Source organism: Kogia breviceps, chromosome X (genome assembly GCF_026419965.1).
Source record: "Kogia breviceps isolate mKogBre1 chromosome X, mKogBre1 haplotype 1, whole genome shotgun sequence".
NCBI classification, from domain to species: Eukaryota; Metazoa; Chordata; class Mammalia; order Artiodactyla; family Physeteridae; genus Kogia; species Kogia breviceps.
In genome coordinates, this window is record NC_081330.1 from 15,071,645 (window position 1) to 15,214,123 (window position 142,479).

Consider the following 142,479-nt stretch of genomic DNA (forward strand, 5'->3'; position numbering starts at 1 on the left):
GTCTTTTGCTCTTAAGGTCTTCAACTGATGAGGCTCACCCATTTTATGGAGGGTAACCCACTTTACTCAAAGTGTACTAACTTAAAAGTTAATCTCATCTGAAAAATACCTTCCCAGCAACATCTAAACTAGTGTTTCACCAAATATCACAGTGGTGTGGCCCATCCAAGTTGACACATCAAATTAACCATCACATTTTTCCATGTCTCACTTTTAACCCTCAGTAAAAGATGCTTCTTACTCTTCAGGGAAAATGGATGTTTTAAAGCAGGAAGCCCCTCTGCTTTCTACCTTCAAGCCACTAAAACCCCACTCATTTCAGCAGCCATCCTTGCCGCCTCTCTTTTTGTCACAGAGGAAGAGGGGGTCACTCCTTCTCAGCCCAGTCTCTCCACCTGTGCTTTGCGTTTGGATTACTACTGCATTTTCAGGACCTGTATAGTGTGAGGGAAATGGTGGCCCCTCAGACATTTGAATGAATCCTCTCCTGACCCCTTTCCTCCATTCCTCCCTTGTGCTCTCTATTTTCAACCCCTTCTCTACTCTTTAATGTTTCTCATCAACATTTAAACAAATTCAAGTCTTTCCCATTAAAATAACACCAACATAATCAGCACCCTCGACTCTGTCCATCTTTAGCTATTGCCCTTTCTTCTTCCTTCAAGGTCATGCTTCTCCAAAGAATTGTCTATATTTTCTGCCTTCACATCTTACTCTCCTATGTACTCATCAACTACTGCAATCTGGCTTCTACTCCCATCATTCAGTGGATATGGTCTTGACAAAATGGTCTTTTTCTTTCTGGTCATCTCCCTAGTATTGGATATTGTTGATTGCTGTCCTCCTCTCCCTCGCCCTCAAAATTATCCTTCACACATGACTTCTTATTTAGCCTGAACTGCAAGATCCAACCCTTCAGTTACTTTCTTGCTAATATCACTTTCTGTTCCCCTTTACCCTTCAGTCCTACATACTTGGAAGAATTCCATCACACTTCTTTTACTGAAAGACCTCATTGTTTCTCCATGGCGTTCATTCTTCCTCACTGCAAAGTGAGTAATAAACCCAACTTGTTTGACTGCAGGTGTGCTCCTGGTGAAGGGTACTGACACTTTCAAGTTACCCAAATATTGGGGCATAAGAGGCACTGACAGGCATCAGAAAGACTAAAAGTGAAGTATGGAAAATATTCACTCCTGCATCCCCATCTCACAAACCAGCATTGCTTGACACCCATTCAGCTGAATTTATCACAAGAACACAGCAGTTCGGTTTTGCTGTCACAGCCAACTAAAGTGTTCCTATGCAGAAATTGGCCCCTAGAAGTAGGGCCTGGAAAAGAAACAAGCCAAATAATGTGGAATTGTCGGAGGCAAGGTTGGGTGAATGGCAGTGAAAAGCCCTCTATCTTGAGTTGGGAAATGGGCAAACCAGTTTTATGGCCTCAAAGTGGTCATTGTTTGTAAACTGTGTGCCTAGTAGGGCTAGGGCCTTATGGGATTTTGTAGAGGATCGAGATACTGGTGTTGATTTAGTTGCTCCTTGTGGTATTCAGAAAGGTTCTACGAGCAAGAGACAAATTTTGGGTGGTGAAACGGATCCATCTGAAAGCAGAGAGGGAAGAAAACACAGCTCTCCTAAGAGAAGCCCTGTAGCCTACACTCCAAGATGGCTGAGTGAGGACTATTGTACAAAGTGGACAAAGCCCAGTTATCTGCCCCACGGTGAAGTAGGACCAGTGAAGGCAGAGACCTCAGGGGAGCCAGAGCCTGATCGTCTCAGTCTTTCCCAAACACCTTAGGCCTGGGAAAGATACCAATTATCCTCACGGGGCCTCTCCAACCCCGGGTATTGTTGTGAATTGTCCTAAAGCAGAAACCAAGGAGGACATTAAACTCAGAGACAGGGGAATGGGCTTAGCCAACACAGATTGATGCTGAGAGACAAAAACCACCCAGTCTGGAATCTAGTGTTTGGTAACTGTCTGCTTTTGCATCAGTCTATAGAATTGACCAGAAGCAAAGAGATGCCTAACCTCCTCAGTTGATAAAGGGGTCACCTTGCTGGAGAAACTTCTAGCTTCACCATCAAGGACGTGTGAGTGCTCACCCCACCGTGCACATAGCTCACCACCAGGAAGCGGGTGCTACATCCCAGAAGGGGACCGCTTCCCCACGCCTTCCGCAGATGTGGCCACGACAAAATGGACAAGGTTGATCTTCCCAGAGAGCAGAAACCAGGAGCTGCAGACAGGTCGCCTAAGAAACTCACGCCTTTGTCACAGTGGGGAGGCCCTGCTTCTCTTCTCCAGCAGAACGTGAGAGATGTGAGAATTTGGGGACCACCGAGGGTGATTTCTCCCCTCCCCCTTTCTAAATGGATATTGTATTGCAGGTATTCTGTTATCTGATTCTCATTTTGTATTGTGACTGTTAGGGATGGTTAATGTTATCCTTTAACTGTAGGTCTTTTGTTTTGTTTTGTTTTGGGGTTTTTTTGCGGTACGCGGGCCTCTCACCGCTGCGGCCTCTCCCGTTGCGGAGCACAGGCTCCGGACGCGCAGGCGCAGCGGCCACGGCTCACGGGCCCGGCCGCTCCACTGCACGTGGGATCTTCCCGGACCGGGGCACGAACCACTGCGCCACCAGGTAAGCTCTAAGGCCCAGCCTCTTTATTTTCTGTTATAATGTCAAATGATTGACAGATTTTATTCCAGCTCCCTTTTTTTTTGTGGTACGCGGGCCTCTCACCGTTGTGACCTCTCCCGTTGTGGAGCACAGGCTCCGGACGCGCAGGCGCAGCGGCCACGGCTCACGGGCCCGGCCGCTCCACTGCACGTGGGATCTTCCCGGACCGGGGCACGAACCCGCGTCCCCTGCATCGGCAGGCGGACTCCCAACCACTGCGCCACCAGGGAAGCCCTAACTGTAGGTCTCTGAATTATGAGGTGCCACATCCAGAAAGAAACAAGAAGGAGGCTCCTCACGCAGAGGTCCTGCGCTTGAAGCTCGATGTAAAACAGGATGAGACCTTGGGTTGTCTCCTTTGAGAGGGGGATGAGTGCCTTTGGCATAACGCATGTGACAGAGTGACATTATGATAAGGAGCATTTTTGCAAGTGAATGAATGGAAAGAAGAGTGTGCAGGTGGGTGCTAGGCAGCTGCTGGGCGCTGGGGAAGGGGGGAGGTTAGACAACAGTGAACATCAGTTGTTTTACATACTTTATGCATCATTTTTCCATATTTTAGTAGGATCAGTGTCACCTTGCTGACAATCTGTGCACGACTAATTTCCAATCATTTGGATCACTTCCTTAGGATAGTGTCCAAAATTGGAATTTCAGAAGGGATAAATAGTTTCATGGCTCTTACCAAATATTTGAAGACTGCTTCCAAAAAGAGAGCAATTGACATTCCTACCAGTAATATAGAAGAGTGTTCCTATATATTTCATCAACTACTTCTGAAGTTTAATGCTCCACAAGCATAGCCTTCAGCTTTGAGGGAATAGGCAAGTCTCTATGGTTATCCTCTACATAGATTGACTAAGAATCATGCCTCCAGGTTTATTTGTGATGCATGTGATAAAGCTGCACCCCCAAAGAGAATCTTCTCCTAGTTTCCCTCTGATCAATTCTGCTGCCACCAGAGGGATTAATGCACGCAGTTCTCTTCGGACAGCGATTTTCTGGCTGCAGCTCAGAGCATCATTTCACTTCCTGCCTTTTCCTCCTGGCATCTCATTCAAATCCGAACACTCTAAGATAGCAATTGAGACATCCAAATCGACTCTGGTGTGGTGTGAGGCATCTCAGGGTCCCAGGTAGGTACTCTATATAGGTGATCACCTTAGTCACATCTCATTTGGTTCAAATTAGCTTCTAAGTCAGGCTTTTCCAAGTTTGGGAAACATAAACAAAATTGAAAACCCGAAACTCAAAATGATACATGCTTGTGAGTGTCATTGGTCCAACATTCACAGTCTGCAGAGAAGAAAATATGATCTCCAGAGTTTAAGGGTCTTGCCCAAGTACACACAGTTAGCCAAGGACTGAGATTTCTGGACTTGTGATGCCACTAGAAACTGGGACTACGGTGGTTCTTAACATGGCAGTCATTCCTCATTGCCTGGTCCTCACATCCGGAAACATCCAGCTTCCCTCTCCTCTAGGCTCCACAGCTTGGCTAAGACTGGGGCTGCTCTCAAAGATGGGACAGATCTTTCTCCCTGAAGACGCTTTCAGTTCGGGAGCTTGCAAATACCATTCTGTCACTGTCATGTTTTCACGCCTCCAGCCCTCCCCTCAGAGCTTCCATCCTCTGCCCGGATATAGTGTCAAGGAAACTGCAGGTACAGGGATAACCCCAGACTCAGAGCTGTCTTTGAAGAATCGGGGGGGGGAGTGGGGGGGAGTGGGGGTGAAGAAATGCCTTTCATCAGTCTGTTACTTCTAGTCTCAATCCAGGAAACCCTTAGATCAGTGGATCTTATATTTCTTTTGGCCACAGGCCACCTTAGGGAACTGATGAAAGTAACAGACACTCTCTCAAATTCACATTAGCACAAGATTATACCTACAATTTCAGGGCCATCAAAGACCATCTGAATCCCTTCCAAGGTCAACGGGTAATGGAAAGAGATTCTATCACAGTGGTTACATCCTAGTCTTCAGCAGAGATACTTTCTAATAATCATGGGGAGAATTTGAACCCTGCCGGTTACTTCCTTGTCTCAAACAAAACATGGATAATTGTTGTGTCTGGAGTGGTGGGGGATTTTTTTCGTGGCAGGTTTTTTTCCTAGGCTCATTCACACGGATGGCCTCCTAGAGAACTGTAGGGCTGTTATCACAGTAGGTGGCGATCCGAAGTCTTCCTGCTAATTAATGTACCTCTTGGGCAGGGGATACATTATCCTGCACTGACCGTCAAAAATAGTTTCAGTCTCCAGGAGGGGCTTTAACATTGGGAACAAAAAGCTGCTTATAGTTGCTTTGGGTTAGCTTTTAAGATTGTAGCCGAGTTAGTGCATAGTTATTTTTGCAGAGTAGTAAAGTAAGCTTGCCAGATAAAGTCCTTTACCATAGTCTCTCCCCACTTGCTATGGTTATGTCCCTGAAAACCATCATGGTAAGAGAATTTACAGTTGACGAACTTAGAACCTTACAGGGAAAGTAGAATCAGGAACCGAAAGTCAAATCTGTGTCTATAAAAGCTCTTAGAAACATTTTTTGGCTTTCACTAAAATGAAATGTTAAAGACGGCACATCAAATAAAAAGAACGTCAATGTTTTATATAGGTTTTAATTTAGAAAGAGCCATGAAGAGTTCTGTACAATTTCCATCTACCATTCCTTAATCATTACAGCATTTTTAGGAACCCTCTCTTCCTCTTTTTTTTAACATCTTTATTGGAGTATAATTGCTTTACAATGGTGTGTTAGTTTCTGCTTTATAACAAAGTGAATCAGTTATACATATACACATGTTCCCATATCTCCTCCCTCTTGCGTCTCCCTCCCTCCCACCCTCCCTATCCCACCCCTCTAGGTGGTCACACAGCACCGAGCTGATATCCCCGTGCTATGCGGCTGCTTCCCACTAGCTATCTATTCTACGTTTGGTAATGTATATACAACCCAATCCAAAAATGGGCAGAAGACCTAAACAGACATTTCTCCAAAGAAGATATACAGATTGCCAACAGACACATGAAAGTATGCTCAACATCATTAATCATTAGAGAAATGCAAATCAAAACTACGATGAGATATCATCTCACACCGGTCAGAATGGCCACCATCAAAAAATCTTCCTCTTGGGCTTCCCTGGTGGCGCAGTGGGCTTCCCTGGTGGCGCAGTGGTTGAGAATCCGCCTGCCGATGCAGGAGACACGGGTTTGTGCCCTGGTCCGGGAAGATCCCACATGCCGCGGAGCAACTAAGCCCGTGAGCCATGGCCGCTAGGCCTGCGCGTCCGGAGCCTGTGCTCCGCAACGGGAGAGGCCACAACAGTGAGAGGCCCGCATATCGCAAAAAAAAAAAAAAAAAAAAAAAAAAAATCTTCCTCTGTTTTACCTTTATTACAGTTGTTTATTTTTAAAGTAGCACTCTTGTAACAATTTAGTTGTATAAAAGTGCTATAAAGTAAAAAAGCAAAAGTCTCTCAAATCTCACTCTCCAGTCATAGATAATCACTATTAATGGAAGGACATTTGGACTGTTTCCATTTGGGCTTTTTTTTGGTTCATTTTTCAGGTTGATGGTTGAGGCTGCTGTATTTTAAGGGTCCCATGAAGCTGGGGAGAAGGGGATGGGAATAGTCCAAGTTAATAAAGCCATAAAGCCTGCTGTTCTCACTGTTCTTATGAGATTCAGCAGTTTTGCTTGAATAAAAGTATCTCAGAGTATTGCAAGCCTTTGGTTAATTTCCAGAGTTCTGAACAAGCGGACACTGACAATTTCTGCCAGCGTTTCTTTGCTTTTATGGAGGAGCAGGTTTATGGATGTCCTCACCCTGCCATTCCAGACTTCCCATCACTATCCAAGCCTTTTTAATTTCTCTCTTTTTAAAAAAATATGGAGGCCACTTGGCGAGGAACTGTGGGCAGCCTCTAGAACCTGAGAGCGACCCCTAGCGGACAGCCAGCAAGAAAGTCATAAAACCACAAGGAAAGGAATTCTATTAACAACCAGGGATCTTGGAAGAGGACCCTGAGCCTCAGAGGAAAATTGCAGCCTTGTTTTAACCCAGAGCAGAGGACCCAGCTAACCTGTTCCCAGACTCCTGACTCTTGCCCTACTTCTCCTTGGCCTGTCCCTTTCCCTGCCAAGGCCCCAGTTCAGAGTGGACACCCTTCCTCTAAGACAATTAAGGGGCTTGCACTAATGGAGTTAGTTTTCACAAATATCTTCTAGGATCCACAGAAACCAGAAGTCCTTCATTCCTGGTAGTTGTTGGAAAGTGGCCAGGTGTTGAGGAAAGAATTTATTTTTAATATTTTATTTTTTAAAATTTATTTATTTTATTTTTATTTATTGTTTTTGGCTGCATTGGGTCTTCGCTGCTGTGCGTGGGCTTCTCATTGCGGTGGCTTCTCTTGTTGTGCAGCACGGGCTCTAGGCACGCGGGCTTCAGTAGTTGTGGCTCGTGGGCTCAGTAGTTGTGGCTCACGGGCTCTAGAGCGAAGGCTCAGTAGTTGTGGCGCACGGACTTAGTTGCTCCACAGGATGTGGGATCTTCCCAGACCAGGGTTCGAATCCGTGTACCGTGCATTGGCGGGTGGATTCTTAACCGCTGCACCACCAGGAAAGCCCAAGTCATGCATTTTACGTTCATGGGTACCATACATGAGACAGCATCAGGCTGGCCAGGAAAGGTATAGAAAAAGAACCCACGAACATTCCAGTTTTCTAGCCTTATTTTAACTCTCACAACTGGACATGTGCATGGACTTGAGCTTTGGAAATGTTCCCAGCAGTTCTTTAACATATCAGTAAATCTTTCATCTTCAGCAAGTCATGTCCAGAAAAGCTCTAAGTCATTTCAAAGTGTAAGGTGCTTCTCCCCTGATCCATACCCACATCCTATTCATGCTGAGAAAAATATACCTTAGTACTAGGCAGAAGTCTCCCCTGCCCACCCAGCCTTTCCTTCTACTCGGTGGGCAAAGCCATCATTACTCAGATGTTTCGTTTTCATTGAATAAAGCCCAGGAGGAAGGAAGAAGTCCTGGGATTTGTTTTCTTCCCTCCTCATCGCCATCTGCTGGTAGATTGTTGCATTTCAGATGTGTATGCAGAGTCCAATTAAATAAATAGTGCCAGCCTACTTACTGCTGGCCGCAAGGTGCCAAGGCTCTGCAGAGGAATCCATTCCTGCAGTCCTGGACCAGGACACACCACAAGCACCATGAAACCCTACTCCTTGTTTTACCCAGGCCAGGGTGGCCGAGGACAAGGGCTACATCAAGCATTCCCAGCCTCAGTGAGAGTGGTTTTGGGATCAGGAATCAAGAAACTAAGGCTTGGGGGCTTCCCTGGTGGCGCAGTGGTTGAGAGTCCGCCTGCCGATGCAGGGGACACGGGTTCGTGCCCCGGTCCGGGAAGATCCCACATGCCGCGGAGAGGCTGGGCCCGTGAGCCACGGCCGCTGAGCCTGCGCGTCCGGAGCCTGTGCTCCGCCACGGGAGAGGCCACAGCGGTGAGAGGCTCGCGTACCACAAAAAAAAAAAAAAGAAGCTAAGGCGGCTTGGGATTTCCCTGGCGGTCCAGTGGTTAGGACTCCGTGTTTTCACTACCGTGGCCCTGGGTTCAATCCCTGGTCAGGGAACTAAGATCACGCAAGCCGTGAAAAAAAAAAAAAAGAAACTAAGGCTTTCTATTTAAGAATGTTCTGGTGTATCCAGATATAGAGAACAAACTAGTGGTTACCAGTGGGGAGGGGCGGGGAATTACCAGTGGGGAGGGGCAGGGAAGAGGCAAGACAGGGATAGGGGATTAAGAGGTACAAACTACTATGTATAAAATAAATAAGCAACAAGGATATATTATACAGCACAAGGAATATAGCCAATATTTTATAATAATGCTAGATGGAGTATAATCTATAAAAATATTGAATTACTATGTTGTATATCTGAAACTAATAGTGTAAATCAACAATACTTAAATTTTAAAAATTAAAATTATTTTATTAGGTGTAATTTTTATAAATTTATTTATTTTATTTTTTATTTTTGGCTGTGTTGGGTCTTCGTTGCTGCGCGCGGGCTTTCTCTAGTTGTGGCGAGCGGGGGCTACTCTTCGTTGTGGTGTGCGGGCTTCTCATTGCGGTGGCTTCCCTTGTTGCAGAGCACGGGCTTCAGTAGTTGCGGCTCGCAGGCTCTAGAGCTCAGGCTCAGTAGTTGTGGCTCACGGGCTTAGTCGCTCCGCGGCATGTGGGATCTTCGTGGACCAGGGCTCGAACCCGTGTCCCCTGCATTGGCAGGTGGATTCTTAACCACTGAGCCACCAGGGAAGCCCTAGGTGTAATTTTTTAAAAGAGTATTTCAGTGTATCCATTGTATTTTGAAATGGTCTTTAGCAGGAACAAGGCTGAAACGTTTATTGTATGTGGCAGCTGGCCTGCGTGACAGCAGAAGCAGACGCAATTGGTGATCACATGTCCAAAGAAGTGGACAGCGCTCCGCATATTGTTCACCCTAGTCCTTGCCAGCAACTGGAATCCTAGCCTTGACTTCCCACCAGCTTGGGGACATCACACTGCCAAATGCCTACCCTCCTAGACCTTTTCCTATCAGGCTTTCAGACTCCAAAGACAGTTTCTAGCAAGGACCAGGGTGAGAAATGTGTCAGAAGAGAGGAATAGTGAGCACCAGGTTTTGGTTTTTTTTTGTTTTTTTTTTTTGTTTTTTGCGGTACGCGGGCCTCTCACTGCTGTGGCCTCTCCCGTTGCGGAGCACAGGCTCTGGACGCGCAGGCTCAGCGGCTACGGCTCACGGGCCCAGCCGCTCCGCGGCACGTGGCATCTTCCCGGACCGGGGCACGAACCCGCGTCCCCTGCATCGGCAGGCGGACTCTCAACCACTGCGCCACCAGGGAAGCCCACTATATCTTACTTTTAAAAAAATGCTTTTATTAGAGTATAGTTAATTTACAATGTTGTGTTAGTTTCAGGTGTACAGCAAAGTGGTTCAGTTATACATATATGTATATATGTATAAATATACATATATTTATTCTTTTTCATATTCTTTTCCATTACACTTTATTACAAGATATTGAATATAGTTCCCTGTGCTATACAGTAGGATCTTGTGGTTTATCTATTTTATATATAGTAGCTTTTCTTACTCTTTTTTTAAATTGAAGTACAGTTGATATACAATATTATATGTTACAGGTGTACGATATAGTGATTTACAAGTTTTAAAGGTTATACTCCATTTACTGTTATAAAATATTTGCTATATTCCCTGTACTGTTACACGTATCCTTGTAGCTTATTTTATGTGTCTTACTCTTTTTATTTCCCAGACACTTAACCCCACCCTCATAGAACCTGTTGAATGCAACTTCGTTTCACAGCTCCCTCCCACCTCACTTTTTTTGGATATATTTATTCCAGACCTTTCTGCCACTTAGCATTTGTATAATCAGACTGGAAATGAGGATGAGGTTATAAATTGTATTGAAAAAGAGATTGTGAATAAAAATTGACATGTGAACCTCCAGGAAAATATATCCATATCTCTGGTTTTGCTAGATTTTTATAGTTTTGTATAATTAAAAGAATACTTTGGAATAAAGATTATTCTGACTGAGATGGAATATAATGGCAAGTTAAACAAATGAGTGAGTGGTGGTTTGGGGCTAGTTGTTTTTTCAGTTTGCAATGTCATATAATTCAGGTTTCATGGTAAACTTGATTCTTCTCATATGTGGGACAGTGTCCTTTAAAACTCTTAAGTACACTTTAACTTTATTATGCAGTAAAAACTAGTTATGTGTTTGTTGTTTTATGCTTCTGATAAGTTAAGATGTTTAAACTACTGAATGACACATGTAGAATGTATCTGGGAGAAATTAAACATTTTATTGATCTAAGATTCTAAGGTGAGGCAAAATTCCATAGAATAGTTATGACTGAGCATTTACTGTGTCTGAGGCATTTTGCACACATACGATTTTCACTGAATCTTCCCAACATGAGAGTTGGAATTCCAACCTAGGGCACCTCGCCCCAGAGCTTACAGTGCTGGAACCACTAGGTTGTCTCTATGAAAACCCGCAAATGCCTAAAAGAATCAAGACATTTCCATTACATTATAACATAATGCTGTAGTCACTATCGAAATTTAAAATAATTGGGGTAATTGATTATGTGAATAGAATTTCAGAAAATTCTATCCCAGGTTTAATAAAACTACAGAAGACAAAGATGATAAGCAATACTATTGTCTGTTTGAAGGCAGTTCATGTAGTGTAGACTCTAGGGAAGGGGAAGGACTGAAAAACACGGAAACAAGGCTGCTATGAGCTCGTTTTAAATTCTCAAGGCCCAGCAATTGGACAAACAGGAGAGAACAACTTTAAAAAGGAAAATATCCATTGAAAGAAGTTTTTCAACACTGTTCAACACCTATTTCCTCTCCTAAAAGCATGTTGGAATTTTGTCTCCTTAAAATCAATGCATTTACATATTGTTTAATATTTGTGCTTTATAGCTGGGTGCAGTAAGCAGATCTCTGTTGACTTGCTATCACTTAAAAGAATCTTTTTTCTTGGCTTCCTTTCCCCACAGACATAGAAAACAAACTTATGGCTACCAAAGGGGAAAGGAGTGGGGGCCGGAGTGAATTAGGACTTTGGGATTAACAAACTACTATACATAAAATAGATAAGCCACAAGGATTTACTGTATAACACAGGGAACAATATTCAATACCTTGTAATAACCTATAATGGAAAAGAATCTGAAAAAAAAAAAAAAAACCCTGAATCACTATGTTGTACACTTGAAACTAACACAATATTGGAAATCAACTCTACTTCAATAAAAAAAAAAAATGAGGGGGCAGTTCAACTATGGTGGCCTAGTACAGTGCTTTGCAGTTCATAAGAGCTTTCACATTTATTATCTAATCCTCACAGCCCACGGGGTAAGTGGAGTGTAAGTCAAGTTGAAGTTTCGAAACGTCAAGGCACTTATCTAAGGTATCTCAAGTACAAGAGTTCACATCCGGCTCCCTTTCCCGCTTACAAGCGTAAAGTCACCGTGAAGTGTCACAAAACCAGGTGGAAAATCACTGTATGTTTAGGGAAAGGGGAAAAGGTGGTGGAATTATTTTGATCATCATTAAACCACTGTTTCTCAGGCACCGTTTAAGTGTTGGGGACAGCTGGGGGGCAGGACAGACAAGGACGCTGCCCTCCTGGGAGAGCCAGATGATCAATAACTCATCTCAAATAAGTCCTGTGCGACAAAGAACTGAGCAAACGAAGCAGAGGGTAGTCAGGAAGGGCCTCTTTGAGATGTCACGCTAAGCTGAGAACACAAGGGTGGTGCTTGCTGCATAGTTTAAGTGTGGAATCCTAGGGCTTTAGGCAGGGAAGAAACGTGATTCATGGTTTTTTTTTTGCGGTACGCGGGCCTCTCACTGTTGTGGCCTCTCCTGTTGCGGGGCACAGGCTCTGGACGCGCAGGCTCAGCGGCCACGGCTCATGGGCCCAGCCGCTCCGCGCCATGCGGGATCTTTCCCGGACCGGGGCACGAACCCGTGACCCCTGCATCGGCAGGCGGACTGTCAACCACTGCGCCACCAGGGAAGCCCCCGTGATTCATGTTTTAAAAAACATGAATCTACTCAACCTTGCTGCTGTGTAGAGGGGCAAAAGGCTTCCAGGTAGGAGGAGGCTGTCGCCATCATCCAGGCAAGACATGAGGACAGCTTGGACCCGGAAACTGATTGAGGATGTGGCTATAAAATGCCTCTCCTTGTCTAACCCACTTCCTCCCCTCCAACTACCATCTTTCTGGCATAATTTTAATACATTTATTCTATTGCTCTGCTTGAAGCCAGATTTAAAAGATTGGGGGGGGGAAGCTTTCAAGATTAAAAAAAACCTTGGTTGTTCTTTGAATGCCTTATGCTTATCTGACACAAGCCGCTCTGTTTCATCTATATTGTCTATAAAGAGCGTTGGAGAATCCAGTACTATGAAGCGCCTAGGCCAGAACCTTGTTCCTCTTCAGGGTCCAATAAATATTATTATTATTTTTTAACGTCTTTATTGGAGTATAATTGCTTTACAACGGTGTGTCAGTTTCTGCTGTATAACAAAGTGAATCAGCTATACATATACATATGTCCCCATATCCCCTCCCTCTTGCATCACCCTCCCTCCCCCGCCTCCCTATCCCACCCCTCTAGTTGGTCGGAATACTATTAGCCATGACGATGAAACCAAACCAGACTTTTTGTTAAATCTGTTTGGTTGATTTGTTTGTTTGTTGCCTTCTGTTTTAAAGCAACAACAAAGGAACCTGAAGACTATCTTTGGTTTCTGAAATGCTGGGGTTCAAAATTCTTCGCACCACCAACAAGCTCCAGAGCCTCACTGGCTGGACTGAATGGACAAGTGGGAAATAAGTGGGCCCGGTTTGGAGCGACTTCGGGAGGCAGGGACAGGGAACTGCAGAAAGCATTACAAGGCCGGCTTCTCCCTGACAAGGTGAAGTCGCAGGAAGGATGGAGTGAGGGCAGGAATCTAGCGGAGCTCTCAGCCTTCCGCTGTCCTCCCAGAGGCACTGGCGAAGAGGTTAAAGGTTCCGGCGAACTAGGCCTCTGGACGTTTCCAGCAGAGCTGGGAGCCAACAGAGGCAGGCTGTGAGCTTCAGGCAGGCTCACCGCGGATTTCAGCGGTAGTGCCGCCATCAAAGTCACAGGGTGGCTTTGTCTTTTCCAAATCCGGGGAAATGTTGGTGGATAGAATCGCCCGTGTTTCCTGTTTTCTGTTTCTCCCTTTGGAGCTCGGCTACCCCCTCTGTGTAGCTGAGGGCGAGCAGAGGAGAACTGGGGGAACGAGGCGCCGACCGGGCGGAAGGAGGCCTTGGATTCCGGGCGGTGCGCCGCCCCTGCCCCTGTGGCCGGGTTCGCACGGCAGCCGCCACCCACCCAGCCCTGCCCACGAGCCAGGCCCTCCCCACGCTCGCGGCCGCCTAGGACCCCGCGGCAGCCCGCCAGCTGGGTGCTGCCCACGCCAACTGGACCGGTCACGGCGCTGCGGCTCAGAGAGGCCAGGGCCATCCCGCCGCCCCGATTAAGTGGTAGAGCTGCTGTGTCCAACGGCAGTTTGCGCCCTGGACCCTGACGCGGTGCTGCCTCTTGACGTCCCGAGACTGAGCAGCTCGTCCGACCAGCTCCGAATCAGGCTGATCACTAATAAAGGCGAGTCCTCGTGTACGAACCGCTCCCACGTGTCAGCCACCGTGCTCGGTGTTCACTGACTGATGGGCGTTAGTTCTCCGATTCCTCGGAGAACCTGGGAATTGCTCATCATCTCGCAGATGAAGGAAGCGAAGCGCAGAGAGCCTGAAGGACCTGGCCAAAGTGACTCCGCTCGTAACCCGAAGACGCCGGGTTCGCGCCCAGCTGGTTTCCCCCTCCCAAGCCTGCCCCAGCCGCCGTGCGCCCGGTTTAAGGATGGGCCCATCCATCTCCAGTACTGATGGTGTTCTGAAAAGTCCCTGGTGACTTGCTGGGATGCCCTGCCCGCCGGATGCATCTGCAAGTCTTGTTGTAGCGTGCACGGAAATCGGAAGCACGTAATCGGTTCATAGGTTCTTATTTGCCCAAGATCTTGCACCTCGTATAACTCGGAAACCTATATATCTCGTCCTCATGGTTTGTTCATTTACAGAAAGGGAATTCTGCCGAAGCTGGGTGAAAGCTCCACGCTCCAGCCCGAGGCTGGCCGGCGCTAGTGGAGCAGCGCCGTCTCCTGGTGGCTTCCGTGAACTACATCAGAAACCGCTGGAGGGTGTTGTGTTGCCAAGGCCTTCAGGCACGGGCACAGCACCCGTGCACAGCCAGTTTTGATAAGGGGAAGAGAAGAAAGAGAAGAGAGGTTTAGGGGCACAGGAAGGGAGTGGAGGGATTGGGTGTCAATGTGAGGTTGTAGAGCCTCTGCTTTAGCCATTCCGCTGTGATGCCCAGAGTGATAGAATCTAACTTTTTATTTAAATTGGCATCGGGGAAAGGGCACCCAGCAGTGCAATACTGAACGGCAGTAATTCGCAGGTGGCATGTATTATGGTTTTATCTCATATGTATGTCATGATATCGAGTTAATTTTTGTATATGCTGTGAGTTAAGAGTCAAGTTTTGCATGTGGCAGCGAAGATCCAAAGTGCTGCAACAATGCCATGTGCTGCAACTAAGACCCAGTGCAGCAAAATAAATACATAAATAAATTTTAAAAAATTTTAAGTCGGGCTTCCCTGGTGGCGCAGTGGTTGAGAATCCGCCTGCCAATGCAGGAGACACGGGTTCGTGCCCTGGTCCGGGAAGATCCCACGTGCTGCGGAGCGGCTGGGCCCGTGAGCCATGGCCGCTGGGCCTGTGCGTTCGGAGCCTGTGCTCCGCAGCGGGAGAGGCCACAACAGTGAGAGGCCCGCATACCGCAAAAAAAAAAAAAAAAAAAAAAAAAAAAAAAAAAATTTTAAGTCAAGTTTGGTTTTAAAGATGTGCTTTTCCAATGTTTCCAGAACTTTGTTCAAAATATTATCTTTTCTCCATTGTATTGCCTTGGCACCTCAGTCAAAAGTCAATTGTCCATATAGTTGTGAATATATTCTGAACTCTCTGTTCTGTTCCATTGGTCTCTAAATCTACCTTAATGCCAATACCAGACTGCCTGGATTATTGTTGTTCTATACTAAGTCCTGAAATGTAGTGTAAATCCTGCATCTTTGTTCTTTTTCAAAAAATTTTGGCTGTCCTTAGCCTTTTTCATTTCTATAGAAATGTTGGAATCACTTTGTCAATTTCTTTTTAAAGTCCTACTGTGATTTTATTGGGAATGCATTGAATCTATAGATCAGTTTGGTAGAGCTGACATCCAGCAACACTGAGTTTTCAAATCTGTGAGCATGGTATATCACTCCATTTATTTATGTATGTATTATTTAATTTCTTCTGCAGTTTTCAGTGTACCAGTCTTGCAGAACTTTTGTCAAATTTATCCCTAAGTACTTAATATTTCTGCAAAGAAGACATATAAATGGCCACCGAGCAAATGACCAGATGCTCCACATCATTAGCCCTAGGGAAATGCAAATGAGAATTACAATGAGATACTACTTCACACATACTAGGATAGCCATAAATTTTAAAAAGAAAAATAACAACTGTTAGAGAGCATGTGGAACCATCATACATTACTGAGTGAGACTGTAAATGGTGCAGCCTCTATGTAAAACAGTTTGGTGGTTTCTCAATGTTAAACATAGAACTACCAAGTGATCCAGCAATTCCACTCCTAGATGTGGACCCCCAAAATTGAAATCAGGTGTTTAAACAAACTTGTACTTGAATGTCCATAGTAGGAGTATTCACAATGGCCAAAAGGTGGAAGCGGGCTTCCCTGGTGGCGCAGTGGTTGAGAATCCGCCTGCTGATGCAGGGGACACGGGTTTGTGACCCGGTCCGGGAAGATCCCACATGCCGCGGAGCGGCTGGGCCCGTGAGCCATGGCCGCTGAGCCTGCGCGTCCGGAGCCTGTGCTCCGCAACGGGAGAGGCCACAAGAGTGAGAGCCCCGCCTAGCACACACACACAAAAAAGGTGGAAGCAACACAAATGTCCATCAACATATGAATGGATAAATAAAATGTCATATATCCATAAAATGGAATATTATTCAGCCATAAAACGGAAAAAGGTACTGATAATACAATAATGTGAATGAACTGCCAAAATATTATCCTAAGTTAAAGAAGCCAGATATAAAAGGTCACATATCGTATGATTCCATTTTTTTGAAATATCCATGAAAAGCATATACATAGAGACAGAAAGCATATTTGTGTTTGCAGAGGGCTGGGGTAGGGAGGGAATGGAGACTGACCACTTAATGGGCGTGGTGTTCTCATTTGGGGTGATGAAAATGTACTAGAACTAGATAATGGTGATGGTTATACAACATTGTGAATGTACTTCATGCCACTGAATTCTATACTTTAAAATGGCAACATTTGTTACATGTATTTTGCCACAATAAAAGACCCAATTGATCATAAATTTAAGGATTTATGTTCCAATCTGTTCCACTGATCTACACACTTATCTTTCCACCAGTACCACACTGTCTTAATTACTGTGGCTTTATAAGTTTTGAAATAGGTATGGTAAGTCCTTCAACTGTTTTCCTTTTTCAAAATGTTTTGGCTGTTTAAGGTCATATAAATGTATATTCCACATACATTTTAATATCTGCTTGTCAATTTCTACAGGAAAGTCAGCTGAGATTTTGATATTGTGTTCAATCTACAGATTAATCTAGGGAAGGTTGACATATTGACAATATTGAGTCTCCCGATCTATGAACTATCTCTATTTATTCAGAGCTTCTTTAAATTTTCTCAGCAATGTTTTGTAATTTGTAGTAACTTTTAGTATGCAGGTTTTGTACGTATTTTACCAGATTTATCCCTAAGTGTTTTATTCTTTTTTAAAGGCTATTGTGAATCAAATTGTTTTCCTAATTTTGTTTTTGGAGTTTTTGTTGCTAGTATATACAAATACAATTGATATTTTGATGTTGATATTATGTCCTATGGCCTTGCTAAATTTGTCTGTGGGTCTACTAGCTTTTTTGTGTGTGTGCATTTCTTGGAATTTTCTCCATATAGGATCACCTGTGAATAAATACAGTTTTATTTCTTCCTTTCCAATCAGGATGGCTTTATTTCAGTGAGGTAGGGGGCTTATTCCACTGGCTAGAACCTCCAGTACAATGTTGAATCGAAAGGGCAAAAGTGAACACCCTGCATTGTTCCCAATATTAGGGAAAATACTCATTCTTTCACCATTAAGTATTACGCACACTGAGGTTTTTGTAGACACTATTTGCCAGGATGAATGAGTTCCTATTATGCAAAATTTGTTAAAGGTTTTTTTTTTTAACATCTTTGAGTATAACTGTTTTACAATAGTGTGTTAGTTTCTGCTTTACAACAAAGTGAATCAGTTATAGATATACATATGTTCCCATATCTCTTCCCTCTTGCATCACCCTCCCTCCCACCCTCCCTATCCCACCCCTCTAGGTGGTCACAAAGCACCGAGCTTTTATCCCCTGTGGTACACGGCTGCTTCTCACCAGCTATGTATTTTACATTTGGTAGTGTGTATATGTCCCTGCCACTCTCTCACTTTGTCACAGCTTACCCTCCCCCCTCCCCATATCCTCAGGTCCATGCTCTAGTAGGTCTGTGTTTTATTCCCATCCTACCACTAATCTCTTCATGACATTTTTTTTTTCCTTAGATTCCATATATATGTGTTAGCATACGGTATTTGTAAAGGTTTTTAAAATCAGGGACTTCCCTGGTGGCACAGCGGTTAAGACTCCACGCTCTCAATGCAGGGGGCCTGCGTTTGTTCCCTGGCCAGGGAACTAGATCCCACATGCATGCCGCAACTAAGAGTTCGCATGCCACACCTAAGGAGCACGCCTGCCACAACTAAGGAGGCAGCGAGCCGCAACTAAGACCCGGCACAACCAAATAAATAAATAAGTAAAACATCTTCCCAGCAATCAATAAAAAACGTTAAAAATTTATTTTAAAAAGGTTTTAAAATCATGCATGTGGGGACTTCCCTGGTGGTCCAGTGGGTACGACTCTGCGCTCCCAATGCAGGGGGGCCTGGGTTCGAGCCCTGGTCGGGGAACTAGATCTTGCATGACTGCTGCAACAAAGAAGTCTGCATGCCACAACGAAGATCTCGCAGGCCGCAACTAAGACCCAGCCCAGCCTAAATAAGTAAATAATTTTAAAAAATAATGAATGGGTGTTGGATTTCATCAAATCCATTTTTAAAACCTATGTCAATGATCATGTGTTGCCCCTCTGTTCTATTAATATGGAGTATAACATTAATTAGTTTTCTGATGTTAAACCAACTTTGCGTTCCTGGGATAAATGCCACTTGGTTATGGTATATGTGTCTAGGGGGTTTAGACCAGGCCTTTCCTGGTCTCCCTACTTCCCATTCACAAAGGATGTGATCCATGAAGCAGAAAAAAGAGAATTATAATGAGGAGGGTGCAGATACCCCAGCTTCTTCTAGGGCTGTATCTCTGATCAAAAAGCCACACCTTCCATGCCAGTCTCCCATCCTCCCAAGGACCCCACAGAGGAGCCTCTCATCCCCCTGAAGCACACACAGGGCATAGACCCCAGTCCATTTCCCTATGGCCACTAAATTGGCTCCCTCACCAATGATGGGTGGAGCCAGGGTGTCCCCACCCACCTCCTCTTAGCGGCCACAGGAGCCCACCTGCTGCACCCTCATTGGCTGGACGGCCACGGAGGTGGGCCCTGCACATTGCGTACCCAGGGACTGGAGCATGGGGCCCGTGTCACCTCCTAGGGTGGCGGCAGGGTTCCCTGGGGGTGCCGAGGCTGAGAACCGACAGCAGGAGGCTCAGGCCCTGAGAGGTCACTTTGACCAGAGGGCATCTGGGAGGCAGCGGCTTTGAAAGAAGCAGACCTCGTGCATCATCTCGTGTGGCACGTGCCCAGGCTACGGTGACCACGCTCAGGCCTCTGACCAGGGCGGTGTCCGTCTTCCAGAGGAGGGGGACCCCGTGGAGGGGAAGTGCCCCAGGCAGCCAGGGCTCCCACCAGGTACCTCTCAGTCCCCTTGTCCCCCCACAGCACCCTCGCGGAGAAGACCCACGGGGGCGCTTCCCGGCCCTGCATTTCCCCAGCTGCTCCTGCAGCAGATGCCTTTCCAGATTTCCCCTACGGTGCATCACCCTGAGCTAAGGGTGAATTTGATTTTTTTTCACAAACGCCCGTGTATTTGAAGCCAAGTGGAAGAACCATGGATCTGTCCCCGGTTGGAGGGCAGGGGCCATGTTGAACTTGCTCACCTTTGTGCCCTAGAAACCCGCCCCAGAGTCTGGCACCGAGGGGATGACTCGGGGGACACTGAGAAAGCGTCATTTCGTTCGTGGGAATCCATTAAACTGAGAAAATTTGCTGGGGAAGGTGGCATCCATGCTGATTGCATTAATGCTATTGTTTGTTAGGTACTTGTCTGTGCCCTGGCAGGAGAGGGAACTGACTTCACCCTGAACCACAGGCAGGCTGGCCTCAGCACCAGGACAACTCCCATGTCCCTAGGTTCTAGGTTTTAAAAACAGAACTGCCATATGGTCCAGCAATTCCACTTCCGGGTATATATTTAAAGGAAATGAAAACAGGATCTCAAAAAGATATCTGCACTCCCATGTTTATTGCAGCATTATACACAATAGCCAAGATATGGAAACAATCTAAGTATCCATCAGTGGGGAGTTCGCTGGTGGCCTAGTGGTTAGCATTCTGGGCTCTCACTACCATGGCCTGGGTTCAATCCCTGGTTGGGGAAGTGAGATCCCACAAGCCACGTGGTGTGGCCATTAAAAAAAAGGTTAATTATCCATCAGTGGATAAATGGATAAGGAAGATGTGAGATACACACACACACACGAACACACACACACACACACACACACACACACACAAAGGAATATTATTCAGTAGTGGAAAAAGAAAGAAAGCCTTCCATTTGAGACAACACGGATGGACCTTGAGGGCATTATGCTAAGTGAGACAAGAACAACAGAGAAAGACGAATACTAAACGATATTACATTATGTAGAATCCAAAAAAGCCAAACAGAGAGTAGAACGATGGTTAGCAGGGGCTGGGAGGTGGGAAAATCAGGGATCAGTTATTTAAGGATACAAACTTGCAAACAGGAGATGATTTCCGGGGATCTAATGCACAGCACAGTGATTATAGTCAACAATACTGTATTATACACTTTAAAGTTGCTAAGAGACTAGATCTTAATTGTTCTCATCACACACACACAAAATGGTAATTATGTGATGTGATGGAGGTGTTAGCTAACACTACTGGTGGTAATCAAACTGCAAAATATAAATGTACCAAACCAACATGTGTACACCTTAAAGGTCGACAATTTATATGTCAATTATATCTCAATAAAAAAATTACTCCCTACAATTTAAAAGAAAACTACAAATGGCCAATGGACATATGAAGAATTTTAATCTTGATATGTATGGAAAGGCATGCAAAATAAAATATCAAAATAAACAATTTGGCTTATCCAACTGAGAGACTGAAAACCTGTCTTGAGACTTCGGTATGGGTAAAGGCGGGGAGCAGACAGAAAGGATCCACGACTTTATCCCAGGACAACTGGAGAGTGGATTTAATTCTAGCCGTGAATTGGGGATGATGGGAAAGGAAGAGTTTTAGGGAAAGGATGAGTTCAATGAAAGATTACACTGATCTTGAGGAGAGAGAAATGCACCCAGCTTGAGGCAGGAAAGGCAGTAACAGATTTTAAAACGTGTTGTGACCCACAACGGCCACCCCTGTCTCGAAACAGTCTCACTCCTGAGTGGCATGACCAGAGTAACTCGGCACCGCTGCTCTGGAGGGTGTCAAACCCCCAAGAAAGACATGCGTACCCTCCGGCCCACCTGCAGGAGTGTACGGTAAGGGATTGACCATGACTGCACCACGGCGTTTATCCACAAGGACATCTGTCACCGCGTCATCAGTAAAAACCAATAAAAACCACAAAAGCAAACCAAACCCAACAACAACCTCAAACTCAACCCCCCAAACAAACAACAGCAGAGGAAAACAAGCAAGAGGCAGTGCGAAATACAGGATGAAACCTTCATTCCAGAGATACTCTGTGGCTTTGGAAGCAGAAGCATACTTAATCACACAGGAAGATGAGCAGGAAGCATTTACGTCATAAAGTGAAAAAAGTCATATGTTCCTAATTTCACATATATAAAGGACATGCACACAAAGGGAAAATTCATCTGAAACTGGGCAGTTTCCCTCGGGGGAGGCTGGGCTGGGACTGTGTACGCCGTTTCTACCTCTCGTGTTCTGACTGTATTGTGTTCTGACTAGCCCTCCTGGAACTGCCCTCTCGGCTGCTCTTTCGCCCTCCCCTGACTCAGCTGCTTGGATCCCAGTCAGTCTCCAGAGGTGGGAGGTTCGCGAGAAGACAGGTGGGCCCACCTCAGCGTGGCCCCAGCTGCTCCAATGGGGAGCTCCACGTTGCTAAGGCTCCCAGCTCCGCCCCCAAGCCCTGGGTTTCTTATCTGTCCCCTGGCTCCTACCCAGAAAGACCAGGGTCGCCTTCAACCTGTGTCCTTGCACCACCCCTCCAGCCTAATTCCCTGCCCCTCCAAGAGGCACTGGGGCCTCAGGAAAGGAGCTTCTGCTTGGGCTTCTAGTTCAGACTGGGCTCCAGGTCTCAGTTTCTCCGAAAAATGGGGATAACCGTGGTGCTGGTTTGCAAACTGGTCCTGTACACAGAAGGCAAGGAGAGACCTAGAGAGAAGCAGACCACTCCAGATTGGGAAGGGGGCAAGGTTAATAAGCAAATGAACTTACAGATGAGGCTTGTCTTGATTGAGTGCACAAGACAGCAGATCTCCCCAGCCACCTGCCAGAATCTTAAAAGTTTGTACAGAGGTCTTAATGGAATTCAGTCACATATTCAGTCCAGACAGTCCCAGAGGCGCCTTACTCTCTCAAGGCCGCGTCCTCAAAAGGGCTCTGGCTGTGGGAACAGTGGGCACAACGTGCATCCCGAGGACAGGGGAAAGGTGAGGAGCCTCCAACTGCCTGAGGCCAGCTCGAGGTTCAACCTCAGTGACATCCTAGCGGTGACCTCCTCCAGAAGGTGGCCACGGGGATAATGAGGTTAAAGGCATGGTGCCTGGAGCTCGGCAGGCTCTCATCACCTGTCAGTTTGTTTCCTTTCCTCGTGGTGACAGGGCTGCTCTGGCTGAGACCTGAGGACATCTGTTGAAGAGACATCCTCACACGGAAGGCCCACAGCACCCTGAAGGCTCCATCCTGAAAATGCACGGGTGCCCGTGGCTGGCCTGGGTCTCCGCCGTGGTCAGTGGAAGAGCTGGGCTCAGCGCACAGGTCTCTGGTCTCCTAGGTGTCCCTCTTAACCAGAGCGTGGTGTGCCAGCCTGCCTTCCTCCCTCGCGGGGGAACACAGTCCTCCCTCATCACGGTCCTCCCACATCACGGTCCCTTGGCCCCTGGGTGCTGGATCCTCTCTCCCATCGGGCTGTGCCAGGCTACCTGGTCCCTGAAGTGGGTGCAGAACCCTCAGGGACTGAACAGGACCATCTGGACCAAGGGGCGGGAAGCTCGGGCTCTGGCCAGGACTGGGGTCTAACCCTCCCTCCTAGAGTGGCGGATGTTGGAAGGGGCCCTCTTGTCAAGGTGCTCTGACCCCTGCGGAGCTCTTGGCGACGGCTGTCTTACCCCAGGCTGCGCTCCTCGCGTGACCACACCCCGAGTCCTCAGGACACCCCTCTCCTGGCTCCTATGGACCTGCCTTCCTCCGAGGCGGGTGCTGCCCTCCCCTGCAGGCGTCCCCCGCCCAGCCCTCTGTCCTCGGCCCAGCCTCCCGCTGCAGCAGCCTCAGAGCCCCCCACCCCCACCCCCGGCTTCTCTGCACGGACAGCTTGCGTCTAAGGTGGGAGTAAGGGAGGCAGGTTTCCAGTCCCGGAAGTTGATCTTCTCCAGAACTCAGGCACCTCCTGGCCAGCTGGGAGGTGATGGAGACCCTGCCACCTGCGGCTGCGGAAGGGCCTTCGGGGACACAGAACGATCTGCAGACAGTCCATTCCACCTCACCTACCGCAGCCCACCCTCGGGGTTCAGCTGAATTACGCGCCTTCTAACACCAGCCTCTAAGATGAAGAAAAGGCCTAGCTGTTCGCTTATTCAAATAAAGTTTGTGAAGGGGACAAGGTGCCACCTCTTGGGCCAGGCCTGTGCTGCCGCCTTCCCCTCACGGGAGCAGTGGTCCAGGTCAGCTCGGGTCTCGCCGCATCTTCTGACCCGGCACCAGCCCCGCCCTCAGCCCCACCCCCTGAGAGCCCTCGGGGTGCTCCCCTCCCCCAGCTCCCGGCCACCAGAGTCGGGTGAGCTCGCCGCCGGCCCCTCTCTCCTCCGAGGCGGCAGAAACAGGAGGCCTCCAGGTTTTATTTCATTGAACTCAAAGGACTTTCTTCTTAACTGAGACAGACGACAAGATCTGACAACACCCGAAACGAGAACATTTCTCTGACCAGACGCTGCTGCCCGGTGCAGAGTACATCACACACAGGAAAGTGGGAGTTGTCTTATTCAAGTCGGTGTCTGATTTTGTAGAAGTTCCACTGCCTGAGAAACAGACGGCAAATAAATAAAGTGCTCTGAGAGCCCGTCAAGCAGCAAGGGCCCAGTGGGGGAGACGAGGAAGAGGTGGGAAAGCGGAAGCAGCTAAGTACTCAAGGCCAGAACCCTAAGAACAGCCGCGGCAGGAGCGCATGCTAAGGACGCGTCCCCAGCCCCTCCCACGCCCGGCCCCTCCCACGGCCGGCCCCTCCCACGGCCAGCACCTCGGAGCGCAGACAGCCCCTCCCATAGCCAGCCCCTCCCATAGCCAGCCCCTCCCACGGCCAGCCCCTCGGAGCGCAGACAGCCCCTCCCACGGCCAGCCCCTCCCACGGCCAGCCCCTCGGAGCGCAGACAGCCCCAGCCAGGGCCACCGCCGTGCCCCTCCCACGATGGGGGGGGTTCTCTGTGGGTGGGAGGGGGTCTCTGAGCCCGGGCCCCTGGGCCTCCAGCACGCTTTCTCCCCGTTGGGAAGCAGCCCCAGGCAGCTCCGGCTGAGCCCCAAGCCCAGGGAGGACAGGGCACCCTGCACAGCTCACTCCGCCCAACAGCTCCGCGCCCGCTGCAACGCACAGCCGCTCGTGGGCGTGCACAAGCACTCACACACACGCTCACACCCGCACACTCGCACACACTCATACATGCGCGCTCACACACGGGCACCCACGCGGTCAGCGAAGAGCCTCCCCTGTGCCATTCTCAGGCCCTCTCAGGCTGGCCCAGCAAGAGGCTGGACCTGGCGATCCAGCCACCGGGAGGGTGAGAGCTGGGCTTGAAAGGGGCACATCTGCGAATCAGCCCCAAGGAGGACCCTCGTCCTCTGCCCCCCTCCTCCCCTGCAGCCCCGCGTCACAGTCTCTCAGACGTGGTCCCCACAGCTCCGTGGGTGCAGTCCGCAGGCTGGCAGGCTCCCAGAAGTGGACCTGGGTGGACACAGCTGCGGTGGAGGAGGGCCACCAGGACCAGGGCTCCGGGTGACTTGGCACAAGGAAGGAAGCCATCAGGCCCCGTCGGTGGGCATCTGTGGGGGGCACGTGGTGGCCGCGGTGCAGCCTCCGGCCCCGGGGTGAGGCAGGCAGAGATCCTCACCTGGGACCCGGGCTCCAGCTGGGCAGCTGAGGAGGCCACATGGTGTGAGGCTCGTCCACTCTGTCCTGGGGGCAACCAGGCTGCTGGGGTCCTCAGCCCCAGGAACTCTGAGCGCATCGACCGTGAGCAACCACTGCCCGAGCAGACGTGGGACCGGTGCGGCGTGAGGGCCAGGGTCTCTGCCGCCTCCCCTCGGCACCGCTCCTGGTGCATCAGTCAGCAGCGCAGCCAAGGCCTCCGGGACCAATGCAGGCCCATCCAGATGAGTCTCTCCCGTGCGATGCTGGGCCCAGTGGCCAGCCTGGGGACAGAGACGTGGGGTCAGGCGAGGGTCTCCGCCCCATCCCACGCACCACTGTCCCTTCCCCTCCTGCTGACACGGTCCCCAGGGGCCACGCCCCCTCCCGACCCCGCCCCCCCAAACCGAGAGGCTTGTGCCACTCAACACTGAGGAGCCCTTGGTCCAGCCTGGGTTGGGATTTGCGGCAGGATGGGGAGGGCCGGCTCTGGCGGTGAGGACCTTGCTCCCCGGTGGCGCTGGGCCTCATTTCTCCGGTGCCCACCTCAGCTCAGACTGTCCCCCGGTCTCCCCTGTGACTTCCCATACACTCCACTTTCCCTACCATGGGCCCCTCTGTCTCTAGGTCCCCTGGGAGCCTCTGCTCCCTTGCCCCATCCCCCCCGTGCTAGGTCTTCCAGAAGGTGGGAGAGTGCAGGCCGAGAGGCAGATGCAGCTCCACCACTTCTTACCTGTGTGATAAGGCCCAATCTCTCCCCTCCCAGAGCCCCAGTAGGTGAGCAGGACTGAGCTCCCCGAGTGTCGCTAGGTCTGTCCTTCCTTCCCCACCCCAGAACCGGACCACGGGGCCACCCCACCCCTCGGGGTCTCTGCCTGGTCCCTTCCTCTCCTCGTGGGTCAGGCCCTTCTCTAGGCTGCTCCCCAGGCAGCTCTAGGGTCAGGGTCAGGGTCAGGGTTAGGGTTAGGGTTAGGGACTCTCTGGACAAGCCCAGAGAAGGGGCAGGTCACTTCCTATAACACCAGTTCCTGAGACAAAGAAAGAGATGGGGACTTGAGAGCTGCCTCCCCACCCAGAGCGGTCCCTGTCCCACCAGGTGTCACCTCCTCTACAAGCCCCTTCTCCATCTGTCCTCCCCACCCCAGCCGAGAGCTGCCCTCCGCTCAAGGAGATCCCCACTTTCCCAAATCCTTGGGGACACGGGGGCTGCTGGAGGCCGTCCAGGGCTGTGGCACCGGGAAGGCACTGGAAGGAGCTGGAGGGAGCGGGGCTGAGATGGGGGGAGGGCCGAGGAGGAATGCGTCTTTCCTGCTCTTCCGTGTCCCCAGATGCGGACCTTTGGAGGATGCCCCAGGAGAGCGGAGAGGGGACCATCACGGACAGCAGGAGCAGCCAGAGAGCCGTCCCCTGGCCCCAGAGACCAGGCGGGAGGCCGGTGTGCAAAGGGCTGAGGACGAGGCAGACCTGGGGTTTGGCCAAGAACACAACCACCCTTCCAGGCTGCCCCCCAGCGGGTAGAGGACAAGGGTAGCAGCATCTTTTCTCCTCTAGGCGCCCCCCCCTCGAGCCTCCCCGAGCCCATTTCCCTCCACTCCCCCGTGTTCAGGTGACACCACCGGGGCCGTGGGCGGGAGGTGATGGGCTGACCCTCCAAGATGCCGAGGCCGCCGCCTCTCACCCCCATCTTGGAAATATGACAAGGGAGCCCGGAGGGCCTGCGCCCGCCCTGCCTTGTCTGCTCGCGGCTAGGCAGCTTTCCGGGCTGGCTTCCTCGGGCCTCTTCCACGCCTCCCGCAAACCACCGAGCGGCCTGGACATCTAGATGTCATGGCAACCGCCTCCCTCCAGCCTGAAGTCCAACCTCTGGCCTCCTACCTCTTCGGTCAGGGCCAGTCATTCACGTTCCTGCTGCACAATTTCTTCCTTCTCCTCCCCACTTCGGCCAAGGTGAGGCAACAGGTCGGCCGCACTCAAGTAATTTTCTCGAGTGCGATGGAAAGGGCCCGCTTCGCGAGTTTCTGTGCAGTTTGTCACCGGCCGCGACGTGGGTGACCAGAGCCGGGGCTTGGGGCTCGGTGGCCGTGACCTCCGCCGAGCTCTAGGGTCCGGGGGCCCAAGCCGCCCCTCCTCCTTCCCCCGCCGCGTCCCGGCGGCCCTGGGCCCCGCGGAGCTTCATGCCGGCGCCCCTGCCGTCGTGGCCGGGCGGCGGTGGTCGCGGGCGCTCACTCGATCCGCACCTGCAGGCGCACGTTGAGCATCACCGAGGCCACGATGTAGAAGTAGGGGAAGTTCACGCGCAGCCGCCAGGCCAGGTCGAAGAAGGTGATCAGCGTGCGTGTGAGCCCTTTGCAGAAGGCGCCGTATGAGCCTCGGGCCGCGGCCGAGCGAGACAGCCGCACCGCCAGGCCCGACAGGGCCGCCGCCGCCGCCGCCGCAGACAGGGCCGCCGACGCCGCCATGGGCCCGGTCCGGCGCACACCCCGCCGACCGACCGCAGTGGGAGCGGGTGGGCAGGTGGCCGCGAGGCCTGGAGCCGACAGCCTGCCCCGCCCGCTCCGCCGTCTCCCGAGGCAGCCGCAGCCAGAGCCACAGACAGCTCCACCCACTCGCCTGCTCCCTGAGTGGCGGCCACCAGCGTAACCCCGCCCCTAGCGTGGCCGCGCCCCTTTCGGGGGCTACAGACTGGCCGCCGTGGACTCAGCCCCACCCACGGGACCCGCCCCGCCGGCAAGCCTCGCCTCCTCCCAGACTCCCAAGAGAGCCAGAGAGCCTGAGCGCGTTGTAAGGCGCTGCTGCCCTGGGATCCTTTTGCAGAATGCGCTAGAGCAGAGGAGTAGAGGCCTGGAGGGTCTGGACCGCTGGGCTGATTCTGCACAGAAGGCCCACCCTGAACCTTCTGCCCCGTTTACTCCATCTCCTTTCCCTCACTGTCTCCACAGAAAACCGGGCCAGCCAACCCACTGTACTTTTCTTTAATTCACATTTTTATGGTAACTCTGCACTATGGAGTTTCACCAAACCCACACGCGCATTTTTTTCCTTTCGGGTATATTGGCTGGTCCTGTGTATTTCTTCATTCGTTAATTGCTCCATTGCCTCGTTTTCCTTACCTTTCACTCCGTAGTGATTTCTAAGCACTCCTCTTGGTCTATCTTTGCCCTGGATACCGCACAAGGTCCTCTCCGGCATTCATCTGCTCTCATTCTTTGCCTTTTTCTTGTTGTTGGGCTTTAAAGCCTTTTCGTGGTTTCATCTAATCTTTTTCTAAACCACATCCAATCCGAACTCCGTCACGTTTTGAAGACTATTGAAATGCACATGCTTTATTATAGTCAGGACTTTTAAAAAGTTGTCTGCAAGAAGCTGATTCACGAAGACCTCATCCCAATTTTCACAAGGAGGGCTGGCCTAAGTTAATACCTTAATAGTCCCTCTCAAAATGCCTGTTCACCATCACACTGAATATCTCTGTATAAGTGTTTAAGGGACCCAGCAGATTCATATACACTGAGCAATTGTCCTACCTGCATGATCAAGGAAGAAAAGTAAGTTTGAGAGGCACTAGGTTATTGGATTGCATCATGATTTTATCAACAATATAACCATGCATGGATATGAATGCATAAAAAACACCAGGGCAGATATATATCAAATTATGGAACATTGTTTACTCTGGTTAAGGCAGTAGGAAGGAGGACATACTTTTTATTCTTCATGTATATGTATGTATATCCATATGTATATCTATAAGTATTACTTGTATAATGCAATAAAAATTACTTGAAAACGAAGGGGCACAGGAATATAGACTTAAGCTTTATAGAAACCCTTTGTTCCAGACTGGATCCAGCATCAGTCATTTGCAGAACCTGTTCCCTCCAATCATTTCTAAAACCTCTCCTTGGCCTCATCTCATTTATTTTTAACATTTTATTTTGAAATAATTATAGACTCACAGGACGTTGCACAAATAGAACAAAAAAGACATTGTGGCTTTCACCCAGCCTCCCCAATGGTGGCATTTTCTATAGACACAGTATAATATCAAAACAAGGAAACTGACACTGGTATATTACTCTTGACTAGACTACAGGCCTAATTCAGTTTTCACCATTTTTCTAACCTGCATTAATTTGTGTATGTGTACATGTATAGCTCTAGCAATTTTATCCCATGTCAGGATTCATGTAACCACTACTACAATCAAGATTCAAAAAAGTTCCAGCACCACAAAAGAACTGCTTTGGGCTACCTCTTTGTACTTACTCAGCAACCCTGTAGATATTTTGTTAGAGTTACATCTATCTCATTTCCTTTAGAGTGGTTGTAAGTGGTACCGTGTGTTTAATTTTGGTTTCCACATGTTCATTGTTAGTATATAGAACTGCAATTGATTTTTTAATTAAACCTTTTCTTTTGAGATAATTGTAGATTTACATACAGTTGCAAGAAAAAATAGAGAGATCCCATGTACATTTTGCCCCGTTTTCCACAGTGGTAACATCTTTCAAAACTGCAGTACTGTACAATATCAAAATCAGGATATTGACACAAATCTATCTATCTTGTTCAGATTTCCCCAATTTACTTTGTGTGTGTGTGTGTGTGTTTAGTTCTATGCAATTTTATCAAGTGTGGATTCATGCATCCACCATCATACTCAACATATAGAACAGTTTAATAACTGTCAGGATCCCTTGTGCTGCCCTTTCTTGGCCACACCCACTTCCTTCCTGCTCTTCCTCCTTAATGCCTGGCAATCACTAATCTGTTGTCTATTTCTATAATTTTGTCTTTTTGAGAATGTTATACAAATGGACCCATACAGTATGTAACATTTTGGGATTGGCTTTGTCACTCAACATCATTCTTTGGAGAGTCATCCAATTTGCTGGGAATGTCAAGTGTCAGTAGTTCACTGCTTTTATTGCTGAGTTAGTATTCCTTGGTGTGGTCGTACCATAGTTTGTATACCACTTACCCAGGAAGCACAGCAGGGTTTCCAGTTTTGGGCTATTAGGAATAAAGCTGCTGTGAATATTTGTTCACGGGTTACTGTGTGAACAAAACTTTCTATTTATCTGGGATAAATGCCCAAGAGTGCAATTGCTGGGTTGTATGGTCAGTGCGTGTTTAGTTTCATAAGACTCAGGCAAACTTTTCCATCGTGGCTGTAACATTTTACATTCCCATCAGCAATGTATGAATAGATCCAGTTTCTCTTCATACTCATCAACATTTGGTATTATCACTATTTTTTTATTCTTGACATTCTGATAGGTGTATAGTGATATCTCACTATGGCTTTAATTTATATTTCTCTAACGGCTAATAATGGTGAAAATAGTTTTATGTGCTTATTTTGTATCTGTATGTCTTCTATAGTGAAATGTCTTTTGTCATGTTCTGACTGAACCGTTTGTTTTTTGGGTTTTGTTTTAATATAAATTTATTTATTTATGGCTGCGTTGGGTCTTTGTTGCTGCGCGCGGGCTTTCTCTAGTTGCGGTGAGTGGGGGCTACTCTTTGCTGAGGTGCGCGTTGCGGTGCACGGGTTTCTCATGGCGGCGGCTTCTCTTGTTGCGGAGCATGGGCTCTAGGCGCGTGGGCTTCAGTAGTTGTGGTGCACGGGCTCCAGAGCGCAGGCTCAGTAGCTGTAGGCTCACGGGCTTAGTTGCTCCGCGGCATGTGGGATCTTCCCGGACCAGGGCTCGAACCCGTGTTCCCTGCATTGGCAGGCGGATTCTTAACCACTGCGCCACCAGGGAAGCCCTGAATAATTGCCTTCTATCAGCATTCAGCATCATGCTTGTGGTCAGACATATGCTGAAACTTAAACTTATTCCAGTAGTCATCTTCATGCGTCTTTTAAAAATTGAAGTATAGTTAATTTACAGTGTTTTGTGTTAATTTCTACTGTATAGCAAAGTGATTCAATTATACATATATACATTCTTTTTCAGATTCTTTTCCATTATGGTTTATCACAAGATATGTAATATAGTTCCCTGAGCTACACAGTAGGACCTTGTTGTTTTTATGCTTCTTATCTCACCTGAATGTTGCCCTTATTACAACAGGCATCCTCTTGGTAGTTGTGTCACACTGAACCTTAACTTGTTCCATCAGTAATATTCTAGATTGTTGACACTCTTTAAATCTTAATCTTATTCCAGTGGCTATGCTAGTGTTTGTTGGTGTCACATTGAACTTTAACTTTTCCACCACTCATCTCGTTTGCGTTGGCTTGGTGAACCTTAACTTTCTTCCAGCAGTCAACTGAATGCTTGATCACACATCATAGCAAGACATGAGTCTACCAGCCATCTTCAAGCATTTTGTCTCATACTGAATCTTAAGCTGGTTCCAGCAGTCATATCATGCTTGCCATCCCACACTCGACCTTAACCTCATTCAAGCAATCATGTTTCTGACAATGTTTGACACTTAACCTTAACCTTATATCAGTGGTCATCTTCAAGTTGGTTGACTCATACTGAACAGTAACGGAATAGCAGTGGTCAGCTTCACGCCTGATGTTTCTCAATAAACCTTATCTGTATTCCAGTGGTCTTCCTCATAATTACAGTCTCGCGCTGAACTGACCCTTATTCCAGAGGCCATCTTCTTGCTTGTTGCCTCACACTGCAGCCTGATTCTTTTTGTAATCCATCCACTTGCTTATTGTTGCACACCGAACCTTAACCTTATTCCAGCAGCCATCTTCATACACACTGTCACCCTTTCGATCTTAACCATATTTCCACAGTCATTTTCAGGTTGGTGGTCTCATCCTGAACCTTTATTGAAGCAGTCACCAACATGTTCGTCAGGTCACACCGAACCGTAGGTACCTTTATTCTAGCAGTCAGCAACAGGCCTGTTTTCTCCCATCGACTCTAAGTTTATTCTAGCTTTTTGTCCCACACTGAAGAATAACCTTCGTCCAGGGGTTATCTTTCTGATCGCATCTCACACTGGGCCTTAACCTTCTCCCAGAAGTCATCTTCACGCTCTTGTCTCACTCTGATCCTTAAAAATAATCCATCATCTTCGTGGTGGTTGTGTCACGCTGAACGTTATCCTATTGCTGCAGTGACCTTCCAGCTTGTCATCCTCTAAGTCTTTCCCTAATTCCAGTGTCATGTTCAGGAATGCTGTGGCACACTGAGCTTTATATTTATTTCCCTGTCGCACACCAGACTTACGTCATTCAGCAGCCAGCTGGACGCTTTTGGTCTCACACTGAAGAAGAAATTCTGCCATTCGTTGTTATGCTTCCTGCACTAAACTGAAACGCGATCTTATTTGAGCAGCCACCTAATTGCTTGCGTCGCCCAGTGAACCTTGACCTCATTCCAGCAGAATGAGGATTGAAGATTCCAATCCAGTCTTCAGGATTGTTTTTCACACTGAACCATAACCTTTTCCCAGTGAAAATTTCCTGTTTTTGTCTCACACTGAACAAAATAGTTGTCTTTGTGCTTGTGGTTTCAGCCTGAATCTTAAACTGTATTCCAGCGGTCCCCTTTATGTGTGTTTCATGCTGAACCATAGAAGATCTATATTCCTGTTATCAAATACTGAACCTTAGGGCTTCCCTGGTGCCACAGTGGTTGGGAGTCCGCCTGCCGATGCAGGGGACATGGGTTCGTGCCCCGGTCCGGGAGGATCCCACGTGCCGCGGAGCGGCTGGGCCCTTGAGCCATGGCCGCTGCGCCTGCGCGTCCGGAGCCTGTGCTCCGCAACGGGAGAGGCCACAGCAGTGAGAGGCCCGCGTACCGCAAAAAAAAAAAAAAAAGCATAAACATACAAATAGATGATAAACCTCATTAAAGTTTAAATACATGCTAATTAAACAGTAAGATACTGTCTTTTACCTATAAGGTTGATAAACTTAGAGATAGCAAATGAAGTATGAGGGTCAAGGAGGATCCAGGAATACCAAGAGGATTCTGGGGCTTCCCTGGTGGCTCAGTGGTTGAGAATCCGCCTGCCGATGCAGGGGTCACGGGTTCGTGCCCCGGTCCGGGAGGATCCCACGTGCCCCGCGGAGCGGCTGGGCCCGTGAGCCATGGCCGCTGAGCCTGTGCGTGCTGAGCCTGTGCGTCCAGAGCCTGTGCTCCGCAACGGGAGAGGCCACGACAGTGAGAGGCCCGCGTACAGAAAAAAAAAAAAAAAAAAGGCAGAGTAAGGGAGAATTCTCTTCTTCAGCTGGGATGTCCATCTTTTCCTGCCCTTGAACATTGGAGCTCCTGGTTCTCTAGCTTTTATTTACTTTTTAAATTTTTATTGGATTATAGTTGCTTTACAATGTTGTTAGTTTCTGCTGTACAGCAAAGTGAATCAGTTATACGTATACATATACCCCTTTTTTGGATTTCCTTCCCATTTAGGTCACCACAGAGCACTGAGTAGAGTTCCCTGTGCTGTACAGTAGGTTCTCATTAGTTATCTATCTCTGGCTTTTAGACTCAGGGACCTACACCTGCAGCTCTCCCCCCATCCCCCATTCTCAGGCTTTTGGCCTTGGACTGGGAGTTAAACCATTGGCTCCCCTGGTTCTTACATCTTCGGACCTGGACTGAATTACACCACCAGCTTTCCTGGTCCCCCAGCTTGCGGACGGCAGATTATGGGATGTGTCAATCTTCATAACTGTATGAGTGAAGTTCTATAATAAATTGAATTATATACATATATATATAAATACATACACATATGCATATGTGTATATATATAAATACATACACATATGTATAGGTATGTGTGTGTATATATATATATATCGATCTACCCATCCTACCTGTTTCTCTGGAGAATCCTGGCTAATAGAAGCATTATATATAAAAAGTATGGAATGTGGGCTTCCCTGGTGGCGCAGTGGTTGAGAGTCCGCCTGCCGATGCAGGGGACGTGGGTTCGTGCCCCGGTCCAGGAAGATCCCACGTGCCGCGGAGCGGCCGGGCCCGTGAGCCGTGGCCGCTGAGCCTGCGTGTCCCGAGCCTGTGGAGGCCCGCGTACCGCAAAAAAAAAAAAAAAAAAAAAGTATGGAATGTGACTGAAGACATATTTAGAGGAAAATCCATAGCCTTAAATGCTTTTATCATTAAACAACAAATACTTAAGATACGATATGCTAGATATTTATTGAAAGTGTACACTGTGTAAGGCCTGAAAAAAATATATTTCATTTAATCTTCATAGTACTTAAGAGGTGGGTACTGTGTTTTGCCATTTGTAATACTTTGGAGGTACGTACTGTATTTTGTCCTTATCTTTTTGAAATGCTCAGAAGTATAATTAGGCACATCCACATACTGTTTTAACTATGATATGTTTCCAAGGACTATTTCACATAATTCTTGATTCAATGCCACAAATATTTATTAGTGCTGATTATATACAAGACACTATGACAAAGAAATGAATAATAGATGTTCTCTACCCTGTAAAATCCAGTCATGTGTGTTTATGATATAGATGATACAGCTCATATCATGGTTGCAACTAACACTACTAGCTAAATGGATTGTATTAAATGCTAAAACTGATACATAAACCCAGCACCGTGGTTGCAGGGAGTAAAGTGATTCCAACTGAGGAGTCCATCGTGGAGCTTGTTGCCACTGCTCAGGGAGGCATCTCTAAGTTGTTCAAACAATTAGTTAATGTGATTGAAGCAGGAAGGGCACATACATTTCCACTTTATTAAAATATTGCATAGATACAGAGCAGTTGGGCACATCCATTCTAAGGCACTGTCCTGGTTTGAATGCAATTCCACAAGAGAGAAAAGAGAAGCCATTACATTCGGTATTATTCACCTCTACATTCAGACTCCTCCCATGTTCCATGTTTATTGCTACTGGGATCTCAATTTTAACCCCAAACTTATAGCAGCATCATACTGGGACCTAGATGACAAAAATGAAAGACACATCCTGGCTCTAGCACTTGATATGATTTGGCACTTAACTACAAACTCTCTTGCATTGCTCTCCATTTGTTTCCCAACTCTTGTTTAACTAAAGATATTATAAACTCTTTATGAATTAATTTCTTTACTAGTTTTCATTAAGCCTAGAACAGGACTAGTTAGGCACATAGTAGATACCTCCAAAATGCTTATATTAAATATCACTTCCAAGAACTTCAATGGAATAGAAAAAAAAAATACACTTTCCGTAATTCTAGTTTAAGGAAAGGATGACTGGTATCCTCATAAAGGGGAAATACTTGAATGTCCTATTTCTTGTATTTTACAAGGAACTAGGCTGAATGAATACTTTCATGTATTAACAGCTTTAACTGACAAAGAGAGTTCTTCCCTTGCTATAGGAACTTGAGTCATTACCACTATTATATGAGAACATTTATATAAGTAGCAATGTGTGTGTGTGAGATTATAAGTAAAATTCAAAGAGGCTGTGAATCACTGAGCAACGTATAAATATCTGAATTAGTGACCTTCACCTCCTTAAATAATGTGTGTGTGTGTGTTACATAAAAAAACATATAAGTGTAAAGAGCTTTTCATAACACCCTTGAGACGACTGGAGATAACTAGGCTTAGGAACAATCAGACTATACAGATAGCTATAGAAATATCTGTTAAAGGCAGTGTGTTCCAAAGAATATTTGCAGAATACTAGCTCTGTGGGTCATTACTGGGTATACATGAAAAAGGGTTCTGGGCTCAAACAGGATTGTAAAACACTGAGCCAAAAGAGGTGCTTTTTCCGCCTTTACCAGAGGACCTCTCAGAATTCTTATATGCTGATGTGCGCTGTGAATCTACAAAGCAGAAACAGCAGGAAGTGACTCCCAAGCTTATTTGCAGACTATCTTGTAGAACTAGGTGTTCTATGACACACACTTAGGGAGACACTGAATTAAAGGACGGGTAAAATTTAAAAGCACTGAGAGATACATAGCTGGATAGCAAAGGAGAGTGAAAAGCAATGGACACGGGTTCCTCAGTCAATCTAAATTAAATTAGATTCCACTTGTATAGCTTCAACTGTCAAATGGGTTCTTCCACAAAGAGCTGACTTATTCTGGGAACAAAATAAATCATCAAATCAATACTCAGCTCTAAGCGCCATCACCCCAGGCTGCGCAACTAAGCAGACTAGCCACCTTTGCAAAATTCAAAAGTAAAGATTAAAATTCTAATTTCCTCAAAAATAAAATATTCAATGGAAAGAACCCAGTTCATACCAGGCAAATGAAATCATCTTCATTCATGTGTTCCTAACACATTATTTTCATATTTCATGAAAATTTCATATTTTCATTATTTCATAAAATACACTGTCTCCTTTCTTGCCGCTTGGGACACATATAAAGCTTTAAACTAATATAATCACCTTTAATAATGACAGCAGAATAATTATGGTGCTGCTATAATAGATATGTCAGACAAACATGATTATCCATTATGTTGACCCTACCCTGAAAAGGATTGCCATTATTTTTATGCGTACAGCTATGATACGGTTGGCTTGGTTCACAAAATTTTTCAATGTAATAAAAAAATAAGACTTGTAGAGACAGAATAAGTCAAATCTAGGAAAACTGCAAGAGTAGATAGATACTCTAGAATTCATATGACTTGGAAGATGGGTTTTTAAAGTAGAAAAAAAAACACTGTTCTTATAAGCTCAAACAAAAAAATTCTTCCAAGACCAACAGGATGCTGTAGGTTTAAGATTTTGTTTTTTGAGTCACTGTCAATCCCTGTAGGACTTGTTTCCTTTAACAATCCTTAAAGAAGACCTCTAAAGTGAGTGACTTGGTGCATAATAAGGCCTGCTCTCTGTCTGAAGCTTTTAGAACAATGACTACACTTGTATGGCTTCTCCCCTGTATGAATTCTTAAATGAATAACAAGGCTTGGTCTCTGTCTGAAGCTTTTCCCACAGTAATTACATTTAAATGGTCTCTCTTCAGTGTGAGTTCTCTGGTGCAAAGTAAGAGCTGTCAGCCTACTAAAACTTTTCCCACAATTATGACATCTATGAGGTTTCTCACCTGAATGAGTTTTCAGATGTCTTTTAAGACTTGATCCATGACAAAAGCTTTTCCCACACTCAAGGCATTTATATGTTTCTTCTTCAGAATGGGTTCTCTGGTGCCCTATAAGGTGTGACCGCCGAGTGAATCGCTTTTTACACACCGTGCATTCATAGGGTCTCTCCCCCGTATGAAGTCGTTGGTGTCTGTAAAGGTCTGAACTACGAAGGAATCTTTTTCCACATTCAGGGCACTTATGAGGTTCCTCTCCTGAGTGAATTCTCTGGTGCCCTGTAAGCTGTGACTTCCGAGCAAAACATTTCCCACACTGAGGACATCGGTGAGGTTTGTCTCCTGGACTCTTTTTCTTATGGGGTCTAGGGTTGAGGGGTTCTTCCAAGTTGGAGCTCTCAGGTTTCTCTCCTGCTGAGGGGTTCTGATGCTCTACAAGTTTTGTTAAATCTCTCTGTAAATCCTCTGGGGGGGTTTCCCATTGATTTTCTAACTGCACATAGTCTTTTTGCAAAATGGGGCCATGAAGAGCATTGCCCTCTAAAGTAACAATAAATGGATACATATTCTCCATTTTTTTCTGTTTCTCGGAAGTAGCTTCTTCATTTTCTATCCCAATCTCAAAACCTGAGAGAAGAAACAGAATGCAGATGTCACTGTGTCCCACATTGAAAAGAACATGAGAGGAAATGAAGAGTTATATTAAACCACCTGTAGAAATAGAGACATGCTTAAGTACAATAGAATCCAAAACTCTTTACCTTGTTCGAAGTTGATTTTTTTTTTCTTTTCTTTCTTCTGTGTCATCAATGAATGATTACTTACCTAACTTGGAATCGAGTAATTGCTTAATTTCTTTGGAATCTTGTAGTTCCTTCACCCATGCCTCTTCTCTATGCTCCAATGGAAAGCTCACGTCGAGTTTTGGTATTGGATATCCTGGCCAGAAGAAAGATGAGAAGCATAATAGTTTAGGTCATCAGAGATTTTTCCAGAGTTCAGGCTGATATCTTGGACATATGGCCCTTAATATCTACTTCCTCCTCAACTACTATTATGTCATCTGGAATCTCTTGCGAGAGTCTTTTTTTTCTTTAAGACAAGAACAAAACAAGGCTATTCTCCTCTTCTAACCTATGGAAAGGGAGTAAATCAATTCTGTGCAGAAATCAATACAATACATTGCTACTGTATCTGTTTTGATAATAGATTTATTTAGGTTAGAGCCAAAATATGAAGTAAATCTTCATAAAGTTTTGGCACGTTAAAACTGAGAAATGCTGATATTGAATACTACGTAAAGAGAGAGAGGTAAAGCCAGAAGTTATACAACTGCTTACTGGAATAATTTCAGTTGAGATTTTCAAATTATAATGGAAACTGACTGGGATAGGAACCAGAAAAGCAGTCTTTATGCTTGTTTCAGCTGAAGACTAGAAGTGGATCCTCTTGAAATTAACCCAAGTAACCATCAAAGAGTGTTTCTCACTGTCAAGCTAAGGACAACCAGAGAAGTTTCTACACTCAGTGCTCTGCTGTGTGCTACCAGCCTCTCCTCACTGAGGAGAGCCACGCTGACTCCCATCCTCTCTCCACACCCCTTCCTCGCCTTCCTCTGCTCTGGCCAAGTTAACCGGTCTGCCATCAAGTTTGGGTTGGAAGTGGCTCACCTGAGATCAAAATGCAGCATGATGTTTAAATATTAGCATCATTAAAATAATATCAGCAAGTTAATTTGATGAAATTTTAAAATTTAAAACATATCAAAACATAGGAAGTGGACTAAAATACCTTATTTTATATTTTCATGGAAAAAAGGACCTTTTAAGATTAAGAAACAAAAATGCGTTGCAAATAAAATTCTGTTTAAATTCACTATATTGCTTTTGTTTGGGTTTCAAAGCTAAGAATAGGATGAGAGGGTAATGAGACCGAGGTCAAATAAAAATGGAGGTCATAGATCAAAGGAAAGCTGCAATTACATAAAAGTAGGAGCAAACTGAAACTTGAAATAAGCAGAGAGAGTAGTAAAGGCCTAGGTGTGAAACACTAATTTATAATCTAAATGCAGGGAGGGGGACAGACTTCCAACACGATACCATGAGGAGCTGTGCAGACCTATTTCCTAGTGAAACTGGTGAAAATTACTAAAAATAACAAAGAAACATTCAAAGTCTAGAAAATTAGGAAACATCTATGGGATTGGCCAAAAAGTTCGTTCGGGTTTTTCTATAAGATGTTACAGAAGAACCTGAACGAACTTCTTGGCCAGCCCAATATTTTAAAAAGTCTTCTACAATTTACAGAGAACAGCAAGAGTCTTACGTATTTAAACCAAAACTGTTCTCTTTAGTCCCTCTCCCAGCTCCACTCCAGACTGGCATAGCCAAGAGCCTGGGGCACTCTTTCTCCCAGCTCCCATTCACAGGGATATCTTCCTGGGAGGGGCAGGACCCCAGCATTTGTCACCCTACCCTTAGCTATCTACTGTTGAGTCTAAATTCCAGGCCACTGTGGCTGAGAGGTGAGGGCTCCTTTCATCTACCCAGTCTCCACTGGTGGGATAGAGGATCTATCTACCATGGGTGTAGTATTGCTGAGAATACTAGGGCCCTGATTGCCCTTGCAAGGCAGTTGTGGTTTTGTAAGGCAACTGTGATTGTAAGGCAGTGGTTTCTTGCCTGGAGAGGCAAGTCAAGAAGACCTGAGGCTCAGACTTAGTGCTCAGCTCCTAAAGTGGCAATGTGATTCAGAGATAAGCACATTATTGGCCCCACCTCCAGCTCCAGAGCAATGCATCAGAGATTTGGCCTGGGAGGACAAGCAGGCCTTAAAAGAAGTAGCTCCTAAAGTCTCAAAGGAACTGACTTCATTTCCAAGAGAGAGAGAAGATGTTCAAGCCTGAGGATACTCTCAAAAAGAGTGGAGGACGTAATGAAAGGCAATTGGAAAGAGTGATAGATTTATTGCATATACACACTAAACTGTAGGCTGACTAGTTTGCAGAAGAGAACTGGGGAAAGAGACAGCTGGGAGGAGCCCTCCTGGGATCAGAACAAATCTCAAAAACTGACCTCAGGAACTAGCCCATCTAAGGTGTCTGAATTTGACTGAATTAGTCTACAGAGCAATTTATGCTCCAGGGCATTGTTGAATGCAATAGAGCAATTAGCTGGCAATTAATAGCTGGGGCTGGTCAGGGCAAGAGACAGCCAAAGAAAGCCCTGCAAAAACTGTCATTCCAGGGTGACTATGTGCACACCCAAGGCTGTGCTCCACGAGGGCAATATCAAATGCTTAATATTGCAGGGTGAACTAGAGTTCACTAAAATAATCCAGCCACTCACCAAACAAATAAATAAACTCTGGAGAGTGGGAAGAAGGACACACAGATGCTACAGTATGTAAGCTAAAAGGTCCAGTTTCCAACAAAAAACAAGACATGTATGTGGACAGGAAAGCATGACCCCTACACTGGAAAAAAATTTAAAAAAGAGCAGGCAACAGAATCTGCCTATGAAAGTGACTAGATATGTAATTTAACAGATTTCAAAGTAGCCATTATGAATACGTTTCAAGGACTAAAGGAAACCATGATTAAAGAAGTACAGTAAATTATGATGACATTACATCACATCAAAGAGAGAATATTGATAAATAGGGACTTCCCTGGTGACGCAGTAGTTAAGAATCTGCCTGCCAATGCAGGGGACATGGGTTCAAGCCCTGGTCCAGGAAGATCCCACATGCTGTAGAGCAACTAAGCCCGTGCGCCACAACTACTGAGCCTGTGCTCTAGAGCCCGTGCACCAAAACTACTGAGCCCGTGTGCCACAACTACTGAAGCCTGCGTGCCTAGAGCCCATGCTCTGCAACAAGAGAAGCCAGTGCAATGAGAAGCCTGCACACCGCAACAAAGAGTAGGCCCTGCTCACTGCAACTAGAGAAAGCCTGTGTGCAGCAATGAAGACCCAACGGGGCCCCAAAATAAATAAATAATTAAATTTTAAAATATCGATAAATAGATAGAATTTTCAAAAATAATTGAAACAGAGTCCCCCTAAAACTGAGTTCCTCTGCTGAGTTTATGATTAACCTCTCTATCTAAAATTTTATTCCCTTTCTTGTCTGGCACCTGTTCCCCTCAGGATTGAGAAGTATCAATGCAAAGGGGGGATTGAAACCAAGCAGGACTCTCTGTGTCCTCCATTTCTTTTTTGTAGAAAATGGCTTTTAGTCTCTTAGGTCTTCCCTGACTTCCAAAGAGCAAATTCAAGCAGTTACTAATTAGGGAAGTGAGGGAATGCAGAAACAAAGGAAAAGCAGTCAAGAAACAATAGTTCAATAAACAGAGTCCTAGCTCGTCCTCAAGGGAGATATACGTGTGTGTGTGTGTGTGTGTGTGTGTGTATAAACTAATCTGATACATATCTTTGAGTTGTTCTGCAGGAGCTAAAGTTCCCCACCCAGGTGGAGGATGGTAACTACCTTCTGAGACCCCAGACTGGTGAGAAAGTTGATGACTGAGATTCCTGAAACATCACTCTGCTACCTCACTACCAACCAATCAGAAGAAAGTCATGCACCCTGCAGCCCTCACTCCAAATGCTGTCTTTAAAAACTCTTCCCTGAAACCCATCAGGGAGTTCAGGTCTTTTAGGTACAAGCCACCTGTTCTCCTTGCTTGGCCCTGCAATAAACCTTTCTTTGCTCCAAACTCCGACATTTCTGTTTGTTTGGCCTCACTGTGTGCCAGGCACAAAAACTTGGGTTTGACAACAGAATCAAGTGGTAATTCTGGAGTTGAAAAGTACAATGACTGAAATGAAAAATTCACTACAGTGGCTCAAGAGTACATCTGAACTGTCAGAAGAATTGCTGAACTCGAAGACAGATCAATAGAGGTTATGCTATGAAAAGAACAGAGGCAGAAAAGAATGAAGAAACATGAATGGAGTCTCAGAGAAAAGTGGGGCACCATTAAGTGCACCAACAGATATCAATGAGAGAACCAGAAGAAGAGGAGTGAAAGAAAGGAGCAGAAAAAATATTCAAAGAAATAATGGCCCCAAACTCCCCAAATGTATTTAAAAATATCAATATACACACCTAGGAAGCTCAACAAATTCCATGTACAATAACTACAAAGAGATCTACAAACAGACATATCAGAGTAAAAATCCTAAAAGCCAAATAAGATGAAAAAACCTTGAAAGACAGCAAATGAAAAATGACTTGCCACTTACAAGGGAACCCTAGCAAGATTAAAGCTGAGTTCTCATCAGAAACAACAGAGGCCAGAAGACAGTGGGATAATATATTCAAAGTGTTCAAAGAAAAATAAAAACTGTCAACCAAGAATCTTATATCTGGAAATGCTATCTCTCAAAAATGAATATGAAATAACATTTCTGATAAACAAAAACTGATGAGAATCCATTGGTAGCAGACTTGCCTAACACGAAACACTAAAGGAAGTTCCTTAGTCTGAAAGCAAGTGATCCCGAACAGTACCTGAATCCACGTGGAAAAACAAAGGGCACAAGTAAGGGTAATTATTTAATTATAAAAGATAGTACAAATACAAATTTCTGTTTCTTGTCTTAAAAGATTTTAAAAGCAATTATATAAAACAGTATGTATGTAGTATATTGTTGGGCAAACAACATATAGAAATGTATTATATTTGCCAATAACAGCACAAATGAAGTGGGTAGGAGAAAGCTGTACTGGGCTAAAGAAATGACTCCACTTAGTAACTTGAATCCACAGGAAAATGAAGAAAATCAGAAATGATAAATAATGTTAATATAACAAAAGCTATAACATATATTTGCTTTCCTTTCTTCTCCCAGCTCCTTTAAAAGTTTTAAAATTATATAAAGTAATAACTATAACAAGATACTGTTGAGTTTGTAACATTTTTGATATAATACGTATGATAGTAACACCCCAAAAGGGGAAAAAGGGAATAGAGTTACATAGAAGAAATATTTCTATAGCTTACTGACATTGTTAGTATAAATCTGAAGCTGATTATGATAAGTTAAGATGTACATAGTAAATCCTAGAGTAACCACTAAGGAAATAACTTTTAAAATAGTGAAAATTCATTAAAGTACATAAATGTTACATTCAAAATATTTACTTAGTGTCAAATAAAGCAGTGAGTGAGGGATAGAGGAGCAAAAAAGATATGAGACACATACAAGAACAAAAAGTAAAATAGCAGATATAAATCTAACCATGTCAAAAATAAGATTAAATGGTATGAATTAAACAACTCGATCAAAAGGCAGAGATTGTCAGGCTGGATTTTTTTTTAAATATAAACTATATTTATATATAAACTATATGCTGTCTAAGGAGACACACACTTCAGATTCAAAGATACAAATAGATTGAATGTAAAAGAATGGAAAAAGATACATCATGCAAGTAGTAACTATAAGACAGCTAGAATGACTATATTAATATCAGACAAAATAGACATTAAGGGCTTCCCTGGTGGCGCAGTGGTTGAGAGTCTGCCTGCCTAGGCAGGGGACACGGGTTCGTGCCCCTGTCCAGGAAGATCCCACATGCCGTGGAGCGGCTAGGCCCGTGAGCCATGGCCACTGAGCCTGTGCGTCCACAGCCTGTGCTCCGCAATAGGAGAGGCCACAACAGTGAGAGGCCTGTGTACCGCAAAAAAAAAAAAAAAAAAAAAAAAAAAAGACATTAAAACAAAAAAGTTATTAGAGATAAAGAGAATCATTTTATAATGATAAAAGAATCAATCCATCAGGAAGATGTAACAATTATAACCATACATGCACTTAATAACAGAATACCAAAATACATGAGGAAAAAATGGACAGAAATAGTAAAAGAAACAGGCAATTGAATAGTAATAGTTGGAGACTTCAATATCTCCTTGCACTATTGGATAGGAAATTTAGGCAGACGATCAAAAACAGAAGACTTAAAAATTACCATAAACCAACTAAACATCACAGACATTTATAGAACACTCCAACCAACAACAGCAGAATATACATGCTTCTCAAGTGCACAGAGAAAATTCTACAGGACAGTTGAGATACTATACCATAAAACAAATGTTCAAAAATGTTAAAGGGGACATCTTTGGTGGCACAGTGGTTAAGAATCTGCCTGCCAATGCAGGGGACACGGGTTCAAGCCCTGGTCCAAGAAGACCACACATGCCGCGGAGCAACTAAGCCCGTGTGCCGCAACTACTGAGCCTGTGCTCTAGAACCTGCGTGCCACAACTACTGAAGCCCACGTGCCACAATTACTGAAGCCCATGCACCTAGAGCCCATGCTCCCCAACAAGAGAAGCCACCGCAATAAGTCCACACACCGCAATGACGAGTTGCCCCCACAACTAGAGAAAGCCTGCACGCAGCAAAGAAGACCCAATGCAGCCCCAAAATAAAAATAAATAAATGAATAAAAATGTATTTAAAATGTTAAAGGATCACAATTACAAAGTATATTCTCCCACCAAAATGGAATGAAATTATAAATAAATAACAGAAAGAAAACTGGGAACTTCACAAATATTTCAAAATTGAACAACATACTCCTAAGTAACCAATCAGTCAAAGAAGAAATCAAAAGGGACATTAGAAGTATTTTGAGGTAAATGGAAACGAAATGAAAATGAAAACTTAGGACTGTAAAACCAGTGCTTAGAGGGAAATCTATAGCTATGAATGCCTATAGAAAGGAAGAAAAATCTCAATAACCTAACTTTGCACCTTACACCATCTCTGGATACAGAGAACATGTGCTCATGCTTGAGCTTCTTCTTGGATGAACTTCTTAATTATCTACCAACCTCGCCCCCCACTCACCTTGCCGTCCTACATCCTACATAACATGCAGATCCTTGTGCCTCTGGTGTACTCAGCCTCCACTTCCTGGACTCTCAGAGCCCTGCTCCTGACACTGTAGCCAGTTTGCATTTCCCAACCTATGCTCATGACCCATGTCAGCGGAGGCCACTGACCATTCCTTGACCCATCTTCCACCCTTCTGACATTAGTTCCTATCCTCTACTCTTACACACTCCATAGAATACCATCACAGATGCTGAATGAATTGGACGTTTACTGAAAAGGTTTTCACAGATATCAGCCCTCCTTCTATCTGCTAACATGGTGATAACAGTTATGACTTTTATACAGCAAAGATCAAACACTTTGATGATACAGAATAAGTGAAGGCAAGGAGAATTTGGCACTCTCATATGCTGTAGTGGGAGAATAAATTGGTACAACAATTTTGGAGGACAATTTGACAATATCTATTAAAGTTTTAAATACTCATTAACCAATCAACCCCACTTCTAGAAATTTATCCTATCGACACCTGCATCTACACAAGGATGCTGCTCACTGTGTATTTTATAGCTTGGCTCCAGGGCATTGAATCAATGTTGAATGGCAGTCAGAAAGCAGGCTCTAATTTCTACTTCTGTCAGGGGGCTCTTCTCTGCACCCTCAATGCAGACTAGTCTGTGTAGCTACTATTACCATTGGATGAGTGGTTTTACAGCAATAGAAGAAACATCAATTGCTAGTCAGTTGGTATAAAATAAGAGGGTTCTACAAATAGAAACCAAAGCCTATTACCTTAAATTCAACCATTGCTTCCATCTTTTAGACTATAGTCTAGAACCTTAGTTTCCAAGTGATGATAATGTGTTGTCCAGGATGTTAAACTCACCTCATGTTTATAGCCAAGAGACTCATCATGGGTATATTTTATTTAACCTAATTAACTGAAGAAATTTACTCAAGAAAAATTGACTGCAGAAAGAGAAAAAAAAGATACAAGGATATAATGTACAGCACAGAGAATATAGCCAATATTTTATAATAACTTTAAATGGAGTATAGTCTATAAAAATACTGAATCACTATGTTGTACACCTGAAACTAATACAATATTGTAAATCAACTATACGTCAATTTAAAAACTACTTTCTGACCTAAAAAAACTGAAGTATAAAGTAAAAGGCTAGTAGGGACAGGGAAGCATAGGTGCATAGTTGTTTTAAAATATAGCTCCAAATTCTTTGATATTTTTCCCTTCAAGTAGTGGAGTCTAATTTTCTTCCCCGTAAGTGCGGGTTGGATTTAGTGACTCTCTTCTAATGAATAGAATATGGTAGAAGTGATGGTGTGTGACTAGTTCATCAAAAACATTGTGGCATCCCCCTTGCTTTCTCTTGATTCGTTTGCTCTGGGGGAAATCTGCTGCCATGTTGTGAGGACACTCAGGCAGCCTATGGAGAAGACCGCTTAGCAGGGAACTGAGGTCTCCTGCCAGCCCCTGCTGACACCTTGACAGCAACTACATGAGCAGCTCTGAGCCAGAAACACCCTGTCAACCACTCCCAAATTCCTGACTCTCAGAAACTGTGAAGTGATAAGTGCTTTTTCTTTTAAGCTACTAAATTTTGGGGGGTAATTTGTTATTCAGCAAAAGCTATCTAATACAAAGAGGGAAAAAGCAACTTGAGGTTAACAAAGAAGGTGCTTGATTGATGAACGTTCCCCCCATCCCAGGCTCAGGGAATGACTTCATTAAGCCCCATTTTCAAACATTGTGTCATAAAGTCTCCACTGTACCAAGAAATATCATCACTATTGTTAGGGCTGGATATTAGCTAATGATACATCATTTAGTATAATAGAATAATCTGAAGAAATTTAAGTTACAAGACTCTTTTGTTGCTTTGCGGACAGCATTTTTTGCCCTACATTTTACTTTAAATTTTCATCTCTCATATCCTGCATCACCAAAAAGATGTGACCTTTGACATTCTGCATACAATTTCCTAGTGTAAGCTCATGCAGTTAAATTTTAAAAATCTGAGGCTTTGGCAAATGAAAATTGTTCCAAATTTGGTGTACTAATTTTGAACTCCAGACTTTCAAAGATAAGCATGGTATACTTTATATTTTTAGGACCAGCACATATTTTCCTTCTTATTGCAGACATTCTAATATTTTTGCCTATCTAACATCTGGTGTGTCTGGCTTGAATTCAAATCAGGGATTTTTTAAAGCTTATGTATTTCTTAGATGTCTTTATATTTTCTACTTAAGTTCTTTTCCCTCTTTCTCTCTTATTCTCTCTTCCCACCCCCCTCTGTATTCACATTAAATGAATATCATTAGGTGAATATATGTGTGTATATACATATATTTTTTTCCCATTTTATATATACCCAAAAACTTAATGTTTTGCTAACAGGGAATACATTCCAAACTTTAATATAAAATCAACTGACCTCTTCCATTACTTTGAAATTTCTTCTATTCTGCCAGCATCCTGTGCTTTTCACTCAGCCTACAATATGATGTGCTTCATGTAATATACCGAAGATGTTTTCATTTAAAAAAAACCAGTAAAAGTATAAGCAACCTTTAAATTATGGAACATAAGTCTTGCATCATTCTGCAAAGCATAATATATCACTTTAACAGTGATGAAAAAGGGGTAGTTTCCTCTCTTCCAAATTGGTACATTTTACTTGTTTAATTCATTCTATCTCTTCCTTGTTGAATGCACTGGACATTCCCGTGCTTTAAAGAGTAAAGTATTACAATCAAGAGCAACATTGCTGTTCGGCATCATCTGTGATCTTTGTACCTGGGACTGTTGCTAAGAGGAGCAAATTAATATGGGGAATGAGAGTGCATGTGCAAAAACATTTATCATTAAATATTTCTAGCTAAGTTTTACGACTTGTTACTGGCATACATACAAAATTACAGATTTTTTAGAACTTTAAAACAGACTATAAACTATAGGTAATGTAAAGATTGGAACGTAAATGACAGTATTATATAGTTCTGCTTTGACCATAATACACATACATATGGAGTTGTCGGTTTTTCTTTTTTGTCACCTTTATTTTAAAATATTCTAGAGACCCACAAACACCTCAAACTCCACATGGTCAACATGGTCAAATCTAAACTCACGTTGACCCACCAAATCTGATCCTCTTTTTCTGTTCTCTGTGTCAGTGAATAATATTATCAATCTTCCCAGTTCACTGGCCAGAATCCTGGATACCATCCTTAACCTCTTTTTCTTCCTCATCCAACACCCAGTCAATCACCAAGTCCCATAATTTCTACTTCCTACCTACCTTTCCAATTGGTCTTTTTCTCTCTACCACCACCGACACAATCTTAGTCCAGAAAATCATCCTCTCTAAGGTGGATGATTGCAGGATAGCTGTTTCTAGTCTTCCCTCTCTTATCGTAGCCAGAGTGACCTTCTAAATGCAAATCTGTGTATATCCCTGCCATACTTAAGAACATCCAGCGGTTCCCCACTGCCCTGGTAATAAAGCATATCTTCTCAACAAGGCTGACAAAGTTCTTCAAGATCCAGGACCCTGCTTCTCTCTCCAGCCTCTTCAGTGCAGCTCTGGCTCCTCTGCTTCTCCTCTGCGCCCTCACACTGTAGCAGGAAGTCTTCAAATATGCCATGCTCTCTACCCCTCTGAGCCTTTGCATAGGCTGCCCATTCTGTCCAAAGCCCTCTCCCCTCCCCACTTCCACCACTCAGCAGGCTTACTCCAATTCATCTTGCAGGGGTCTACCCAGATCCCCCTTCCTCAAGGGTGCCTTCCCTCTCCACCAAAAGCTGGTTAGGTGGCAATCCTATGAGCTCCCATAGCATCCTACTCCCTCCAATACATCATTTTACAGTCCTATTTTCATATCTGAATCATCCATAGGAGCTGAAGCTCCAGGGTGCCTGGGACTGATTTTCTGTCTTGTGTACTAGAGACCCCAGGGTGGCAATCCACTGAATGGGGAAAATATTTGCAAATCATATATCTGATAAAGGATGGATATCCAGCATATATAGAGAACTCTAAAATTCAACAACATCAAAGAAAAATCAAAAATGTGCAAAAGACCTGATTAGATATTCTCCAAGGAAGATTTACAAATGGTTAATAAGCACATGAAAAGATGTTCAACATCACTAATCATTTGGGAAATGCAAATCAAAACTACAACGAGATACCACCTCAAACCTATTAGGGATGCTACGATCAAAAAAATATAACAGGTGTTGGTGAAGATGTGGAGAAATTGGAAACCTTGTGCACAGTTGGCGGGAATGTAAAATGGTACAGTCTCTGTGGAATACAGAACGGAAGTGCCTCAACAAATTAAAACTAGAGGGCTTCCCTGGTGGGGCAGTGGTTGAGAGTCTGCCTGCCGATGCAGGGGACACGGGTTCGTGCCCTGGTCCGGGAAGATCCCACATGCCGCGGAGCGGCTGGGCCCGTGAGCCATGGCCGCTGAGCCTGCGCGTCCGGAGCCTGTGCTCCGCAATGGGAGAGGCCACAACAGTGAGAGGCCCGCGTACCGCAAAACAAAACAAAACAAAACAAAACAACAACAAAAAATTAAAACTAGAAATGCCATATGATCCAGCAATTTCACTTCTGGTTATATACCCAAAAGAAGTAAAAGCAGGGTCTCAAACAGATATTTTTACACCCATGTTTACAGAAGCATTATTCACAATAGCTAAGATGTAGAAGCAACCCAAGTATACATTTATGGAAAATGGATAAGCTAAATGTGATATATACATACAAAGGATTATTATTCAGCCATTAAAAGGATGGAAATTCTGAACCCTGAGGACATTATGCTAAGTGAAATAAGCCAGTCACAAAATGATAAATACTGTATGATTTCATTTATATGAGGTACACAGAGTAGTCAAATTCATTGAAACAGAAAGGTGAATGGTGGTTGCCGGGGGCGGGGGGTGGGGGGCGGTGGTGGAAGGTAAAAATGGGGAGTTATTGTTTAAATAGGTATAGAGTTTCAGTTTTACAAGATGAAAATAGTTATGGAGATGGATATTGGTAATGGCTCCATAAAATTGTAAATGTATTTAATACCACAATACCACTGAACTGTACACATATAAATGGTTAAGGTGGCAAATCTTAGGTTGTGGGTGTTTTACCACAATAAAAAAAAAATTGAAAAGAGAAAAATAGGCTTCCTGAGCAGGGTCATTAGCTTAAGGGATTTTCAGTCCCATTCGAGCGAAGGTGCTTTGTGCCCAGCTATTCCCAGAGAGATATTTCCTCCTTCTACTCTTTTTTATTTTTTGATTTTTTTTTTGATGTGGACCATTTTTAAAGTCTTTACTTCATTTGTTACAATGTTGCTTCTGTTTTATGTTTTGGTTTTTTTGTCCGCAGGCCGGTGGGATCTTAGCTCCCTGCCCAGGGATCAAACCCACACTCTGCATTTGGAAGGCAAAGTCTTAACCACTGGACCACCAGGGAAGTCCCTCCTCCTCCTACTCTTGATCAGAGTGGCCTGTTTCCATCAGGTAATCAGTATTCTAAGCAACCTCAACCCTGGAGAGCTCTTAAGCTCTCAAAATGGAAACCAAAGAAAGGAAATAAAACCCTTGCCTTACCAGGGTCCAGAAAGGGCTGGCCTTCCCCAGCAGCACCGAAGCTCAGCTCCTGCGGCCCTGCCTGTGGGATCCACGCCTCTGCCACAGGGACCTCCGGGGCAGGTCCCATTACTTGGAGTGGGGGTGACTCCAGGTGGATGTTTGGCGGTATGTGTGCCATTCCCACTGGTGCCAGTTCTTCCAAGAGCATTTCCTGCCTATCGAGCTGGGGGAAATGCCAGAACCGTCACTGAAGTCCAGACCAGCCCTGCCCAATAGCAATATAATGCAAGCCACCCATGTCCCTTTATATGTACCGGCAGCCATATGAAACAAAAAATGAAATAGGTAAAGTTGATCTTAATAACACACAGTATTTAACCCAATATATTTAAAATATCATAATTTCAGAATGTAATCAATATAAACAACTGTTATGAGATATTACACTGACTTTTGTTTCATACTAAGTTTCTGGAATGTGCTGTGCATGTTATATTTACAGCACATCTCGATATGGACTAGCCACATTGCAAGTGCTCAAGAGCCACACCTGGCTAGTTGCTACTGTTCTGTGTGGTGCACGACTAGACCATACAAAGATAAAATCTATACGGTAAGCTAAACTAAGAAGATGGAGAAAGGAAGGGAAACCATAAATTCATTCTATCCTAGGGGGACAGGGAACCTTGGATGACTCCAAGGAGAGTTGACCCCATCAACACACCAACAAACACTTTTTCTCCCAAAGATTCTGCCCGTGCTCAGCTATGGCTTTCACTCGATGGTTCTGAACAGAGGCCAGCGCCACTGCCCCCATGCGGCATTTTGCCTATGATGGCAGGTGGTTGCTATCAGAATGTAACAAGCCAGAGGTGGGAGTCGATATATTTGGCTGACCAAAACGTTCGTTCGGGTTTTGCTGTAACATCTTATGGAAAAACCAGAACGAACTTTTTGGCCAACCCAATAATTCACAGGGCAGAATTGTTCCACCTCCCAAACAATATAGGAATGTCCCCTCAAACATTCATGTAGGTAAAAAGAACCTGTCAAGGACCTCACCCTGTTGGTCACACAAACACAAAATATTTTTGCGTATTTTAGCATGACTTGTTTGCTCTAGGAAAGCATTACTTTGGAAATCAAATGAAGACTATACTACTTATTGTTTGGACTGACCAAGAGTTGTCTGCCACTTTGAGAAATCATATGACCAACAGCAACACTGCTCACAGTCTTTGAGTTGTATCACATCAGTCAGAAGTTCTGCCTGCCGCCATCCCAGTGTATCCGTGCATAGATTCAAGCAAATGACAACCTCCTGAAGTTTTGGTGCAGTCAAGCCCAAATATGTGCACACTCACATGCTTATTAGTTCATAAGAAATCACATTCCTTTTCCTTTATATTCCTTCTAGACTCTACTTGACTCAGGGTTGACAAAATTTTCTTGTAAAGAGACAGACAGTAAATATTCTAGGCTTTGTGGGTAGAATTGGTCTGTTGTCTCTTCTTTTGTTTAAACCACTCTTCAAAAAGGTAATAACCATTACTAGCTCATGGGTTGTATAAAAACAGGCTTTGTCCAATATTTGGCTCATAGAGCACTTATTATATTGATTTTTTTTCTAATTTGGTGTATGTAAGGACGTTATATTACCTATAAATCTCATTTTAGCACAGTAAAGGGGACATTACCAAATATCTGTTATAGAAGTGGAGTTGGGTTTAAGAGTTAAGAATCACTGAAACATATGCCAATTCCAGCAGAATGAAAAAATGGAAAGCCCTGCAGGGAAATCTTGAGGGACCAGACAGAATGTCTGATCCAGTCCCAGCTGCCTCTGCTACTTCTTTTGGTCTAATTCCCAAGATCCCAACCTCTTTTCTCACCTGCTGCTCTGGTATCTCAAGTTCTCTCTGTAAGTCTTCTATCAGTGACACAACTCTTTCTCTGTTCTCCGGGCAATGTTCCCTCACCCAGGTTTCTATCTCTGTGGGCAGAATCGTTAGGAATTGCTCCAACACCAGCAGCTCCAAGATCTGCTCCTTAGAACGCATCTTTGGCTTCAGCCATTGACAGCAGAGCTCCCAGAGTTTGTTGAAAGCTTCATGAGGCCCAGCTGCTTCTTTGTACTGGAACTGCCGGAAGCGCTGGCGGAAGACCTCACAGTCGGTATCATACTCTTGAAACACTGAGCCCTGATTCAAGGAGGCCTGGATTGCACAACCCAGGGCCACAGCCATCGCCACCTTCCAGCACTGTACAATTTATCTGGGTCCCGAAGTGGCAGATTCCAAATTCTTTCTTTGTGTTGTCCTCCGGACAGAGCCACCTACAAGCTGAGGACGGGACAAAATGAGAAAGGAGAAACAGCAGTGGTTACCAGAGGGCAGACTTACCTCCCTTAACTTGCTTACTTTTCTCCAAAGTCCTAAAGAAGGAGATTATAAACTTTTAGGGGATTTTGAGAATCTGGTGAAAGTCATGGACAATTTCTAGAAAGATACACATCACAGCAAATTCTGCATTCAATTTCAAAAAGTTTACAAAATCTTCAAGACCATCCATAGATTCTCTAGAACTGTGCTATCCAATATGGTATTCAATAGTCCCACGTGGGTCGGGGGAGAGATAAATTAGGAGTTTGGGATTAACAGATACACACTACTATACATAAAATAAGTAAACAACAAGGACCTACTGTACACCACAGGGAACTATACTCAATATCTTATAATAACCTAAAATGGAAAAAGAATCTGAAAAAGAACATATATATACATATATGTGTGTATGTATATCTATATCTATATCTATATCTATCTATATATATATATATACACACACACACATATACGTACATATTGGGTTGGCCAAAAAGTTTGTTTGGTTAGTGAATACGTTGTTCCATAAGGTTTCTCGTGAAAATGAAAAATGTGTCTTTTATTTTCACTTAAAACCGAACAAACTTTTTGGCCGACCCAATACATATATATCTGAACCACTTTGATGTATATTTGAAACTAATACACTGTAAATTAACTACACCTCAGTAAAAATAAAATAGTCCCATGTGGAAGTTTAAATTAATTAAAACTAAAAATTCAATTTCTCATTCATACTAGCCACATTTCAAGTGCTCAAGAGACATCTTTCTGTGGTACATATATACAATGGAATATTACTCAGCTATAAAAAGGATGAAATAATGCCATTTGCAGCAACATTGATGGACTTAGAGGTTGTCATACTTAGTGAAGTAAGTCAGACAAAGACAAATATATGATATCGCTTATATGTGGAATCTAAAAAAAGGCTACAAATGAACTATGGACAAAACAGAAATACAGTTACAGATGTAGAAAATAAACTTATGGTTACCGGGGGGTAAGGGGTGGGGGAGGGATAAACTGGAATATTGGGAATGACACATACACACTACTATAAATAAAATAGATAAGTAATAAGGACATACTGTATAGCACAGAACTCTACTCAGTACTCTGTAATGGTCTATATGGGAAAAGAATCTAAAGAAAGAGTGCATATATGTATACGTATAACATATTCACCTTGCTGTACACATGAAACTAAAACAACATGGTTAATCGACTACACCCCAATAAAAATTTTAAAAATGAGACATCTTTGCAGAAAGTTCTATTGGACAGCTCTGCTCTAGACTTCCATGGACCCAATGAACCCCTACAGATTTAGTGGCCTTTAAAGCCACTCCCAGCCTAATTTCAAAAGTCTTGTGTTTCTGAATGCAGCTAGGCCACAGAAGAAATGGAGGAGCAATACTTACAATGGTGAAGAACCATGAAAGTCCATCTACCTTTGAGTAACCCTTAGTCACCTTCAACCATGGGCATCCTAGCTAGGGCCATGCCTTGCAAAGACAGCAAACCACCAATCAGTCCCTCATTCCGCTCCACCGGAGGTTATGTGTAGTTCAGACAACATCACCGTGACCCTCATCCTGAAACAGCATTCTAAGTGACTTTCTCATGAGCAAAACACATGGCAACAGGGCAAGCCAGCAGGAATCGGGCCTACATTAATAACCAAGAACATCTGTCACATTCATCACGCCTTGTGCCAGCTACTGCTCTAAGCCTCCCACGTGCATTCGTTCATTTAGCTCTCACCCAACGTTAGGAGGTGGGCTCCGGTACTGTGCCCTGTGAATACAGATGAGGGGACTGAGGTGAGCCTGAGGAGGACGGAATAGCTTTGTCCCAAGTCACACAGTAAACACCAGAGGGAAGTGGGGAGGAGGCTGGAATCTACAGACTCCTGCACTGCTCACGTCCCAAACATCCACATGTTCTCTGAGTGCAGCCTCTGAGGTCACAGAGGCCGCCACGTACATGTCCCCACAGGTCTCAACACCGGTGCCCACCCCCACCCCCCACCGCCCCGTGTGCTGTGGCTCCGCTCTGTCTGCATCTGCCAGGACGCCTCATGGACCTGCCCTCTTCCTTGGAGTGGCGGGACGAGGAGAAATACACTCATGATCCCACCCAGTCATCCCAGATGGACACTGCCCCCATAGTACCGCTATCTTGATGGCAGCCTGGGCTTCGGCGGCACACCCATCTCGTGATAACATGCTAGCTCTGAGCCCCTGACGCCCAGGGCTTCTGCAGCTAACACGAGATAATCACGGCATCTCTTTCATAGAAGTTCCCGAGGCGGATCCCAGCGCAGGGAAAGCAACAGCAGCGTGCCTGGCTGGCACAGAGGAAGCGCTCAGGAAAGCTCATTTCCTAGGAAGCTTCTATTTCCTCCCACCCCACCCCGCCAAGGCACCTAACCGTCGCTGGAGGGCATCCAGGGACCGTGCTCGTTTGGGCTATGGACCCGCCTTGAATGCGCTCCAGCCTCACAGCTGGGCAGCCCTCCGCGGACGGTCCCCAGCCTTCCACCACGCCGACCAGGGACTTGACCCCTCCGGCTTTCCCCCCGTCGGCCCTTCCGGATGAAAACTTCACTCCACCCCGGGGGGGATGGCTTCTCCTCCAAGCCTCCTGAATGAAGCCGGCCCACAGGGCCCGTGGATGAAGAAGGGTGTAAAGAGAGGGCACTCGGGCAAAGGGTAGGGGGACAAGCCTAAAAGCCGGCTCAAAATCGGGTGGCCGCGGCGCGGCCCGAGCGTGCTCCCCGGGGAGGATGTCCCGCCGCCCGGAGGGGCGCTCCCCGCCTTGCAGAAGCCCGGCAAGGCCCGGCCGGGTCGCAGGGAGCGGCGGCGGGGACCCGGGCCGGACAGGGGCCCGCCGCCCGTCGCTCCTTCCCGTGCCCGCACCCGGACCGGGGCTGCACGCGGCCGGTTAGCGCGGCCCGAGCGGGAAGGGAGCCCCGCTGCCCGCGCCCGCGCCCGCGCCCCAGGGACGGCCACGCCCTCTGACCGCTCCGGGACTCACCGCCTCAGCGCCCACGGCTCTCCCAGGCTCACCGGGGGCAGCTGCCCAGGGCGCAGGCGCGCGGCCGCGCTGCGGACTACAACCCCCGGCAGGCTACACGCCACTCGCCTAAAGATCTCGGCCCCTAAGGATGCCGACGCGGGAGAGGCTGGGAGTTTCCTTGGTCTCCCCTCGGCCTGAGGCCGCTTTTGGAAGCGATCCCATTTCCGGTCTTAAGCGACTCCAGATTCCCGGGGACTGGGTGGGGCGTGCTCCAGTTCTAGATCCTAGTCAGGCCTTCTCTCCCGTCAGCCCTAGAGTAACCGGAGCGGCTGGGGACAGCCTTATGTCTGTTATGAACTGTATCAGTGATTCTCAGACCTCTCTTTGGAGGAAGAATTGTTTTGCGAGAATCTTGAAAATTCAGATTTCTGCGCTCTACCCCAACACGCGTACTCATTGGATCTCGCAGGAACTCGAGAATTTGCATCTCACTACACTTTTCTGCGGACAAGGACTCTGATCTTCCGCTCCCGGGTCACAGTGGCCTCGCTAGCTACCTTTGTATTTTCTTCTCGTAGAGAACCCAGCCTCCACGGAACTACCCGGTGCATTCCTCCCTGCTTTCGGCCGCCACCAGAGGGCTCTTGGGCCTTTAGGTTAGCCCAAATGGCCCCGCCTCTTCTCTTCCGATTGGTCGTCCTCAGGTCCCGGCCCCGGAGTCAAATTTTCCCTTCTGGGTGGTCAGCCGTGAGTTGTGGCCAGGCCAGAGGGGATGAGGTCATTCTGGAGATGTAGTCCTCACATCCGTCCCGAGCTAGTTTGTGAGTGAGTGTGTGTGTGTGTGTGTGTGTGTGTGTGTGTGTGTGTGTCTTTGGACGCCAAAGTTTAGTGTTGGTCCAAGACACAGAAGAAAGAGCTGCCTGCGATTGGGCCTCCCAGAGGCTCTGGTGGGAGCGAGACCTGGGGCCGGCGCCCCACTGTCGCGAGCCTCCAGAGGCCAAGGTACTTGCATCTGCTCCGCCTGGGCTGGAGTTGGGCTCATGGACTGGGTGGCCCCAGGGGTACGCCGACTCCTGCGGATTCTATGTATTGTTGGATGAGGCGCCTGGCGCCTTCGCCAGCTGTCGCAGCTGGTTTCCGGGCCAAGGTGGTCTGCGTTTGACCCCAACTCCCGGGAGCAGAAAGTAGTCCTCATTGTGATGGCAGAGTAGTTTCTGCGCCTGGAGCCATGCGAGGCCCAGCTTGGGAGCATGTCATCTGCGCTTCTATGTTATGTGTTCTGCCGCCGCTCCCCCAGAAACCCTCAGGCGGCTTCTGGAGCTTTGCCACGGCCGGGTGCCTTTGCCTTGAGATGCGCACCATGGAGCAGGTCCTTGGCCCAGCTGGTGTTGGAGCAGCTGCCGACCATCCTGTCCCAGGAGATCCACAACAGCGTGCAGAAGCTGCACCCTCACAGCTTGCCAAGAAGCTGTGAGTCTTTTAAAATACCTGCAGGCAGAGGTTGCGAGACGGAGGGAATAGGTGAGTGAGTGAGACAGAGATGTTTTATGTGCGGTTTGGTGGCCGCGACTGGGACATCACGGCGTCCTACTTCCCCACCCGGAGTCTCTTGATTGCCCCGAGTAGACCTACACGGGCAAGTGACTTTGTAGTCTCGTCTGGAACTTCCATCCTCCAGATTTCCCCCCAAGCGCACAGAGGGAACAGTGAAGAGTGCCTGTTTCCCCAGGGGGGCAGGTCACTGCTGCAATAGCCAGTGTCAGCTTGGATCAAAGGGGTTCGAATCTTGGCTCTGTCCTCTGCCCACTGGCTCCGTGGCTTGGGACAAGTTACTTTCCTCCTTGCGCCTCAGTTTCCCCTTTGGTAAAATGGCTCCTGGTGTGGTTTTGAGGATTAAAGGGAGAGCAGCGCGTACATTTTGATCTCACTGCTGGCACGTAGTCAGTGCTTGAAACTGTGAGCTGGCCGGGCGCGGTGGCACACACCGGCGGTCCCAGCTACTCCGGTGGTTGAGGCGGGAGAACCGCTTGAGCCCTGGACTCCTGGGCTGTAGGGCGCTCTGTGATTCGCGTGTCTGCACTAAGGTCAGCTTCAATCTGGGAACCTCCCGGAAGCGGGGGACCACCAGCTTTCCTGTGGAGGGGTGAACAGGCCCAGGTCTGAAATGGAGCAGGTCGAAACTGCCCTGCTGATCAGTAGCCACATGGCGCCTGTGACTAGCCACTGCCCTCCGGCCTGGGCAACAGAGCAAGACCCCCGCCCTGACAGACAAACAAAACTCTTAGCCGTAGAACTCCCTGGCCGTCCAGTGGTTAGGACTCTGCGCTCTCACTGCCGAGGGCCCGGGTTCGATCCCTGGGCAGGGAACCAAAATCCCACAGGCCGCGTGGCCAAATCTGTCAGCTGTATATCAGGGTCAGCAGTCCGGGCTGCGGAATGGCCTCGCTGACACCGAGAGGGTGGAGCATGCATGCTAACAAGAAAGAGTTTCTGAAGTCAAGGTTCCTCAGTGTGGAGTGAAAGACCTCCGAAATGGTGGTTTGGGGTGGATTTTTTCTGGAAGGGGGCTGGGGAGTATCTCTTAGTAGAGTCCCTCTTTTAAATTAAACTTTTAATCTTGACATTATTGTAGAGTGGCAGGCAGCTGAAAGAAATAGAGAGGTGTCCTTTCCCCTCTCCCTCCTTTCCCCAGTGGTAGGTAACATCTTGCAAAACTATAGCACAAGGATACAACCGGGACATTGACATGAGTACAGTCTGGATACAGAACAGTTCGTCACTGCAAGGGGGCCCTCCTGCTGCCCCTTTGTAGACCCACCCACATCTTGTCCTTCCCACCCACCCCTCTCCTGCCCATTCCCAGACCCCACACCCCTGGCAACCACGAATCTGTTCTCCTTTTCTAGAAGTTTGTCATTTCAAGAATGTTTCATAAATGGAGTCATGTAGTCCGTAACCTTGTGAGATTGGCTTTCTTTTCCCACTCAGCATAATTCACTGGAGATTTGTCCACGTCCTTCTGTGTAACAATTATTTGTTCCTTTTTGTGGCTGGGTAGCATCCCGTGGTATGGATGCACCACAGTTTGTTGAACCAGTCACCCACTGAAGGACCTGGGGGTGGGATTTCCAGCTTCGGGCTATTAGAAGTACGCCCGTGTGAACATTTAATTGTTTGCTGAATTATTTTTACGATCGATGCTTTACAATCACGGTCAGATAACTCTGACGCCCAATTCACGTTGGAATTAGTGTCACTGGATTGTCTTTTCGCATTCAGGTTGTGAATTTCCTGGTTCTTGGCATGAAGGAGGATTTCCCATTGTGTCCTGGACATTTTGGTGTCGTGTTAGGAGACACTGGGTTCTGTCGCAGCTCGGTACTGTAGCACAGGGGTCCCCAAACCCCGGGCCGAGGACCGATACCGGTCGGAGGCCTGTTAGGAACCGGGCCGCACCGCAGGCGGGGAGGGGCGGGGAGGGGCGGGCGAGTGAGCGAAGCTTTGTCCGCCGCTCCCCGGTCGCTCGCATTCCCGCCTGGACCACCCCCGCTCCCCCACCCGTGGGAAAATTGTCTTCCACGGAAACCGGACCCTGGTGCCAAGAAGGTTGGGGACCGCTGCTCTAGCTTGCAGTCCCCGTGTTGAGGTTGGGCGAGCAGGCCCTGGCCTCCTGCCGCGGGCTGTGCTTGGGAGGACAGCATGAAGTTCCAAGCCTCTGCGGTGCTGTTTCGGTTTGCTTGGTTTACCGCAGGCTGCTGGGGATGCTGCCTGGGGAAATGCAAGGAGCTTCCCCAGGCCGGGCCACCTTGGGATGCCAGGCGGGGAAGGGATTCCACCTGCTGCCTCCGAGAAAGGGATGCTTGCTGTGTGGGGAGCTTCTGGAGGCAGGAGCCCCTGCCAGTGGGCAATGGGGGATGTTTCCTGGGCCTGGGCTCTTTGTGGCCGGTGCCTCCCAGCAGTGCAGTGTCTCTTGGGACCGGGGAGGGCAGTTTCAGGCCTAGCAGAGAAGCGGTGTGCTTTCTTGGCAGGCACTTTATTGTGATGCAGTCCCCCCTTTGTGTGTCTTTGCACGGAGGAATGGAGTCTCAGCTGTAAAGGAAAGAGTTTCCCAGGTTGGGTGCTCCTTTTGGTGACCCATCCCTTGCCAGTGGCCCCAGTTACAAGATTTCTCTGTGTGAGGGAGGGCAGCCCCAGACCGGGTGGGGAGGGGAGTCCTGTTCAGTGTAGAGGGTGGGCCCCTGGATGACCAGAGCCCTACAACCAGCAGGGAAAGATGGCCGCTATTCCTGTACTGTGACCTCACCATTTGGATATTAATAAGCCCTAGTTGCCTTCCTTCTCTTTTTAGAGTGTTTAGTCCTAAGGAGCAGGGACTGGGTTTGGGGGATGCTGTTGTCATGTGATTTCTGTCGCCTTCAGCACTTTCTGCCCCCAGACTTTCTCTCCTTCCTCCTGAGGGAACCATGGAAGACAAAGTGATGATGGCCCCTGGTGGTGTGACAGATGCTACTGTCTCCGCGCAGTGCCCTTCCCCCTCCTGAGTGCTCCTCTTGGGGGGCCCTTCCTGCCACTTGCAGAGGGTCCTTTTTCTGTCACCCACACGTGTCACCCCACCCTCCTTGTTTGTCTCGCCCCATCTCAAATGCAGGCCTGCTCCCTTTCTCCCCCATGAAACCTGTTTTTGGCCCAACCATTTTGCCCCTTTACCCCCTGCCTCTTTTCTAGAACTGTTCTTGATGGATCTGGGGCTGAAGGGGAACTTGTGCTCTTTCGGGTGACTGTGTACTTCTCCCAGGAGCCGTGGGGTGTCAGGGTCCCAGCAAGAGGGTCCTCTCCAGGGACACAGTACAGGAGATTAATGGGAATGTGGACTCAGTGCGTGAGGACTTCTTTTCCAGGGATGAAGCCTGGGCTGTTTCTGACCGGGATCCTGTCCCTTAGACACCCACCTCCTGACATCAGCTCTGAGTTGGGCCAAGAAAGCTCCACAGGAGGTATCCCTTGATGTGATGTCCCCTTGACTACGATCAGTTCAGCGTCAGCCAAGCAGCACAGTAGCCTCAGACTCAAGCCCCAGCCACCAGAGCTTCTGGAAGGGAGATTGCTCCATAGTGGACGTCCTAGGGCAGAACAAGGAGACTCCAGTGATGCCCTCACCCCCCACACACTCACGGTGTCTCAGGGTACTGTGCCTGCTTGAAGATTTTGACTCCTTGCAATTTCAAGGAACTTGTGCTTCTGAATCTCTCGTACTTTCTATTCTCTGTTAGTATATTTAGGCTCCTTCCCAAAGACAAATATTTCAGGGGCACTTACTCAGTGTTTCAGTTTATCAGCTGTCAAGGGCCTTAAAAATTCAGGAAGGAGGATCTGTGTGCTCAGAGATTGTCAGCAAGCAGTACTTATAATTGTGGAAATTTGGAACCAAGGAATATGTCCAAAATAAGAGGCTGTCTAAATAAATAATATGCATAGATATGATGAACTTTTTTTTTTTTTTTTTTTTTTTTTTTTTTTTTTTTTTGCGGTACGCGGGCCTCTCACCGCTGTGGCCTATCCCGTTGCGGAGCACAGGCTGCGGACGCACAGGCCCAGCAGCCATAGCTCACGGGCCCAGCCACTCCGCAGCATGCGGGATCCTCCCGGACCGGGGTCACGAACCCGTGTCCCCTGCATCGGCAAGCGGACTCTCAACCACTGCGCCACCAGGGAAGCCCTATGATGAACTATTAAGCAGAAATGTACAACGATGCCCATAAAGTATGACAAAAAGCTAATCATTGGATTTTGCTGGAGGGTATAGAGGTGCTCACGGTCCAATTTTTCCAACTCTTCTATACGTAGGAAAATCCTCATGGCAAGAAATTTGGGAAAGCCTTAAAAAACAACATTATGGTTCATGCCCACCCAGGGACCCCCAAAAAGAAAAAAAGAACATAAAACAAGATCCATGTACATTATGATGACAACCAGGAAAGTATCTCAGGATATGGCTCTGAAGGAAGACACCTAACAACTATTACTTGGGAGAAAGAGCAGGTGAGAAAATTCTACTGGTATCAGACCGTCCAAAATAGCAATTCAAGTGATGGCAACACCCTTGCTTCCCTTCCCTTAACAGCCTTGTCTTAGCCCTGCCCCAGTTTAGTATGAGTTTTTCGTTGGTTTTCTTAGCCAATTAAAAAAAATGAATGTTCTCTTATTTTCTCCCTTTCTTTGATCCATATTGTTCACAGGAGGAAATCAGTGTGGGGGACAGGGAGGCAGGGATTAGGAAGATTAGGAAGGGCAAGGGAGAGGGGAATTAGAGAGATATTGGTATATGCTCACCAATGGTGGCACCAGGGCCAAAGTCAAATACAGCAGGGCAGGGCTGGTATATGTGTTGAAGACATGAAATGTGTTGGGGGGAGTAAAGGTGACATTATTACTAAGCATTCTCTCTGGTGAAGATGGCAATTGATGTGGATGGTAAATCTCATAAGGATGTAGCCTCTCCTCACCACCATGGCCACTGTAATAGCCACCATGTGGATTTTATGATGTCACTAAACTGATGTTGCTCCTACTTAGAGCATTGTGCCTGGAGGTGGAGCAATGAGAAGGCCCAGATAATTACCCTTAGGCACTAAAAAATGGTATTCCGGGCTTCCCTGGTGGCGCAGTGGTTGCGAGTCTGCCTGCCGATGCAGGGGACGCGGGTTCGTGTCCCGGTCCGGGAAGATCCCACATGCCGCGGAGCGGCTGGGCCCGTGAGCCATGGCCGCTGGGCCTGCGCGTCCGGAGCCTGTGCTCCACAACGGGAGAGGCCGCAACAGTGAGAGGCCTGCGTACCGCAAAAAAAAAAAAAAAAAAAAAAAAAAAAAAAAAAAAAAAATGGTATTCCAATAGGGGTCTTTATCCAGTCCCTAATTTAGTTCCCCACCTGGCAAACTACAGGCACTGCTGTTCTCTGCTTTGATTTAATGAGATGACGTTATACAAAATATTACATGTAAAACACTTAGCACAGTGCCTGGTGCACACATGTATCTGTGTCAACTGTGGGCAGATGAAACTGGCAGATTTCCTTTCTTCTAAGTCCCTGGCACTGGGGTCAATGTAAGACAACGCTGGAAGGAATTTCAAAGAGTAATCTGCTGTTGATCCGCAGGACTAATGACCTTCTATCCACTTGTAGTCATATTTCAGACAGCAGTATGAGTGCTTTACTGGAGGGTCCTATGAGGTCACTACAAAGGATGGCTAAGTTCATACTTTTTACATTCATATTTGTACATCACATGCCTGCTTTTGTGTTTATACTTTTACTCTCAAGTCCTCTCATAAAAGAAGCCAGAACAGATTTCACTGTCTTTTATATCAAAGGGAGACTAAAAGTGGGGTCATAAGGATCCCTGGCCCCCAAATCCAAGTGGGTACAAAAGGAGACCTGGGAAATGTGGACTTACCTTGAGCAAGAACCACAACTCCCTGTAACAAAGGTAGCACGTGAGGCTGGCAGAAGTCTCGTGGGTGGAGCATCGGTACCGCGCTAAATCAAAGTGAAAGGCTCGGCAGAGCCACGTTCAAAGGGAAAATGAGATGCCCAGGCTAACCGTGAAAACAAAGCCTGTGGTAGCGGGAGGGACAGGGAGTGCGGAAGAAGTTTTATAGCAACGACAACAGAATCACTGTATTGTTTTCACTTTTTTTTCGGGGAAATCCCTTAGAAATCACTTTATCTAAAGTTTTTTTACTGAAGTCATAAAGGATCTTATGGGTCTAAACATCATAATCAGAAATTTGAGGTTTTATACTCAGTACCTTTTTCAGAAGAATTTAGAATCTTACTGTTGAATCACTCCATCCGCTTATATAATTTTGGAATGTGCAAAATCACCACCACTACTTAACAGCTGGAATTTATCTAAATGTTTTACAAATGGTTGAAACAGTTGAGTCTTCATATGTGTTATAAGAAAACCAACTAGCACTAAGAGAATTTCTAACTTTTCTTTCTCCCCAAGAGCTCAGGAATATGAAGATCAGTGAAAGGAAAAATGGGTTTGTTTTGAAGCATTTTCTTTTACCCTTCAATCTATCTTACAAGCACTTTTGAATAAAAATTAACTTCCATTCTTGAAAAGAAAACTCATTTCATTATGGTCATATAATTTCTTACGAAGAAGGGATTATGTGTGCTTCTTCTACAGGAGGAACGGTTTAAGAGTGCCTCTTGCCTGCAATAGGTACACAGAAAAGAGGCAGTAGGAATGACCCAGGAAAATCTTAAAATATTAGACAATGCTTGTTGATATCACATCCTCAAAATGTTTGATAAACCTTGCAGTTGATATTAATATCCTTATACAAATGGCCAATAGGCACATGAAAATATGCTCAATATCATTAACTATCAAGGAAAGGCAAATCAAAACCACAATGAGATACCATGTCACATGTACTATGATGGACATAACAAAAGAGACAGATCATAACAAGTGTTAACAAGAATGTGGAGAAATTAGAACCCTTATACACTTCTGGTGGGACTATAAAGTGGTGTAGCTTATTTGGAAAACAGTCTGGCAGTTCCTCAAACAGTTAAACATAGAGTTACCATATGATCCAGCAATTACACCTCTACGTATATATGCAAAAGAAATGAAAACATATGTCCACACAAAGATGTGTACATGAATATTCATAGCAGCATTATTCATAATAGCCAAACAACCCTAATATCCATTAACTGATACATCTTGTTTATCCATAAGACGGTAATATATGTTTATCCATACAATGGTAAAAATGTATTCCATACATTTTGAAATACTAAAAATAGAAACTATGTAAAATCTAAAAAGCATATTTTGGGCTTCCCTGGTGGCGCAGTGGTTAAGAATCCACCTGCCAATGCAAGAGACATGGGTTTGAGCCCTGGTCCAGGAAGATCCCACATGCCGCAGACCAACTAAGCCCGTGTGCCACAACTGCTAAGCCTGCGTGCCACAACTACTGAAGCCCGCGCGCCTAGAGCCCATGCTCCGTAACAAGAGAAGCCACTGCAATGAGAAGCCTTCACACTGCAACAAAGAATAGCCCCCTCTCGCTGCGACTAGAGAAAAGCCTGCACGCAGCAATGAAGACCCAATGCAGCCAAAAATAGAAATAAATAAATAAATAAAAGCCATATTTCTTTATCCTAAACACTTCAATATGTATATCCATACAAAACAAAATGTGGTCTATCCATACAATGGAAAATTATTCAGCAGTAAAATAGAAATGAAGTACTGATACATGCTACAACATAGATGAAGCTTGAAAACATCAGGCTTAATAAAAGAAACCAGACACAAAAGATCACATATTGAGGGCTTCCCTGGTGGCGCAGTGGTTGAGAGTCTGCCTGCCGATGCAGGGGACACGGGTTCGTGCCCCGGTCTGGGAGGATCCCACATGCCGCGGAGCGGCTGGGCCCATGAGCCATGGCCGCTGGGCCTGCGCGTCCGGAGCCTGTGTTCCACAACGGGAGAGGCCACAACGGTGAGAGGCCTGCGTAACGCAAAACCAAAACAAAACAAAACAAAAAAAACCACATTGTATGATTCCATTTATATGATATATCCTGAATAGGCAAATGTATAGAGAAGAAAGTAGATCAGTGGTTGCTTAGGGTTGGTGGGGGAAATTATAGGAAATGAGTTACAGCTAAAGGGTTTGGTGTTTGTTTCGGGGGTGATGTAAAAATTCTATAATGGATTGCCATAATAGTAGTACAACTCTACATACATACTAAAAACTACTGACTTTAGGCATTCTACAAATGGGTGAATTGTATGATTTGTGAGTTATATCAAAATAAAGCTGTTTTAAAAATCTAATCACTAGAACCAGATGTCAAAGTCATGTTTAACAACCCCTTAGTATTATGAGGCCTCAGTTTCAAAAGCTACCACTTTTACAATGGAATCTGCACTGGAACTGTTCTTTGATTGCTACCTGTTGCATCTCCTTCAGCACGAAATAATAAAACTTTTAAAATTCCTTTGTAGCATCAACAGAATCATGGAGGGAGTCCAAACTGTCTTACAGCAGATAATTTCAATTCAGCAGCCTGCTGTTTTTCTCCACCTGTCTTTCCTCTTTTCCAAACAACTCCCTTTGTAATCACAACTTTGGTTTTGGGAGGCAATCCTTTTCTTTCTCATTCTCATTTAACCACATCCTTTCTCTTCCAAGTTGGTTTCTAATTCTCTGTATTTCTCAAAAATTTATCTACAATCGCCCTCTGCTAAGCCTTCCAGAACATCTTCAGATTCCTTTCGGTAAAGATTTCCTATGCAGTTGCTAAACAAATTCCTCTATCCCAACTCTTGGCCCAGTTAGAAATTACAACATTTTTGTGTTGTAGGTTTTAATTTTAGAAATTCCTTTTCCTTCTTTGTCCTGCTCATATGACCTTATTCAAAAATTGCAAGATCTTCTTCAAGTTGCTTCCACCTATAAAGTTGTTTGCTGCCCAGAATCACATCTTGATTCCTTGGGTGAATCGAGGTTGAAGTGTTAGGGGAAAGAAAATGCCCTTTAGATTTTACATAGTTTCTCTTTTTTATTTAGTGTTTCAAACATATTAGCCAAGACATAACTATGGATGGGATCTGGGTGTTATGGGTTTAAATTATAAACCTTTAATTTTGTAGAGTTTTATAAAAGAAAACATGACTCAATGTATGCTTTTACCACTAACCATATTAACAATATGTAATGAAATTTGTTTTAAGTGAATTACAACTTGTCTTCCTGGAGTCTCTAGTCCTTTTCAAGAATTTTCTCTTTTCTTTGAAGCATATAAGCCATAGTAGGTTATAAGGAAAATTGAAGAGATCATTATATTTATGTCCATATTCGTTCTAAATGGCTAACTATATAATCTATAGATAATTTCTATTGAAGACAATTACAAGGGATAACTGGCAGATTAATATTAAACTCCACACGGTTTAAAAACCTTACTATTTCAAATAAAAAGGAAAAAGAAAAGAAAAAGAAAATGCCTTTATCCGACCATCCTCATTGGTTAGTGACTCAGCTGAAAGGTAAGCCTGGGAATTGTCCAGAAGCAACAGTGCTCTGACTTCCCCTTCATTGTCATAAAACATTCGGTTGACAATGCCTGACCTCAGGAACAGAGCTTTGAAGGAATCGTTCTGAAAATGATTCTCTGGTGAAGCAAACATCTTTACTAGGTTTACAATCACAGATAATGCAGTGTCCTCTCGCACACGTCTGGGCAGCTTTATTTTGAAACTATGGATTGACCTTATCTTCTGAGAGTAATCTTCATTTGCATGTAAAAAGGTGGACAGGTGATCCTTGTTTATTTTCCTCCCAGGCATGCAGAGCTCTGATCCCCTAGCCTGAGAGATTTCTCACACTGATTTCCTAAAGAGGTCAATTTCATCCCCACTGTACAACTGAGCTACATACAGTTCCTCCTCTTTGACTCATATGGATAACTTCTGTCCAAATGGCTCAACACTAGGTAAACACTGAAACTTTGGAGACACTGACAACCCGAGATATTCGGGTTCTTAGAAAGACGCCTTCTCCAGAGGACTATGCTAAGCATTACAGTAGATATAAGACGAAACAAGGTTCCTTTCCTTCAGGGAAGCATAATGTAGTACCAGAAACACGGGGTATGACAACAGGAGACCGAAACTGGTCTAAAATCTGCCACCGGTAATCCAAGTGACCCTGCGGACATCGAGTCCTACATCTCAATTTTTTTATATGTCAAGGAGAAATATAAATGGAACCCACACCATAAGGTTAAAACCTACCTAACAAGAATAAAATAATAATAGCTGGGAAGGACGTGCCAGCGAACCAGACAAGGGTTTTAAAAATATAAGGGACTGTTATTCCTGATCTAGCGAGGCGTCTGACCAGGAGGACCAAAGGCCTCTTAACTTAAGGAGTCCCAGGACGAGCCTAGGGATGATTTTCGGGGTTGGTGGCCCTAACCAGGCGAACTTCCCGGTAGAAAGGGCCACCGACTGCCAGAACGCGACGCAGGAGTAATCTGGACGCCACTCCGCAAGTCGGGGGGTCCGAGATCATGGCGTCGCGCGTCAGCGGGCCGCATCTTTCCCAGGCGACGAGACGCCTTCGGGGCGCGGCTAGGCCTCCCGCGGGCCCGAGACTCAGTGACCAGAACCCTTTTTATTGCATCCGTGGCTAAACCCGGGAAGGGAAGGACCTGCGAGACCGTTCCGGACTCGCTACGCTGCGAGGCCCTACACGCAGCGCGAGCGATGCTGGGCGTGGCTGTCACGGAGCCACCGGAAACGCATTCTTCCTTTTCCGGTTGGGGCCAGTCCACAGCCCGCGACCCCAAAATGGCGGGTTGGGGAATGGTCTCCGGGCGCTAGAGGGAACGGGCTGGGGACTGAGCTGCCAAGGCCCCCGCGCTCCCGGATCCCGGCGTCTTGGCGCGCCGCCCGCGGGGCCTCCGCGCTTTCCCAACGTCGCCCCCGGGAGCGCGGGAACCCGGACTCCCCTCCTTCCTCCCCGCTGGGGCGGGAGGCGTGGCGACTTCATAGCCGAGCCCAGAAAGAGGGAAGTGGCGTCCACGGAAGCCGGAGCTGGGTGGAGGTAATATGATTTTCCTTCTGGGTTTGGTCAGGAGGGCCCCCGAGAGATGCCGGCCGCACGCGCCAGCTGCGTGGCGGCGAGCGGGGGTGCGGGCGCGCAGCCTTTTCCTTCTTGCGGTGGCGTCGCTGCCGGGCGACGGGTCGGCCTGAGAGCCGGCGGGACCTGTTCTCAGCGAGGCCGGCACTCAGTCAGTCCTACAGCCACATCTAACCTCCGGAAGCAGGCTCTTTGTACCCTGTGTGCAGATATATATAACCCAGGGCTGCTGCTGAAGCACGCTCGGAGGCTGCCGGTGTGCTGAGTGCACGCGGGCGGCCTCGCGGTCGGTCCAGCCGTTTGGACCCACATGTAGGTGTAGATGGGGGATGGGGCGTGAGGCCTACCAATGAGCCCAGCGAAACTTGCCTGTTTCCGCTGGCTTATGAGCATATCACTGGAGAAAGGGTCATTTCAGCTTCCTAGACATTAGTTTTGGCCGACAAAAGAAAAACAGGAAGTGTCCCTGTACCTCCTGAGCCTGGACAGGCAGCAAGGAACCAGCCAAATTATTTCTTTGAATATCGGTGGCATCCTTGAAAGAACTTTGTTGTTGTTTCTGCTGGATCACCTCCGAGAAAATCAGACTCTCAAGGCCATCCTCAGCCTTGCTTAAAGATCTCTATGACCCTGGGGAAGCGTAAAGTCAAGAGAAGACTTACGTTTACAAGGACCCGTCCTATCTCTGAAGAACCTTAATTGTCACCGTTTCTCCTTTCCTTTTTTACAGTTTGACATTTCGATATCTTGTAAACAAAGCCAGCTGTCAGTTTTTCCAGTAAAGTAAGCAAAAATTTTCAGACACAGGTACAAAGCTGCTCAGTGCCCTTTAAAAAGTCTTCCCCAAAAAAGCAATGTTGACGCCATCTGATTGCTTAATGGGGGGATACTTGCTGAGAGGAATAAGGTTACTTTTTCTCTAATTCCTTTACTTCTTTTCAGATCTGGCCGCCTCAGTTTCCTTTCCAATATTAATGTGATGGAAAAGAGAATATCAAATGTTCCATGAAGCAAAGGCATCAGTCTCCATAATAGGATGAAGGGGCAGAGAAGTTGTTTTCCCCCCGACTAAAGACAAAAAACTGGGGTGGTCTGTTACAATTTAGAGAAAGTCAAATGTGCCCCATTTGTAAAGGTGGGACAGGAAGCACACAGATTAAGTATTGGATAATATCAAAGCTGGTTTTAGTGAACGGGTGCCAGTTTTTTCGCCCATCAACCTTAAAAAAAAAGAAAAAGCGATCAACTGACATTTGTCTTCCCTGAGCTGTGCTTTGTTTCAAAGTTGGGTAACAAAGGAAAGGGGAGAGACATGTCCTGAAGTAGAGTCTTGAGTCATCCTGAGTGGCAGTTGATTTTAAAGGCGAGGCAGGACAGGAACTTTTCTGTTCTTTCTTCTCTGATAACTATAAATAGCAAGTAAATATGTGTCAGGTGGCTTTCTTCTTGACGTGTACTTTTTTTTTCTGCCCTCCCTCAGTGACCTTGGGGAGAAGATCCACTCATTGGTTTTGTACCAAGCCTGACAAGGCCTCAGTTGTCAAAGGTGGCACCAGGAGGATGTCACACATAGGAGTAAAGCTATTCCTAGAGCAAATGATGATGAGACATCTGAAGAAGAATGCATGCTTGTACCCACACGCGGAGGCTTTGTGGGAGACTAAGGGGTCTGTGAAAGAGAGCTCCAGTCAGAGTAAGAAATCCAGCCCACAGATGGATAGTCTTGGTCCCGAGAGCGCTCGCCAGCACTTCCGGAGCTTCTATTATCATGAAGCACCTGGGCCGCTTGAGGCTGTCAGCCAACTGCAGGAATTATGCCATCAGTGGCTGAGGCCAGAGATCCACTCAAAAGAGCAGATCTTGGAATTGCTGGTGCTAGAGCAGTTCCTGACCATTCTGCCCAGGGATATCCAGAACTGGGTGCAGAAGTATCATCCACAGAGCATCAGAGAGGCTGTGGCCCTGGTAGACCGTTTTCAGAAAGAACCTGGTGGAATAAGTAACGAGGTGAGCAGAAAGATTCCTTACATGTACACTGAAATAGGGTAGAGGTCCGGGGCGGGGGCTGCTCATCGGAGAATGGGATGGATTAGGTCACTCTTCTGTTGTTGCTTTAGAACAGCTAAGTGCGATCGGAAATCACAGACTGGCAGCGACAGTCAGCCTCCAGGTTTCAGAGATCCTGGGAGTCTTTCCTGGCCTTCAAGAAAAGAAATGCATTTTGCCCTCTTCAGGGCCAGGGTGAATTGAGGGTGGTGGGCCTGGTCTAGCAGGGCCGAGGAGACAGGACTTAGCAACAGAGAAACAAAAGACAAGAAAGACTTGGGGAAGGAGAAAAAAACCTGAAAGCGTGGACAGCACTTAGAGATCAAAGGCAAGAGAGGGTAGCAACCGAAGCATAAATCAAACATCTCTGGGGAGCCTGCAAAGGAAGAGAAGAGATAGAAAGAAGAAAGGGAAACAGGGATACGGAAAGAAGAAAAGTGCCAACAGAAAAGTGGAGAGAAAGTGCTGAGGAGTGGTGCCCTCTGTGGTGGGAACACACATCTCAGGGCCCGGAGGAAAGAGCCCTGTGGCCTCCCTTAGTGCTCGGCCTTGGCCTTGCTGGTGAGTGGGGAACCAAGGTCTGTCCTTGGGAGCTGGCAGCACGCTTCCTTTCCGCGAGAGTCCACCTTGAGGAACACAGGTGTCTTATTACATCTGAAGCACATGGAGGAAAGTTAGAGTCCCAACTCTTCCCCCAATTTTTCCCTCCGCTGCATCCCCTTTCTCCATGAAATCGTCCCTGGACATAGGAGGATTGGAAAATCTGACTGACAGGAAAACTGTTTTTCTTCTCGTCCTTATTTTTTTTAGAGAAAACTAGAAGATACAAATCCACTAGGTCAAGGATCCAAGTCTAGAAAGCAGGAGAGTGGAGGCAGCGAGAGGGCAGGCAGGCTACCCACCTTGCTCGTGGCCTGAGCTGTGGCCATCTGTGGAGGGGTGGAGGCCGGCAGCGGTCACCGCTTCTCTCATTTTATCCTAGTCTTCCCAGGTCATGTGTATAGTTCCTTGTGGGGAAACCATGGTGCAATATCTCTTCATTTAAAGAAATGACTTCCTTTAACGTTACAAGTTCCCCAAACCTGGGCTCTAGTCTTGTTTGTTCCTCCACCACCACCCCAAAACCAAAAGTTCTTTGCTAATGAGGATGGGGATTATTTCTAGGTCACAGCCCATGAGCTGGGAAAGGAGGCATTGCTCTTGGGAGGAACAGCAGTGGCCCCAGGCTTTAAGTGGAAGCCAGCAGAGCCCCAACCAATGGGTGTGTTCCAGAAAGAATGTTGGAATACATACCGGGTACTGCAAGAACAGCTGGGCTGGAATACTCAGAAAGAAACCCAGCCTTTATATGGAAGAGGTGAGGAGCTTCATAATAATTCTCTTCTCCTGGGAGCTGTGATAGTAATTGGCTCAGCTAGAGTGTCACGGGAATTTTCCAGGTGCCCAGCCCTGCTGGCAGTTAGGATGTCTCTGGTGGGAGTATAGGAGGCCGGTGGTGGGTGAAGGTGAGGGTCATTCTGTGGTACAGAAACATCCAAACCACAGAACCCTGGTATTTACAATGTGGAGCTTGCTCCTTAGAAATCTGAGAGGAGAGAGGAAGATAGAGCAGGGACAGGCGGGGCCATCTCACCTTTACAAATTAGAGGAGAAATTGGGATCAGAAATGGGCTGTCATTGGCAGGATGGGAAGAGAATTGTACACCAGGAAAAGAGTAATAAATCTCCCACATTTCCTGCTATACACTGGAGGACCTGAGGCTTTCATTTTCCAACACCTCTAATTCTTGCCCAGCTCAGCGAACAATTTATTTTATGAGAGGAAAAACATAATGGATTTCCTTTTATTTCATGAAATCTGTGGAAAGAGTCAACTGGGAACCAATTCTACGGAGTGGTGGATACTTGGTTCTTGTTTGCAAGGAGAAGGCCACTTCCGGCACGGCACACACACACGCGCACACACACTCACACACACACGCACATGAAGGTGAGCCATCTTTACCAAGGGAGTCCTATATTGTAGAAATTGGCTTAGGGTATTCATAAATAGAAAAGAGAGAAATTTTTTCTGGCTCTTTTCCCCCCACAGCTATGCCTGCTCAACAGAGTCTAGCCTTTTCTGAGCAGAAAAGCACCCCAAGCTGGAAGATGGCATCTGAGCTCATCCTGCCTGAGTCCCAGGTGAGCTGTACTTTCCAGCTTTTCCAGGCAGCCTGAATGTGGCCTTGTCTGCTTTTCTCTGCTACCCATGATCCACCGTACCCGGCAGGTGCTCTGAGGTGCATTAGCCCCAGGTGTTCTCTAGGCAACTAGGTTTGGCCCTGTGGGAATTAGGCACCTCCCAAGCTGTGTACTGATCTCTTTGGTGCCTTCCTTTTCTGCCATCTCACTTCTTTTCCCTTAAATCTTATACTCTTAATGTCTTCAGTGACTGGCCTCCCATGTCATTCGGAGATGAGTGATAGGATGGCTTCTGTCGTGGCAAGTACTGAACTACAACTTATTCTCTTCTTTAGAGTCTGTTGACATTTGAAGATGTGGCCTTGCTTTTTACTGAGGAAGAATGGCAATTACTGGACCCTGCTCAGAAGATCCTCTACTATAATGTAATGCAGGAAAACTATGAGACTGTCACCTCTCTAGGTAAAGATTCTTCCTTTCCTTTGTGTAGAACTTGTGTAATCTGTCCCATCCGCAGTTCATGAAAAATGAACTCCTGTGAGAGAGTCCCAGTGTTCCAGTGGTGGGTTGGTTCTCAGCTTGATGGTGTGGGGAAAAGGAAAGGCATATCCAGACCACCCGGAGAGCTTTTTATGAATACACATCTCACTTCTTTATTCTCGGTAGAGTTCTTGATCTCTGATACTCCTGCCCCGCCCTGCAAACCCACTCTTCCCATATCTTTTCCATGTCAGTAGCGGGCACCATGACTTACCCAGTTGCTCAGGCCCAAAACCTCTCAGTTATCCTTTATTCTGGTCTTTTTGTTATACCCCCCAGCCGATCCGTCAGCAAGTGCCCTGAGCTCTGTCTTCAAAATAGGTCCTGCAACACTGTTAATCAACTATACTCCAGTATAAGATAAACAAGTTTTTAACAAAAGGTGCTGAATACAACCACATCTCAACCTCTTCTGCTCTCACCATCTGGTCTAAGCCACCTCATCTCTAAGCAGGTCTGCTGGAATACCAGTGGACTCCCCGCCCCCTCCACGTCGTTTCCATCTGTCCTCCTTATAGGTTTAGTTCTTCGCTTCCTCATTGCATACCCACCTACAACCACAGTAGAGTATAAAGAAGATGTGGAATCTAAGATTCTGCCCATTTAAATGTTGGGAGTAAATAAAAGTATAAAAGAGTCATTCACTCTTCCTGAAAATAGTCTGGAATTAAGATGGCAGTCCATGACCTCAAAGTTTTATTGTCAGAGCATTATCGTTGCACCCTAAACTTAAAGCGATCTCTTTAGCACAAGGGCAAGAACCATAGACCCGAGGTCCCCAAGAGTTCAAGGACAGTCTTAGGGAGTCTCCTTGAGGTAAATGTATACATAGGAAGAGGAGAAGATTACTTGATAGGAACCGTTATAGGAGCTTAACATTTTTAAGATTTTGTTCCTGTATTTTTTTAATTAAACTTTTTATTGAGTTAATTGTAGATTCATATTCGTATTTAAAATGTAATACAAAGAGAACCCATGTACACTTTACCCATTTTCCCTCAATGATAACTTTTACAAAAGTATATAATATCACAACCAGGATATTAATACTGATATAGTCCACTGACCTTATTCATGTTTCCATTTTTCCTTGTATGTGTGTGTATTTAGTTCTACAAAGTTTTATCACGTGGAGGTTTGTGTATTCATCACCACAATCAAGATACTGGACAGTTACATAACCACAAGGAGCCCTTCTGCTGCCCCCTTAAAACCACACACGCTTCCTTCCCACATCCCACCCCATCACCAACCTATGCCAACCACTGATCTGTTCTACAGTTTTTAAATTTTGCCATTTCAAAAATGTTACATGAATAGAGTCATGCAGTATGTAGCTTTGGGGGATTAACTTTTCTCATTCAGAATAAGTCCCTGGAAATTCATCTTAGCTATTGCGTGTATCGGTAGTTCAGATGAACTGCTGAGAAGCATTCCATAATATTGATATACCGCAATTTGTTTAACCATTCACCCGTCAAAAGGTATTTTTGCTGTCTTCAGTTTTTGGCTATTGCGAATAAAGCTGCCATGAACATTCACATACAGGATTTTGTGTAGAGATAAGTTTTCGTCTCTCTGGGATAAATGCCTTTAAGGGTGCAGTTGCTGGTTCATATGGAAATTACATGTTTAATGCCAAACTGTTTTTCAAAGTGGCTGTACCATTTTACATTCTCAGCCAGCAGTGGGTGTGATCCAGTTTCTCCACATTCTTGCCCTTGTTTAGTAGTATCACCATTTTTAAAAAATACTTTTTTTGCCTTTCTGCTAAGTATGTAGTGTTATCTCATTGTGGTTTGGATTTGCATTTCCCTAATAGCTAATGATGTTTTGTAGCTTTTCATGTGCTTATTTGCTATCTCTATGTTATCTTCAGTGAAGTGGCTTTTGCCCATATTTTAATTAAGTTGTTTTTTAACTGTTGAGTTTTGAGAGTTCTTTATAGATTCTAGATGCTAATGCTTTCTTGGATATGTGGTTTGCAAGGAGTTTCCCCCAAGGCTGTGTATTTTTCTTTTTATCCTCTTCCCATGGGCTTCCACAGAGTAAAAGTTTTGAATTGTGATAACCAATTTTTTAATTTTTCCTTTTACAGATTGTATTTTTGTTATCAAGACTAGCAGTCTGACTAGCTGTAGATCCCTAAAATTTTCTATGTTTTTCCTAAAAGTTTTATACTTTTACATTTAAGTCCGTGATTCTTATTGAGTTGATTATTATAGAAGGTATGAAGTTTAGGTTGAAGTTCATTTTTTTGCCTATGGAGGTCCAATTGCTTCAGCCTTGTTTGTTGAAAAGACTGGCCTTCCTCCACTCAATTGCTTTTGCACTTTTGTCAAAGATCAGTTGGGCATATTTGTGTACATCTATTTTGTTCCATCGAGCTATATGTCTATCCCTCTGCCAGTATAGCACTGTCTTGATTACTGTAGCTATACAATTTAGGAAGCCTTAATATCTATCAGGTAGAGTGATTCTTCCCACTTTATTCTTTTGTCAAGATAAAATTTTATTTTAGCTATTCTAGGGCCTGTTCCTTTCCATGTAAATTTTAGAATAAGCTTATCTATGTCTACAATAAAGTTTGTTGGAATTTTGCTAGAAATTACATTAAACCTATATATTAATTTGAGGGGGATTGATATCTTTACTATGTTGATCTTTCTAATCAATGAACGCAGTATGTCTATTTATTCGGGTCTTCTTTGACTTCTTTCATCAGCATTTTGTAGTTTTCAGTGTACAGATCTTCTGCATGTTTGTTATGTGTATGTAGAAGCTAATTTTCATTGGAGCAATTGTAAATGGTATTATTTTAAATTTGGTTTCTGCATGTTCATTGTTTTTGTATAGGCGTGCCACTAATTTTGTTTTGTTCTTTTATCCTGTGACCCTGCTGAGCTCAACTTATTAGTTCTAAGAAGTTTTTTGGTAGATTTCTTGGGATTTTTACACATAGACAGTCACATGATCTGCAGTGCCTTTTATTTATTTTTCTTACCTTGTTGCAGTAGTGCCAACTTCTGGTACTTTGTTGAATGAGAGTGGTGAGAGCTGGCTTCTTGCCTTATTCCCAATTTTATCAAAAAAAGTTTAAGTCTTTCACTATTACCTATATGATGTTAGTACAGGTTTTTTTGTTGATACACTTATCAAGTCGATATAATTCCTTATTTTCTGAGTGTTTTTTATCGTGAATGGATGTGGGGTTTGTCACATACTTTTCTGTGTCAGTCAATGGGATTATGATCTTTCAAAGCTTGTTGATATGGTGGGTTATGTTGATTGATTTCAAATGTTGAACCAGCTTTGCATACCTGCAGTAAATCCTACTTGATCATGGTATATAATTCTTACTTATTGTTACATTCAGTTTGCCAGTATTTTGTTGAGGATTGTTGTATTTAAGTTCATGGGAGATGTTAGTCTCTAGTTTTCTTTTTTAGTACTGTCTTTGTATGATTTTGCTATCAGGGTAATTACTGGCCTTATAAAATGATATGGGTAGTATTTCTTCCTCGTCTCTTTTCTGGAAGAGATTATATAAAAGTGATGTTAATTCTATAAATATTTGGTAGAATTCTCCAGTAACACTATATGAACCTGGAGATGTCTTTTTTAGCAGCTTTTAAATTATGAATTCAATTTCTCTAATGGTCAGAGTGCTATTCAGATTATCTATTTCATATTTGTTGAATTCTGGTAGTTTGTGGATTTTGAGAAATTGGCCCATTTTTCCTAACTTTTAAAATTCATGAACATAAGTTGTTTATAGTATTCCCTTATTATCTTTTTAATTGCTGCAGAATGTGTAGAGATATACCCAATTTCCTTCTTGAACACTGATGGTTTGTATCTTCTCTCCTGTTATTTTTGTCTGTTGATATAGGTTTATCAATTTTATTTTCTATAAGAATAAGCTTTTTGTTTGATTGTGATTTCTTCTGTGATCTTTATTGTTCCTTTCTTCAACTTGTTTTAATTTTATTTTGCTTTTTTTCTAGTTTCTTGAGTTAGGAACTTAGATTATTTATTTGAGATCTTTCCTCTTTTTTATTGTAAGCATTTAGGGCTATACATTTTCCTCTGAGCATTCCCTTAGCCGCATTCCACATATTTTGATATATTTTAATTTCATTTTCATTTAACTATGTATTTTTAAATTACCCTTGAGACTTTCTCTTTGAATCATGGATTATTTAGAAGTATACTGTTTCATTTCCATATATTTTTAGATTTTTCTGTTGTCTTTCTGGTTTTGATTTCTAGTTTGATTCCATTTTTGTCAGATTGCCTTTTCTCAAGCTGTGATTTTTTTTTTTTTTGGTTCTAAGTGTGATGTGTTATTTTCTTTATTGCATCCTGATCATTTTGTCTATTATGTTAGGAGAGTCTGGGTCCTATTTAAATATTTTATTTTAATGGGCAGTCACTGTTTTAATTTAGCACACAGGTTCTTTCCTACTTTTGTGGAGTATGTGTCTAGTGACAGTTTAATTTTCAGAGCCTTTATAGTGTTATTTTGGCCTCCTTGGTCTATATGGTACTGCTAGGGTTCCCTTGCGTCCCCGCTGGTGCTGCCTGATGGTGAGGAAGATATTTACCTAGGCCAGAGTGTCTCTCAGTGGGAATCTCTGACCTGTAGGGATGAAGAGGCTTCCTGGGCCCGGCCACTTGTGGCTAGGTCCCTCTTGCTAGTTCTGCATGTCTAATTTGGTGTCTCCTCACTGGGGTTCTAGTGTTGTCAGAAGGTTTCCCATTCAGATTTGGGAAGGAATAAGCCTATCCAGGTAGCCTTCTGTTGCTAGGTTGAGGTTTGGAAAACACTAGATCTGGTTTGCCTTCTTTTTTGGGTGTGGGGATGTAAGACACCTGCTGTGTTACTCTTGTAGTTCTGGGGTCCCAAACCATTTTGCCTTCTTTTTACCACTTTTTAGAATTCTCTGTTCATTGTGTCTTGCATTCTTGAATGGGTTTGTTGTTGTGCCTAGCAAGGAGGATCAGGGAGAAATGGGTCTATGCCATTTTGTCCAGATTGGACCAGAACTCACTTGTTCTTGTATTTTTTAAAAGCTGTCATCGCTGATTTTTCTTTTCATTCCTATAGTTTTCTTGTTCTGGGATCAGATGTCTGATTTCTTCTGTTTATTCCAACAGGGTTAAAGCTCAAAAATGACACTGGAAATGACCAACCTATATCTCTTTCTACATTAGAAATACAAGCATCAGGATGCAAAGTATTAAGAAAGGCCAGAATGAAAGTTGCCCAGAAAACAACGGGCAGAGAAAATCATGGTGGTACACACAGGGTACGGAAACGGCATGGAGCTTTTCCAGGGAAGAAAAGAAAGAAACTTACAACTTGCAAACAAGAGCTTCCAAAACGTATGGATCTTCATGGGAAAGGCCATGCAGGAGAGAAACCTTTTAAATGTCAGGAATGTGGGAAAAGCTTCAGGGTTAGCTCTGACCTAATTAAGCACCAGAGAATTCACACTGAAGAGAAACCCTATAAATGTCAACAATGTGATAAGAGGTTTAGGTGGAGTTCAGATCTTAATAAGCACTTACTAGCACACCAAGGAATAAAACCATATAGATGCTCATGGTGTGGGAAAAGCTTCAGTCATAACACAAATCTACACACCCACCTAAGAATTCACACAGGAGAAAAACCCTTTAAATGTTATGAATGTGGGAAAAGATTCATTCAGAACTCCCACCTTATTAAACACCAGAGAACCCATACAGGTGAGCAGCCTTATACTTGTAGCATATGCAGGAGAAATTTTAGCAGGCGGTCAAGCCTTCTTAGACACCAGAAACTCCACAGGAGAAGGGAATCGTGTCCAGTGTCTCCAGTCTGAAGAAAGTCAGCATGTAGAGCTTGACCCTAGAGGTGATAAAAGAATACAAAATGATGAGGCACCCAGTGATAGGAATCTATCATCAAAATTTGGGAGGGGCATATGTCATGTTTCACAAAAAAGAATCTAAACTCTCTTATTCAGCATTGTATCCTCAGTGCCTAGCACAAGACTGATCCATAATGAGTCCTTTATAAATAAAAGAGTGAAATAGTTCTCATATATCTAAAGTTACCTATCTTATCTATTTCTAACTATATGTATCTGTCTGGTTACTCAGCTTCCCCATCCTCCGTGATCTAAATTCTTCAGGTATCAGGTACTCAGCAAATATGTGATGGCCATGAGTCCTACTCCCATTCTTTCTCAGGAGAGATGGAAAATAAGAGTATTCAGGTCCTCTGAAGGGAGCTCAGAGAGAATTACTAAGTTTGAGGCAGTTTCTATGGCTACCATTGTGTCTACATGAACAACCAAGCCAGGGTTCAGGGAACTTCATTCTGGAACAGGAAGAGAGGGTTCAGTGTTTGCCCTGGGAGAAGTACCCCCATTCTAGTTGCCTCTCTCCTGAGCACCCACTACTGCAGTGTTTTCTGTCAAGGAATTCCAAGCAGCAAGCAGAGGCCTGAATGCCAACACAGACCTAGGGACCCCAGAAGCACTTGATATCTTTCTTCCTGCTGATCCTCTCAACACTGAGGTATTTAGAATGAAATGATGAAGGAGGTAATCGGGGCCCTCATCCAGGTGTCTGTAGAAGGCAGAGGGCGGTGGTGAATGGCCTGTTTTTGACTTTCACTATGTGGACTGGAAGGCTTTCAAGTTGATGCTACCCTGCTCCAGGACCTAACAGGAGGCCCATTTGTATGGCTGTTCAGCCACAGCCCCATACACATGGATGCTTTACAGGAAGGTCTGGAGATTTTGCAAACTGATTTACTACAGTGGTAAGGAGAGCCACGTGGCCTCATGGCCTCGAAGCCTCGGTGAACATTGGATGTGAGGAGGGAGTGTCCAGTCAGAGCAGGGTGAGGCCTGTGACTTAAGAGTGATGGCTCAGTGAGAGCCAGGTCAGACAGAAACTGGTTTGTTCATGTTGGTGTTCCTCTTCCTTCCTCATTGGCCTCAGGGAGTGCAGTTGGCCCTCTATATCCACAGGTTCCACATGCACAGATTCAACCAATCAACGGATCAAAAAAATTCCAGAAACTTAGGAAAGGTAAAACATGAATTTGCTGCATGCTGGCAACTATTTACATAGCATTTACATTATACTAGGTATTGTAAGTAATCTAGAGGTGATTTAAAGTATATGGGAAGATGTGTGTAGGTTATAGGTAAATACTGTGCCATTTTACATAAGGGACTTAAGCATCCTCAGATTTTGGTAGCTGCAGGGGGTCCTAGAACCAATCCCCTGCGGGAGAGACAGCTGTATCTCCTGAGAAGACAATGTGATGTCAAGGGAAGGGCAGGGAAGTTGGAAGACGTGGGTCTATACCTGTGTCAGATCCTAGTTTAGGATGTTGGTCAAGCCTTCTATATACTTACTATTTCATAAAATTTTACTTTTTAAATGAAAACGGCATGTTGTTTCATGTGAGATTTAAACATCACACAAAATTCCATTGTTTCCATATTACCCAGAGATGACCAACGTTCACTTTTTTAGGTGTCTTCAGATAATTTTTCTTCTTTTTTTTTTTTTTGGCCACACTGCGTGGCATGTGGGATCTTAGTTCCCCAACCAGGGGTGGAACCCGGGCCCCAGCAGTGAGAGTGTGGAGTCTTAACCACTGGACCACCAGGGAATTCCCCAGATAATTTTTCCATGAAGAGTCCTTTCTAAGCTTGTTTACATGTTTATAAAATGGAGATAGTGATTCCTTCCTATCAGGGCTGCTGTGAGAATTAAAAGAGACTGGTGAGCATGCCTGACACTGACTGGTTACAGAAGATGGTCCATAAACATTTGGAACATTCCGTGTTCATGGTCCATAAACCATGTTACAGAAGATGGTCCATAAACATTTGGAACATCTTTCATCTAGTTCTTTTAAAAAATCAACTCCGTCTACTTATTCAGCTTTTAAGCATCCTTACTGAGTTTTCCATCATTTCCAGCTGTTTTTTTTTTAAATTAATTTATTTTTGCTGTGTTGGGTCTTCATTTCTGTGCGAGGGCTTTCTCTAGTTGGGGCAAGCGGGGGCCACTCACTATCGCGGCCTCTCGTTGCGGAGCACAGGCTCCAGACGCGCAGGCTCAGTAGTTGTGGTTCACGGGCCCAGTTGCTCAGCGGCATGTGGGATCCTCCCAGACCAAGGCTCAAATCCATGTCCTCTGCATTGGCAGGCAGACTCTCAACCACTGTGCCACCAGGGAAGCCCTCCAGCTGTTTTTAAAGCTGGCTCATGATGGTCAGAAGGGTAGCCTTCTGGTGTGACATTCCTTTCTAGAGATGCTCCTCTCCAGTCAATGGAAAACAATAAGCTAATGTCCCCATTCAACTAGATACACTGCTAATGAGTAACAACCACAATATATTAGATTCCTTCCACTTGAGATGCTTGAAAAAGGAGGGCAAGTGATGGCTAGGGGTGGAATTTTTGTGGACAGTATTTACACTATTAGGTGTATCCTCAAACTCATGAGAGGTGACTGTAGAGGATGAAAGAGCTAATCTCACAGGAGGAAGTGACCTGGAAGGAAAGGAGCCCATTGTACTGCCAAAGGCTTGGAGAAGGACTGCCCCGCCATCCCTTCCAGATCTCTCTTGGATTGTACCCTTAGAACTAAGGGGAAGTTCAGCTTCCTGCAGAGGGCACTCTCTGTGTGAATCCATGTTTGGTAGCACCCTAGATAGCTGCTATCATGCTGCCATGCAAAGGACATTTATTTGTGTAGCTTTTTTTTTTTTTTTTTTAGCCGCGACACGTGGCTTGCGGGATCTTAATTCCCCGACCAGGGATCGAACCTGTGTCCCACTGCAGTGGAAGCACAGAGTCCTAACAACTGGACCGCCAGGGAACTCCCTGTTTAGCATTTAGAAAGAAGAGGTGGACTCAAAAGTTGAAGGAAGTACCGCGTGGATGGAGCCCACAGTTACTGCCCCTTCATGCGATTCAGCAAAGTTCCTGAAAACGGGTCAGCAAAAGGGCACTGTTTTCCCAAAGCTACCATCCCCAGTCACAACACCTTTTAGCGTCAGAGCTCATCTTCCAGGTCCTCGTCTATGCTGACCTTCCCAGGAGAGGTCAGAATCAGGGAACATGGGTCCTGTTTTAGAAATTTCTTTTAAGGCAAGTGGCAGGAAGATCTTTAGCTGTGAATGGGCAGAAACAGGAAAAGAATCGAGGATTCCTGGTTTCAAGTTCAGATTCTCCACCACCCTTTGAACACAGGGGCTCCAGGAAGAATAGACATTCTTGTCCCAGCTGTCGTGGAACAGGATGTAGAAGTTGGGGCTCCTAGCTGACTCATTAGTACCTCTTCTTCCCTTTCAACCCTCTGCCACAGCCTCGCAGGGGCTCCTTGCTCATGCATCCTGACTACTCACATCAGCCCTCATCATCTCAGACAAAGGAGAGACGTGGGCACTAAGGAAAGAAATAGCAGGAGGGAATGGAGGGGAGATGTCATTCTGCTTCATACTCACCTGCCACCTCCCCAGCGTGTGGCTGAAAGACGAGAACTCTGATGCTTTTCTGAGGACACAACAGGAAGACATCACAGAAAAGCCCCGGGGCTGGAGACACAGGCCAGATACTCACTCAGGACAGAACGGAGAGGCAGAACACTCCAACTTCAGATCCCACAGGTGGAGACGGCACTGAGGAGACGAAAGCTGACCTGAGCCAGGTGTGAGGGGTGTGGGCTCCTATCCTCACCCCTGTGCTCTGGCCCTCAGCAAATGAGGGCCATCAGGGAAAAGATGGGCTGAGCAAAGAGGATGAGAAAGGAGCCAGGAGAGCAGAGGCCAGCGTTCCTCTTGCGCTCTGATCGGTCTGCATTTGTGATGTCAAGGGGTCGGGGAGCAGGGGGCCGCTGCCCGCTGTGGCCGAGACGCCAGGGCGTGTCCCCGTGTCCAGGCCAGATCTGTCCAGCCGCGTGCAGGGCCTGGCTCTTCAGCTTCTTCCTCCCAGAAAACAGCGAGGTGACTGCTACTCAAGAGCCTGGGGGGGGTGTGTGTGAAAATCCCTTCCAGCCCTTCCCCCACCCCAGCGGCCTCTTCCTCCTTCACTGCCTGGCTCCCTCGGCCACGGTCACGGCCAATAGTGAGTGTAAACTGTCCCACTGTTCCCAGAGGAATGGCCACGGTGACTGAGAACGGGCAGGCAGGGCCGGGGAGGGAAGAAGAAAAAAGGAATCATGGTCTCATCTTTGTCAGGAGATTTAAATGCTCTCCTTGCTACCTTCTCTCTGTGTTCTTTGAAAATCATTGAATGTTAGGTTGTCGGTCATGTAAAGGAGGGGACTCCCTGTCGAAGTCTGTCCCAGGCTCGGCAGCCGGACACAGTCGCTCCTAAGCCCTTCCATTCCCGTGGCCGTCTCTGCCTTTCTGCCCTCCCTCTGTGCCCCCTGCTTCTTAGCACCATCGTGGTGCCAGGCAAGGGGGCGCAGCTGTGGACGAAGTGACGGAGTCAGGGAAGCCCTCCCGGAAGACCAACAATCGCGAGCGTATGAGGGGGAGGGGGCGGGAGGCGAGGGGGAGGGGGCGGGAGGCGAGGGGGGGGGCAGTGGTGGTGAGCGCCGTGTCACCCGCAGATCTGGACAACCCCGGGGAAGGAGTGGGAGAGGTGGCCAGGCCGGCTTCCGGAGGGAGCTCTGCTCCAGGATTGGGATTTAGGGGGGAAGTAGAGAGGAAGAGCCAGGAAACACCAAGAAACATTTCCCTCGTCCCTCCTTAGGCTCTGGTATGGCCGTGTGCGACTTGGGGTGACAAGAAGGAACTGACTCCGACCCAAGGGCTGCAGACACCTCAGAGGAACTCGAGTTTGGTAGCAGAAGATCTCATGGCTGAGAGCATTCTCTCTTCAGGTAGTACCCATATACCTGCCATCCCCAGGCCTCCCTTGGGGAGCCTCGCAGCTTCCCTAAAGGGCGTTATTCTGGGTTTTCTGCTTCACCTCATGCCCCATTCACTGGAGTGTCAGCACCTTATTTGGGGGGCATTCCCCCTGTTGGAGCTGGTGCAGGATCTCACACAGAGTAGAGGTAGTATGGGCGTTTGCGTGTGAGAGAAATAAACCTAAAGGAATAAATGTAACCCCGCCAAGATTGAAGAAATAATCATCCCAACTCTATACATTGTTTGCTTTTAAAATCCTCGCTACAACAGGTAAGCGGGAATGTGAGCTGAGAAAAATTCAGCAGCATAGGGCAGTCCATATGGATTATACTCTGCTTTGTCCAGTCCCCACTCCCACAGATCGTGACAAAGTGGGTGAAACCCTCCTGAAAATTCTCAAGAATGGAGAGAATTCTCAAGTCTTCAGGCTCAGTGGACAGAGGCCTACCCAGGACCAGGGGCTCCTAATGGTCCTTGTGCAAAGACTCTCCCCCTCCCCTGCCAAGGGGATCCAAAGCCTTTCCACCCACTTTGCTGGCAAGGGCCCCTCTGGGAGCTGGGCAGACCCACGGGATACATCAGCACACACACAAAAAACATTGGGTTGGCCAAAAAGTTCGTTCGCGTTTTTGTAGCAGCCTATGGAGCACCCGAACGAACTTTTTGGCCAACCCAATATATCACTATCTTTCCTTCAATGGTCTTTGACAAACCGGGGAAGCAAGGCTTCCTCATCTGCGGGTCCATGGATGACTTCAAAGGGCCTTCAAAGTTTTGAGTATGTGGGCAGTTGTCCAAGAAGCTAGCCCGTACCTTTTTGGGGTTATCAGAAGTCTTCGTGACCCCCCCCCCGAGCATTTAGGCACAATTACAGCTGCAGTTACTTAAAGCTGTATCCCCGACTCCCTCAAGTCTTGTAGTGCCTTAGGGCTGAAAGAGCCCTTGGAGAAGCCGTGGAGACCATGCCCCTGGTTTTACAGAAGAGGCAGCTGGAGCTTAGGGGGTTTCCTTTCCAGGACCTTGAGGCAGAGGGGGGATTAGAATAGAGCCTCCCACGCCCCAGGCCTGGAGACTAACGTCCCTCTTTCTACGCATCACAATACCTTCACCTCCTGGCAGTGGCGTCTCAGGAAATGTTATCACTCTCAAACTGTGATCTCTTGGCTGTCTCCCAGGGGCTAGGAATTCCTTTTTAGCGATGGTCTCTTCTGTTCTAGGAAGGCTCCAAACTCTATTCTTCTTTCAGGATAAACACCCAGGCAGGGATTCTACTCCTGAGCTCTTTAAGAAAGGGCTTCCCTGTTAACGGGATACTGTGTCCTTCAAAAGTACTTCTTGTCCCTGTACACAGACTGTGACCAGATAATCATCCACATTCTTACGCCCGAAGGGGTCTGGGACTTGTGGGAGAGTCACAGGAAAAGCTGGACAAGAGGGGCATGTCCCTGGAGAGGCAGACTCTCCTCCAAATACCCCCTCCTCATTTCTTGTTTTTTTTTTTTTTTTTTGGCCGTGCCACGTGGCATCTTAGCTCCCCGACCAGGGATCGAACCTGTGCCCCCTGCAATGGAAGTGTGGAGTGTTAACCACTGGACCGCCAGGGAAGTCCCCCACCTCCTCGTTTCTGTGCTACATATTCATTAATTGTCCTCCAGCACCATGGTCACCAAGTCACTCTTCCATTCAATTTTCAACAGCTGCCATATCATTTAAGTCCCACTCCCTGCTTTGGCTCAATAGATCACGTGGCTTCACATGATCGCCAACCCTCTCTCCTTTCTCCCAGCTCACGTATTGTTGCTGCTGAACCAGGCTGTTAGTCTGTCTTCACTTATTCTTTGCGTTTAGCCCCCAGTGTTGCCTCCTGGCCTGTCCGAATCCTTCTTTCAACATCGCATCCCCCCTTCCTCCTTCTACCTCTGCCCCAAACTCACTCCATACTGACTGTCCTTTCCACTAGAACAGTATTTAAACCCCAGATTTTGCTAAAACACTGATTGCTGGGCCTCACCCCCAGAGTTTATACTCCAGTTAGCCGGGGGTAGGGCCAGAAAACTGGCATTTCCAGCAGGTTCCCCTGTAATGCTGATGTGCCAGCAACCCCACTTTGAGAACCTCTCCTCTGCCTTAGAACCTGTCTCGTGTACTTTCTCCTGAGGGCGGAGGTTGTCTTAGAAGCTTAGTAACTCTATCAGAGGCTGGCCCAGGACTGCATAGTGATCGAAACTCCCTGAACATATGGGCCTGACCACTTCAGGGTTAAATGTGATCTTAATCTGAGCTTTATTTATTTTTTAAATAAATTTATTTATTTTTATTTATTTATTTTTGGCTGTGTTGGGTCTTCGTTGCTGCGCACGGGCTTTCTCTAGTTGCAGCGAGCGAGGGAGTACTCTTCGTTGCAGTGCGCAGGCTTCTCATTGCCCTGGCTTCTCTTGTTGTGGAGCACGGGCTCTAGGCTCGCGGGCTTCAGTAGTTGTCATGCGTGGGCCCAGTAGTTGTTATACACGGGCTTAGTTGCTCTGTGGCATGTGGGATCTTCCCGGACCAGGGCTTGAACCTGTGTCCCCTGCATTGATGGGCGGATTCTTAACCACTGAGCCACCAGGGAAGCCCTGTATTTTTAAAAGTTATTTTCTAAGTGTTTACCCTGGGGACTACACTTGATACATTAAACTTTTAACAATCTAGTTTGAATTAATAACAACCTAGTTTCAATAGTATACAAAAGCTTTGCTCCCATACAGCCCAGTTCCCACTCTTGTAGTTATTATTACAAGTTAAATTTCTATTTATTGTTTCCATTAACATAGATTTGTAAGTATTGTTTTATGTGTTTGCATCTTAAATAATGTAGGAGAAACAGAGGTATTACAAACCGTAAATATGATAAAAGTGGCTTTTATATTTACCTCTATTGTTATCTTTACCACCGTTCTCTATTTCTTCATATGACTTACATTTACTGCCTAGTATCCTCTCATTTCAACTGGAAGAATTAACTAGCATTTCTTCTAGGGCAGGTCTACTAGCGATGACTTTTCTCAGCTTTTTAAAAATATGGGGATGTCTTAATTTCTCTTTCCATTTTGAAGCATAGTTTTGCCAGATATAGAATTCTTGGTTGAAAGATTGACAGATTTTTTTTTTCCGTCAGCACTTTAAATATGTTATCCCATTACCTTCTGGTCTCCATGGTTTCTTCTGAGAAATTGACTGCTAATCTTATTGAAGATTCCTTTTACTTGATGAGTCACTTCTTTCTTGCTGCTTTCAAGATTTTCTCTTTATCTTTTTACAGCTACTGTGTCACCATGAGAGAGTTCTGAGTTGGGTGAAAAAAAGCTTGCACCTTGTATCTGTCCTCAGGGAAACCCTAGACAGGTCAAAATAGACAAATACAATTCCTTGGGAACAAGGTCTACTCTGTTCCTCCAGAACAAGATACGTACATCAGGAATGAGGGCTACTGTCTTCAAGACTATCACCATGGAGGGGAAGGGAAGGGGCTAAGGCTCAGTTAAAACACCACAAAGTCCTCCTGTCGAAGGCTTCTTTTTGTTGATTCAGCATTCATTTGGTTGCTTCAAACCTTTATTTCCTAGAGTCTGACCAAGTTAGTTCTGACAGTGTTTGCTCATTTTGGTGTTTCTGTGGAAGGACAGGCCCTTCAAATTCCCTGCTCTACCACTTTTGTTGATATCACTCCTCTGTATTCTACCCATCTATTCTTGTCTGTTGTCTATTTTTTTTCCATTATAGCCCTTAACATATTAATCATAGCCATTTTTAATTCCCTGTTTGACCATTTCTAAACTCTGTGCCATATCTGAATGTTGTTCTGATGTTTGCTTTGTCTCTTCAGACTCTGAATATTATTTCCTTCTGACATGTATTGTAATTATTTGTTGAAAGCTGTAATGATATATTAGATAACAGGAACTAAGGTAAATAGGCCTTGAGAGTGAGGTTTTATGTTAATCTGCCTAGGAGTTGGGCTTTGTTTAGTGCTTGCTCTAGCTGTAAGTGTCAGATGCATCAGTTTCCTCTAGCATCCTTATTTTTATCTCCCTTGTTGGCTTGGTTGTCCCTAAAAACTCCTTCTTAGAGTCTGGACCTTGCAGCCTTTTCCACTGCAGTGTAACAGTATAATAATCCCCTGTTATTATACTAGAGCCTGTTACTGTGGTGTCATTATGTGGGGGGAAGCGAAGTATTATGTTATCAATCACCAGATTCTATGGATTCTGCTTCCTTGTGTTTTCCTTATCTCTTTTCCCTCTTCATCTGCTGTAGCACTATTTTAACTCAGGCTTTCACTCTATTTTCTGTCTAGATTAATGTAGTGGACCTTATCTTAATCAGCAATCCTTGCTTTCAGTCTAAGAAATCAGACTGTGCATATTAGTGAACAGAAATCAACCACCTTGTTTTCAATGGCTGCAGTGCAGTCCATGGAATGAAGTCACCGTGACTCATTCCGACAGGCCCCTATCGAGAGACATTGTATTAATCCTAATTTATAACTCGCTAGCAAGAGGGACAGGCAGGTTCCAGGAGGATGGCAGGAATGAAAAAAGAGAAAGTGAACACAGTCTAGTTTTTTCATTGAAGAAAGTAAACAAGGAAAAAGCGTCTCGAAGGGTAGAATACTTACTAATGTTTTGTTGAAAGAGATAACACAGAGAGATCCTCTAACTTGGTGTTTCTAAACTATTTTCTGGGAGAGTGGGGCCCACAACACACTTGGATCAAATAAAATCTTTCTTGAAGGTCCAATATGCAAAAATAGTGGACAATAGGAGCTGCTCTGGCAGAAGGATGGACTAAGCTTAGAGTCACCCCTGCCAGCTTCCTACAGATAGACTTCAGGTAATCTATGAAACCTAAGAGAGAGATAGGAAGTTATTGGTGCATGTGCTTTTTCACTAAGGAAATCCATAATCCCCATGGCCCATAATTTTCATTTGATTTTAACAGGGAACACTGATATGCTAAAGTTTAAGGATCTGTTCTCTAGGGGTTCAAGGGGCATATTTTGAAAACCAATACTCTACTCCAAATCTCTACCCATTTATAAATTAGAAGGCTAATAATGCTTGCATTTGGGTTGAATGGCTTATTTTGTTCATAGCTCTTGCTGTAATTGGAAATTACTGTTTCTTTATGTATGGTGTGTGACCCCCCCCCTCCCCCTAGCCTGTGTGTTAAGCTCACTGGAGCAGGGATCTTGCCTATTATGTTCACTGTTAAACTCATAGAATGTACAACTGGCAGTGTGAGGGGTACATAGGAGACTTTCAATAAATATTTGAGGTAAACGTGAATGAATAAAGGGCATTATCAAGAAAGTGAAAGAGCAACCCACAGAATGAGAGAATATATTTGCAAATCATATATCTATTAATAGAGGCAACAGTCTAGTATTCATAGCATTATTATTTGACCAGATTGGGATGTTCCCTGGAAGGTTCCATTTGCAAACCTGATTTTATTTGTCCTGACTTGGAGTTAACCCAGGGTGAAAAGCCTTTCCTGAGGCCATTTGTCGAAAATAAAGTTACTGGCAATTGGCTAATTTTATGGCTGCCTGAGGCTATGGTACACTTGAGAAGGCTGATGCTTTTGCTCTGGCTGATCTTGAGTTTCTGTGTAAGCAAGAACTGAGACTAAAGTAGATTTGTAAACTGTCTACATGTGCATTGAAGGTATGACCTAACATGAACACAAAACCCCTTAACAAAAGTTGGGAGACTTATTGATTCAAGACATTTAATAAAATCTATTTCCAGTCGTTGGTTCACCACAAAGGTAACTGAGCAGAAACTTCAGTGACCACAAGTGACAAAGAATACAAACAGTAAAAATTCATTCAGGAAAGTCACTAAACAAACAGCAACAACAAAAACAAACTCCCAACAACAACAAACCTGGAAGAAGGGGAAAATGTGACTTCCAGAGTTAGCACATTATAGTATTTGAAATGTATAATTTAAACAAAATGATCGAGGCATGCAAAGAAGCAGAAATGTATAACCAATACAGAGGGGAACAAAGCAGTTCGTGGGAACTGTCCCTGACAAGGCCCAGATGTTGCCTTACTAGATAAAGCCTTTCAAGAGCTGTGTTGAATGTGTCCAAAGGTATAAAGGAAAACATGCTTAAAAATGAAAGGAAAGTAGGAGAACAATGTCTCACCAAACAGAGAATATTAATGAAGACGGGGAAATTATAACAAAAAAAGAACCGAGTGAAAATTCTGAAGTTGAACCATACAATATTGGAAATGAAAAGTCCCTAGAGAATCTCAAAAGCAGATTTTTGCAGGCTGAAGAGAGAATCAGCAGGTGTGAAGACAGCCTAATGGAGACTATCTGGTTTGAGGAATGGAAAGAAGAAAGGATGAAGAAAAATGAACAGACCCTCAGAGCAGAAGTGATGCTTTATGAATTCCAAGGTGAGGTCATGTAAGACCATGGAGTGTCCATTTTATTTTTCACTAGGTATACAGTGGAGAGATTTTGTGCCTCAATTAAAGAGTCTGTGGCTACATTAACTTAATGCCTGTTCTTAATCTGTGTGTTTATATTTACTTTGGAGGCAGAACCACACTGTTTTGATTACTGTAGCTTCGTAGTAAGTTCTGAAATCAGAAAGTGTGAGCCCTTCAACTTTTCTTCTTTTCAAGATTGTTTTGGCTATTCAGGGTCCCTTGAGATTCTATAGGAATCTTAGGATGACTTTTTCTATTTCTGCCCCAAAAAATGTATTTAGGGTTTTTTATAGGGAGTGCCTTGAACGTGTAGATCACTTTGGGGAGTATTGACATCTGAATAATATTAAGTCATCTGGCCCATTTACATGGAATGTCTTTCCATTTATTTCTTTAACTTCAGCAATGTTTTATAGCTTTCTGTGTACAAGTCTTTTGCCTTCTTGGTTCAGTTTATTCCTAAGTATTTTATTCTTTCTGATGATGTTGTAAATGGAATTGTTTTCCTGATTTCCTTTCTGGACTGTCCATTGTTAGTGTATAGAAACACAATAGACTTTTGTGCTTTGGTTTTGTGTCCCGCAACTTGGTGAACTCAGTTATTTGTTATAACTGTTTTGTGGGGGAATCGTTAGGGGCCTCTGCTTTTTAACTGTCTTCACATACTATACCTTCAAGAGAGCTTTCTTTGCCCCAAGTGAACTGCAGCCTTTACCCATCCAAAAAGTAGTTTAGAAATACCCACCTAGATGGTCCGTCTCTACTTACGGTTACAACATTCCATTTGTGAAACTCCTACGCAGCAAGATATTTTCTCTATTTACTTTATTCTGTTAAAAAAAAAAAAAAGATTGTGTTCACCTGCACTTTTTCAATGGCCTAATGGCAGTGTCACTGGCACTATTTCTCTCAGGTCACTCATCCTGCTAGAACATGCAGCTGCCTACCACACTGGCCAATGTGTTACAAATTGGAAACACTTAAATGAATACCAACAGAGGCCTTCCTGAATAAACTGTAGTGAATCCATTCCACAGACTACACTGAAGACACTGAAAACAATGTGATGGATTTCTGTGCACTAATGTGCAAAGATGGCCATACATATTAACGAATGAGAAAGCAAGTTTGGAAGACAATGCACATAAAATAATACCATTTTTGTTATACTGGAAAAACATTTTTATGTTGAAATATCTGGATAGATACGCAAGATATAAAAAGGGCCCCTCTAGGGCTTCCCTGGTGGCGCAGTGGTTGAGAATCCGCCTGCCGATGCAGGGGTCGTAGGTTCGTGCCCCGGTCTGGGAAGATCCCACATGCTACGGAGCGGCTGGGCCCGTGAGCCATGGCCACTGCGCCTGCGCGTCCGGAGCCTGCGCTCCGCAACGGGAGAGGCCACAACAGTGAGAGGCCCGCGTACCGCAAAAAAAAAAAAAAAAAAAAAAAAAAAAATTAAAAAGGGCCCCTCTAGAGAATAGAATTGGAGGGGGTGGGGTTCAGCTTGTACTTTTCACTCTGTGTTCGCTACACATTTGATACTTTTCAGAGCTACGAAACGTTTTATGTCATGCTAAACATAGCCCATGAATATACATATATTCAGTGTAAACCAAAAAATATAGCCAGCTAAATGTCAGAGAGGACCTTTGATGTTTTTCTCTGTAGCTCATATAGCCTTAACTTGTTAAAATCTCATTAACTGAGATATTTGTTGCACTGGGATGCAGAGGATTCAGAAAGTGATTGTGAAAAGCAGACAGTGCCCATTGAGAAATAAATTTGTGAAGTTTTCAAACTAGGATGCAAGTGCATCTCAAAGTCAAATAAGTGACTTTGAGCCATATGGAAGTAAACAGAGCGCAGACCTACCTGCAAATTGTCAAAGACTCTCCTGTGTCGTTCCGTTGGTAGAAGGGAGGGTGGCAATTCGTGGACGCTGCAGTGAGAGATGTCAGCTAACAGCTCCTCCGCAGCAGCCTCGCGTCGCAAACTTCACTGAGACTCAGCCACCTGTGCGGGGCTCCAACTCCTGGAGCTCTGCTGGCAGAGAAGCTGCAGGGAGATTCCGGCACCTGGAAGCCGGGGCCCCGCTGAGGGAATAATGCTGCTCAAAAGCCGTCTCTGGCAAACTGCCATCCTGAGCGAATGCACAGCGCGCGGACTCCCGGGCAGCAGGCGCCCGGGGCGGAGCGCAGAGGTCAGGGAGCGGCCGCGGGGCTTCAGGGCCGCGTGAGACTGGCCTGTGCCTGCCCTTCCCTGCCTGCGTCTCCCCGACCCACCGTCAAATGGACTCAGAAACACTGCGACTTGGCTCCGGGAGCTGTTTGAGGATTAAAGGGCGTGGATGCCTCTCAGGCCCTGAGCCCAGTGGTTGGCACAGACGAGCGCTCAGCACCCACGGAATCAATGCAACCAGAGCACGGACCCCACCCTCCCCAGCAAACCTCAATTTAACGGATGCCCACCAAGAAAATGACGTCCTCAGTGTCCCCCGAGTCATCCTCTCGGTGCCAGACTCTGGGGCAGGTTTGTAGGGCACAAAGGTGAGCAAGTTCAACAACGGCCCCTGCCCTCCGACGGGGACAGATATATGATTCCTCCACTTGGCTTCAAATATGCGCGCGTTTGTGAAGTAAAATCAGAGTCACCCTCAGATGGGACCGATGCACCGTAGGGGAAATCTGGAAAGGCATCTGCTGCAGGAGCAGCTGGGGAAATGCAGGGCCGGGAAGCGCCCCCGTGGGCCTTCTCCGCGAGGGTGCTGTGGGGAGACAAGGGGACTGAGAGGTACTTGGTGGGAGCCCTGGCTGCCTGGGGCACTTCCCCTCCGAGGGGTCCCCCTCCTCCGGAAGACGGACACCGCCCTGGTCAGAGGCCTGAGCGTGGTCACCGCAGCCTGGGCACGCGCCACACGAGATGGTGCACGAGGCTGACGCTGCTGCCTCGCGGATGCCCTCTGGTCACAGCGACCTCTCAGGGCCTGAGCCTCCTGCTGTCTGTCCTCAGCCTCGGTGCCCCCAAGGGACCCTGCTGCCACCCTAGGAGGTGACACGGGCCCCATGCTCCAGTCTGTGAGTTCATCACGTGCAAGGCCCACCCCTGGGGCCGTCCAGCCAATGAGGGTGCAGCTGGTGGGCTCCTGTGGCCACGCTCTGGAGCTATCCAGATGCGGGAGCAGCCTGTGCAAAGCTTCTGAGGCCAGAGTGTGCCTGATGTGTTCAAGGAAAAGCCCCGTGCTTGGAGCAGAGTAAGTGAGAGATAGAATAGTAGGAAATGTGATCAGAAAGAGAGTAAGATTCAGGCTTCTACTGTACCTGAGATCTGAAGTCCCTGGAGGGTTGGATCCTTAGAGAGGATTCCGTCTTATGCTTTGGAAGGATGCCTGTGGCTGCTTGACTGTGAATAGGTTATAATGGGCTGAAGAGCGAAGCAGGAGGGCCAGTTAGAAAGGTACTGCTTCATGCCTGGGCACTGTGGCGGAAACTGTGTGCCTTTCATGCCCCGCAGAGGGAAAGGGCAGAAGAGCCGCAAGGAGGATCATCTGATGGAGGAGATGGAAAGGGAGAGGCCCGAGAACCAGGTGAGAGCAGCGCTCGGGCAACAAGGGGAGGTCGGTCTATAGGGAGTGGGGGACATGCGTGTTGAGTGCAGGGGGCTAGAAATGTCTACTGGGCTTAGGTGATCACCAGTGGTTGTGAGATGGATTGGGGCAGCAACAAGTCACAAGGGGAGAATAGAGAGTGTGGTCTGTCCTTTCAGCAAGTGTCAGCATGAAAAAGAAAATGAGAGAGATGGGGAAGAATGAAGGCAAGGTTTTTCCTTAACGTACTAGTCATGGTTGAGCCTTTAGAGTGTGTGCTCTGTGCTGGTACCGTGCTGAGCGCTTGACGTGCAGCACCTGATTTCATCCGCAAAGTTTCTCACGGTAGGTGTTATTATTATTAATCCCCACTTTATAGATGAGGGTCCTGAGGCTAAAGGGGGGAAATGGGATGTGGGTGGGCCTGAGCAGTCATGCTCAGCGGCCAGAGCCTGGAGACACCCATCCTTCTACTCCTTCCTCCTTCGTTCCAGAAACACTCCCCAAGAGAGTGGTAAAGGCCCCGGGGAGAGGGGTCGGTTGACAGATCAGGAGGAGGTCTGGGGTGTGTGCTAGCATCTTTCCCTGGCTTTCTGATCCTTGTAAGCTGTGAGTCGGTGTATTTGCTTCTCGCTCCAACTTTAGGGGCCGTGGTTTCCCTTTTAACATCTGGCGTATCTGAAAAGAGTTGTTGATTTTCAATTTGTTCATCTTTTCTCTCGTTATGAGGATGAGAGTCATGACTTCCAAGCTCCTTACTTGCTGCGCAGGAAACCTGGTTTTATTTTTATGTTGGAGAATGTTCTGGTTTTTAGGAGACATATGCTAAAAAAAATTTCGGAATGAGGTGTCATGAGGTCAGAAAATGTCTTTGAAAAGGTTCAGCATGTTGGGGAGGAAGAGATTTTCCTCTACCCTTCTGGCTTTTTCTAGCTGATCTAAGGATTAAGCTTTTTAAAATTTTAATTTTATTGGAGTATAGTTGATTTACAATGTTGTGTTGGTTTCAGAAGTAATAAGACTTACATTGACATGAGACTGATTAACAGGAGAAAATCACACAAAAGTTTAATAATATGTATACATGGGAGAGACCCCAGGAGAACTGAGTAACTCCCCCAAATGGACAAAACCTTCATCTTAAATACCAGCTTCAGCTAAAGATAGAAAAGGATGTTGGGGGTAGGGGTTTGGAACGTAAAAGGGGAGGAAGGCATTTCACATGAAGATGGAAAAGCAAATGTTTGGTAAACAAATGTCTTCTGGGCCCTGCAGAAACAATGGGACACGGGGTGGACTCCGATCTCTAAGAGTTGCCCCCCCAGACCCAGCCCATATTCTTACAGATGTCTCTGGTGATAGTTCTATTCTGAGAACAAGCCCTGTATCTAAATTCGTTAGGTGGTTAGGGGGAAAGTCAGAGGAGTTTCTTCCTGAGTCTTTTGGGCCGAAGAGACGTTTTGGAGTGGCAGATTTTGCTCTCCTAAGTGCAGTGTTCATGGCAAGAATGTTAATGATAGTTGAGTTGAGATGGTGAATATTTGGGTGTTCATGGTGCTATTCTTTCAATTTCTCTGCATATTTAAAATTTTACATATCATTTTGAATTTAAAAATCAAAAGGAAAATAGGAATCTAATCATGTGAAGGAGCATGGAAGTGACCATTTCCCTAAGGGAAATTGTCCGCCTGGTGAGGTTTGACATCCTTAACTGACAAGGTGAAAGAAACCAGAGGCATACGACATGGGGATTCTAACTCTGCCAGAAATGATCTGGGCCCCCAAGTTGTTATGATCTAACGGCTGGTAAGAACAGGAAGAGGACTTAATATTGGGTGGAATTATAGATTAGTTTCAAACACCCTGGTTTGTGTAGGGGCCTCAGGTTTTGCACTTGGTTTTCTTGGACCCCATCTAGAATGACCCCAGGCATCCGGCAGAAGCAAGTGAAAATCCTCTCTGGAGTAAGCTGCTAGCATCCTAGGTCTCAAATTATTTTTACAAATATGTTTTAAACACAATGGACAGAGGAGTGCAAAAACACGTAGGCACAGATAGAAACAAGTCTCGGGCTTCCCCGGTGGCGCAGTGGTTGAGAATCCGCCTGCCGATGCAGGGGACACGGGTTCGTGCCCCGGTCTGGGAAGATCCCACATACCACGGAGCGGCTGGGCCCGTGAGCCATGGCTGCTGAGCCTGCACATCTGGAGCCTGCGCTCCGCAAAGGGAGAGGCCACAACAGTGAGAGGCCCGCATACAGAAAAAAAAAAGAAAAGAAAAAAAAAAAAAAAGAAACAAGTCTCTGTGAATGCAAACCAGCAGAAATGGAGTCACCTTGCCCAGTTTGGCAGGCACTTGCCAATAGGTTTTGTTTTAGTCTGTTCAGGCTGCTCTAACAGAATATCATAAACTGGGTGTCTTATAAACAACAGAAATTTATTTCTCAGTTCTGGAGGTGGGGAAGTCCAAGACCAAGATGCTGACAGATTCGGTGTCTGGTGAACGCTCACTTCCTGATTCTTACACAGAAGTCTTCTTGCAGTGTCCTCACATGGCAGAAGAGAACTCTGGTCCCTTCAGCTCCTTATATGGGCACTAATCCCATTCATGAGGGCTCTACCCTCATGACCCAATCACATCCCGAAGGCCTCACCTCTAAATACCATCACACTGGGGGTTAGGATTTCAACATCTGAATTGGGAAGAGGGGGAACACAAACATTCCATAATAAGTTTGTTTTGTTTACCCTGTGAAAGGTCTTTTTGCCTCTAATATTTTATTTTCTCATTATCATATTCTGCTCCACAGCAAATAGTTTGCATAGTCAAAGAAGGAATTACTTTGATGATTAAAGGCTGTTTAAAAATGCAGATTTTAAGTAGGTAAACTTCAGGTAGATCTGGGTGGGCCATATTCCAAGTCTGGCAAAATCCACTATTAGACAAATTGTAAAAAAGGCAGAGAAGAAAAAGACATTAGGTAGTAAACTTCTAATTGCATATTAATTACATGTTGATCATATGTAATATTTACTATGCCTGGAAAGCATCTCCAAATGATTTATTCTGTAATGACTGAATAATAGTGATTTGGTTAGTGCTTTCATTTGCAAGAGCATATCTCCAATACTAAATAAGATAAGCCTGTTCTAAAATTTTAAGGTATAAGTAATATTTTTTAAATATTATACTTGATTATACTTACCAAAGGAACATTAATTTTTTTATAATTATTTTTGAATTTTTGAATTTTATTTTTTTATACAGCAGGTTCTCATTAGTCATCCATTTAATACATATTAGTGTATACATGTCAGTCCCAATCTCCCAATTCATCCCCCCACCGCTTTCCCCCCTCGGTGTCCATACGTTTGAGGAACGTTAATTTTTTCCCTTTGTGTTAAATATGGATTTAGTCTTTTACCTAAAAAGGAATTAATGTGATCAAAATGATTAACTCCCGGGACTTCCCTGGCGGTCCAGTGGTTAAGACTCTGCACTTCCACTGCAGGGGGCGCAGGTTCTATCCACGGTCGGGGAACTATGATCCCTCATGCCACGCTGCAAAAAAAAAAAAAAAAAAAAAGAAAGAAAGAAAGAAAGATTAATTCCAGCCATCACTGTTGATTCATACCTAGTATCCAATCAGTCTCTGAAACTTTTGCTTCTGTCCTCCTTATCACTGCACGGTTGCCGGAGTCAATGGGTTCAGGTGAATTTGGGGCAAGACCAGTAGGAGGCTTCACAAGAGCTACAGGAGGTCCTTACCTCAGGCTGCCCTGGTGTTCCAGAACCTCTGGGTCTGCATAATGGCTCATGGCTGGTAATTGTGTGTGAGGATGATTCCAGGGTAAGGTACACTTACGTCCTTGTACAGTTGACTTATAATTTGCACCTGACTATACTCAGCTGGCAGAAAAACACGGACACAGTGGGTTAGTACTTCCACATATTTGGGGGGGGGAATTCAACCCATAACACCCTGTTTTAACTTATATTGGGCTGTATTAACTATTTTATGTGGGATTGACGGTCCAAGGGCTTCCATTTTGTAAAACCAATTGTGCCAAAGACTTTATCTTTCATTGAATCAGAGCATATTTTTGGGTAATGGACATTTGACCATGGCGGAGTTTTTGCAAGGCAACAGTTCCGATGGTTAGGGTGAGGCATATTTTTGTCCTTTATTTTGTGTTTGATAACTCTCTCCTAAAAGTATAATTGGCACCTTTTTAAGATTTAGTGAAGATCTCCAGGTATAACTGTATTCGTTTCCTAAGCCTGATGCTGATTAAGGCTATGAAGCTTTGCCAACTGGTGCATATCAACAGATGCTAAAGTTAATTCAGAACCTCTCTTGTAGAAGTACAAAAGCCAATTAGCATAATTTAATCTTTTGTTGCATAAATTCTTTTAGTACATTTTGGATTTCCAATTGGGTAAAACTATGAATCTCTATTTTAGTTTTTTGTCCCCCTCACCATCCAATGTTTTGCTTTTTGAATAGTTACTGGATACTTCCAGGGTCCTCTCTGTTCTGCTTAACCCCAAATTTGGTTTAGATATCAAGACAGGTTCTGCCTTACATGCATTAAATCACTAGTAACAGGATTACTACTCACATATTGAAGGCTTTCTTGGGAGACCAGGGCAGCCTCCCCAAGTAGGTCTGAAAATGGCTTGAGTGAACAGGGAAAGGAAATTGACTTTGGGGCTTTATTGTGCTTAGGAGATGGAGCTGGGGTGAGGGATTTTGCTTCCATTGGGTGGGGCTGGCACGGTTTGAACTTCTGGCTTGCATCAAAGAGGGAATATATGTACCACATCTTCTTAAAATGATGTGGTCCATATATACAATGGAATATTACTCAGCCATTAAAAAGAATGAAATAATGCCATCTGCAGCAACGTGGGTGGACCGAGAGATTGTCACACTGAGTGAAGTAAGTCAGACAGAGAAAGACAAATATCGTATGATATCACTTATATGTGGAATCTAAAAAAAGTGGTACAAATGAACTTACTTACAAAACAGAAACAGACTCATAGACTTAGAGAACTGAACTTATGGTTACCAGGGGGAAAGGGTAGGGGGAGGGACAGGCTGGGAGTTTGGGATGTACACACTGCTATATTTAAAATAGATAACCAACAAGGACCTGCTGTATAGCACAGGAAACTCTGCTCAATATTATGTAACAACCTAAGTGGGAAAAGAATTTGAAAAGGAATAGATACATGTAAAGAAAAAGTTGTAATAAGAGGGAGAAATTGGGAAATGTATTCCACAATGAATGCATAATCCATATACACAAAATGCTAAATAGAAACTAAGAAAAAACAGAGACATATCAAAAAAGGAGGGAATACTCGGGCTCTCTTATCAGCTTGCCCACATGTAGGGGAGAAAAGGAAGGGGTAGTAGTAGGGCTTAAAATCTCTCAGCAAACATCAAAACCAAAGTAAAATACGTTACTACAGATGTTTCCTTGACAAACTCTGGGGTAGGAGCAATTATGACCTTCACTTTACAGATGAAGAAATGTGGCTTAGATAAATCATATTCTCACAGTGATGGGATTCGAATACACATTTATGTCAGTCAGTGCTTGTGTCTTTAACTGATATAAGGTAAAGTGGGGAACATTTGCACTAACAACAAGTTGATTTCCAAAGCAAGTGAGCAGAGTGTTCTTATTATGTCTGGATTCCTGTAAATTAATGAAAAATGTTGCACCAGTTATGTACAGTATACAATTACCCTTCACATCTCAGGATGTTACTGCTGGTATATGAAGCCTTATTCCAGTTGGACATGAAGTTCACCTTTGCATCAGTGCCTCGTACTGCATTAATGAAAATGTTCTGGCCCGATGACACACATGTCCCTCTCTGCCACCAGCAATGCTGTAGACAGAAGCTGTAGGTTGGTGTGTCTGTAGGCTATGGAACTTCACAGTCTTGTGCCTGACTTGGGGCAATGACTCCCTGAGCACCATTAGTATCACCAGCAGCAGTGCTTCCGGCCTAGATGCCCAGACTGGCACCCATCTGGGTCACAGGCAGACCTCGGGATCCCCAGCCCCAGTGAGAACTGGGATTGAGCTCATGCATGGCTGCAAGAGTAGTTATCCTAGCTCTCTGGGAATATGGCACATGCCGAGTTATTCCAGCAATGCTTCTCAACAGCAGATGCTAGCAGAACTTTCAGGGATACAAATGGAATGTTCTCTCTTGAGAGAATACAAGTAATTGCATAGCCAAGGACCTGACCATCAGCGTGATGCGGAGACCAGCTCGAGACTCGGGAGCCGCAGCCCTTCTGATAGTGTGAGGAGCGTGAGCTTTGCCTCACTCCGAGACCTCTTCTTTGCAAATGGGCTGGAGAGGAGGGGAACAGTGCCACTGGGGAGGTGAACTTTGAAGGGGTTGAATATGCAGTAGATCCAACCAAGACTGAGCCAAATCAAAGAGGTTGGCTGAGATGACCACAATGATGAATGCCAAGGTCATCTGAGCACTGCCTGCATGCTAGACACTGTTCTGAGCACTTGAGTAGTATCATCCCATTCAATCCTCAGAAACTCTTAAGGAAAGGAAGTTGCTGTCCTCTCCCTTTTACAGAGGGGGAACTTGTGGATCAGAGAGTTTAAGGGACTTGCCCGAGATCCCACAGAACCAGGATTGGAAATTAAACAGCCTGTCTCCTGAGCTTGTACTCCTAACACTTCAGTGTGCAGCATCATTTTCCTAATGTGGACAACGGGTAGTCACATAACTATTACCCAGGAGGGCCGGAGTTTATCAAGCCAGTTCATTTTGTGATGGCAGATAAAGGTGCTGCGTTAGCTAGATGTATCTGGGTGTCTTATCCCAGGAGCTGTTCTGAGAAGCCACATTTCTCACAGCAGTAACAATTGGTCTGGAAGAGAGAGCAAAAAAAGGGGAGAAAAATTCTTTTTCCCCTTCTCCCACTACCTTCGTCTAAGTCCCGGGACCTGAGGCGTTGGGCACCAAGAGGAGTCATGGTGACACACAATGGCTCAGAACACTGTGGCCACATGCAATGGCAAGATCTGACAGTGGCTGCCACCACCTGAGTTACTGCATGTTCAGGGCTGAATACACTGAATTAGAGGTGCTGGGAGGCAGGGCAGACATTACCTATGTTTGGGTACCACCTATGTATCTCTTGCCTGGACACTCAGCTCTCTTCTCTCAGGCTTTTCCTTGACTTGAGCAAAATCTCTCCATTAAAACTTCCCCCAGGGCTTCCCTGGTGGCGCAGTGGTTGAGAGTCCGCCTGCCGATGCAGGGGACACGGGTTCATGCCCCGATCTGGGAAGATCCCACATACTGCGGAGCGGCTGGGCCCGTGGGCCATGGCCGCTGAGCCTGTGCATCCAGAGCCTGCGCTCCGCAAAGGGAAAGGCCACAACAGTGAGAGGCCCGTGTAACACACACACACACACACACACACAAAACTTCCCCCATGGGAGGAATTACAAAAAGTGTCCTAACAGTGTTCATTGCATTTCAACAGGTCCACTGGGTAATGTCAGCGATTGTGGTCTCAAGATCCAATCACCCGGTGAAAGCCGCAAGGCAATTCAGTCCCAGGTAGGATTCTCTACACTTCCTTGATCTCTGGATCCAGCCTTGGCAATGACTCTCAAATTACGGCTTTTTGTTAAATACCAATTCACAGAAATGGGGTGTTTAATTGTAGAAAATATGGTTGTGAGTGGTCGGACTTCTCACGCCATATTACCTTGTGAGTGTCTGATATAGAACAAGTATATAGTTAACGTTAAAGTGCGTGACCCACGTGGATATTGTCTAGGAGTAGGACATGGATTTTTACAGGATGTTTTTACAACAGTGAGGACAGGGCTTTGTGTTTCTTACAGTGCTGCTGTTTAAGGAACTAAAATGACTATTACGATGAGATGTGCCTTGCCCCCCATATCGGCTGTCCTACTCAGTCTCACATAACAGCTGAGGAAATTGAGACACATATGTGGAAGAGGGTTCCAGGTCACACCCCCCCCTTCCTAGAGTGCAGGGAAGGCGCAGTCACCCAGGTTTCTTCTCACCCATGTAGAACCATGTAAAGGCACTAAGATACTGTTTTCAGTGTTCAAAACAAATAGAAGGATGGGAATTGTTTCCTTGTCTTCCACAAGGGTCAAGAGGAGGCAAACTGGAGGGGTGGAAGGCTGGGGCTCTGAAGCCAAACAAATTGGGTTTACACTTTGGTTCTGCCATGCGCTAGCTGTATGACCTTGGGCCAATTATGTGCCTTTCCCGCACCTCAGTGCCCTGCTCTGGGTAAATGGGCATGACGGCGGCACTCACCAAACCTGTTAAGACATGAAATGAGCCAGTGTATGTTAAGCCCTTTGGAGAAGTGCCTCGCAGGCAGACAGACTCCCTGCTCCTGAGCAGACAGACGTCTGCTGCTGCTGCTGCTGTTGCTATTCTTATCATGAATGTATTCCTGGTAAAAAGTGGAGGACTAGGAAGCCTAAGAGACTGGAGAATGGGTGTCATCACCTCCCCTTTCCCTCCTGAGTGAGAACCTCTTAAAGCCACAGACAGGTAGAGAGGCTTCCCTGGCTAAGTCTGTGCTCTTGCCTTCAACTCCAGTCACAGGTTGGTTCACTGTCTGGGGATTTTAATGTCATTCTTCTGAGCCCCAGTGCCCTTCCCATGGAGAAAACAGCTGAATCTGGGTCAGTCTGCCTTGGTGTTTGCACCTGTCTGCGTCTCAAATGTATGCTTCTGAGGAATCTTGTTTTATTTAAATAATTTTACAGAATTGACTTATATTTTTACATTCCTATAGAAAATACAAGTAAGAATTACATTTACAGAGATCAGCTAATAATCCACCTCCCCACTCCTTTCTTATATTCCCCCATCTTACACACCTACACCAGAAGAACTGCCATTAGCAGTTTGCTGTAAAATTTTCAGATCCTATTCTTTGCATTTGCTTTTATTGATATAGATGACTCCGAAGAAGCACAAATGGGATGATAAGACACATTGTTTTTCGAGTTTCTTTCTTCAACTACCATTTCTTGGAGAGCTTTCCAGGTCAGTACGTAGAGGACCCCTTTATCATTTTCAATAGCTGTAATTTATATATTATTGATATACTATAATTTATTTACATAAGGAAATGGAAAAAATTGCCTTTGTCTTCTTAAGTGAGTGTCTCTAGAATAACAAGACATGCAACCAGTTATTTTACAAAAAAGTAAGATTGGATACAAGTTAAACACAGAAGATATTATATACTCGAATAATAAAATATGAAATAACAGAAATGATATGTCCAGGGCTTCCCTGGTGGCGCAGTGGTTGAGAGTCCGCCTGCCGATGCAGGGGACACGGGTTCGTGCCCCGGTCCGGGAAGATCCCACGTGCCGCGGAGCGGCTGGGCCCGTGAGCTATGGCCGCTGAGCCTGCGCGTCCGGAGCCTGTGCTCCGCAACGGGAGAGGCCACAACAGTGAGAGGCCTGCGTACCGCAAAAAAAAAAAAAAGAAAGAAATGATATGTCCATTTCACACTGGCCACAAAACACATGTGAATATCATTGTTAAAACTAGAGGGAAATATGCTTGAAACGTTTTTATGTTTCCTGCTTTGAGACTAAAAATACCATTTCTTTCAGGGTAGGAAAACTAATTATTGTCATCCTATCAATTCTTCCCAAAATATATCTATGAATTCAGTGTAAACATAGTCATGAACCTCAACAGGATTGTGCCATGAAATCAGCAGACCGAAGAGACTCTATGTGGAAACATCCATGATAGTGAGCTGTTTCAAGGTATGAAAATCTACATTATAGATTTAGCAGTTAAAACAGGAATCAAACATTTGTCAATGGAACAGAACAGAGATTCTTGACACAGACCCATGTATATAACAGAATGAAGGAAATGATAAAGTTGACATTTCAAATCAGACTTTGCCCCAAAGCAAGGTCTTATGACCACTGCTGGAAAGAAGTGTGTGTGGTGGGGAGGTGGCCAGGGGGCAGGGAGAGAGGCCCCACGGTCCACTGGATTAAGTGGGTTTCATCATCTATTTCAGGCCACCCCGGTCGTGCTCTCTTCCTGAAGCCACCTGTGGCATCAACCAGTCATGGATAAAGGAGCCTCTGAAGTCAGTTCCAGGACGTCCCACCCATCGTCAGGATGGCAGATGAATACCTAAAACCCTACCTGGCCTCCAAAAACATAACGAGTTTTTTACTCAGTAGGCAACTGAGGAGGCGCAGAAATGATGTGGATTTGTCCAAATGGCTATGGATGCTGACACGAGCTGCACCAGGACGGAGTTGGCCATTGCCAAAAAGACATATAACCTACCTGCTTATGCTTGTTTGTAATTCTGGAAAATGAAAAAAAAATGTAGAGGACTTCCCTGGTGGTGCAGTGGTTGAGAATCCGCCTGCCAATGCAGGGGACACGGGTTCGAGCCCTAGTCCAGGAATATCCCACATGCCGCGGAGCAACTAAGCCCGTGAGCCACAACTACTGAGCCTGCGTGCCACAACTACTGAAGCCCACGCATCTAGAGCCCGTGCGCCACAACAAGAGAAGCCACCGCAATGAGAAGCCCGCGCACCGCAACGAAGAGTAGCCCCCGCTCACCGCAACTAGAGAAAGCCCGTGTGCAGCAACGAAGATCCAACACAGCCATAAATAAATAAATAATTGTAGAATAACAAACTCCTCCATTGTTTAACCTGTTAAAATAAAAGGTGCCTGTCACTCCTTTCCATTTGATATGGTTTTATGTCGATACAGTTTTCCTAGGTTAAACTGGAGAGGGGATTCTATTCATCCTAACAGTCTATGCAGGGGCTCTCAGACACAGCGGAGATGGTGAGATCACATTGCATGTCAGATTTCTTCCATCTTTAATCTGAAAAAAAAATGCAAGAGTTATGTAGTTCTAGGTCACTCAAGGACCCAAGACTCCTGTCCCCTAGGCATTTTGGAAAGACATCCACTGGCAAGCAAGCACACTGCTTCTCTGCTGGCCCTAAAACTGCCCTCTCTACCCCCAAGAGACACTGCACTGCTGGGAGGCACCGGCCACAAAGAGCCCAGGCCCAGGAAACATCCCCCATTGCCCACTGGCAGGGGCTCCTGCCTCCAGAAGCTCCCCACACAGCAAGCATCCCTTTCTGGGAGGCAGCAGGTGGAATCCCTTCCCCGCCTGGCATCCCAAGGTGGCCCGGCCTGGGGAAGCTCCTTGCATTTCCCCAGGCAGCATCCCCAGCAGCCTGCGGTAAACCAAGCAAACCGAAACAGCACCGCAGAGGCTTGGAACTTCATGCTGTCCTCCCAAGCACAGCCCGCGGCAGGAGGCCAGGGCCTGCTCGCCCAACCTCAACACGGGGACTGCAAGCTAGAGCAGCGGTCCCCAACCTTCTTGGCACCAGGGTCCGGTTTCCGTGGAAGACAGTTTTCCCACGGGTGGGTGATGGGGAGGGTGGTCCAGGCGGGAATGCGAGCGACCGGGGAGCGGCGGACAAAGCTTCGCTCACTCGCCCGCCCCTCCCCGACCCTCCCCGCCTGCGGTGCGGCCCGGTTCCTAACAGGCCTCCGACCGGTATCGGTCCTCGGCCCGGGGTTTGGGGACCCCTGTGCTACAGTACCCAGCTGCGACAGAACCCAGTGTCTCCTAACACGACACCAAAATGTCCAGGACACAATGGGAAATCCTCCTTCATGCCAAGAACCAGGAAATTCACAACCTGAATGCGAAAAGACAATCCAGTGACACCAATTCCAACGTGAATTGGGCGTCAGAGTTATCTGACCGTGATTGTAAAGCATCGATCGTAAAAATAATTCAGCAAACAATTAAATGTTCACACGGGCGTACTTCTAATAGCCCGAAGCTGGAAATCCCACCCCCAGGTCCTTCAGTGGGTGACTGGTTCAACAAACTGTGGTACATCCATACCACGGGATGCTACCCAGCCACAAAAAGGAACAAATAATTGTTACACAGAAGGACGTGGACAAATCTCCAGTGAATTATGCTGAGTGGGGAAAGAAAGCCAATCTCACAAGGTTACGGACTACATGACTCCATTTATGAAACATTCTTGAAATGACAAACTTCTAGAAAAGGAGAACAGATTCGTGGTTGCCAGGGGTGAGGGGTCTGGGAATGGGCAGGAGAGGGGTGGGTGGGAAGGACAAGATGTGGGTGAGTCTACAAAGGGGCAGCAGGAGGGCCCCCTTGCAGTGACGAACTGTTCTGTATCCAGACTGTACTCATGTCAATGTCCCGGTTGTATCCTTGTGCTATAGTTTTGCAAGATGTTACCTACCACTGGGGAAAGGAGGGAGAGGGGAAAGGAGACCGCTCTATTTCTTTCAGCTGCCTGCCACTCTACAATAATGTCAAGATTAAAAGTTTAATTTAAAAGAGGGACTCTACTAAGAGATACTCCCCAGCCCCCTTCCAGGAAAAAACCACCCCAAACCACCATTTCGGAGGTCTTTCACTCCACACTGAGGAACCTTGACTTCAGAAACTCTTTCTTGTTAGCATGCATGCTCCACCCTCTCGGTGTCAGCGAGGCCATTCCGCAGCCCGGACTGCTGACCCTGATATACAGCTGACAGATTTGGCCACGCGGCCTGTGGGATTTTGGTTCCCTGACCAGGGATCGAACCCGGGCCCTCGGCAGTGAGAGCGCAGAGTCCTAACCACTGCACGGCCAGGGAGTTCTACGGCTAAGAGTTTTGTTTGTCTGTCAGGGCGGGGGTCTTGCTCTGTTGCCCAGGCCGGAGGGCAGTGGCTAGTCACAGGCGCCATGTGGCTACTGATCAGCAGGGCAGTTTCGACCGGCTCCATTTCAGACCTGGGCCTGTTCACCCCTCCATAGGAAAGCTGGTGGTCCCCCGCTTCCGGGAGGTTCCCAGATTGAAGCTGACCTTAGTGCAGACACGCGAATCACAGAGCGCCCTACAGCCCAGGAGTGCAGGGCTCAAGCGGTTCTCCCGCCTCAACCACCGGAGTAGCTGGGACCGCCGGTGTGTGCCACCGCGCCCGGCCAGCTCACAGTTTCAAGCACTGACTACGTGCCAGCAGTGTGATCAAAATGTACGCGCTGCTCTCCCTTTAATCCTCAAAACCACACCAGGAGCCATTTTACCAAAGGGGAAACTGAGGCGCAGGGAGGAAAGTAACTTGTCCCAAGCCACGGAGCCAGTGGGCAGAGGACAGAGCCAAGATTCGAACCCCTTTGATCCAAGCTGACACTGGCTATTGCAGCAGTGACCTGCCCCCCTGGGGAAACAGGCACTCTTCACTGTTCCCTCTGTGCGCTTGGGGGGAAATCTGGAGGATGGAAGTTCCAGACGAAACTACAAAGTCACTTGCCCGTGTAGGTCTACTCGGGGCAATCAAGAGACTCCGGGTGGAGAAGTAGGACGCCGTGATGTCCCAGTCGCGGCCACCAAACCGCACATAAAACATCTCTGTCTCACTCACTCACCTATTCCCTCCGTCTCGCAACCTCTGCCTGCAGGTATTTTAAAAGACTCACAGCTTCCTGGCAAGCTGTGCGGGTGCAGCTTCTGCACGCTGTTGTGGATCTCCTGGGACAGGATGGTCGGCAGCTGCTCCAACACCGGCTGGGCCAAGGACCTGCTCCATGGTGCGCATCTCAAGGCAAAGGCACCCGGCCGTGGCAAAGCTCCAGAAGCCGCCTGAGGGTTTCTGGGGGACCGGAGGCAGAACACATAACATAGACGCGCAGATGACATGCTCCCAAGCTGGGCCTCGCATGGCTCCAGGCGCAGAAACTACTCTGCCATCACAATGAGGACTACTTTCTGCTCCCGGGAGTTGGGGTCAAACGCAGACCACCTTGGCCCGGAAACCAGCTGCGACAGCTGGCGAAGGCGCCAGGCGCCTCATCCAACAATACACAGAATCCGCAGGAGTCGGCGTACCCCTGGGGCCACCCAGTCCATGAGCCCAACTCCAGCCCAGGCGGAGCAGATTCAAGTACCTTGGCCTCTGGAGGCTCGCGACAGTGGGGCGCCGGCCCCAGGTCTCGCTCCCACCAGAGCCTCTGGGAGGCCCAATCGCAGGCAGCTCTTTCTTCTCTGTCTTAGACCAACACTAAACTTTGGCGTCCAAAGACACACACACACTCACAAACTAGCTCGGGACGGATGTGAGGACTACATCTCCAGAATGACCTCATCCCCTCTGGCCTGGCCACAACTCACAGCTGACCACCCAGAAGGGAAAATTTGACTCCGGGGCCGGGACCTGAGGACGACCAATCGGAAGAGAAGAGGCGGGGCCATTTGGGCTAACCTAAAGGCCCAAGAGCCCTCTGGTGGCGGCCGAAAGCAGGGAGGAATGCACCGGGTAGTTTCGTGGAGGCTGGGTTCTCTACGAGAAGAAAATACAAAGGTAGCTAGCGAGGCCACTGTGACCCGGGAGCGGAAGATCAGAGTCCTTGTCCGCAGAAAAGTGTAGTGAGATGCAAATTCTCGAGTTTCTGAGAGATCCAATGAGTACGCGTGTCGGGGTAGAGCGCAGAAATCTGAATTTTCAAGATTCTCGCAAAACAATTCTTCCTCCAAAGAGAGGTCTGAGAATCACTGATACAGTTCATAACAGACATAAGGCTGTCCCCAGCCGCTCCGGTTACTCTAGGGCTGACGGGAGAGAAGGCCTGACTAGGATCTAGAACTGGAGCACGCCCCACCCAGTCCCCGGGAATCTGGAGTCGCTTAAGACCGGAAATGGGATCGCTTCCAAAAGCGGCCTCAGGCCGAGGGGAGACCAAGGAAACTCCCAGCCTCTCCCGCGTCGGCATCCTTAGGGGCCGAGATCTTTAGGCGAGTGGCGTGTAGCCTGCCGGGGGTTGTAGTCCGCAGCGCGGCCGCGCGCCTGCGCCCTGGGCAGCTGCCCCCGGTGAGCCTGGGAGAGCCGTGGGCGCTGAGGCGGTGAGTCCTGGAGCGGTCAGAGGGCGTGGCCGTCCCTGGGGCGCGGGCGCGGGCGCGGGCAGCGGGGCTCCCTTCCCGCTCGGGCCGCGCTAACCGGCCGCGTGCAGCCCCGGTCCGGGTGCGGGCACGGGAAGGAGCGACGGGCGGCGGGCCCCTGTCCGGCCCGGGTCCCCGCCGCCGCTCCCTGCGACCCGGCCGGGCCTTGCCGGGCTTCTGCAAGGCGGGGAGCGCCCCTCCGGGCGGCGGGACATCCTCCCCGGGGAGCACGCTCGGGCCGCGCCGCGGCCACCCGATTTTAAGCCGGCTTTTAGGCTTGTCCCCCTACCCTTTTCCCGAGTGCCCTCTCTTTACACCCTTCTTCATCCACGGGCCCTGTGGGCCGGCTTCATTCAGCAGGCTTGGAGGAGAAGCCATCCGCCCCGGGGTGGAGTGAAGTTTTCATCCGGAAGGGCCGACGGGGGGAAAGCCGGAGGGGTCAAGTCCCTGGTCGGCGTGGTGGAAGGCTGGGGACCGTCCGCGGAGGGCTGCCCAGCTGTGAGGCTGGAGCGCATTCAAGGCGGGTCCATAGCCCAAACGAGCACGGTCCCTGGATGCCCTCCAGCGACGGTTAGGTGCCTTGGCGGGGTGGGGTGGGAGGAAATAGAAGCTTCCTAGGAAATGAGCTTTCCTGAGCGCTTCCTCTGTGCCAGCCAGGCACGCTGCTGTTGCTTTCGCTGCGCTGGGATCCGCCTCGGGAACTTCTATGAAAGAGATGCCGTGATTATCTCGTGTTAGCGGCAGAAGCCCTGGGCGTCAGGGGCTCAGAGCTAGCATGTTATCACGAGATGGGTGTGCCGCCGAAGCCCAGGCTGCCATCAAGATAGCGGTGCTATGGGGGCAGTGTCCATCTGGGATGACTGGGTGGGATCATGAGTGTATTTCTCCTCGTCCCGCCACTCCAAGGAAGAGGGCAGGTCCATGAGGCGTCCTGGCAGATGCAGACAGAGCGGAGCCACAGCACACGGGGCGGTGGGGGGTGGGGGTGGGCACCGGTGTTGAGACCTGTGGGGACATGTACGTGGCGGCCTCTGTGACCTCAGAGGCTGCACTCAGAGAACATGTGGATGTTTGGGACGTGAGCAGTGCAGGAGTCTGTAGATTCCAGCCTCCTCCCCACTTCCCTCTGGTGTTTACTGTGTGACTTGGGACAAAGCTATTCCGTCCTCCTCAGGCTCACCTCAGTCCCCTCATCTGTATTCACAGGGCACAGTACCGGAGCCCACCTCCTAACGTTGGGTGAGAGCTAAATGAACCAATGCACGTGGGAGGCTTAGAGCAGTAGCTGGCACAAGGCGTGATGAATGTGACAGATGTTCTTGGTTATTAATGTAGGCCCGATTCCTGCTGGCCTGCCCTGTTGCCATGTGTTTTGCTCATGAGAAAGTCACTTAGAATGCTGTTTCAGGATGAGGGTCACGGTGATGTTGTCTGAACTACACGTAACCTCCGGTGGAGCGCAATGAGGGACTGATTGGTGGTTTGCTGTCTTTGCAAGGCATGGCCCTAGCTAGGATGCCCATGGTTGAAGGTGACTAAGGGTTACTCAAAGGTAGATGGACTTTCATGGTTCTTCACCATTGTAAGTATTGCTCCTCCATTTCTTCTGTGGCCTAGCTGCATTCAGAAACACAAGACTTTTGAAATTAGGCTGGGAGTGGCTTTAAAGGCCACTAAATCTGTAGGGGTTCATTGGGTCCATGGAAGTCTAGAGCAGAGCTGTCCAATAGAACTCTCTGATCCAATGGCTCTCAAGTACTTGAAATGTGGCTAGCAGCTGAAGTTTTTATTTGAGTAAATTTTGCCTTGTGTCCACATGGGTCTACTGGCTACAATATTGGACAGCACAGTTCTAGACAGTCCATAGAGGGACTTGGACATTCCTTTTGGAAATTGGATGCAGAATTGGATGTGTATTGTGTTTTTCTAGAAGTGAATCCATGGCTTTCATCGGATTCTCAAAACCACCAAAAAGATGACAATCTGCTGCTTTGGGGCTTTCGAGAAAAGTAAGCAAGTTAAGGGAGGTAAGTCTGCCCTCGGGTAACGGCTGCTGTTTCCTTTTTCATTTTGTCCTGTCTTCAGCTGCAGGCGGTTCCTCCGCGCAAGCCCCTTTGGCGTTAACTTCTTCACAGCCGGCTGTCATCATTAGCCTAAAGCCCAACTCAAATTCTCATACATCCAACTGTTTTAAGTATAATACAAAACAACTTATTTTTAAAGCCATTTAGAGCCTACCTACTTTACATACGCCACAAAACTTCACTCACGATTAAGTAAGTCAAATCCTGGGGCTTTGAAAGACCCTCAACAGCTGCAGTCTGACCCGGCGACTGCCCTCTAAGCTGCTGAGTGACATCGGCTAGACATGAAGTCCCCTCTCTGACTTCCCCATCTTCCTTGGAAATTCCCTTGCCCTAGTCCGCATCGAGGTGGTGGCCCATGCTTCTTTCTCTGGAAGGTCTCTTGCTGGGTGGGACTTCCCCTCTCATACAACACTGTCCACGTGCGGCCCAAAGAAAGCTCGTGTGCTACTGCCTCTCGTGGTCCTGTCTCTTCCTTCATCACCTCCCAAATCCCTGAACTCACCGCCAGTCCTTATACTAGAGAGACAGGAGGAGCAGGGTGAGTAGTAGGAGATGTTACTATGGAAGCAAGAAGTTGGAATGATGCCTGGAAGGGGTCATGAACCGAGGAATGCAGGCGGCCTCTGGAAGCTGAAAAAGGCAAGGAAGTGGATTCTTGCCTGAAGCTTCCGGAAGGAGTGCAGCCCTAAGAGCAACTTGAATTTAGACTTCTGACCTCAGAAGGCTAAGGGAAGAACAATGTGTTTGTTTTAAGCCACGATGTTCGTGGTAATTTGTTACAGCAGCAATAGGAAACTAATATAACTTGAATACACACTTATCTATAACTATTTCTACATCTATCCATCTGTGTCTATATTAAGATAAATGTGACCTCATACTGGTGTCTCCAGCTCCAATCCATTCCCATATGAATCACTGTCCCTTCTTGTTTAACTGTAACTTTCCTCACCAACCGTGAGAAACGCAGCCCACACCATTCACCATCCACTAACTAATTTGTGCAATCGGTATATGTGCAAAGCAGCTTCGCAGATGTTAATCTATGCCTTCATGAGAACTTAGCAACCTGAGCACAGTGTTTTGTCTTTAGCCCATCCCCCAACTTTTAACTTACTCATTCATCCTCCGACTTTTACATTTTGAAATAGAATTTGCTTCCTTTCTTCCCAGCATGCTTAGTGCTGTGGGTGCCGCCTCTCTCCCTGCTCTTCTCCTTCCCACTGGCTTTCGCAGCTCCCGAGAGACGCTTTGTAGGGTTTTGGACCTGTCGGCCCCACTCCTGCCCCGTTACCTCACTCCTCCACCCAAGCCCCTGGCCTGCCCAGATGCGCCTGACTCCACCCTTGGGGGCCCCGTGGCTCCCACCGTATTGCACGTGGACCACCAGGCTCTCCCAGGAGCTCCTCCCCAGGTACACACACCTGTATAACTGTACGTGGTAACGCTGGAGAGAAAAGGCAAGGTGTTGAGAGACTTGGAAAGGAAGGGGAGAATACGAGGACAGGAAACAGGAACAGAGATTCAGGACACGGTGGGAATCCTGGGGCAGAATGACACTTGGCCCCATATCCTGCCTGGAACTCTGGGATGGAGACATCCACACAGTGCCTCCCACCAACAAGATGAGGCAACAAGAGGTCAGAAATGACAGCCTGACGTTTAGAAGAGATCCTGAGATGGTGCCCTTGGGTTCACCGTGGCTTATTTGTAGCATGAATGAGTTCCAGCTACAGGCTTCAGAAAGAGACTCCATAGAAATGCGGAGAAGAGTCTTGGTTCACAAGTAGAAGGCTGGGAGAGGCAAGAGGATGGCCCAAGCGTGCATCCCTCCTTATTGGAAGCCACAACAGCAACCAGGCACCAGCATCGCCGGTGTGGGCCTATTGCCAGCCAGAGTCACTTGTACCATGGCCCGCATCCAAAGACCAAGGACAATGAGCGAGCAGAGGGGACAGATCCATCCTTTTTCTGCAATTATATAAGCTCCCTCTGTATCCAGATACCTTCTTGGGAAGGAAGAGGAATGTGAAGAGGAAGGAGAGGAGGGGAAGCAGGAAAAAGAGAGGAAGAGAAAGGGGAAGGTGAAGAGTGAGAGGAGAGGTACAGTACAAGAAGGCTTCTTGGAGTCTTCAATGCTTGTGGACATTGTCTATCACCCAAAGAAGGATATAGCGCAATATAAAGAGCTCTCCAAACACACTGCTCAAGGGAGTACTTTCTTTACAGAACGGTGATTAATAGCTCATAAGTCTAGTATTCCCTGAAAGAATTTGGGAGCTGCGGTTCTATCATTTAAAGTGATGAGCCATGTATCTGAGCCTAGGGCACAGATGGGAAGTGATGGGGATCCCTACAGGATAGGCCGGGAGACTCTAAAGGTCTGCTCCCTTCTTCTCAAAATTGCTGTGACTGCCCTTGGGCTGGATTCATGTCCTGAATCCCTTTCTTGGTTTTTCTCTCTGAGGGTAGTGCCCCCACTTAAACAGAGCTCTTTCCAAGCTCTCCTGTCTTGTCGTAAACAGGAATTATGCTGGGTCTGTCTGTCTCTTTTAAAGTTAATCCAGAGGGCAAGCAGCTGCGTTCTCCCCAAGCCGCTAGGGGTCCCCAGTCATTTACATGATGCTCAAAAACTGCAGCCTGAAGTCGTCATAGCTTTCAGACATTTGGATAAAAATCGATGATTGGTGGGACTGGAGAGGGGAAAAATGACAAACAGCGGAGGTGGGCATTGTCAGCCTCATCCGAACTATGACAAAGATTCATCGCTGGATTCCCATCAAAGCTTGAGGATGCCACCTGTGGCCACCAGTGACTGTGTTGGTATTGAAGCGGAGTCACCACCCAGAACAGCACTTCTGAGAATCCGTGTGGAGAGGGGCACACATTATGAGCACGTTATGCTGGGGGTGGGTGTGGCTGAGCGTAGGTGGGTGGGAGCAACCCGTTCCTTAACGTAGAGGTAGTAATAATAGTGATATCAATAAATGGCAGCTGCCACGGGAGAACAGAAGGGCTTCTTTGACCTTCACATGCTGGGAACCCCTCAGGCAGGACGTGACATGTTGCAGGTTGGCCCTCTAGAGCGGATGACGAGAGTAGGCTTGCTAACACCTGCAGCCCAAGATCTTCATAGAATCCCAGAAGAGTGGCCCCAAGCCTGACCCACGCGCCCAGCAGGCACGCCTTCAGTCAGGACAGATCATCAGTCTTGCTCTTCTTTCCCATGGGGGAGATTTTCATGACCACAATGATAAGGCTATTCAATGAACATTTAAACCAGAAAACATGTACAGAAAGCATGCAATTTTAGTTAATTGGAAATTTTATACAAGTGATGGAAAATGTATTGACATTTTAAAGGGACAGTGCCACAAATAATTTTTCACTGACCTGCCTCTCTGGATTCTGCCTTTACTAAGACTTTATAAAACCAGGTAGTGTGGTCCGCTGAGAAACACTTCAGACTTAAGGTACCAAAATTCGAATGCAGGCTGGACCAGGAATTAACTGTATGCTTGCTGGGTCCAGTTTTGATCCTCATGACTTTTGAAGTGATCTTCTGCAGAGCCGGGCTGGTCACCGTAACTCTGCCTCACTCTAGCAGGAACTGCCTACCGCCTTCACAATATCTGAACATGTATGTATCTGTGGTCCTCATGTAGAGGCCAAAAGGATCACTTCACATAGGAGGGTGTCAGATTACCTACGACCTTTCTTACCTTAACAAGGGGAGAACTTCAGTCCCGGCCTGGAGACCCCTCACCCTGCCACCGACCCCTGACATCAATACCCCAGATTACCGAGCTCAGAGCCCCGCCTGGTACACTGTATGATGCACACGCAGAGCCACATCTTCATCGATCATGCTTGAAGCCATTGTGAATAATAACATCTGCAAGTGGGAGCTTTCCCAACATACACATTTTATTGGAAAAATATAAGTATTTTACAATTTCCTCTGCCAACTGGGTTTGTCTCCAAGACACTCAGGAAAGGGCTGCATGTATCTTTTCAGGTTTGTATGTTTTCTTTCTTTCTTTCCTCCCTTCCTCCCTCCCTCCCTCCTTCTCTCTCTCTCCCTTCTTTCCTTCCTTCCTTCCTTCCTTCCTTCCTTCCTTCCTTCCTTCCTTCCTTTCTTTCTTTCTTTCTTTCTTTCTTTCTTTCTTTCTTTCTTTCTTTCTTTCTTTCTTTCTTTCTTTCTTTCCTCCCTCCCTCCCTCCCTCCCTCCCTTCTTTCCTTCCTTCCTTTCTTTCCTTTCTTTCTTTCTCCCTCTCCCCACCCCCCTTTCTTAGATATGTACCAAGCAGTGGAATTGGTGGATCATACGGTAGTTCTATTTTTACTGTTTTTTTTAGGAACCTCCATACTGTTTTCCATAGTGGCTGCACCAATTTACATTCCCACCAACGGTGTACAAAGTTTCCTTTTCTCCACATCTTCCCGATACTTGTTATTTCTAGTCTTTATGATAATGGCCATTCTCACAGATGTGAAGTGATATTTCATTGTGTTTTTGTTTGTTTTTTTTTTTGTTTCATTTTTTGGCTTGGAGGATCTTATTTCCCTGACCAGGGATTGAACCCGACCCTTGACAGTGAGAGCCCGGAGTCCTAACCACTGGACACCCAGGGAAGTCCCCTCATTGTGGTTTTGATTTGCATTTCCCTGATGATTAATAACGTAGAACATCTTTTCGTGTACCTGTTGCCCATCTCTATATCTTCTTTGGAAAAATATCTATTCAGATCTTCTGCCCATTTTTAATGGCATTATTCACTTTTCTGCTCTTGAGTTGTATGGGATTTGTATATATTTTGGATATTCGCCCTTTATCAGATATATGCAAGTAGTTTCTCCCATTCAATAGGTTGCCTTTTCATTTTGTTGATGGTTTCCTTTGCTGTGCAGAAGCCTTTTCGTTTAATATAGTCCCACTTGTTTATTTTTGCTTTTGCTCCTTTTGCTTTTGGTGTCAGAACCTCCTGACTTCTTATATGATCATGTGTAAGACCATACCAGTCACTCTAACTCTGCCTTACCTTAGCAGGGTCAGGAGGGTTCCCTCAATGCTCCTATAGTCTTTAACTATGTGTCTGTGGCCTTCATGTTGTGGCCCAAACGATCATTTCTCATAGGTATCTATTAATTTACCTACTCCCTTTCTTTCCTTAATAAACTGTTAAACCTTGGGAATCACAAGTTATGCAGGGCAGCTTGGGGGACCTGGTATCTCATGGTGGGGCATGAGACTGATACTAGTCTCCTACTATTAGGGCCTAGTATCGATCCAAGGGAGGCAATGAAGAGGTGAAGAGAGCACGTGCTTCCTCTAGAACACTAGTATCACCAGGAAGAGTCTCATCTGTGCGCTTCCCATAGGCTCCATACAGCGGCCTGATATGCAGTACAGCACCCTCATGCGCTGCACCACGTGGCCTAATGCACTTGCTTGGATCAGCTGGAGTCACCTGCAAAGGTTTCTTCTCCTTTTAGGCTGGATATCCTTCATGGACCTAGAAACCCAAAACTTTATTCCTGCATGAGGGATGTCTGAAGTATTTCACAAGCCAATAAAATGGATGAGTACAACAGATCTGAAAATTGCATATTTAGTGTTATTCATAAGGCTTTCCAGATTGCTTTTTGAAAGCAATTTCCTATACATACTCATAAAGGATGTATGGGATTGGTTTTAAAATAATTGCATGGTGGTAGGAAAGAGGAGGGGGCAGAGACCAAGTCCGACTGACTGTGGGTTGATACTTATTGTACATAGATGATGAGGACATGAAGTTTCTCTGTATTATTTTTCAACTTCCACGTGTTTGATCATTTTCATGATGTTTGTGAAATGCAATCTGCCTTGGAGAGCAACTGCAAGTTCAGGCCCTTCTGAACATGAAGTGCTCTGTTAAGCTTGTTATTGTGCAATGTGCATTGGAAATTGGACTCAGAGAGAAGGGGTCATAGGTGCTCTGGAGATGTGGCTCAATCCTAAACTTTGTGATTTGTTGAAAGATGTTGAGAGGAGAATGGAATTGGCTGTATTTACGGTTTCCTTGAACCACATTATCTGGCGTAAGGAGGGTGAATTTGGCATTGGTTGGGAGTGGGGGCTGAAAACCTGGGAACAGGTAGAAAGTGACAGAAAACTTGTAGAGAGTCAACAGCAAAATAATTTGTATCTAAACCAAGGTAAGGCTGGTGGGGGGGATGGAATCCAGAAACCACACGAAAGGCAGTGTTACTAACTGGATACATGGGAGAGAAGGACAGCCGACTCAGAAATGACTCCTGATTTTGGAATGGATGGTGGTGACACCACCCAAATACGGAACCAAGAAAGAAAAGAAGGGTATTTTTGGTTTTTAGAAAAGACAAATTCAACTTGGAACAGTTTGACTTTGAACACTTAAGTGTGCCATAGGCAGCTAGATCTATGATCAGAACCTGCTTGGTTACCACTAAGTTTGGTTCTTGACATTGCAGGGTAATGAACTCATTTTTGCAAGAGTCAAAAATTGAGGCATACTCACCAGAGACTGATCTACAAACTAGAATGCCAATCAGCTTTCATGATTGAGAACTAGAGTGAGAATGGTCAGGATAAAATACCAACATGAATTAGAAAGCAGAAGTTATTCTTGAGGGAAAGGGATGCTAGGACAGGTGTATTTTAACTGGGTAGTGGGGACAAAGACCCCCAGAGCCAGGTGAGGCATAGTAGTCTAGAGTTCCATAAGGTTTCCAGAGGGAAAAAAAATGTGGCTGACTTTGCAGTTTTAAGACCTCTGTGGCATAAGAGGCTGAGCAAACGCATATGCTCCTTGGAAGACACAGGTGATGGACAACGCCTAGATAGGGATTGGTGTAGGCAGAGGGCAGAACCGAGTGAGGGCAGGAATCTAGCGGAGCTCTCAGCCTTCCGTTGTCCTCCCAGAGGCACTGGCGAAGAGGTTAAAGGTTCCGGCGAACTAGGCCTCTGGACGTTTCCAGCAGAGCTGGGAGCCAACAGAGGCAGGCTGTGAGCTTCAGGCAGGCTCACCGCGGATTTCAGCGGTAGTGCCGCCATCAAAGTCACAGGGTGGCTTTGTCTTTTCCAAATCCGGGGAAATGTTGGTGGATAGAATCGCCCGTGTTTCCTGTTTTCTGTTTCTCCCTTTGGAGCTCGGCTACCCCCTCTGTGTAGCTGAGGGCGAGCAGAGGAGAACTGGGGGAACGAGGCGCCGACCGGGCGGAAGGAGACCTTGGATTCCGGGCGGTGCGCCGCGCCTGCCCCTGCGGCCGGGTTCGCACGGCAGCCGCCACCCACCCAGCCCTGCCCACGAGCCAGGCCCTCCCCACGCTCGCGGCCGCCTAGGACCCGGCGGCAGCCCGCCAGCTGGGTGCTGCCCACGCCAACTGGACCGGTCACGGCGCTGCGGCTCAGAGAGGCCAGGGCCATCCCGCCGCCCCGATTAAGCGGTAGAGCTGCTGTGTCCAACGGCAGTTTGCGCCCTGGACCCTGACGCGGTGCTGCCTCTTGACGTCCCGAGACTGAGCAGCTCGTCCGACCAGCTCCGAATCAGGCTGATCACTAATAAAGGCGAGTCCTCGTGTACGAACCGCTCCCACGTGTCAGCCACCGTGCTCGGTGTTCACTGACTGATGGGCGTTAGTTCACCGATTCCTCGGAGAACCTGGGAATTGCTCATCATCTCGCAGTTGAAGGAAGCGAAGCGCAGAGAGCCTGAAGGACCTGGCCAAAGTGACTCCGCTCGTAACCTGAAGACGCCGGGTTCGCGCCCAGCTGGTTTCCCCCTCCCAAGCCTGCCCCAGCCGCCGTGCGCCTGGTTTAAGGATGGGCCCGCCCATCTCCAGTACTGATGGTGTTCTGAAAAGTCCCTGGTGACTTGCTGGGATGCCCTGCCCGCCGGATGCATCTGCAAGTCTTGTTGTAGCGTGCACGGAAATCGGAAGCACGTAATCGGTTCATAGGTTCTTATTTGCCCAAGATCTTGCACCTCGTATAACTCGGAAACCTATATATCTCGTCCTCATGGTTTGTTCATTTACAGAGAGTGAATTCTGCCGAAGCTGGGTGAAAGCTCCACGCTCCAGCCCGAGGCTGGCCGGCGCTAGTGGAGCAGCGCCGTCTCCTGGTGGATTCCGTGAACTACATCAGAAACCGCTGGAGGGTGTTGTGTTGCCAAGGCCTTCAGGCACGGGCACAGCACCCGTGCACAGCCAGTTGTGTATTTTTTTTTAACTGAAGGATAGTTGATTTACAATATAGTGTTAGTTTCGGGTGTAGAGCAGTGTAATCATATATATATATATTTGATTTTTTTCCATTATAGTTTATTACAAGATATTGAATATTATTCCCTGTGCTATACAGTAAATCTTTGTTGTTTGTTTTATGTATAGTGATGTGTATCTGCTAACATCATACTCCTAATTTATCAAGGGCTTAATTTCCAAAGTATACAAAGAGCTCATACAACTCAATATCAAAAAAACAAACAACCCAATGAAAAAAAATGGGCAGAAGACCTAAATAGACATTTTCCCAAAGAAGACATACAGGTGGCCGACAGGCACATGATGAGGGGAAGAGGAGAGAGGACTTGGGGCACAGGAAGGGAGTGAGGGGAGTGGGTGTCAACGTGAAGTTGTAAAGCCTCTGCTTTAGCCATTTTGCTGTGATTCCCAGGGTGATAAAGTCTGGCTTTTTATTAAATTTGACACTGGGGAAAGGGCATCCAGCAGTGCAAGGTCAAACTACAGTAATCCGCAGGTGGCATGTACGTGGAGAGTTGCCATCGTCATGAAGTCATAGAAAGTGAGAAACTAGATACATAAGAGAAATGAATCTGCTGGTCTCAAAACATCGATAAGAATTGGGATGTTGCTTTCCTGGGGCCTCCATTACTGTGCCCGTGGGGCAGACCAGGAGACAGTTGCAGAGAGGCACGGTGACATGCCCACGTCCCCACAGCTGGTGAGCTGTGGAGCCGGAACCCCAACCTGGCCTTTGAGCTTCCAGGCTGGTGCTCTGCCCTCCGCACTTCTGGGCACAAAAATCTGTTGTAGAGGGAGGTAGGAAAAGCAGGATGGAAAACACCACAGAGGGTCTGTGTCAAGGTTTTGCATGACATCTGAATAAAAGATGCTTCTAGAAGTGCTCAGATCCGCCATGGTATTCACCGGGAAATGGCTTTAACAAGACCTTCCAGAAAACTTGCACTTTCAGAGCATCGATGGAATTACTTTCCAGCTGTGCCTGGCGCATTCACTGGAATTCTTGTCACATGTGCCCTGACATTTCTTTTTAACCTACAGCATGTAAAAAAGCAACCTTTGGCTGTCAGTCTCTGGGAACTGGAAAGGCCACCTATGCCTCTGCTGATCTGGGCGGTCAGGTTGTTCTGAGTTGACCTTGGACCCGGAGGTAGCCATAGCACCCAGAGCCCAGATTACTTCCTGGGTGCGTCGGGGGTCGCTCTCCCGCTGGCTGGGCCCTCCCACAAAGCTTGCACCTATTCTGCTCTCACATGTTCTGTGTGGGCTCCTCTGACCGGTCCACAGGGGCGTGTGCCCAGGGCCCACCTTGGGGTCGGCCACGGAGAGGGGCCCAGGAAATATGTCTTACCAAACGAACGGCCGAGGGTCTCTGAGGAATCGCCTTCCCTGAGGCCCTCTGGGTGTCACTGTGACCCCCTTATCAGGGTGCACATTAAGGAGCTGCTGGGGGTGTGTGCGGGGCAAGGGAGAAGCTGGACCGGGGTAGCCTTGAGGACTGCTCTGTAGAAGGGGCAGAGAGCCCCGGGTCCAGCCGGGTTCCCAGTGGCCGAGGTGGAACACAGCGTGCAGATGGTGGCCGTGACTGGAGGCGGTCAGGGGCTTCTGCCACTGTCACGGGCCAGCGGGGAGGTCAGCCAGTCTGGTGCAGGGGGCAGGGAGACTGGCTCCGAGTGCTTGGGGTCGGGGGCAAGCCCTTGGACGTTCTGGTCGGTCACCCTACTGCCTCGGTGGGAGCGAGCGTGGGCTGTGGAGGCCGGCTGTTTGTGAGGCTCGGGCGGCTCGCTCAGGGGCCCCGAGGGGCTCTCCAGCCAGAGGGAGGGCCTGTAGTGCTGGCCTTTGTGGGCAAGCAGCGTCAGGGCATCCTCGTCCTGCCTGGGTGGGTGGGCGCACATGCTGGGGTGGGGTCTGACCTGGGCAGAGTCAGGAGACAGACGGGGAGGGCTGCACCTGGGCATTGCTTGGAGGTGCAGGCTGCGAGGCGGGGCTGCTGAGGCCAGGAGAAGCCCAGCGCATCATAGCGAGCCAAGAGTAAGGGCCTCATCGAGGGCTACGACCTGTGGGGATGGGGCTGGGACAGAAGGGCCCCTTCAGCTCACAGAAACGTCAGGCCATGGGGTCCGTGAGACCTGTGCTTAAGCAGAGTCCCATGGCAGGGCCACGACTATGAGGTACTGGCAGATCTGAAGGCCTCGCCCCAAAGTCCCTGAGGGTCCGGTCACCCCGCTGGGAGGGACTCACTCTCTGCGCCCCATCTGGGCGGTAGCCGGACTGTCCCCGTGAGCGACCGTGTTCCCCTCAGGGCTCTCTCTCCACTGCCTTGGTCCTGCTTGCCACCCTGAGCCCCTTCCTGGGAGTTCTGGAAACGGCAGGTGACGTAGGATTGGTCCAGAGGCAGCATCAATGTGTCCAGAAACCCAGGATGACATGAGTCCAAGGAAGAGACCCAGGGCCCAAGCAGATAGCCACGGCCAAGGGCAGTGTGGACAAGTCTGCCGCGGTGGGAGTGAGGGGACAGGCTCACTCTTGCTCTTTTCCTAAGGAGCATTGTCCCTGCTGCTGCCCCCTAGGCAGGCACTAGGGGAAGTGGTGGACCGGCCCTGCATGAGCCCATCACTCACTAGAGGTCCGTGCTCTCTGTGTGAGCCAGCCTGATGGGGAAAGAACTGAGGTCTAGGATTGTTCGGGAACTGATGGGATGGGATGGGGCTACCTCTGTGAGCTTCTAAGGCCACAGGGTGGGGCAAGGGTTGGAGGGCCAGGAGAGAAGTTCGTCTGTGGAAGAGGCCCACGGGTGAAACAAATGTACATCAGAAAATACTTTTTAAGGCAAAAAGTCCTGATCCAAAGCCAAAACTCACCATTAGGGTAGATTCCGGAGAGTTTTCTGTCTGTTTGGACTAGCTGGATAAAAGGGGTATGTCTGGCAGTGGTGCAGAGGAAAATCCAGATGTAGAGACGAACACTTGCCCCTGGTCTCCAACTTAATATTGGATCAAAGACAAATAATAATTCTCTGCTTTGCAATGTCCTATTAATCTCTGTCATGGCAGTACCTTCAAAGGACAGAAACACGGCTAGAACCTTCTATTCTGTGCCGCTGCTCTTACCCCTGAGCTGCTGAGGATTGCTGTTCGCTCCACTCCTGGCTTGACGGTATGAAATACTGCCTTCTACTCTTCTCTAGAGTCACTGTTAGAAAGCTGGCGTCTACTTTGTTCTTGAATATTCACTTGGCTGTCTTGCTGCCATCATGGTGTTTGGGTCACATGTTGTATGATGGATGCTCTCTCCTCTTCAAATTGAGGAAAGTGCAAGTGAGGGCCCTGCCATCAACAATTAGGTTGGCCGAGGAAGGCAAGAGGAACCCCCCCACCGACCCCAGCTTTGGCCTCTTTGTTGGGACTGAGTTTCTGAGAAGGGGTACGTGAAGCCCGTCCTGGAGGCTGCTGCGCACCACGCGCCCCAGCGGGAGAGAGGAGGATGTGCACGTACCACCAATGCCCCCCTCCCCAGTCTTCGGACCATTTAGCCTGCAAAACACAGCTTTCCGCTAGCAGCGCTTGTCTGACGTTTGGTTTTGAACAAAGCTGGGATCCTGGAGCCCCTTCACACCTGGGGCTCACCCGGTCTCATGACTCTGCGTAGACCATCCTCACAGGCCTAAGATTGGGAAGGACGCTTCCAAACCGGGGGATGGGGTTGTCCTCAAAGAGGCTGCCTGGGAAAAGTGGAATGTGGGTCACGTGCAAAAAGTTCTCCTTCCTCCTCAACAGATAGCAGATGTTCTGAAGAAAGCAGGTGTGCCTTCTTCTCCAGCCATCTCTGTGGGAAGGTGGGCTGGGCGCTCCGTGCTCTCTGCAGGTGTTGGGAGTCTGTCAGTGAGCATTATCCCCTCGAGGCAGTGCTGGTTCTTTCCATACCTCGAAGGATCGCTTCAGTTCCCCTGTCCCAGCTTCGCTGTGGGTGATCTCTAGTTCAGTGCACCAGTTACCACCAGGGCCCCAGCTTTCCTCTGCAATATTATTTTTTCATTCACTAATCTGAATAGGGTTACTAAAGAATTACTCACTCTGGCCACTTTTCAAGGAACTGCTGTGACTCTACTTCTTTGTCACCCTCGTGGGAAGTTCTTTTTGGCAACTTACCCAGCCCAGGACACGTGGTTTCTGCGGAGTCCCAGGGTACGCCTCCAACTGAGACTGGCTGGCTTTTCCACAGGGGATTTTGGGGGAACGTGGGGACACAGGGGTTCCTGTGTTGGCCTGGAAATGTGACCTGGGGTGGGTCTCCTTTAAAAATGCCCAGTGCTCATGTGGACCGTTCCCACTCTTCACGATAACCTCTGTTGATGGGCCTTCATGTTTATATTGAATAATGCAGAGGAACTCTTCTCATCTATTTAAGGCAATCGGTTACGGAGTCTCCCTGGCCCACGTACTCACAGCTCTTGGGTTTTGCACCCATTTGTCCCAAGGGAATTGCTCCCTGGGCTCTGAGGTGATTCCAACCCTACTGCATGGTCTGTCTGTCATCTTCCCGCCATTGGTGAGTCATCCTATCACACAGGGGGATTCTGCCTCTTCTTCAGTCAAATATTGTTGGACAGGCCTCAGAGCAAATGTGGAGCCAGAGAAGTAGAAAATGTCTGGGATCCGTGCAGGAAGCCATGTTACACTTTCTCAACTCCAAGAAGCAAAGATGGCCTGGAACTCACAAATCAGACCCCAAATCTGTAGCCATGCAATTCCCAGAGGTCTGTGTGAGGGGAAGAGCCACATGTCAAAGGGGTGAGGTAGTGTCCACTGTGGCCCCTGGAGAGGGCTGGTCAAAGGTAACTGCTGTTTCTAGCACTCGAGTGGTCATGGTGAAGAAGTGACACAACTCTGCAACCTGTCACTGTGCCCTTTGGAACAGGACATCTTCTGTCAGTGCGGTTCCTTTCTCAACCAAAATTCTGATCCCAAAGAAGTCATACCTCACTGAGAGGTGTGTAGAGACCCATTCTCCCACTTTGTGTGGTTGGGAGGAGGTAGCCATTCAGCGTCTAGCACTGGGAAAGCTGTCAGGTAGTTGGGATGTGTCCCTATGGCATGACACAGAATAAACATGGGAAGTAGAAGGGCAAATACAAATGCAAAAGAAGAGGCTTACTTCTTGTGTATTGATGGATATGATTTCAAACCCACTGGTTTTGATGTAAGAATGAAGCTGTTTTGCTCTAAGAGTGAAGTTGTTTACATTGAGGAAGCTGTGTCGGGATGTCACGGACATCTGCGGTTGTCAGTAAGCACACAGCCAGCAGTTCAACTACTATCAAGCGCTGCTGGGGGCTTAAAGAACACGAGGAGGAGCATCTATGGCTCGGGAACATTTAAGCTTTAAATGCCAAGAGGTGTGAACAGCATCTGCAGAGTGTTTGGTCTGGGCCAGGTGACTCTTTGCTGATCTAAATAGTTCTCTGAAGACCTCGCAGGGGTGGGGGTGGGGATTAGCTCCTGCCTGGACAAAGCGGCTCTTTGCCTGCAGTGGTGAAAGCCTTGCAGCGGCCTGAGAGGGACATCACTGTGCCTGCCAACATGGCGTCTTCCTTCCCTAGCAACGTGCCCTAGCAACAGGGGACTTTTGCTTTGTGCAGGCAGCTGGACCTCAGCTCCTCAGCCCGTGGTCGGCTGAGCCCACTCTTTCGAGAACCTACTGTAGAAAGGTGCAGCTCAACTAAATTTGGACTTTATTCCTTTTATCTCCCCCTTGCCTGGAACCATAGTGCGATTAATCTATAATTGGTTTGGAGTATTTCTTTATTGGTTCATTAAGAGATATTATCCTGTATGCTGTTGGCTTGTGAAATTACTATAATTCCCTCAGTGAACGTGTGTTAAATAATTATTTAATTATTTAATAATAATATTAATTTAATAATAATAAATATAATAAAAATAAATATAATAAAATATAAATAAATATAATAAATATAAATAATAAATAAATAAATAAATAATATAGTAAATTAAATAAATATAATAAAAATAATAATAATTTAATAATAATAATAAATTATTATTATGCTCAGTCTCTGAGCATAATTTGCCAGAAACCAAACCAAACAATTCTCCTTGTTGAAAGTAAGGAGAATTGTTTTTCCTTCATAACTTCTTCCTCTGTACTTTTCAAATGTATGTAAGTTTTATAATGGCCAAATAAACCTCTTGCCAGTCTCACAACTCAGGAATGTCTCCTCAAGGACCTGGAAGCCATCTCTTGAAGTGTCATCATCCCGAAAGAGAAAGCTCTGGTCTGGGTGGCAGAGGCGGCTCCGTCTTGTGTGCAGGGGGTTTGGGGCGTCCCTAGTCCCGGAGAGCTGGGTCGGCACCACCCAAGCCCCAACTCTCCATTGGTCTCAAGTGGGGAAGACGGGGGCAGAGAAGGCGCTTCCCGGCCCTGCATTTCCCCAGCTGCTCCTGAAGCAGATGCCTTTCCAGATTTCCCCTACGGTGCATCGGCCCGATTTGAGGGTGACTCTGATTATATTTCACAAACGCCCATGTATTTGAAGCCAAGTGGAGGAATCATGTACCCGTCCCCGGTGGGAGGGCAGGGGCCGTTGTTGAACTTGCTCACCTCCGTGCCCTAGAAACCTGCCCGGGAGTCTGGCACCGAGGGGAGGACTCGGGGGACACTGAGAAGGCGTCATTTCATTGGCGGGGCACCTTTAAACTGAGAAGGTTTGCTGGGTAGCGTGGTGTCCCTGCTCTGGTTGCATTGATTCCGTGGGTGCTGAGCGCTCGCCTGTGCCCGGGCAGGAGTGGGAGGTGAGCACCTGACTTCACTCCAGACCCCAGGCAGGCTGGCCTCAGCACCAGGGCAACTCCTATGCCCCTGGGTTCTAGGTTGTAAAAATAGAACTACCGTGTGATCTAGCAGTGCCACTTCTGGGTATATAGTTAAAGGATATGAAAACAGAATATCGAAAAGATATCTGCACTCCCATATTTATTGAAACATTATTCATAATAACCAAGATATGGAAAGAATCTAAGAATCCATTAATGGGTGAAAGGACAAAGGAGATGTGATATGTGTATATATATATATATATATATATACACACACATATATATATATACATATATACACACACACACACACGTATACACACACATAAAGAAATTTTTTTTTCTTTTTTTTTTGGCCACATAGAATGTGGGATCTTAATGCCCCGACCAGGGATGGAACCCGCGCCCCCTGCAGTGGAATAGCGGAGTTTTAAGTTTTAACCACTGGACCACCAGGGAAGTACCATAGAGGAATTTTGAAAATTTTTTATAGTTGCTTTGCAATATTGTGTTAGTTTCAGGTGTATAGCAAAGTGATTCATATATATTATATATATTCTTATAAGAATTATATACATAATTATATATATATATATTCTTTTCCATTATAGGTTATTATAAGATATTTAATATAGTTGCTTGTGCTATAAGGAAATCGTTGTTGTTTATCTGTTTTATTTATGGTATTGTGTACCACAGAGGAACATTATTCAGCCATGAGAAAGAAGGAAATCTTTCCATTTGTGACAATATGGTTGGGACTTGAGGGCATTAGGCTAAGTAAGATAAGAAAAACAGAGAAAGACAGATACTATCTGACATCACATTATGTAGAATGTAAAAAAGCCAAAGTCATAAAAACAAAGAGTAGAACGATGGTTAGCAGGGGCTGGGAGGTGGGGAAATTGGGGAAAGGTTATTTAAGGATACAAACCTGCAAACAGGAGATGAGTTCCGGGGATCTAATGCACAGCACGGTGATTATAGTCAACAATACTGTATTATACACTTTAAAGTTGCTAAGAGACTAGATCTTAATTGTTCTCATCACACACACACAAAATGGTAATTATGTGATGTGATGGAGGTGTTAGCTAATACTACTGGTGATAATCAAACTGCAAAATATAAATGTACCAAACCAACATGTGTACACCTTAAAGGTCGACAATTTATATGTCAATTATATCTCAATAAAAAAATTACTCCCTACAATTTAAAAGAAAACTACAAATGGCCAATGGACATATGAAGAATTTTAATCTTGATATGTATGGAAAGGCATGCAAAATAAAATATCAAAATAAACAATTTGGCTTATCCAACTGAGAGACTGAAAACCTGTCTTGAGACTTCGGTACCGGTAAAGGCAGGGAGCAGACAGAAAGGATCCACGACTTTATCCCAGGACAACTGGAGAGTGGATTTAATTCTAGCCATGAATTGGGGATGATGGGAAAGGAAGAGTTTTAGGGAAAGGATGAGTTCAATGAAAGATTACACTGATCTTGAGGAGAGAGAAATGCACCCAGCTTGAGGCAGGAAAGGTAGTAACAGATTTTAAAACGCGTTGTGACCCACAACGGCCACCCCTGTCTCGAAACAGTCTCACTCCTGAGTGGCATGACCAGAGTAACTCGGCACCGCTGCTCTGGAGGGTGTCAAACCCCCAAGAAAGACATGCGTACCCTCCGGCCCACCTGCAGGAGTGTACGGTAAGGGATTGACCATGACTGCACCACAGCGTTTATCCACAAGGACATCTGGCACCGCGTCATCAGTAAAAACCAATAAAAACCACAAAAGCAAACCAAACCCAACAACAGCCTCAAACTCAACCCCCCAAACAAACAACAGCAGAGGAAAACAAGCAAGAGGCAGTGCGAAATACAGGATGAAACCTTCATTCCAGAGATACTCTGTGGCTTTGGAAGCAGAAGCATACTTAATCACACAGGAAGATGAGCAGGAAGCATTTACGTCATAAAGTGAAAAAAGTCATATGTTCCTAATTTTACATATATAAGGGACATGCACACAAAGGGAAAATTCATCCGAAACCGGGCAGTTTCCCTCGGGGGAGGCTGGGCTGGGACTGTGTACGCCGTTTCTACCTCTCGTGTTCTGACTGTATTGTGTTCTGACTAGCCCTCCTGGAACTGCCCTCTCGGCTGCTCTTTCGCCCTCCCCTGACTCAGCTGCTTGGATCCCAGTCAGTCTCCAGAGGTGGGAGGTTCGCGAGAAGACAGGTGGGCCCACCTCAGCGTGGCCCCAGCTGCTCCAATGGGGAGCTCCACGTTGCTAAGGCTCCCAGCTCCGCCCCCAAGCCCTGGGTTTCTTATCTGTCCCCTGGCTCCTACCCAGAAAGACCAGGGTCGCCTTCAACCTGTGTCCTTGCACCACCCCTCCAGCCTAATTCCCTGCCCCTCCAAGAGGCACTGGGGCCTCAGGAAAGGAGCTTCTGCTTGGGCTTCTACTTCAGACTGGGCTCCAGGTCTCAGTTTCTCCGAAAAATGGGGATAACCGTGGTGCTGGTTTGCAAACTGGTCCTGTACACAGAAGGCAAGGAGAGACCTAGAGAGAAGCAGACCACTCCAGATTGGGAAGGGGGCAAGGTTAATAAGCAAATGAACTTACAGATGAGGCTTGTCTTGAGTGCACAAGACAGCAGATCTCCCCAGCCACCTGCCAGAATCTTAAAAGTTTGTACAGAGGTCTTAATGGAATTCAGTCACATATTCAGTCCAGACAGTCCCAGAGGCGCCTTACTCTCTCAAGGCCGCGTCCTCAAAAGGGCTCTGGCTGTGGGAACAGTGGGCACAACGTGCATCCCGAGGACAGGGGAAAGGTGAGGAGCCTCCAACTGCCTGAGGCCAGCTCGAGGTTCAACCTCAGTGACATCCTAGCGGTGACCTCCTCCAGAAGGTGGCCACGGGGATAATGAGGTTAAAGGCATGGTGCCTGGAGCTCGGCAGGCTCTCATCACCTGTCAGTTTGTTTCCTTTCCTCGTGGTGACAGGGCTGCTCTGGCTGAGACCTGAGGACATCTGTTGAAGAGACATCCTCACACGGAAGGCCCACAGCACCCTGAAGGCTCCATCCTGAAAATGCACGGGTGCCCGTGGCTGGCCTGGGTCTCCGCCGTGGTCAGTGGAAGAGCTGGGCTCAGCGCGCAGGTCTCTGGTCTCCTAGGTGTCCCTCGTAACCAGAGCGTGGTGTGCCAGCCTGCCTTCCTCCCTCGCGGGGGAACACGGTCCTCCCTCATCACGGTCCTCCCTCATCACGGTCCCTTGGCCCCTGGGTGCTGGATCCTCTCTCCCATCGGGCTGTGCCAGGCTACCTGGTCCCTGAAGTGGGTGCAGAACCCTCAGGGACTGAACAGGACCATCTGGACCAAGGGGCGGGAAGCTCGGGGCTCTGGCCAGGACTGGGGTCTAACCCTCCCTCCTAGAGTGGCGGATGTTGGAAGGGGCCCTCTTGTCAAGGTGCTCTGACCCCTGCGGAGCTCTTGGCGACGGCTGTCTTACCCCAGGCTGCGCTCCTCGCGTGACCACACCCCAAATCCTCAGGACACCCCTCTCCTGGCTCCTATGGACCTGCCTTCCTCCGAGGCGGGTGCTGCCCTCCCCTGCAGGCGTCCCTCGCCCAGCCCTCTGTCCTCGGCCCAGCCTCCCGCTGCAGCAGCCTCAGAGCCCCCCACCCCCACCCCCGGCTTCTCTGCACGGACAGCTTGCGTCTAAGGTGGGAGTAAGGGAGGCAGGTTTCCAGTCCCGGAGGTTGATCTTCTCCAGAACTCAGGCACCTCCTGGCCAGCTGGGAGGTGATGGAGACCCTGCCACCTGCGGCTGCGGAAGGGCCTTCGGGGACACAGAACGATCTGCAGACAGTCCATTCCACCTCACCTACCGCAGCCCACCCTCGGGGTTCAGCTGAATTACGCGCCTTCTAACACCAGCCTCTAAGACGAAGAAAAGGCCTAGCTGTTCGCTTATTCAAATAAAGTTTGTGAAGGGGACAAGGTGCCACCTCTTGGGCCAGGCCTGTGCTGCCGCCTTCCCCTCACGGGAGCAGTGGTCCAGGTCAGCTCGGGTCTCGCCGCATCTTCTGACCCGGCACCAGCCCCGCCCTCAGCCCCACCCCCTGAGAGCCCTCGGGGTGCTCCCCTCCCCCAGCTCCCGGCCACCAGAGTCGGGTGAGCTCGCCGCCGGCCCCTCTCTCCTCCGAGGCGGCAGAAACAGGAGGCCTCCAGGTTTTATTTCATTGAACTCAAAGGACTTTCTTCTTAACTGAGACAGACGACAAGATCTGACAACACCCGAAACGAGAACATTTCTCTGACCAGACGCTGATGCCCGGTGCAGAGTACATCACACACAGGAAAGTGGGAGTTGTCTTATTCAAGTCGGTGTCTGATTTTGTAGACGCTCCACTGCCGGAGAAACAGACGGCAAATAAATAAAGTGCTCTGAGAGCCCGTCAAGCAGCAAGGGCCCAGTGGGGGAGACGAGGAAGAGGTGGGAAAGCGGAAGCAGCTAAGTACTCAAGGCCAGAACCCTAAGAACAGCCGCGGCAGGAGCGCATGCTAAGGACGCGTCCCCAGCCCCTCCCACGCCCGGCCCCTCCCACGCCCGGCCCCTCCCATAGCCAGCACCTCCCACGGCCAGCCCCTCAGAGCGCAGACAGCCCCTCCCACGGCCAGCCCCTCCCACGGCCAGCCCCTCGGAGCGCAGACAGCCCCTCCCACGGCCAGCCCCTCCCACGGCCAGCCCCTCGGAGCGCAGACAGCCCCAGCCAGGGCCACCGCCGTGCCCCTCCCACGATGGGGGGGTTCTCTGCGGGTGGGAGGGGGTCTCTGAGCCCGGGCCCCTGGGCCTCCAGCACGCTTTCTCCCCGTTGGGAAGCAGCCCCAGGCAGCTCCGGCTGAGCCCCGAGCCCAGGAAGGACAGGGCACCCTGCACAGCTCACTCCGCCCAACAGCTCCGCGCCCGCTGCAACGCACAGCCGCTTGTGGGCGTGCACAAGCACTCACACACACGCTCACACCCGCACACTCGCACACACTCATACATGCGCGCTCACACACGGGCACCCACGCGGTCAGCGAAGAGCCTCCCCTGTGCCATTCTCAGGCCCTCTCAGGCTGGCCCAGCAAGAGGCTGGAGCTGGCGATCCAGCCACCCGGAGGGTGAGAGCTGGGCTTGAAAGGGGCACATCTGCGAATCAGCCCCAAGGAGGACCCTCGTCCTCTGCCCCCCTCCTCCCCTGCAGCCCCGCGTCACAGTCTCTCAGACGTGGTCCCCACAGCTCCGTGGGTGCAGTCCGCAGGCTGGCAGGCTCCCAGAAGTGGACCTGGGTGGACACAGCTGCGGTGGAGGAGGGCCACCAGGACCAGGGCTCCGGGTGACTTGGCACAAGGAAGGAAGCCATCAGGCCCCGTCGGTGGGCATCTGTGGGGGGCACGTGGTGGCCGCGGTGCAGCCTCCGGCCCCGGGGTGAGGCAGGCAGAGATCCTCACCTGGGACCCGGGCTCCAGCTGGGCAGCTGAGGAGGCCACATGGTGTGAGGCTCGTCCACTCTGTCCTGGGGGCAACCAGGCTGCTGGGGTCCTCAGCCCCAGGAACTCTGAGCGCATCGACCGTGAGCAACCACTGCCCGAGCAGACGTGGGACCGGTGCGGCGTGAGGGCCAGGGTCTCTGCCGCCTCCCCTCGGCACGGCTCCTGGTGCATCAGTCAGCAGCGCAGCCAAGGCCTCCGGGACCAATGCAGGCCCATCCAGATGAGTCTCTCCCGTGCGATGCTGGGCCCAGGGGCCAGCCTGGGGACAGAGACGTGGGGTCAGGCGAGGGTCTCCGCCCCATCCCACGCACCACTGTCCCTTCCCCTCCTGCTGACACGGTCCCCAGGGGCCACGCCCCCTCCCGACCCCGCCCCCCCAAACCGAGAGGCTTGTGCCACTCAACACTGAGGAGCCCTTGGTCCAGCCTGGGGTGGGATTTGCAGCAGGGTGGGGAGGGCCGGCTCTGGCGGTGAGGACCTTGCTCCCCGGCGGCGCTGGGCCTCATCTCTCCGGTGCCCACCTCAGCTCAGACTGTCCCCCGGTCTCCCCTGTGACTTCCCATACACTCCACTTTCCCTACCATGGGCCCCTCTGTCTCTAGGTCCCCTGGAAGCCTCTGCTCCCTTGCCCCATCCCCCCCGTGCTAGGTCTTCCAGAAGGTGGGAGAGTGCAGGCCGAGAGGCAGATGCAGCTCCACCACTTCTTACCTGTGTGATAAGGGCCAATCTCTCCCCTCCCAGAGCCCCAGTAGGTGCGCAGGACTGAGCTCCCCGAGTGTCGCTAGGTCTGTCCTTCCTTCCCCACCCCAGAACCGGACCACGGGGCCACCCCACCCCTCGGGGTCTCTGCCTGGTCCCTTCCTCTCCTCGTGGGTCAGGCCCTTCTCTAGGCTGCTCCCCAGGCAGCTCTAGGGTCAGGGTCAGGGTTAGGGTTAGGGTTAGGGTTAGGGACTCTCTGGACAAGCCCAGAGAAGGGGCAGGTCACTTCCTATAACACCAGTTCCTGAGACAAAGAAAGAGATGGGGACTTGAGAGCTGCCTCCCCACCCAGAGCGGTCCCTGTCCCACCAGGTGTCACCTCCTCTACAAGCCCCTTCTCCGTCTGTCCTCCCCACCCCAGCCGAGAGCTGCCCTCCGCTCAAGGAGATCCCCACTTTCCCAAATCCTTGGGGACACGGGGGCTGCTGGAGGCCGTCCAGGGCTGTGGCACAGGGAAGGCACTGGAAGGAGCTGGAGTGAGCGGGGCTGAGATGGGGGGAGGGCCGGGGAGGAATGCGTCTTTCCTGCTCTTCCGTGTCCCCAGATGCGGACCTTTGGAGGATGCCCCAGGAGAGCGGAGAGGGGACCATCACGGACAGCAGGAGCAGCCAGAGAGCCGTCCCCTGGCCCCAGAGACCAGGCGGGAGGCCGGTGCGCAAAGGGCTGAGGACGAGGCAGACCTGTGGTTTGGCCAAGAACACAACCACCCTTCCAGGCTGCCCCCCAGCGGGTAGAGGACAAGGGTAGCAGCATCTTTTCTCCTCTAGGCGCCCCCCCCCCGAGCCTCCCCGAGCCCATTTCCCTCCACTCCCCCGTGTTCAGGTGACACCACCGGGGCCGTGGGCGGGAGGTGATGGGCTGACCCTCCAAGATGCCGAGGCCGCCGCCTCTCACCCCCATCTTGGAAATATGACAAGGGAGCCCGGAGGGCCTGCGCCCGCCCTGCCTTGTCTGCTCGCGGCTAGGCAGCTTTCCGGGCTGGCTTCCTCGGGCCTCTTCCACGCCTCCCGCAAACCACCGAGCGGCCTGGACATCTAGATGTCATGGCAACCGCCTCCCTCCAGCCCGAAGTCCAACCTCTGGCCTCCTACCTCTTCGGTCAGGGCCAGTCATTCACGTTCCTGCTGCACAATTTCTTCCTTCTCCTCCCCACTTCGGCCAAGGTGAGGCAACAGGTCGGCCGCACTCAACTAATTTTCTCGAGTGCGATGGAAAGGGCCCGCTTCGCGAGTTTCTGTGCAGTTTGTCACCGGCCGCGACGTGGGTGACCAGAGCCGGGGCTTGGGGCTCGGTGGCCGTGACCTCCGCCGAGCTCTAGGGTCCGGGGGCCCAAGCCGCCCCTCCTCCTTCCCCCGCCGCGTCCCGGCGGCCCTGGGCCCCGCGGAGCTTCATGCCGGCGCCCCTGCCGTCGTGGCCGGGCGGCGGTGGTCGCGGGCGCTCACTCGATCCGCACCTGCAGGCGCACGTTGAGCATCACCGAGGCCACGATGTAGAAGTAGGGGAAGTTCACGCGCAGCCGCCAGGCCAGGTCGAAGAAGGTGATCAGCGTGCGCGTGAGCCCCTTGCAGAAGGCGCCGTACGAGCCGCGGGCCGCGGCCGAGCGAGACAGCCGCACCGCCAGGCCCGACAGGGCCGCCGCCGCCGCCGCTGCAGACAGGGCCGCCGACGCCGCCATGGGCCCGGCCCGGCGCAGGCTCCGCCGACCGACCGCACCGCAGGCGGGCGGGCAGGTGGAGGCGAGGCCTTGAGCCGACGGCCAGCAGCCCTCGCGTCCCGCCCCGCTCTCGGTCTCGCCTACCCGGTTGGGCTCCAGCTGCAGTGGCAGCCACAGCCAAGGCTCCGCCTCAGCCGCCCAGGGACAGCTCCGCCCCCTCGCCTGCTCCCCGAGTTGCGGCCGCCAGCGTAGCTCCGCCCGTAGCGTGGTCACGCCCCTTGCCGGGCGACTTCGAGCTGCTGGAGTGGACTCAGCCCCACCCCCGGACCCACCCCCCCGGCATGCCCCGCCTCCTCCCATGCTGCCAAGAAGAGAGCCCAGAGGGCCTGAGTGCTTTGGAAGGCGCTGGTGCCCTGGGATCCTTTTGCAGAATGTGCTAGAGCAGGGGCAGTGGAGGTCCGGAGGGTCTGGACCGCTGGGTTGATTCTGCACAGAAGGCCCACCCTGAACGCTCGGCCCGTTTACACCATCCCCTCTCCCTCCCTGTCTCCACAGAAAACTGGGCGAGCCAACCCACTGTACTTTTTCTTTAAAGTAATTATTTACTTATTTATTTGGTTGTGCCGGGTCTTAGTTGCAGCAGGCGGGCTCCTTAGTTGTGGCATGCAAACTCTTAGTTGCGGCATGAATGTGGGATCTAGTTCCCCGACCAGGGATGGGACCTGGACCCCCTGCATTGGGAGTGCGGAATCTTATCCACTGCACCACCAGGGAAGTCCCGCTCTGTACTTTTCTTTAATTCACATTTTTCTGGTAACTCTGCCCTATGGAGTTTCACCAAACCTGTGGCGAGCATTGCCCTCTGAGGAAGGCGCCATTAAGACCCTCATAAGCCTCAGGGCCCGATTGTACTCTCCTTGGTATGCATCCTGGACTTTATGGGATGAACGTAAAAAAGGAGATGGCCTTTGGCCAAATCGCTCCAGGGATCTGCTCAGTTACTGGGAGTCCCGGGTTGTTCCCTAAAGCTAGGAAAAGCAACCCTGGAGGGGAAATTGGTGCCTTTGAGGGAGAAGCCGAGAAGCCAATCAACCAGCTGATGCCGATAAGGCGTGACTAAGCCGAGAAGCCAATTAACCAGCTGATGCCGATAAGGCGTGACTAAGCAAATTCCCTGCTTTAGGGGTGTATATACGGCTACGCTTTGTTGTTAAACTTGCCTTGCAACCATCAGTTGTCTGTGCCCTTCTGATCCCATACCTTGGTGCGTTCAGTTCCCTACCCCCTCTCGTCGATTGTTGCTGCACTTTGAGGACCCGCCGCGGCTGGCGGCAAGTGGCGCCCGAACAGGGACCGGACGGGAGGGACATCTGAATCTCGGTAGGTGAATCCCCGGAGTTATGAGTGAAAGTGTGGCCACATAGTAAAGTTGATAGTAACTCGGGGCAATAGTCAGAAGTAAAAAAATATGGGACAAAAAGTACCCAAGGAGCGACCTGAGATTACTGATCAAGAGAAGGAGTTGTCCACCAGTGTTTTCCAGGCTTTCACAGCTAGAAATTATGATGTCTGTCTGCAACATCTTGCCTGCCTACAAGATATAAACAAAGACGATTATAATATAATTTTGAATACGGCAGTAGCTGAGTTTTTCAAAAGTAACCAGACAACAGATAGTTTAAGACAGACACTTAACCAGTTGAAGAATCAGGAAGAAATGGATGGATTAGATGATGTTGAAAACAATATGTTGTATTACAATCAAGCAGTCATCCTGTATCATGTCCGACAGTATACAGAAGCCATATCCGTTGGTGAAAAACTTTATCAGTTCATAGAACCTTTTGAAGAAAAATTTGCCCAAGCAGTGTGTTTTTTGCTCGTAGACCTGTATATATTAACCTACCAAGCTGAGAAAGCTTTACATCTTCTTGCTGTTCTAGAAAAAATGATTTCACAGGGCAACAATAACAAAAATGGAAAGAATGAGACTGGTAATTACAGCAACAAAGATGGGTCTAATGATAAAGCTGAAAGTGGAGCTCTAATAGAAGCTGCAAAGTCAAAGATACTATCTTTGTGTTGAAGTATATGTAGGAGGACAAGGGACTTTACTGGCCGGCCATAGTTTAAGGGTAGTTAAAGCTGTTACAAGTTTGAAGTTTCCCTCCTTTTTTCCTTCTGATTTTCCCCAATCTGATTTTGAATTCTCAAATCTGGTGCACCTTAAATTATAATAATGGTACCATTTTAATTTCTTCAGTTTCTGTTACTAATAATAGTTTGGTTTTTATAAGCATTGGGATTTGGGGAAGTTTGCATTGTCTTATTCTTATCAACCGGTTATTACTTGTGTTACACCCTCATATGCCTTGCTAATAGGAGATTTACAGATTGAGTTTACTTCTGGTTCCTTAGGATATAATATAACTTGTCAGAATTGTATTTTTAGTACTTGCATTCTGCCTATGAAAGGAACTTTTTCTGTTATGATGTTAAAACAACCTTCCTATGTAATACTGCCTGTAAATATTTCTGAACCATGGTATCATAGTACTAGCATGCAAGCTAGGCTAGAATTATCTGAAGCTTTAAAAAGACTTAAATGATTCATTGGAATATTAATAGGTAGCATATTAGCCTTAGCCGCTTTAACAGCCACAGCCACTACCGCCGGTTTAGCATTAAGTAAAACTGTACAACAAGCACATTATGTTAATCAATTGTCTAAAAATACCAGTATTGCATTAGCATGACAAAGTCATATTGATACTCAACTAAAAACTGAGGTTGATGAGTTAAAAAATGCTCTCATAGGTTTAGGAGACCAAATTATGGCTTTAAAATTGAAAATGCGTTTGATTTGCCATGCTAAATATACTTGGATTTGTGTGACTCAACACGCTTATAATGAAACTGACTGGGATTGGAACAAAGTAAAAATGCACTTTTTAAGTGTATGGACTGATGGACACATTAGTTTGGACGTACAAAAACTTAATGCGGAAATAACAAGCAATTCAAGAAGCTCATCTACAAGAAGACGGGCCCCAACAATTAATTCAAGGACTCTTGGATCAGCTTCAATGGTTAAACCCAATGCATTGGTTTCAAAATGGACTCACAGGATTGATTACCGTGGGGTCATGTGTATTGTTGATGTTAATTGCATTACCTTGTTTATTACGCTTTATTGTTGGCCGTCTCGCTGCTCTTCGTCAGGAGGTGTATGGGTTGAAATTGCATTATCAAGCTTTAAAAAATAAAAGAGGGGGAAATGTGGCGAGCATTGCCCTCTGAGGAAGGCGCCATTAAGACCCTCATAAGCCTCAGGGCCCGATTGTACTCTCCTTGGTATGCATCCTGGACTTTATGGGATGAACGTGAAAAAGGAGATGGCCTTTGGCCAAATCGCTCCAGGGACCTGCTTAGTTACTGGGAGTCCCTGGTTTTTCCCTAAAAGCTAGGAAAAGCAACCCTGGAGGGGAAATTGGTGCCTCTGAGGGAGAAGCCGAGAAGCCAATCAACCAGCTGATGCCGATAAGGCGTGACTAAGCCGAGAAGCCAATTAACCAGCTGATGCCGATAAGGCGTGACTAAGCAAATTCCCTGCTTTAGGGGTGTATATACGGCTACGCTTTGTTGTTAAACTTGCCTTGCAACCATCAGTTGCTTGTGCCCTTCTGATCCCATACCTTGGTGCGTTCAGTTCCCTACCCCCTCTCGTCGATTGTTGCTGCACTTTGAGGACCCGCCGCGGCTGGCGGCACAAACCCACATGCGCATTTTTTCCCCTTTCTGGTATATTCGCTGGTGTTGTGTATTTCTTTATTCATGAATTGCCCCATTGTCCTTCCCTTTTACCTGTAGGGGAGGAAAGACTTTCCCTCTACCTTCCTAGATTCAATATGTCAATATATACACTTCCTAGGTCAATGAAAAAAACCGACAACAGGCAGAGTCACAGGAAAGGAGGTATACATATTTATTAATTTTTAATGTTATTTGGGCGATGGCGTCATAAGAAAAAAAAAAGAATACCCAGAAAGGCAGTGAGATTTGAAATCTTATATGCCACCTTAACAGGGGAAGGGGAGGGAAGATGTAGGCAACCTAGGGAAGAGTAAGTGATTTGTAGAAAGTTGGATGACACCTTAGAAGCATAGATGGGAGATTTCACAGTTTGAGACAGAGTTTGTCTGGGTGTGGTGTTGACATCTAGTTCTTCTCCTGTGGTAAGAGTCAATCCTCCCTGGTTGATGAAACTTCCAAGGAGAGGATTTATGACAGAGTTCCTTTTAGAAGCTCTGTCTTTAAGCAGATAAGGGGATTTCAGAGAAAGCTGTGTTTTCCGATGACTTCAGCTAAAAATAATCAGTAACCGAAGTGGCATATTTTGGGGTGGCATGTACTGAAGTCCTTCATACCCTATAGTGATTTCTAAGCATTTCTCTTAATCCATTGTTTGTCCTGGATACTGCACAGAATCTCTCAGGTTTTCATTTGCCCTCATTCATGGCATTTCTTGCTGGTGTGTTTAAAAGCCCTTTCACGGTTTCATCTCATCTTTATTGTAAACCAAGTCCAACCCAAACTTGATCATGTTTTCAAGACTATTTAATGAAGTGGAAAAATGCTCATGTTTCCTTATAGTTGTAACTTTTAAAAAGCTGTCTGCAAGAGGTAGAGTCACCACGACCCCATCCCAGTTTCACAAGGGGGGGGCCGCCCTGAGTCTTAAGGCATCACATTTGAACATCTCTATGGCATCCGTGTGACTGTTTAAGAAACCCAACAGATTCGTATACACTGATTGGGCAATTGTCCTACCTACATGGTCAAGGAAAAAGAGGCAAACCTGAAGCGTCAAGGACACTGAAAGTGGTGGTACAGAGTGGAACTAATCGCTGGTTCAGTTTACCACCCATACACACGTACGCAAATTCTATATTTGTGAAAACCTCCTTCAGAAGTGAAAGGGAAATAAGGACATTCTCAGATGAAAGAAAATTAAGAGAATTTTTCATCAGCAGACCTACCCTTAAAGAATGGCTAAAGAAAGTTCCCTAGACAGAAAGAAAATGATACCTGAGGAGGATGGCACTTTAGGAGGGAAAAAGAACAATTGGAATGGGTAAAAATAGGGCTAAATAGACTGTCTTGCTCATGAGTTTCAAAAATTATTTCGATGGCTGAAGCAAAAATCATAATGTCATCTGCTGCCATCTAAAGACAATGGAGCACTTCATCACATATGGTGGGTATTGGTCTTTTTTTTTTTTTCCCATCCAGATATTTGGCTTCAGAAAAAATCGGATTAGGAAATGCTTATAAACAAGCTAGTGTTTCTGTTTTTAAATAACAGTTGCACTGAGATGTAATTCACATAGCATAGAATTCATCCTTTTAAAATGTGCAATTCAATAGTTTTTAGTATATTTACAAAGTTGTGCAACCAGCACCACTATCTAATTTTAGAAAATTTCCCTCACCCCAAAAAGAAACCCTGTACCCCTTAGCAGTCAAACTCCATCACCCCCTTCTCCTAGGCCCTGGCAACTGCAAATGTACTCTCTATCTCTGTGGATTTGCTTATGCTGGACATTTCATATAGATGAAATCATACACTATGTGGCTGTTCATAACTGGCTTATTTCACTTAGCGTAAAGTTTTCAAGGTTCATCTTGTTGTAACCTGTATCAGTATTTCCTTTTTTATGGCTAAATAATATTCCATTGTATGGCTAGGACAAATTTTGTTTATCCATTTATCAGTTGAAGGATATTTGGGTTGTTTCCACTTTGGGGCTATTATAATACTGTTAGGGACATTCATGTACAAAGTTTTGTGTGGACATACGTTTTCATTTCTCTTGGGTATATACCTAGCAGTGGAATTGTTAGGCCATATGGTAATTCTATGTTTAACTTTCTAAGGAACAGCGGAAGGGTTCGCCAAAGTGGATGCGCCATTTAACAGTCCCACCAACGATGTACGAGGCTTACAGTTTCCCCCATATCCTGGCAACACTTGTTCTGCCTGTGTTTTTCATTATAAACATCCTAGTGGATGTGAGGTGGCACCTCATTATGGTATTAATTTTTATTTCCCTAATGACTAATGATGTTGAACATGTCATGTGCTTGTTGGCCATCTTTGGGAAAATGTCTATTCAGACCCTTTGCTGATTTTTTTTTTTATTGTAGTAAAATAGATGTATCATATGTGACATAATAAGAAAGATGTACTTGGTCTTTGACTGTGGTTCCTGACACTGAGCTCCTAAAACTCTTATAATGTCCTGGATGATAGGGGTGCTAGAAGTATCTTATTCAGAGTGTCTAAATCCCTTTCTGGGGTAATAGGAGTGTCTTTCATTCTAATGAGGTGACCCTTGGTGGGCTCCTAGGTAGTTTCAGGATGGGGGTTGGTCACCAGAAGGACCAAGTAATGATTAAAAGCTTAGTGCTTTCAGCCCCAAGAAGAGAAGAACACGTCCATGTGTTGGAAGGATGGCACAGCACAATCTCCACAGGGACACAAACTCCTGTGCTCGAGACCCTTGCTGACCTCTCCCTAAATGCTTCTTCATCTGGCTGTTCCCTTGTATCTTTTATAATATCCTTTATAATAAGCTGGTAAGTGTAAGTAGTGTTTCCCTGAATTCCATGACCTGTCACAGCAGATTATCAAACCCGAGGAAGAGATCATGGGAACCCCTGATTACAGCCAAGCTGTAAAGAAGTGTAGGGAACCCGGGAACTCAATACTTGTGATTCGCATCTGAAGTGGGGGCAGTGTTATGGGACTGAGCCCTTAATCTGTGGGATCTGTGCTAACTCTGGGTAGTTAGTGTCAAGACTGAATTAAATTGTAGGGCAACCAGTTGGTGTCCACAGAGAACTGGAGAATTGCTTGGTATAGAAAACCCACACATTTGGTGCCAGAAGTATTGTGAGCAGAGAAAGTTTCCCTTTACATGAAATTTACCATTGTAAAGTGTACAATTCAATGGCATCAAGTACATTCACAAAGTTGCGTAACCATCACCATTATCTAGTTCCAGAACTTTTTCTCACCCCAGTCCCTGAAAAAGCCCAGGACTCCCTGGTCTCAAGTGGAGAAGGTGTAGGCAGAGAAGGCCTGTGGGGAGCTGTGCTCCACCCTTGCCAGAGACGGCTTTTGAGCAGCATTATTACCTCAGCGGGGCCCCGGCTTCCAGGTGCAGGAAACGGCCTGCAGCTTCTCTGCCAGCAGAGCTCGGGGAGTTGGAGCCCCGCAGAGGTGGCTGAGTCTTAGTGAAGTTTGCGACGCGAGGCTGCTGCGGAGGAGCTGTTAGCTGACATCTCTCACTGCAGCGTCCACGAATTGCCACCCTCCCTTTTACCAACGGAACGACACAGGAGAGTCTTTGACAAGTTTTCATGTGCTTGAGTGGAACTTGTTTCTCTTGTATTGTCTTTTTTCGGTGCTATGATTTAAAGTAATGAATTTGACCCATTTTTTTCAAAATTTCAGGATTTTCTGATTCCATAATCTATTATAATCAAGATTTTCCCCAGCCATCCCCAGTCAATTCACCCAAGTCTTTGGACAAGCACCTAAGGCATTGTGGTTCATAGCGTGGGCTCTGCAGGCTGACTCTCCAGGTTCAGATCCCAAATGATGGCTTATTATCTGTGTTTGTTCACAAAAACAATAAACCCAAGTGATTCAGATGCACATTTGGGCTAGATT

The 142,479-nt window shown here is 47.1% G+C and overlaps 4 protein-coding genes and 2 long non-coding RNA genes across 11 annotated transcripts; 3 read left to right on the forward strand and 3 right to left on the reverse strand.

Annotated features, from left to right (window-relative positions):
- Positions 1–24,320: 24,320 nt before the first annotated feature.
- On the reverse strand, positions 24,321–27,730 carry SMIM10L2A (small integral membrane protein 10 like 2A). The gene is made up of 2 exons (XM_067023419.1): positions 27,004–27,730; positions 24,321–25,412 (listed from the first exon to the last, which is right to left on the reverse strand). The coding sequence occupies exon 1, from the start codon at positions 27,585–27,587 to the stop codon at positions 27,351–27,353; it is 237 nt and encodes a 78-aa protein (XP_066879520.1). The 5' UTR covers positions 27,588–27,730; the 3' UTR covers positions 24,321–25,412; positions 27,004–27,350.
- Positions 27,731–34,805: 7,075 nt separating this feature from the next.
- ZNF449 (zinc finger protein 449) lies at positions 34,806–56,232 on the reverse strand. Its single transcript, XM_059051390.2, has 5 exons — positions 56,067–56,232; positions 52,530–52,979; positions 50,656–50,860; positions 37,984–38,097; positions 34,806–37,785 (listed from the first exon to the last, which is right to left on the reverse strand). Exons 2-5 carry the CDS (start codon positions 52,881–52,883, stop codon positions 36,899–36,901), a joined length of 1,560 nt encoding a protein of 519 aa, XP_058907373.1. The 5' UTR covers positions 52,884–52,979; positions 56,067–56,232; the 3' UTR covers positions 34,806–36,898.
- Positions 56,233–68,414: 12,182 nt separating this feature from the next.
- ZNF75D (zinc finger protein 75D) lies at positions 68,415–79,593 on the forward strand. Of its 4 annotated transcripts, XM_059051385.2 has the most exons (6): positions 68,415–68,693; positions 70,210–70,736; positions 71,940–72,132; positions 72,868–72,959; positions 73,295–73,421; positions 78,660–79,593. In XM_059051385.2, the coding sequence occupies exons 2-6, from the start codon at positions 70,290–70,292 to the stop codon at positions 79,367–79,369; spliced, it is 1,569 nt and encodes a 522-aa protein (XP_058907368.1). In that variant the 5' UTR covers positions 68,415–68,693; positions 70,210–70,289; the 3' UTR covers positions 79,370–79,593. The 4 variants fall into 4 exon arrangements, with proteins under 4 accessions (XP_058907368.1, XP_066880379.1, XP_066880378.1 ...); XM_067024278.1 differs by lacking the exon at positions 72,868–72,959; XM_067024277.1 differs by lacking the exons at positions 71,940–72,132; positions 72,868–72,959.
- Positions 79,594–80,126: 533 nt separating this feature from the next.
- LOC131748971 (uncharacterized) lies at positions 80,127–105,311 on the forward strand. Of its 2 annotated transcripts, XR_010838764.1 has the most exons (7): positions 80,127–80,588; positions 82,887–83,228; positions 84,278–84,407; positions 102,058–102,134; positions 103,528–103,616; positions 104,286–104,356; positions 104,623–105,311. It is a non-coding gene; the product is annotated as an uncharacterized lncRNA (long non-coding RNA). The 2 variants fall into 2 exon arrangements; XR_010838763.1 differs by lacking the exon at positions 80,127–80,588 and having other exon boundaries at positions 104,259–104,356.
- Positions 105,312–109,417: 4,106 nt separating this feature from the next.
- On the forward strand, positions 109,418–124,146 carry LOC131748973 (uncharacterized). Of its 2 annotated transcripts, none has more exons than XR_010838646.1 (3): positions 109,418–109,526; positions 111,493–111,589; positions 122,989–124,146. It is a non-coding gene; the product is annotated as an uncharacterized lncRNA (long non-coding RNA). The 2 variants fall into 2 exon arrangements; XR_010838645.1 differs by lacking the exon at positions 122,989–124,146 and adding an exon at positions 116,926–120,054.
- Positions 124,147–131,486: 7,340 nt separating this feature from the next.
- Positions 131,487–134,958, reverse strand: LOC131747931 (small integral membrane protein 10-like protein 2A). The gene is made up of 2 exons (XM_059050005.2): positions 134,179–134,958; positions 131,487–132,587 (listed from the first exon to the last, which is right to left on the reverse strand). The coding sequence occupies exon 1, from the start codon at positions 134,760–134,762 to the stop codon at positions 134,526–134,528; it is 237 nt and encodes a 78-aa protein (XP_058905988.1). The 5' UTR covers positions 134,763–134,958; the 3' UTR covers positions 131,487–132,587; positions 134,179–134,525.
- Positions 134,959–142,479: the final 7,521 nt, after the last annotated feature.

What these genes read in the sequence shown, in the direction of transcription:
- ZNF75D (XM_059051385.2), top strand. Translation starts at nt 70,290, where the DNA reads ATGTCACACATAGGAGTAAAGCTATTCCTAGAGCAAATGATGATGAGA. An exon ending in CTGGTGGAATAAGTAACGAG is followed by an intron (nt 70,737 to 71,939) that starts GTGAGCAGAAAG and finishes GATTATTTCTAG; the next exon opens with GTCACAGCCCATGAGCTGGG. An exon ending in CCAGCCTTTATATGGAAGAG is followed by an intron (nt 72,133 to 72,867) that starts GTGAGGAGCTTC and finishes TTCCCCCCACAG; the next exon opens with CTATGCCTGCTCAACAGAGT.
- SMIM10L2A (XM_067023419.1), bottom strand. Translation starts at nt 27,587, where the DNA reads ATGGCGGCGTCGGCGGCCCTGTCTGCGGCGGCGGCGGCGGCGGCCCTG.
- LOC131747931 (XM_059050005.2), bottom strand. Translation starts at nt 134,762, where the DNA reads ATGGCGGCGTCGGCGGCCCTGTCTGCAGCGGCGGCGGCGGCGGCCCTG.
- ZNF449 (XM_059051390.2), bottom strand. Translation starts at nt 52,883, where the DNA reads ATGGCTGTGGCCCTGGGTTGTGCAATCCAGGCCTCCTTGAATCAGGGC. An exon ending in CCAGCCCTTTCTGGACCCTG is followed by an intron (nt 38,098 to 50,655) that starts GTAAGGCAAGGG and finishes TCTTCTGGCCAG; the next exon opens with GATATCCAATACCAAAACTC. An exon ending in ATTACTCGATTCCAAGTTAG is followed by an intron (nt 37,786 to 37,983) that starts GTAAGTAATCAT and finishes TTCTTCTCTCAG; the next exon opens with GTTTTGAGATTGGGATAGAA.